The sequence below is a fragment of the Maylandia zebra genome, linkage group LG3, assembly GCF_041146795.1.
Source record: "Maylandia zebra isolate NMK-2024a linkage group LG3, Mzebra_GT3a, whole genome shotgun sequence".
Lineage (NCBI taxonomy): Eukaryota > Metazoa > Chordata > Actinopteri > Cichliformes > Cichlidae > Maylandia > Maylandia zebra.
Window position 1 is genome coordinate 5,695,076 of NC_135169.1, and position 142,378 is coordinate 5,837,453.

Sequence of the window (142,378 nt, forward strand, 5' to 3'; positions counted from 1 at the left end):
CGTAGGTTACACGTAACCGGAAATGGGAGTTATACTGAGCCGTTATTTGAGACTTTATTTTGTATTTTATTAATTTTTGGTTTTACAGGTACTTTAGATTTTTTATCGGACCTGTCTGTGGTCTTTGAATAATTCTGACCCATGTTCAGTGATTTCCAGAGGGGTTTACACGCTAGGAGGATTTAGGTTAGTATTTTCGCTGCGGCACAGCTGAGGTCACTTTAAATTTATTGCTAGCAATTTTTTGTTTGTGTGAGCAACTCTCACTTAGCGAGCAACTTCTCGCTTAACGAGCAACTTCTCGTAAAACAACAGGCAACTTCCTGTGTCTTTCTGCTTTTAATTTACTGCTTTTAACCCTTGTATGGTAATCGGGTCTGTGAGACCCGTTCAACTTCTCCCTGTGTCACTCTTTGGTGAGCAACTTCTCACTTAACGAGAAGTATTTAAGACAACAGGCAACTTCCTGTGTCACTCTTTGGTGAGCAACTTCTCACTTAACGAGAAGTATTTAAGACAACAGGCAACTTCCTGTGTCACTCTTTCTGAGTGAGCAACTTAAACAAAATTAAAATATTCAAGACAACAGGCAACTTCCTGTGTCCACCAACACCACACAAGGGTTAATTTACTTTATTCGGGGACTGAGGAAGTCAGTCAGTGTATCTCTCTGGATCACTAAGTGAAACTTCGTCAGCATATCCCGTTTTTTTATGGATCGATCACTGAGAGAGGTATAATAGGTCTTTATATAAATATGAAAGACGCATATTTACCTTCTGTCAGCAATCCCACTTCTGACACCAAAATTGAAGGAAATTGCCATCCCGGGTTTCCTCCGTGGCGTGAGCGATAAGCAGAGTTTTGTCCTTTCCTTCTAAGATTCCTAATTATTTAAAGTAACACTCAGGTATGCCGTTCAGCTGGGTTAGTTACAGCGCCGGGAGCAGCTTGGGAGAACAAGGAAACACAGACTGCTTCAGGTTGCCTTCCCAAATCAACTCAAAGGTTTATTTGATACACAGCAGTTTATATAGATGAAAAAAAGGTTCGTGTGTCAGCTTTCCCAGTTCAAACCGGTACAGACCAAATAAGGAAACGTCTTCCTGCCTTGTGAGCAAAGAAGTATCCTGTGTAGTTTATCAGTTCAGCTATAATTTATGATCATCCCAGCAAAATACACTCCTAGACATAAAATACAGAGTTCTTTCATTAGTGAATTCTGAAACAAACCACCTAGCCTTTAACGAGCCTTTTCCAGGAGATAAAGAAAAAGGGAGGATGGGAGTAAGGAAGTGGTCTCATCTCTGTGGTGTTTTCGACCTTGGGGTACCAGCTTGTGAGTCCTACATATTAATTCTTGGGTCACAGAGAAAGAGAAAAACAACTAGTAGATCGGCCTTATTGAGTAACAGTTTTCCTGTATAAAACAATATCCTGTAAATGCTTACCGTGGTATCAAAATATCATAACAGACACTACCAGAAGGAATCCCTCAGCAGATGCAATACTGGAAGTGAGATCCTACATTGATGGGGCCCTTTGCCAGAGAAGTGCAGACCCACTGAGCTGGTGGGATACCAAGGCTTCAATTTATCCAGGTTTTACCAAAGTGACGACACAGACACTGTGCATTGTGGCAACATCGATACCCTCTGAGAGATTCTTCTCCAAAACAGCATTTTATCTATTTATACTTGTATGTTTTGACAGTGCACTTAGGACTATTGGGATGCTGATTGAAAGAAGGTCAGTAAGTCGAATGCAGATTAAAGCCCAACTTAGGCATTCATTAAGTGGTTCCACAACTCACTGTTGCTGTATCACAGAACACTTTATTAAAGTGGATGAAACAACAAAGCACAAAAAAACAGCACTGCAATCAGTGAACTTGATTCTGAATGTAATGTGAGGTATTTTAAAAGCCAACTGTATAAAAAAAAGTGAAAATTAGAATGTTTTGATCATTGGATTGTAAAAGACAAGATGCCTCTAAAACCAACATCACACAATAAGAATGATTATACATGTGGTACGGGTTACCATACTGGGTCCTGCACTGGAATGGAAAATCCTTTTTATGTCCTTGGGTTGGCTGGTTGCACATTCTGCAAATGGGGAGGTTTTGCACCCATGACACTTCGGCTCCTACATCTGAGGGGTGAGCCCTCAGCTTACGCTTATACTGGGTTGCCCTTGTCCAGACTGAAGCCCTGCCTGCAGTGTCTAGATTGCTAATTGTGGGTGTTATGGCCACTGTGGAAGAGAGTGATGTAGGAGGGCCACAATCACCAGGGTTGGTCTGACTGCAGGATTTTTTTGGCAGTATGGAGGGTCCAACAGTCTCAGAGGTTGATGTACAAGCAGCCAGTGAAGACAAAGGTCGGGTGATTGTAGAGGTTGTGGGGCTTTTACCAAGTGGTGGTGGTGGGGGCGGTAGTGACACAGGTGGAAGAGGTGGCTGAGGCTATGAGACTGGCATCAGCAAGTCTTTCCTTCCCCTCAAAACCTTGGTCCCTGCAGTGCTGGGTGTGGGCACATAATTCAACAGGGGGTAGTCTGAAGGACTGAGAACTGCTGGACCAATGTTGGGCAATTAATTATATAGTTATTTCTTCAAAAAAGTAACTCAGTTTGGCAAACAACAAAGTTTTTTGCAGCTATTTTTTTTTAAATGCAGCCAAGGCGTTTTAAAATAAACATTTCAAACTATTTACTGAACAATCAGCTGTTCTGCATCAAATCTGATGCCACACAAATTATTTGTGCCACTGAAAAAAATAATTTCTGTCCACTATGAGATAAAGGAGAACAACAGCCTGATACCTGCAGGCCTGACAACAGCAGATGTATCACTGCTGTAACTCCTGTAACATTCAGCAGTCGCCTCATTGTTCTGACACACACAACAAAACTATTGACACAATAACTACACAAGATTTGTGCTAAACGTCGCAAATCTCTCACATCTCAAAACACCGCAGTAACTCCTAACACTTCCCCACGTTTTCTTAACAACTTGCCATATCATTTTTTGATTGGTCGACATGGTACTTTTTTCGACCAATAGGAAAGGGTGGGGGTGTTTTTGTTTTTTGCTCACAGGCGGAGAGTGCTTTCGAGCCTTTCTTCTTGTAAAACGTTTCGTCCCGCAGGAAATATAAACAACGACAGTATTCAGGAAGAAAACCAAACATTGCAGATATTTTTATCATAACTCTGGTTTTACGTGGCCGATCAACACAATTTAAAAACTGGTATAAAGTCCAAACTGTTTCCGTCAATTGTTCCGTCTGTCCTGCTCACATCTCCAATGTTTGTACACGTTGTCATTATCGTGGCTTCACTCCACATCAGCCACGCCGCTTTGCTAAAACACCGGTGTCGGCACATAAGTACGGGCTGATCCGCAGGGCCAGCTCTGTTCTAGGATGCCCTCTGGACCCAGTGGAGGTGGTGAGTGACAGGAGAATGGTGGCTAAGCTGTCATCCCTGATGGACAACATCTCCCACCCCATGCAGCAGACTGTGACAGCACTGAGCAGCTCCTTCAGTGGGAGACTGCGGCACCCACGGTGTGGGACAGAGAGATTTCGCAGGTCTTTCCTCCCCACTGCTGTCAGACTCCATAATAAAGACTTTAACTGATCAAGCACACACATCCATTCATATGCAATAACACTAAGTGCAATAATCTTTTCTGGCATCGTTGTATTTTTACTCAGTTGTATATAGCATTCGTATTCTATTTTTATCTTATTGTATATTTTTATTCTATTTTATTCTACTGTATATAGTATTTAATTTTATTCTATTCTGTACAGTTGTGTACTGTATTTATTCTTATTTTATTTTACTCCAATTTTTGCTTCATAACTTTTGCACTGTCCACTTCCTGCTGTGACAAAACAAATTTCCCACGTGTGGGACTAATAAAGGTTATCTTATCTTATCTTAGTATGTCTGCAGCCATTTCTTCTGATGGACAGTGTTCAATGCGGATTTTCCCTTCATTTACCGCTTCACGAAGTGATATTTCACATCAATATGCTTTGACCTCTCTGTTCACTGGATTTTTACTTAAAGCAATGGCCCCTTGGTTGTCCCCAAGCAGTTTAGTACATGTGTACCTTTTACAGAGGATGAACAGTCAGAGCCACTGTAAGCAATTAGATCTAGATCCTCACTGCTTTTCTTAAAGATCAGTTCAAAGTCATTTGTGCCTTTTAGGTATCTGAGGACTTGTTTTGCTGTTACTAAGTCCTCTCTCGTGGGTTGAGCTAGTGTTTGAGATAGTCTCCTAACAACACAGCTTATATCTGGTCTCGTACACGTCATGGCATATATCAGACTGTCCACTATTTCTCTGTACTCCCTTGAGTTAACAGTCTCATTTGCATCACTTCCTCCACATGTAGTAGTGTCCGTTTTTAGTTCACATAGTGTGGATCTGGGTTTGCATTCAGACATCCCAAAGCGTTCCAACATTCTTTGAATGTACCTCTTCTGATTCATCCTGATTTCACTCTCTTTATGTATAAACTGTATCCCAAGAAAACTGGATATTTTTTCCAGGTCTTTCATGTTAAACTTTGACCTCATTGTTTCTTTGAATGTGTTTAACAAGTTAGTATTGCTAGCCGCAATGATCAAGTCATCTACCCAGATGATAACCAGTAGTTTCATGTTCAATGTCCTTCCTGTATACACAGTGATCAGAAAGGTTTCTTTTGTTCAAGGTAGTCATTCAAGAGTTTGAACCAGTTTCTACCTGATTGTTTAACCCGTAAAGGGATTTCTTTAATTTGTACACCAAACTTTCTCCTGACTCTTGTGTTGATAGGACTTATGTGGGTTAGTTCAGCTTCACCACTAGGGGGCTGTCTAAACCAAATTGTGATATATACTGTGTCGGCAGGTTATGTTTACATGCATGGATGTGAGCCACGTTAAAATAAAGAAGCTTGCTCACTACTACTGATGTTTTATTAAAACACAACAACTCCGTTTGCTCAAAACCTTCTGGTTGGTCCATGTATATTTCTTCCTCAATGGGAGCATGCAAATATGCAGTTTTAACATCCATTTGGTGGGTAATAAGATCATTCTGGACTGCTATTTGCATTAGGGTTCGCACAGATGTCATGTTTGCTGTTGGTGCAAATGTCTCTTGGTAGTCTATTCCTTGTGTCTGGTTGTAACCTTTTGCTACAAACCTGGCTTTGAATATTTGTCCTTGTTCATTTTCTTTGAGGGCGTAGACCCATTTTCCTCCAATGGTATTTCTACCAGTAGGTAAAGTAGCCAATATGAATGTGTCATTCTCTTTCAGAGAGTTGATTTCTTCTGCTATTGCCTGTTTCCACCTTGGTGCCTCTGGTGACATCAGCGCCTCTTTATAGGTTTGGGGGATTCCACAGGTTGCTCTGTAACAATTATCAACACTTACAGAGGTTACATTAGCTAACTCTTTGCAGTTAGATGTGTAATCCGCAAAATATTTAGGAGGTTTCCTTTCTCTGTTAGGATAGCGTTCAGTTTGGTTTTGCTCATCACCCTCATTTCTTTCTATGTCAGGGTTTGGTTCATTTGTGTTGGTTTCCTCTTCTCTAGGAGGTCTGTTCTCTGCTGCATTTTCATTTTGTTGTTCTGTACTTTCTTTTGAAGGCACTACATGCTCATCAGTCTGAATTTCTGTGTCATATTCATCAGTCTGTGTTGTTTAACAGTGTTCTTCTTGATAAATCTCAGGAGTCTGTGTTTTGACACCTGTTACTGTAGCATTTCTTGTGGGTGTGTGCTGCATTTTGAATGGCATAAGGCCATAATCCTTTTGGCAGACATTTTTCTAGTAAGACACCTCCCCATTTCAAAGACAGTTCTCCATTGCCTCTCAGCTGTGCCATTCTGATGAGGAGAATATGATGCAGATGTCTCATGCTTTATGCCCTTTTCCCTTAAAAGAGACTGGAATGAACTGCTTGTGAACTCGGTGCCATTGTCCGATCTAATGCACTTAACACTGCCGTATGGTGCACAGTCGGCTAGAAACTTTGCTGTGGCCTCTGTGGTGTCACTTTTCTGTTTTAGAAAGTAAACTGACACTGCCCCTGAAAAATCATCTGTGAATAATATAGCATATTTATAACCACTTTGGCCACTTGGTCAAAGGGGGCTGGCTAGATCAGTGTGCACCAACTGTAATGGCTCACTCGCTTTTGGGTCGCTTTGTCTGTTTCTGTTGTTAGTGAATTTCTCTTCTGTGCACACATTACAATCTAACATGCCACTGCCTGTGATTTTCATGCCCTCTACAACATCAGGTAGCTTTAACACATCGCTAACATTAAAATGTTACAATGTACATTACAATGAATGTAAAATTTTGTGCCATGTTTTCACATCACAAGTCAGGCTGACAAACAGTCAGAGCTCTACTGAGCCAACAATCCCTTTAACGTTAACTAGTAATGACTTCATGAATTTCTTCACAAATAAAATTTTTATCATTAGAGAAAAAATTACCAATAATCATCCCACAGATGTAATCAGAATCAGAATCAGAATCAGAAAGGGGTTTATTGCCAAATGTTGAGCAGGTTTACAACATTAGGAAATTGCTGCGGTGCTTCAGTGCAAACATAGTGTCATAAATAGCACTTAAATAGACATGAAAAAATAAAAGTAGGAATAAGAATTAAAAGTGCTACGTAGAAAGATATGTGCATAAGATATACATGAGATATATACATGAGAATAAGAATTAAGAGTGCTACGTAGAAAGATATATACATGAGTGCAGGTGGTGATCAGTGCCAAACATGGAATGATGCAGTGACACAGCGTAGGGTCATGTGTTAGTGGCGGGGACAGTCATATGGTTATTGTTCATGTGTCCAACAGCAGAGGGGAAGAAACTGTTCTTATGGCGAGAGGTTCTGGTGCGAATGGACCGGAGCCTCCTGCCTGAGGGGAGCAGGTCAAACAGGCTGTGTCCAGGGTGAGAAGGGTCAGCTGAGATCCGAGCTGCACGCCGCAATGTCCTGGAGGTGTACAGGTCCTGCAGAGATGGGAGTCTGCAGCCAATCACCTTCTCAGCAGAGCGCACAACACGCTGCAGTCTCTGTTTGTCCCTGATAGTGGCTCCAGCGTACCACACGGTGATGGAGGAGGTGAGGATGGACTCGATGATTGCAGTGTAGAATTGCATCATCGTCCGTGTTGGCAGGTTGAATTTCTTCAGCTGCCTCAGGAAGTACATCCTCTGCTGGGCTTTCTTGATGACGGAGGTGATGGTGGGCTCCCACTTCAGGTCCTGGGTGATGGTGGTACCCAGGAAGCGGAATGAGTCCACAGAGGTGATGGGGGTGTCAGTCAGGATGATGGGGGGGAGTGGGGCTGTGTGCTTCCTGAAGTCCACAATAATCTCCACTGTCTTCTGGGCATTCAGCACCAGGTTGTTGTGGCTGCACCAGGACACCAGTCGTTCAACCTCCCTCCTGTAGGCAGACTCATCCCCGTCCGAGATGAGTCCAATAACGGTGGTGTCATCTGCAAACTTGATTAGCTTGACAGACTGGTGGGTGGAGGTGCAGCAGTTGGTGTACAGGGAGAAGAGCAGAGGAGAAAGAACACAGCCCTGAGGGGAGCCGGTGCTGATGGTCCGGGAGTCCGAGACATTCTTTCCCAGCCTCACATGCTGCTTCCTGTCCGTCAGGAAGTCAGTGATCCACCGACAGATGGGATCAGGCACATTCATCTGGGAAAGCTTGCCTCGGAGATGGTCTGGAAGGATGGTGTTGAAGGCAGAGCTGAAGTCCACAAACAGGATCCTGGCGTAGGTTCCTGGGGAGTCCAGATGCTGCAGGATGAAGTGTAGGGCCATGTTGATGGCGTCGTCTACAGACCTGTTGGCTCTATATGCAAACTGCAGGGGGTCCAGGAGGGGGGCCGTGAGGGTCTTGAGATAGGAGAGAACCAGGCGCTCAAATGACTTCATGACCACAGATGTCAGAGCCACGGGTCTGTAGTCATTTAGTCCAGTGATCCTAGGTTTCTTGGGGACAGGGATTATGGTAGAGGACTTGAAGCAGGCAGGCACATGACATGCCTGCAGTGAGGAGTTGAAAATGCCAGAAAACACTGGGGCCAGCTCGTTTGCACAGTGTCTGAGGGTGGCAGGAGACACGTCGTCTGGGCCGGGAGCTTTCCGAGCATTCAGATTCTTAAACTGCTTCCTCACATCTGCTTCATGAATATGAAGAGTTGTGGTGGGAGGAGGTGGTGTGAAATCCTCTTTTGTGTGGGGTGTTGTAGGTGAACAGTTTGAAGGTGGTGATGGCTCTATGGAGGGGGGAGAGGTGGGGGAATGAGTGTCCAAAGTGTCTCTATTGTTGGGGCCGTTGGAGGTGTGAAGGCTGCCTGATGGCTCGTCAAAACGGCAGTAGAAGTCGTTAAGGGTGTTGGCTAAGAGCAAGTCATCAGTGGAGTGGGGGGTTTTAGGCTTGTAGTTGGTGATATTCCTAAAACCTTTCCACACAGAGGCCAAGTCATTCTCTGAGATCTGCTGCTGCATCTTCTCAGAGTGCTGATGTTTAGCAATGTCCACTTCTTTAGTGAACCTGTACTTGGCCTCTCTGTAGCAGTCCCTGTCTCCGCTTCTGAACGCCTTACTCTTTTCCAGCCACAGCTTTTTGAGTTTAGGAGTAAACCAGGGTTTGTCATTGTTATAACTCACCCTGGTGCGTGATGGCACAATGCTGTCCTCACAGAAGTGGATATAGGAGGTGACAGTGTCCGTAAACTCGTCCAAGCTGTTAGAAGCAGCCTTCAATGTGTCCCAGTCTGTGGTCTCCAAACACGTGCGAAGCTCCTCCACAGCCTCGTTGCTCCACAGTTTTTTGGTCCTCACGACAGGTTTGGAGAGCTTCAGCCTCTGTCTGTACGCGGGGATTAGGTGGATCATGACATGGTCAGAAAGTCCGAGTGAAGCGCGGGGCACCGCGCGATAGGCCCCGCTGATCGTGCTGTAGCAGTGGTCTAATGTCCTCTCCTCTCTGGTCGGGCATTTAATATACTGCTTATATTTCGGAAGCTCATGGCTCAGATTGGCTTTGTTAAAGTCCCCAAGAGCAATGATGAGAGAGTCCGGGAATGTCCGCTCCATGTGGAGAATCTGCTCCGCGAGTGCGCACTGAGCTGCCTGCGCATCTGCGTCTGGCGGGATGTAAACAGCGGCCAGGATGAATGAAGCAAACTCCCGCGGAGAATAAAACGGTTTGCAGTGGATAAAAAGATATTCCAGAGAGGAAGAGCAGTGCTGAGCAATCACTGTCACATCTGTGCACCAGCCACTATTGATGTAGAAGCAGACACCTCCACCTTTGGACTTACCGGAGAGAGCGGCCTGCCGGTCCGCGCGCAGCAGATGGAAGCCCTCCAGCTTGAGCGCGCAGTCTGGGATGTTCTCACTGAGCCACGACTCCGTAAAACATAAGACACAGGAGGAGGCAAAGTCTCTGTTCATGCTTCTCATCAGGGCCAGTTCGTCAATCTTATTCCCGAGTGAGCGTACATTAGAAAGGAAGATCCCAGGAAGAGCAGTTCGCAGTCCGCGTCTCCTCAAACGCACGAGTGCGCCGGCTCGCTTCCCTCTCTTTCGGCGTCTCGCTTTCCTGGTCAGAGTCAGCAGTAAATCTGCCGCAGATGCGACAAATATTGGAAATAAATCCACAGGCGTTGTAGTCCTGTAGTTAAGGAGCTATTAAGGAGATAATATTATCTACAGCTACTCTCAGTACCATTGATGTTAAGTTAGACTCTTTTTCTCCAATTGATCTTTCTGAGTTAACTTCAATAATTACTTCCTCCAAACCATCAACGTGTCTTTTAGACCCCATTCCTACAAAACTGCTCAAAGAAGTCCTGCCATTAATTAATTCTTCGATCTTAAATATGATCAACCTATCTCTAATAATCGGCTATGTACCACAGGTCTTCAAGCTGGCTGTAGTTAAACCTTTACTCAAAAAGCATCTCTAGACCCAGCAGTCTTAGCTAATTATAGGCCAATCTCCAACCTTCCTTTCATATCAAAAATCCTTGAAAGAGTAGTTGTCAAACAGCTAACAGATCATCTGCAGAGGAATGGTTTATTTGAAGAGTTTCAGTCAGGTTTCAGAGCTCATCACAGCACAGAAACAGCTTTAGTGAAGGTTACAAATGATCTTCTTATGGCCTCTGACAGTGGACTCATCTCTGTGCTTGTCCTGCTAGACCTTAGCACAGCATTCGATACTGTTGACCATAATATCCTATTAGAGCGATTAGAACATGCTGTAGGTATTACAGGTACTGCGCTGCAGTGGTTTGTATCATATCTATCTAATAGACTCCAATTTGTGCATGTAAATGGAGAGTCCTCTTCACACACTGAGGTTAATTATGGAGTTCCACAGGGTTCAGTGCTAGGACCAATTCTGTTTACATTATACATGCTTCCCTTAGGCAGCATCATTAGAAGACATAGCATACATTTTCACTGCTATGCTGATGACACCCAGCTCTATCTGTCCATGAAGCCAGATAACACAAACCAATTAATTAAACTGCAGGAATGTCTTAAAGACATAAAGACCTGGATGGCCGCTAACTTTCTGCTTCTTAATTCAGATAAAACTGAGGTTATTGTACTCGGCCCTGAAAAGCTTAGAAATATGGTATCTAACCAGATTCTTACTCTGGATGGCATTACCTTGGCCTCCAGTAACGCTGTGAGGAACCTTGGAGTCATTTTTGACCAGGACATGTCCTTCAGCGCACATATTAAACAAATATGTAAGACTGCTTTCTTCCATTTGCGCAACATCTCTAAAGTTAGAAATATCCTGTCTCAGAGTGACGCTGAAAAACTAGTTCATGCATTTATTACTTCCAGGCTGGACGACTGTAATTCATTATTAACAGGATGTCCTAAAACTCACTGAAAATCCTTCAGCTAATCCAAAATGCTGCAGCAAGAGTCCTGACAGGGACTAGAAAGAGAGAGCATACTTCTCGTTTTGGCTTCCCTTCATTGGCTTCCTGTTAAATCCCAAATTGAATTCAAAATCCTGCTCCTCACATACAAGGTCTTAAATAATCAGGCCCCATCTTATCTTAATGACCTTGTAGTACCACATCACCCTATTAGAGCACTTCGCTCTCGTACTGCAGGCTAAAGCACAATATAACATATACAATGTTTTCCTATCCAGAAATTGTTTTGCTTTCCCCAAGACAGCAATGCCCCGAGCGAACTTTCCCCTCACATAAGTCAAATGTCATTTCCAACAGGCCTTATGATCAATGATCACACCAAGAGATTTTATGGTATTAACCCTTTCTAGATATACATTATCAATACAAATTTCTATTTTAATGTTTTTACTTATAATTCCCAAATAACATGAATTTTGTTTTATTTAAATTTAATGACAATTTGTTTTTATCAAACTATTTCTTTAATATCTTTAACTCCTGTGCCATCATGTCCAAAATCTGTTGGAATTTCACACCTGAACAAAGTATATTGGTATCATCTGCAAAAATTACAAACTTTAGTATCGTAGATACTTTACAAATATCATTTATATACATAATAAAAATTTCTGGACTAGAGGTACTCCACATTCAATATCCATCAATTTAGATTTAAAGTCATTTATTTGTACATACTGCTGTCGATTCATCACATAGCTTTTTATACAATCCAATACCACACCCCTAAACTCATATTTTTCCAGTTTGATTTTTAGAATTTCATGGTCAACAGTATCAAATGCTTTTTTTTAGATCTAGAAAGACTCCAAGTGCATACTGTACATCTTGTTATCCATACATTCTGTTATTTCTTCCATTAAATACATTAATGGCAAAACTGTTGATCTATTATTTCAAAACTCATATTGCCGATTTGTCAACAAATCATGTTTATCCACAAAGTTATCAAATCTTTTTCATAAATTGTTTTTCCAGTATCTTAGAAAGCTGGGAGAGTACACTGGTCTATAATTTGTAAAACAATGCTTTTCAACTGATTTGTAAATGGGAATAACTTTCGCAACTTTCATTTCTTGTGGAAAAACCCCTTCCTGGAAAGACAAATTAAAAATATATTGTAGCGGTTTTACAATAACACCAATTACTCTCTTTACCATTACCATATCAATATGATGACAGTCAGTACCCATTTTGTTCTTAAGTCCACTGCAATATCATATATCTCCTTCTCTTCCACTGCTCTTAAAACATGGAACTTGCATCCCTTTCAATATTTCCACCCGTCTCCCTTTCTATCATATCAACCTTTATTTCCACTGCCAGATTTGGCCCTATGTTTACAAATAATTAATTAAATCCATCTACTACTTCATTCATTTTACTAATAGTGTTTGTCCCTTCCATAAAATACCCAGGGTAGTCATTGTTCCTTGGTCCATTTTTTATTCAACTATTTAATACCTTCCATATCCCTTTCATGTTATCTTTCTTATCTTCCAACTTTTTGATGAAGTATTCTCTTTTATAAGTTCTCATTATGTTAGTTAATTTATTGTTATACTTTTTATATTTCTTTTCAGATTCTATACTTCTGTTTTTTGTTTTGTTTGTTTGTTTACAGGCATTTTGCAGTCCCTTTGTCATCTATGTCATCCTATTGTTTACATACAATACTCCAATCTTGTTTTATTAACTCACTTTTGAGAGTTAATAATGTCTTTTCTGTTCTAATTCTTTTATATATTCTCTTACGTTCATTTCTATGAGCTTTATAACAACAGTCATAAGTTACAAAAACTGGTAAGTGGTCACTTATATCATTAATCAATATCCCCCCTTTTATATTTTCTTCCATTACAAAAATGGAAATAATATTATCTAGTAGAGTTGCACCACGAGTGGTTATTCTCCTCGGTCTCATTATAAGGGAAAATAATCCCATACAATACATGGGTTCAATAAATCAATATTAAAGTCTTCACAAATAACAATTCTTTTCTGATTCAGATTTGTAAATACGTCCTCCACAATGTCCTTAAAAGTATCAGTCTATACTGATCTGTTCTATATATGCAACTGACAATTATATTTTTCTGTTTTTTCATATTTATTTCCACTGTTATACATTCCATCACTCCATCTACCACCCTCATCATTCTTCTCATTTTTTCAAACCTTAGATTTTCATCAACATAGAGTGCCACCCCACCTCCTTTTTAATTAGTCCGATCTAAGTGGAGGAATTCATATCCCTCTATCTCAAAATCTTCTTTTCCAGTGTTTATCCAAGTCTCTGATATTGATATCACGTCAAATGGTTGATTCAATTGTGCCATATATTCTTTAATAAATTGAAAGTTTGCCTATAGACTTCTACTATTAAAATGAACCATCGTTATATTCTTACCCCGCTCTATGTTCCTATTAAATTGTTCCATTGCATAATAATTACAGTCTTTTAACATTTTGGTAAAAAAACAAAAAAAACATTACAGTCAGGATCTATATTGCTATCATACCTCAGTGTGCCACTTTCAACATCCATTTGATTTGTTATGTTGTGGGATTTCTCTTTAGCGTATTGTCCTTCGATGTATTGTCTTGATGAAATGCTTTCATGTTCCTTAGTTTAGTACGTCTGGTTCACACCTCATTCACGCTGGGAAACAGACGGTGAGAAACTGGTGAATGTCTCCCAGGAGACGGAAGCCAGGAGACGGAAGCTCACCCAGGAGGGCTTGCAGGGCTCTAGAGTGCGACCAATTTGGTCGCAAATGCGACCAAATTTCTCCATGGTGCGACTAATAAAAAATACTTGGTTGCACCGGTACGACCAAGTAAAAAAAATACTTGGTTGCACCGATGCAACCAAGTATTTTCTCGGAAAAAAAGTTTCAGCAACCCTGAAAGTCTCCGTGTGTTCAACAACAGACACACATTATGCCCATGTCGTGTTCTAAACCAATCAGAGATACTCAGAGGCGGGGACCTCTGTGATTGGCCGTGGTCCAGATATTCCTGCAGACCTACTTGTGTTTACGTTTGAAAGTGCGGGCAGATAGAGAAGGGTGAGTAGCCCAGGTCAGAAGTTTATGAAGTTGGTATTGAGAAAATATGAAAAGAACAATTGATAACTTTTTCGTTAAGTTAAGACCTGATCAGTCCAAAATTCTCAGCCAGCGCTCTGACACGGAGCCATCAACCTCTCTGTTTTTGTCAAACACTGGTCCGGAGACGGCATCAGAAAATGAGCCACATACGATCGACTCCCAGCCGGAGTCCACTGAAAGTAAAAGTGAGAAAATGTATAAATTTCGAATCGAGTGGCTTGACCAGTTTCCCTGGCTAAGATACAGCCAAGCTGACAATATGATGCACTGCATTTACTGCGGTGTTAAGTAATGCAGTTAAAAGATTTGGGTACGCCTAACTTTTGTGCTTGTACGCCTAAATTTTGTGCTGGTGCGCCTAAATTTTATTTTTAGGCGCACCAGTGCAACCATGGCAAAAAGTTAGTCTAGAGCCCTGGCTTGACCCCAGAGTGGGGGAGATTCATATTAGTGATAGAGAGTCTTTCTGTTTAGAGCCAAGGCGTGAACTGCAACTGTAAAAGCCTTTTGTTCTACGACTGTGTATAAAAGGGACCTGAATTGTTAATTGTCAGAGATGACTTTCAGTGCCCCCTGACTGACGTCCCTCATTATGCATGAGAGAGCTGAAATAAAGGTGTTGTTACAACTCATCGTGTCTGCAGGCTTTGGTAATTAAAATTTCCACAACAGTTACTTGAAATTAATCAGACATCTGACTTCATTATACATCTTATCCACACACCATCACCTTTAACAATACTTTGTCTTAGTCAAGAACCACCAAGTTGACAGTGCATTGAAAGTGCCATTGACCAATGCCTTTCCTTACATTTTATCAGCCGTATTTTTCTAATTCTGTCAGCTCTTTAATGACTAAGACCTTTGCCTGCTCCGGTATTCCATTTAACTTAATGAACACCTTACAATCTGTTGTCCAGCTTAACTGTATTTTCTTCTGTTTTCTTGATTAGGTGTTCATTAACATACACATCCGTTCCTTTCAACTTTCTTCCTTGCTTCAGTAGCTCTTTCTTCTGCTTCCTATTAACAAATCTTATAATAATGGCAGGTTTTTAATTCTTGTTTTTCCTTGGAAGAGTATGGCATCCCTCAATGTCCTTAATATCCATTTCAATGCCTTTACTATTGTTGAGAATAGATTCCTTAATGTACATGAAAGTTAAAGAGAATATAGTTTGTGATTGCTTGCAACATTATAATATTGCGGTTAATGAGTGTAAGAATACAAAATAGGAAAAAAAGGCCTGGGATGGGAACAAAAAACTGAGGTACAGGGCAGGAGGACAATCAACCCCCACCCCCAGGACAGTAGCAAGAGTTACTGAGGGTGAGGAGCAGACAAAGGGCAAACGGGCACTACAATAAAAGGAGATGGGGGTCAGGGTGTCAGCACCCTTGGCCACTGTACTAGTGTATTTCCATTGCAGGGTGTTTACTGTAGAGGGGAGGAGACCAGAGGTTATAACTGTAACTGTTGTGTGGAGTTCTTTAGATCAGCCTTTAGCATAGGACTGCATAGGAATGCAGTGTGATGATCTCCAGATGCATCTGTAAGAATAATGGGTAATAAAAGAATTGTGTAAAACATGGAAACATCTCAGCGTGATCTCTACCGGGACCAAAAAAATCGCAGAGACCGGCGCTGTCTCAACTATTGAAAAAGGCCATTACCTGTTCTTCCAGGCAGCGCAACTCTTGCTCAGGTGGCTGCCCTCTCTCTTCTCCTGCTGCCCATGCATATGTCTGGTGCTTGGTTTCCAGACCCGTTTCTATCACATCGGTTATTCTTGAATATTGTTCCAACTCTGCCACTCATCCTTCCAACATAGCAATTTTCTTGTCCTTTTTTTGTTGTTTTGCAATGATTGTTATTTCTTCTGACATGAAGTTCAAAGATTTCTTCCTTTCTCATTGACATTGCTTCTTTTAGGCAGCATCTTCTCAATACTTGTGCCCCTTTTTTACTGCAGCCTCAATCAATCCTTAGGCTTTTTAACTCTGGGCCTGCCTTTTCCTGTAGCTTCACTAGCTCTTGATGGACCCTGGCTGTGGCCTGCTGGCTGATGGCGGAGCCTGGTTGTGGTCTTAACTCTGACTCTCACATATTTAAACAGACTGGGATGCAGCTAACAGTTCAGCATCATCACCTGGTCACAATGAAGGATCACACCTGGGGGTACTTGTCAGCCGTTGCTAAACAATACAGTTTATTGTGAGTACCTTGATTTATAACATACAAATTTTATTTGCCAAAACACACCAGAAAATAACACATGCACACTTTGACAAGATTATTCACATAGCACTATCTTTAACCAAATCATTTACTACCCTGTTCTGCTGTCTGTCCTGCTCCAGAGCACTTACTTGTTCCTTGTTGCATATATATTTTCTGAACCTTGTGATGTGGGTCACCGGTGTGTTCAACCACCTCTTCACAGAACTGTGTGCCCTCTGAATGCTTATCACTGTACTTCTCAGGTCTGTCCTTTTGGCTGCTGTACTCATAGATGCACCCATAAATGTTGGACTTGAGGACTACGGAGATTCGAGGGAAACTTTCCACACCCCCACCTGCAGCAGAGGGATAGGCCGTTTCAGCCAGCTGCTCAGCCTTAACACCTGACTTTCCTCCGCCTGTGTCACATCTGGGTTTTATTAACAATTTTGATGCTTTCTGGGAGAGGAGGCATCTTTTTGGGGAAGACGGGCTCCACCTCAACGCCTGGGGACGCCGTTTGCTGTCCGCCAATTTGACATTTGGCGTACAGCACTCCCACACACCGCCCTGTCACTACCCCAAACCGACATTACCTGCTGATCTGTCCGCCACTGACTGATGTCCCCCTGGTCCCAGCTCCTATATCTGTTCCACTTTTAACAGTAATACACTAAACTCTGGAATCGGTCCTCTCTCTCCCACAGTCAACACAATACCTGTCATAATCACAAACAGAGAGCAACAGAATTATCATAAATCCAGTAACTCCAAAAACATTAATAACCTCTGGCCTCTTCAAAAATGTCAGCATTCATTGAACTCTGTCAAAAATCCACCAGTCTCAATCAGCATGGCACTTTTAAATGTCCGCTCTCTGTCGAACAAGTCTTTTATTATTAATGATTTAATTTTAGATAATAAACTTGATTGTTTATTTTTAACTGAAACATGGCTGGGTTCGGATGCACCAGTTGTTCTCACTGAGGCCTCCCCACCAAATTTTAATTTCTATTTTTCTATTAGAAGTGGTGAGAGAGGTGGTGGGACTGCATCTTTGGCCAACAACACACTCACCTCCAAACAAATTTTACTTGATCATTTTACCACTTTTGAATTCCATGCTATTGTTTTCAGCACAATCCAGTTTTATCTGTCACAGTTTATAGACCACCTAAAGACAGCGCTGCTTTTATCAAGGAATTCTCAGAATCTTTAACAAACATTCACTCAAAATATAATATGATAATTCTAACCGGTGATTTTAACCTGCACATAGATAATCCTTCTGACCCTGCAACAAAAGAATTCTTAAACATTCTTCACTGTTTGGATTTTACCTGCACGTCACACAGCCGACTCACAACAGAGGACACACTCTGGATCTCGTCACCCATGGGCTGTCCACCAGCGTGTCCTCTGTTGTTGACTTGGCTGTCTCTGACCACTACTGTGTGTTTTTAACATCACCAGTTTTATTCAGCGGGAGACCTCGGTGCGAACTGTGAGCAGGCGCTATCTAACCTCTGAAGAGGCTGCAAATCTTACCAGGATTTTAGACGAATGCCCCCCTGTGATTCTACCTGCACCCTGTGATTTGATTTTTAATCATTTCAACAGCAAACTGAAGAAAAGCCTTGACTCCGTTGCTCCAATGACCACCAAAAAGATTAATGTAAAACGTGCATCACCCTGGAGAAACGAAGAAGTCAAAACACTCAAAAGAAATTGCAGGGCAGCAGAAAGGAGATGGAGGAAAAATAAAAATGTAATTAACCATCAAATACTCTGAGAGCAACTTAAAATGTACAATAATACATTAAGGAATTCAAGAAATTCATACTTTGCCAAAATAATCAGTAATAACAAAAATAATCCCAAGGTCCTCTTTTCCACCATAGATCATTTATTTAACCCTGATTTTAACAGCTCCCAAAGAACCCCCACAGACTCGCTCTGTGAGCAGTTTGCAGACCACTTCAGGGGAAAGATCAGCGCCATCAGATCTGATATTTTATCTTCTTGTGATATGATTTTAAACACATCTGAGGGCTCGATTGTACCTGAGGAGACACTGGACAGCTTTGTCCTGGTTAATGCTGAGAACCTTCAGAAAGTGAGGCCCCTTCTGAAGAAGAGCAATTTGGATTGTAATGATTTTAATAATTACAGACCTGTATCCAACTTACCATTTTTAAGTAAAATCTTAGAAAAACTTGTTTTTACTCAGATTAATGATTTTCTGAATGATAGACAGATCCTGGAGATATTCCAGTCTGGATTTAGGGTGAACCACAGCACAGAGACGGCTCTCCTAAAGGTTTTAAATGATCTTAGATGTAACTGGGACTCCCAAAAGCTCTCAGTCCTGGTGCTACTGGATCTAAGCGCAGCCTTTGATACAGTAGACCACGCTATTCTTTTAAACAGGCTGAAACACAAGGTGGGCCTCTCTGGTGCTGTACACAACTGGTTCACTTCCTGTTTCTCAGACAGAACTTTTATGGTGAGTATGTGTGACAGGTGAGACCTGGAGACTTGGGACCGCCCCTGGTGGGCGGAGCTGGTCTTTGCTCCTTTCATAAGCACAGGTGTGGGCAATTGGGTATTCCTCTGCAAACCTGAAGCTGCGAGTGCTTGGTCCGAGTTGGGCAAGTTGGTGTTTCTTAACTCCTGTCTATGAAAGTCTGATACGGGTCATCCCCTAAACTTCTGTTAGAACGGTAGGTTACACAAAAATGTACCACGTGAGCTCTGGCTGTTGGCAGAGGTTTACAGTTATTTCCACCTTTGTAGGTGGGAAACATTGCTCCCGTGAGAACGGTATAGTGGACTTCATCGCCACTGACCCACATTTATTAGGGTGTGACACGAACGTGTGGACAGGTAACAAAACCAATTCCGTTGAGGAATATTCCTGTGTTTTATTGTCCAGCTAGTGATCTCCTGCCTTTTATTCACAGAGTACCGAGCTGCTGCTTTGCCAGGTGGATTTCTGGCTGCGGCCAAAGGACCCGACACATCAGTGTGTTTTAATTTGTTTTAAACTGGTGTAAGTCGACAGACTGACTGTTGCGGCTGTCGATGGTTTTGTTTTTTGTTTTAATTTTTTTCTGTATCAGTAGGCACCACAGATATTGATCCTTTTAGTATTTTAAAAAAAAAAATATATATATATATATATATATATATATAAAAATTGCCAAAGGAAAGGAAGTTGCCTAATAATTATGCACACCTGATATAGGGTGTTGATGTCATTAGACCACACCCCTTCTCATTACAGAGATGCACATCACCTAATATGCTTAATTGGTAGCAGGCTTTCGAGCCTATACAGCTTGGAGTAAGACAACATGCATGAAGAGGATGATGTGGACAAAATACTCATCTGACTAATAATTCTGCACTCCCTGTACTCCTGGTTCTACCCAGAGCTCTTTTTTAGTTCTCCAATAGAAAAGGGACAACTCATTACATCTTCAGTACTCTCCTTCCTCCCTAAAGCTTCAAAATTGTATCCTTTAGTCCTCTCTCTTCCTCGTTTACTCTCATCTGATAAATTTCTCCCACTATGTATATCAACAAAAGTAATTGCCAATAAATCAGCTTTTCCCCTATCAGTTACAGCTACTTGATTATTCTTATCAACTATTGGATAACTCCATTCTCTTTTGTCTCCCCCCATTTTCCTGATCATCCCCCAAACCTCCCCTATTTGAATATTAGGCCTACTGCCAATTGTATTAAAGAAATCTCTCCAATACGTTCTTTGTTCTTTTTACTGTACTTCTGACTTTTGGCTGTGCTTTTTTGTAGTCAATTAAATGTTGAAAATTATGATCCCGCTTGACCAACTTAAATGCGCCATTTCTTTTTCTAACTACTAGGTTACATTCATCATTCCACCGTGGAACTGATCTCCCCCTAACTTTTCCTGATGTCTTTGAAAAAGCCTCCTCAGCAGAGCTTAAAATACTTTGACTAATTTCTTGATTCATTCTTTCAACACTCAAATGATTACAAACCTCTAAAAGCTTCCTCTCACACAACCTACTAAATTTCCCCCAATTTGCCTTCCCAAACACCCACTTCCCTCCAAATGCTTCAGGTACCTGTATTTGACCAATCCTTACTACCAGATAATGATCGCTACCAAAAAGCTTATTCTTTACTTGCCACTCACATAATGGTGCTAAAGAACTAGAAGCAAAAGTTAAATCTAATATGGAATCCTTGCCAGAGCTAATATAAATTCTTGTCTTCTTCCCGTCGTTTAAATATATAAGATTTTAAACATAAACATATAATAAACATACAAGCAGAAATTCTAACACTTTCATTATTATATCTGGAGACTTTAATCATGCCACACTGCATTCCTACGGTGGCCCTGAGAGGCAAACGGACTGCAACTTCAGAAAACACTTGCAAAAAGAAAAACGCTGCAAAAAGAAAAACACCTGCAAAAAGAAAAACACTTTTTTTTTTTTTTTTTGCCTGTCCCGTTTGGCTCTTTTGCCATCAGAATTATTGTCTAAAGGCAAAGAAAGATGCCCAACGGATTTTCTTTACCAAATTGACCATCCCAGCCTTGCCATAATGGTCCATTTGATTCACCTTTTATTGTTTATTTTATTTTCACTTGCTGAATACGGGACAGACTTGACTGGGGGAAAGAAGGGGAGAAAGAAAGAGGGAAAGAGAAACAGCTGAGAAGAGGGACGGGGGAGAAGGGCAAAAGACAAAAACCAACAGAATGGGCAGAGAAAAAAAAATGCATATATCAATCACCTGGATCACCTGCTGAGAAAGAAAAAAGAGAACAAGCAGAAGAAAACAAGAGTAATAGAATAAACAACATCACAATGATATATGGGAATATGACAGTAAATACTAAATATTAAACATTATTGTGCAGCACATAAGATCAACAGAACACAGTGTGCTTTGAGGTAGGAGCCAAAAAGGGTGTAGTTTGTGGGTGTGATCACCCGTGTGTACACCTGTGAGCATGGACGCGCTTGTTTTTAAAAGGTTCCTTCATGTAATGATCTGCTAGAGGGTGTGTGTGGGTGGGGTGGGGGGGGGCCACAGCCCCGTCCTCCAGGGTATGAAGCAGGTATGGAGGAGATCAAAACTCCAGACATCCAGAGGCCCCCAGAACACAAGAGACCAAGGAAGACCAACAGAGGGGCAGCCGCGCCACTGTCCCAGAAAGAGCTGAGGAGAGTCCCAGATGAGGGCTCACTCAGCAGCCGCGGAGCAGAAGCCAGGGGGAGTTGTAGTGACGCGCCCGTGAGCTCCGCCGGCAGCCAGCTGTGCCTGAGTGACTGAGCCCCAGAAAAAGAAAAACACTTGCAAAAAGAAAAACGCTGCAAAAAGGAAAATGCAGCAAAAGCACACAAGACACAATGGAAATGTTTCTGGGGAGAAAATAACCCGACGGACCAGTTGCATGAACCAAAACATGCTAACAAGTGCACTGGGACTGGGAGACACTTCAAAGAAGTGGAAGCGGGGCGGCCAAAGAGTAAACTTTCAAAAGTAAGTACTAGGGATGGGTATTGATAAGATTTTCACAATTCAGATTCCATTTTCGATTCTGTTTAACGATTCGATTCTTTATCGATTCTTTTGAAAAAGGAGAACACTAAGGTTGATTAGCTTAGAACTTTGTTTTATATCTTCTCTTTGAACGAGATAGAAATTTAGGAGTAACATGGCCTTACAAACCCAACAGTGAGATCTTAAGAGATCCACAGCCTACGGCTCTTCAATGGGGTGTCACAGGGTCCCCAGGAAAAAAAATGTATATGTAAAATAATAAAATAAATATTCTTCTGTAGCAATAACAAAGTATAACATAAATTATTCTGTAGCAATTACACAAGAATATCCAGTAATCTCCCTGCCTACAATTAAACACATTCACTTACCGGAAATCGGGGGCATCTGCTGTGGCAAATGCCTTTTACCACAAACTTAGTCACTGCTCGGTGACATCCTGGCCTGAAAGGAGACTCTACCGGTAGACTGCAGCGAAAACTGCCAGCATCTGAGCCAGACTCTGTCTGTCTCTCTCATCATGGTCACCTAAATGCACAGTAATGGCAGGTTGTGTAATAAGGCAGGTCGCGCTAACATAATACTGCCCCTTATTATTATTATTATTAGTATTATTAGCACTATCAGTTGATTATTTACCTGCCGCATTAACGGGAAAGGACGTGCAAACGTTACCGCTGCTGCTGGGTTGAGATTCACGAGTCCGGAGCAGAATTAAAAAGACGGCATTCATTTAAGGTCACTTAATCGCAAATGTTTAATAATGCAAGCTTTCCAGCAGTGCACTAGTCTTTGCCTTGGTGGCACCAGCCATTTTAGCCAACCTGGTTTTCCATTTTAGGATGACACCTCTTCTCACCCACACTCTGTTATTCATCTCCTTTTTTTTATGTTGCGGCTTTTGAGCCGGGTCGTAACAAGAACATTAAAACATTACTGTTGGCCACATGCCGGCAAAGTTATGTGACATTAGCGATGTTTGTACTTTCAGCGTTTACTTTGTTTTAAAGCCTTTACTTTATACGCAGTTCAGTGGTTGCTGGAGTACTTTTCTATGCATTATGAACAATGCTGGGCATCCTCTGCACACGGCCATAAACAACCAGAAGAGTCTGTTCAGTGACAGGTTGCTTCTCCCAAAGATAAGAACTAACAGACTTAAAAACTCCTTTGTCCCACACGCCATCAGACTGTTTAACTCCTCTCTGGAGGGGAGAGGGAGGGGAGACAGGAGGACAAAGGAGGGGGGAACAACTAAGCTGTAGTTCCTCTTCACTTCACTGTGCAATAATTTTTGTGCAATACTTTTGTTAATAATCAACGGTGCAATAGACCTCAATACTTGAAATGTGCAATTCACTTGTATTCTTATTCCTATTTATTCTGTTTATCCTCTTTGTATATTTTATTTATATATGTCTCTGTATTTATATATGTGTATATATATAATATTCTGCTCACGCTCTGTAACTTCTGTCGGTGCTGTGCTTTTGGAAACCAAATTTCCCAGAGGAACCCAACCGAGGGATTAATAAAGTTTTATCTTATCTTATCTTCCTTTACCATTGTAGTCTGTTTTCTCACTCACCCATAACGAATGGTGTGCATTAAAATGCCCACACCATATAATATTTTCTTTCATGTCTATTTCCTCCAGCTTATATCTTAAAGTGGATAACTTACTGTAAAGATAAAAGAAAAGCGACTTTTCAAACATAGCGGAGGTGCCGTTGTTGTTTTCTGGTGACGCAACTTCCGTCGACAGACGTTAGGTAGTCTACAGTTTGCCAGCTCTCCTATTGGTCCACAGTCTGCGGGCGGGGCGAGCCCTTCTAATAATCAGAAGAAAGTTTGAAAGAAAAACTGCCAAACAGCTGCAACACTGAGTCATATTTTATTTTATGAACTTCATAAAAATGTTTACTTTTTGACCTGCGGTGACAGTCTGCGCTCTGCTGTCACACTCACACATTTATAAGAGGAAGTTGAATGAAGCTCCGCCCCCACGTGTTTAACACGCAACAAACCAGGAAACTGGCTTTTTTTTTTCCGAGCGTCGTTCCAGACCATACTCCATACCACTTGGTGGCGGTAATGCACCTTTCAATTGTTTGCCAACCGCCAGTACAACTGTAAGAAAGAAGAAGAAGAAACTGGCTGTTTTTCTTCTTCAGTGCAGAGAGACGCACAGACGATCAGACTGAGCTCAGACCAAACTAGCAGCTTCCTCTGAGTGAGTCCAGCTACAGGAGAGAAAAGTGGAAAACTCCAACACTGCTGCTTCAAGCTGCTGACGCTCCACACACTGAATGTGAGTTTGAGCAAAAACACGACTCAAAGGAAGTTTCAGTGAAGGTGGTAGAGGAGGGAGGGGAGCCAGGACTGACTGTACTTCCTGTCTGCTGTTTTCAGCTTCACTCACAGACTCAATGGCTTCCAGATCAGAGGAGGATCTCTGCTGTCCGGTCTGTCAGGAGGTCTTCAGAGATCCTGTTCTTCTGTCATGTAGCCACAGCTTCTGTAAAGACTGTCTGAAGAGATGGTGGAGAGAGAAAGGGGAACGTGAGTGTCCAGTTTGTAAGGAAATATCTTCAAAGAAGCATCCACCTTTAAACCGAGCTTTAAAGAACCTGTGTGAGTCGTTCTTACAGGAGAGAGCTTCAGAGGATCTCTGCAGTCTGCACTCTGAGAAACTCAAACTCTTCTGTCTGGACCATCAGCAGCCAGTGTGTGTCGTCTGCAGAGACTCAGAAAAACACACCAATCACAGATTCAGACCCATCGATGAAGCTGCACAACAACACAAGAAGGAACTTCAGGAAACTCTGGAGCCCTTAAAGGAGAAGTTAAAGGTTTGCAAACGAGTTCAAGTGAAGTTTGATCAAACAGCAGAACACATTAAGGTCCAGGCCCGACACACAGAGAGGCAGATTAAGGAGCAGTTTAAGAAGCTTCACCAGTTTCTAGCAGAGGAAGAGGAGGCCAGGCTGGCTGCACTGAGGGAGGAAGAGGAGCAGAAGAGTGCGATGATGGAGGCTCTGAGCAGAGAGATAGCAGCTCTTTCAGACACAGTCAGAGCCACAGAGGAGGAGCTGAGAGCTGAAGACGTCTCATTCCTGCACAACTACAAGGCTGCAGTGGAAAGAGTCCAGCGCTGCCCCCTGCTGGATGATCCACAGCTGCCCTCAGGAGCTCTGATAGACCAGGCCAAACACCTGGGCAACCTGACCTTCAACATCTGGAACAACATGAAGGACATGGTCTCCTACACTCCTCTCATTCTGGACCCAAACACTGCTGATCCAAACCTCATCCTGTCTGAAGATCTGACCAGTGTGAGACGAGGAGGAGAGAGGCAGCAGCTTCCTGATAATCAAGAGAGATTTGATTTGTTCTGCTCTGTCCTGGGCTCTGAGGGCTTTAACTCAGGGACTCACAGCTGGGATGTTGATGTAGGAGACAGTACAGGGTGGGAACTGGGTGTGTTAGCAGAGTCTGTGCAGAGGAAGGGACGCATACAGTCTGGATTATGGGGAATAGTGTGCAGTTTAGGTATGTACTACACACTCTCACCATCAACTCCTTTCACTGTTCTCCCAGTCCAGAAGAAGCTCCAGAGGATCAGAGTGAATCTGGACTGGAACAGAGGAAAGCTGTCGTTCTCTGATCCTGATACTAACACACACATACACACCTTCAGAAACACTTTCACTCACAGGATGTTTCCATACATTAGCACTGGTGATAAAGTGAAGGTGTTGCCGTTGCAGGTGTCAGTGTCAGTGCAGCAGATGAGTTGAGGATGATGATGTTTCTAATGTTGTTTCCTGTCAGTGAGTTGAAGCTGTTAAACTGCAGCTGTCCTCCTGCTGCCTCGTTGTTCCAAAGCTCTTTGTTTCTCTTTTAGTTTCACTGTTTCTTTCTGTTTCTGCTGTCCACCTTTTCACATGGAAAATCATTTCACTGTTTCTCACTGAATGACTCCCCAAACTAGATTTGAAATTCTATCAAGTTTCTAATCATTACAAGTGATTCATGTTTCTATTTGATGTGTAAATGGAGATGATTTAGTTTGCTGGGATATGGACTGACATGTGTTGAATGGGAGGAGCAGTTTGTTGTTGTCTTCTTGTCTGTTTATGACAACAATAAATATGTTGTTGAAACAATGATTCATGTTTAACTCCATATATGAAATGTTTCTGCTCTTTGAATTCTGTTTGATTAAAGACTTTCTTCATGACACAAATGAGATTTCAGTGTATTAATAGAACTAAATAAGCTCAGAGTTGAAAGGCTGGAGTATTATGTACGTGCTTCACTGTCAGGATCTTCAGGGGGATTCAAAGGGAAACATCAAACTGCTGTAATGAGATAAACTAGTTGGGCTGAACACACTTATCTGTAGTTTAGAATAGAATAGCCTTTATTGTCATTGTACAGAGTGCAATGAAATTGGAGTGCCACTCCCTTGGTGCAAGTTTCAATAATAAATATAAATGTAAAATATAAAAAGTACAAAAAAACAATCGTAAGTACTCAAACAATAGTATGTACAATATATACAGGATAGCAGCATAATATAATGACAGTGACAGTATGGAATAGGTTCAATTGTTTTTGTGCTTATTTACTACGGTGATAGCTCTGGGAAAGAAGCTATCCCTGAATCTGTTTGTCCTGGTTTTATGTGACCTGTACCGTCGGCCTGACGGTAATAGTTCAAACAGTTGGTTGCTGGGGTGAGAGTGGTCCTTGATGATATTGCCAGCTCTGCTGAGGTACCGAGAGTTTGCAGTGACCTCCAGGCTGGGCAGAGAGCAGCCAGTGATCTTCTGGGCTGTGTTGATGACCCTCTGCAGTACTTTCCTGTCTGCAGCTGAGCACCCTGCATACCATGTTGTTATGCCGTACGTTAGGATGCTCTCTATGGTGGCTCTGTAAAATGTCACCAGCAGCCTCTCCTCCAGGTTGTTCCTCCTGAGCACTCTCAGAAAGTGGAGACGCTGCTGGGCCTTTTTTACCACCGCCGGGGTATTTGCAGTCCAGGAGAGGTCATCAGAGACTGCCAAAATGAAATAAATAAATATATCATTAAATAATCAATTAAATGTGTCAATAATTAATTAAATGTGTCAATAATTAATTAATTGCATGTGTCATAACTACATATTTAATTAATTAATTCCAATTTTAATTAATTCTTGACACATTTAATTAATTATTGACACATTTAATTAATTATTTAATGGTATATTTAATTAATTCATTATGGCAGTCCTGGCGTTCCATAAAAATCATCCATGCTTTATTTTGTTTCAAAAGCTGTCTTCCACCTGAAGGAACATCAATTGTTGTACTGAGTGCCAGAAGAAAAGAAGACATTTTTAGAATTTATAGAGTTTAGTTCTTTTATTTTCTTTGTGTAATGTTTAGATTTTCTTTTCTTCTCTTCTGTTTTAAGTCTTCATTTGAGGCTAATTAGTGTGATTTACATCTGGCTCTGCATTTAGATTATGTAATTATTATATATTTTATATTGTGATTTTCTCTGTATCATGGTTTTACTGGAAAGCACTTTGGTGTACTTCGGTCTTTAAATGTGCTATATAAATATTTTTGATTTGATTTTGATTTGATCTGTGCTCGAGCTCTTTTGACCTTCAGTTTGTTTGACTGGTGTGTTCACTGCATGTTGGGCCCAGCTACACATCAATAATCACAATCCACACACACAGGTGTAGATCTACAACACTTCCTCACACAGAGCTCTTCCCAGAAAAATCACTGTAAGTCAGACATTACTGTGCAAAAGTCTTGAGTCACCTGGTATTTCTCTCTAATCAGTTTGTTTATTACAGTTTTTATCGATTGTTTAACCAGTGTTGTGAACCGAATTTCGAAACCATAATGCCACTTTCCAAAATGAACACCCATTTCCATGAACTATAAACGCTATGCTCCTGCTTTACCACATGAGTCAGATGTGATGAATTGTTACTGCAAATTTCTACACACAAATATCAAAATTTTTCAGTGCTGACGCCATGTGGTCACTTAGAAAGCACTAGCAGTTAATAATGTTACCTCACATCAGCACAGCTTCAGCTAAATTAGCACAATTAATGAAGTGGAAACACTGGGAGTCAAATCGTATCACACACCAATCTGAAACTTTGATGGAGAGACAAAACAGCCAAAGTCAGCTTTGAAATAATGGTTCCAAAGACATGCAAAGGAAGAGGTGGAGGGAGAGGAAGGAGGTCTAGGACACCAGCGTGGAGGAGGTGGAGGAACATAAATGGACATTGAGGTTTTCTAAATCCAATCCAATTTTATTTATAAAGCACTTTAAAATATGTAGTACAGGACCAAAGAGCTGTGCAGAAAATAATTTAAAAACAATAGAATAACAGAAAACAGCAAAATAAATAAATAAAACACATAATACATAAAGATTAAAACAGCCCTATATTACAGTTTTTCCCAGTTGTTTACACACAATTACTTGTACTTCAGACACAATGACTACAACATGTAACTGATCCACCGACTCCCTGAACCAATTCTGCTAAACCAGAAGCACAATTCCTGCTTTACACTCAAATTGCAGTTTTAAAACACTATTTTCAAAACACTACACACAATTTTTGGGAAATTTGGGAAATGTATTCCTACTTTGTATTCCCGCACAGGATTTCTATTCACAGTATTTTACAATATACTATATGTATTGCAGAGCTGAAAGTTTACCAACACGAGGTTGTCGGGAACATCTTTCATATTTCAACATATTTCAAAATATTGATAGGGTCAGCTAATCAACAGTGGATCATTTCTTGTACAGAAATAATCTGAGGATGAAGCAGCTCTAGAGGGCGCCATTAGAATGCAATTCAGAAAGAGTCAAAGAATTACAAAACAACTATGTGCACGTAAGTCCCACACAATCCCACAATTGATGCAAACTCTCAACACTGTATAAATTACAGTACTGTACAGTAATCGTACTCTGATTATGCTTCACAATAGAGACCACTCCAAGTCTGTATTACTTATCATGTGTGTTTCAGAGTCCGTCACTCGTTCACTGTCCAGCCACGCTTTTTAGTTGTTTATCTCCCCCCATATTCTCCATTCCTCAATCCTATTATAAAGAATCTTTTTTTGTCTGGAGATGGAAAGTGTATGACCAAAATCCACACACACATATACCCCTGCCCCAAAATATGGAAGACACATGTGGAGATTTAGCAGTTGATGCTATTCATGGCTGGATTTGTCCTGCTAGGCAACATTTGCCCTGCTGATCAGTTGCTTGTGTGCTGTGGCCAGATGGAAACAGAAGAGAGGATGCAGTCTTTTTGTTTTGTTTTGACTGTAACTGTAGTCAGTAAATTCTTCTGTTGTTTGTATATGTAGACCATGGTATGTGCAACTTTGTGTTGGTTGAGATGAACATTGTGTACATTGATTTAGTGGGAAAAATATAGTAAAATATATTTGGTACCGTGTATTTGTCTGTTTTGTATACAAACATTCTGAAATCTTTCACAATGCACTTATGTAGGCCTATGTCCTGTCTTCATAAGTGTAACATTGAACAGAAAAGGTTTCCAGTAACTCATTAGGATGACTGGAGAAGAAGTGGCCACAGTGTTTTACATTACGTTTTTTTTTATTTGTGTGTAGAGTTCTGACAATATGAAGGATGCTTTCAGGGAAAGTGTGTAAACAATTGGGGAAAACTGTAAAAAAAAAAGAAAAGAAAACAAGATAAAACAGCATAGAAACAACTAAAACAACTGAAATAAAACTAAAAAAAAATAAAAACCAACATGTCACGTGGTGTCAAAGGTCAGGGTAATGAGGTGAGTTTTCAGGAGTGACTTAAAAACAGGAAGGGAAGCGGCCTGTCTAAATGTCCCTGGTCAGCGTGGAGGGAATGTCACTCTGTGCGCAGCCATCAGCCAACGAGGGATGCTCCACCTCCATGCCATTCTAGGACTCTATAACATGCTTCTCCTTGCTTTTATTGATGGTCTGAGACAACATATGATCCAGCGGGACTATAGGGAACCAGCACAGCCAGACAGCCTCACTACGTTGTTGTGTGGGATAACGTCAGCTTCCATCGCGCTGCTGTGGTTCATGACTGGATTACCAATAACCCAAGGTTTTCTAATATCTTTCTGCCTGCATATTCGGCCTTTCTAAACCCGATAGAGGAGTTATTTTTGACTTGGCGGTGGAAGGTGTGCGATAGAGAACCTTATGTCCGTGTGCACCTCCTCCAGGTCATGGAAGAAGCCTGCATAGACATATCAGTAGATGCATGTCAGGGGTGGATCAGGCATGCAAGAGGATTTTAACCCCGCTGCCTGGCCAGGACCAATACAGCCTGTGATGTGGATGAGATTCTCTAGCCTGACTCAGATCACAGACGGGATGCTGAGGTGGAATAATGTTTTTGATGTGTGTTGTACTGTATGGTACATGAATAAAAACGTGCCACTGTATGTACATTGGTTACATGATTTGTGTTCATCATGTGAAAAGGTTATTGAAGGGAAGAACCACAAGCAACATAACTTGCCAGTTTTGGGAATATTGTTTAATATTTGTTGCAGCGATGTGTAGGACTATGTTGTAGTGTGTGTGTTTTTGAGGCCTTCTGTGTGATGTCTGTGGGCAAAGTTTGGTTTTTCAGCAAGAGTGAATGGTTTTGAGTGTAGAGCTTCATTTTGACCTAACATGATGTTTGGAAAATTGGGTGACACGTTATGGATTTGTGTTTACTGTTTTGGGAATATGAGGCATAGTTCCAAGAAATGTGTTCAAGCAATCGAGAAAAACTGTAAAATCAAAGATATGTGAGCAGCTCAGTTACACCAAAGGAACATCATCTCTTAGTAAACCTTATTAAACACAAGAATTTGAGGTATACAGAAACAGCAGAGTCTGTGTGTGTGTGTGTGTGTGTGTGTGTGTGTGTGTGTGTGTGTGTGTGTGAGTGAGAGAGAGAGAGAGATATTCAGGTAACATACTGGGTTACTGCACATGCTCACACCTTTTCAGCACAACAGGTGCAGTTTAGTGTATCACTGCCTCCTACTGGAACAATGATGTCATTGTTAGTGTATCACTAAACTATTACTTAAAATTGCTCCATGTTACTGTTGTCATGACACCTGGTGTAGAAAGAGATTGCATTCCCTCAGGTGTCCTTTAAATCACAGCTGAAGGTCTTAATATCTCGCCTTCTGTGAGGAAAAATGGCTAAAACAGAGCTTTTCTCTATTTTGTAAAAATCATTTATTATTAATCAAAGATAAATAAAAAAATAAGTCTAATCAGTGTATTGATGAGACATGTAGTGGTGTGTGTGGTGCAGGATGGGATGTTTGATATATAAAATGTTTAATTTAATAAAAGACATTAAAAAATTCTAAAGTTTCTACATTTTATTTCTAATTTTATTTTTACAACGTTTTCTGGTGACGTTAAACTCCTTGTTAACTCTTTTAATGAACACAGCCTTCCAATTGTCAATCAAGTCGCTCTGTACAAAACCAGCTTTGCTTTGTCAGCTCCTGCAAACTCTTTATGGTTAAATAATTAAACTTGTGGTCTTTGATGTTCCTGTCAAAAAGCAGAACATCTATGGAAGTCCACGGGTCTGATTTTTCGTCGTGAATACTTCAAAGAGCTTCTTCACTTTTATAATGAGTGAGTGAAAGAGGCAAGATCCTCTTATTTCAATAAAATCATAAATAGTCAGAAGTATTGTTTCTCCTCCACCTCAGCATCCTGTTTTACTGTCACAGTCTGCAGGAGCAGACTGTAGGAATTTGACGTGGAGGACCCAAAATGCAGACACAAGGAACTTGGACCAAAACTTGAATATCAACAAAAAGCGAGCCGTTTAATAAGGCCGATAAAAAAGGTACAAAGGAAGGGCAAGGCAAACTGAAGTAAACTAACATCAACCTAAACTGGGAGCACTAAATAAACAATGAGGAAAAACCTTGGACATGAAACTTGGAAACAAAGCATGGAAAACGTGGTGTGAAGAACAGACAACCTGACAAGGAATGAACAGAAACACACAGACTAAATACACATAAGGGTGATTAGGGGAAGTGGAAACACATGGGGAAACAGCTGACACTAATCTGACATTACGAGACACAGGAAGCAAAGCTGACTATGCTGAACTAGGACACAGACTTTCACAAGGAAACAGGAAACATGAGGTGCAGACATATAAACTTGATAATACAAACTTGACAAAATAAGACATGCAGCTTGAACACATGAAGGGCAAAGGGAGACTAAAACACAGGGGTAGAAGACGCAAGGGGAATCGAAATATACAAATGAGCTTAGATAATCTAATGAACTTAAAAATAAACCATGAACATCAAACATAAACTAAAACTTAAAACGCTGGGTCAAAAGACCCAGGATCATGAGTTACTCTCTGATGATGAGTGCGATACATTTCTCAAACTACTTTTACACAAGCTGATTGACTTGAGATCCCAAATCTCCTCCAGTGGCTCCCCTTATGGAGGTGATGACCCTCAGTGTCCTGGGTCATTTACTTTTTCTGGAATTACACTTTCTGCTTTCTGGTTCTGGTGGCTGTAGCTCCAGAGGTGGAGCAGGTCATCTACTGATTGGAAGGTTGCTGGTTTGATCCCTGGCTCCCCCTAGTCTGCATGGGCAAGATTTTAACACCAATTTTCTCTGACTTGTGTGTATGTATGTATGTATGTATGTATCCCCCTCTGCTAGGCGGCAGGATGGGAGTAACATACACGAGCCGCCACACAAAAACTGAGTAAAATAGAAGGTTTTATTGCAACTTTTAAACAGAAAACCGACAGGGCTGCTCAGCAGACTGGGAAACGAATTAACACATGTAAAGCAATAACACAAGCAAACGTAAAAGCTAAGGGATAACTAAGGCAAGGTAGCCTCACAAAATTCTAATCAAAGCAAGCTAGCATCTCAAAACTCTAGTCAGGTTTAAGTTCAAGCATGCATCAAGGTTAACACACAAAGTTCAGCATTATGAACAACTCAACACCGTTCAAAGAGGGAGGCACGAAGGGCAAACTGCATGTTCAGTCCTAACCATTGAGACTGCTCTCTTCAAGGTCTGTAATGATCTTTTAATGGCTTCTAATGCAGGGATTTTTATCTGTAATCATTTTCTGTAATATTGACCATAAAATCCTACTTAATAGACTTCAGGTTTTGGCTGGTGTATCTGGCTCTGTGTTTTAATGGCTTTTACTTATTTCATAGGACTCTGTTAATAGAAACAACACTCAGAAAAATAAAGGTGCCAACTGGAACCAAAAGTGGTTCTTTAGACTGATGCCATAGAAGAACCTTTTTTGGTGCCACAAAGAACCTTTCAAACAATGGTTCTTTGAAGAACCATTTCTTTCAGTGGTTCATTGAAGAACCTTTAAAGGTGCCCCAAAGAACCATCAAGAAATGGTTCTTTGGGGCACCTTTAATGGTTTTTCAAAGGACCTTTTTAAAAATGGTTCTTTAAAGAACCATTTTTAAAAAGGTCCTTCAAATGGTTCTTTAAAAGAACCATTTTAAAGAACCTTTTTTGAGTGGTTCTTTAAAAAACCACTTTAAATCTTTCAAAATAAAATGCATCATAAATTGAATTTGAGTAGGGTAAAATAAATACGAGCACAGCATAGACATATATTAATGGTTTATTGTCATTTTGTAGTTACCAAAAGACAAAAAGGCATTTTAACCCTCAGCACAACATCACTACTAATACATGTCACATATTAGTGTTTTAAACAGTAATAATTAAACATATTTGCTATACTATAAATAATATATATATATATATATATATATATATATATATACTATAGCTACAGATAACACAACAAATAATACATGTATTGTTTAATTAATAAAACATCAGAAAGTGATAAAACACATTAGAAATAGCAATAGCTTCATAACAGACCAATAAATCAACACATTTTCATCAGCAGATGTTTGCATGTTCAGTAAAAATATTTCAACAAGTTTATGATTAAAATGATCAATGAACTTCAGCCTTACGCTATGTAATGTACGTTTCATGTTGTACTCATGGTCCTTTGTTAGTCCAGTTTAGGACAATGTCTCTGACGTATGTATCATATCAAATATATGTCATATCAAAACAAGCCCACACCTGCAGTTGTTTCAGTTTTTCACTGGTGTTTCCTGTCAGCTGGTCAACCTCACTCAGGCAGACATCCATATCAGCCAACCAAATGACAAGTTCCTCCCTTTGTGCTTCAAACCCCTCCCACTCTGAGACAAGGAGCTGAAAGAGAGAGAAAAGAGTCAATTATAAAGAAGAGAGAGAAGTGAAACCCTCCTCAGAAGGTCTGACTCGCATACCTGCAGTTGACCTGTGATGGACTCCAGTTTGGCGTTCACGTCATCCCTCGCCGATGCCAGCAGCAGCGTCTGCAGGGTGCCCTGGAAGAGCTGAGTTAATGTTCGACTCCTCCTGGTCAGGCTCTCCAGCTGGATGAGCCGAGGTCTCCCCTCTCACCGCTGCCTCTGAACACAGAAACACAAATTTCATCTGAAGCAGGAGGTGCAGGTTTTTTTTGCTATTCTTTTCTAAATCCAGGCTAGATCACGTGGAGGTATTTGGAAAACTTATTTGGCCAGTGGACGACTGTTGTCTTGCAGAAAGTCAAATCAAACATATGCGATACACAATTAATTCACAAGAACACATAAAAAATAAGTCCAGTTCTTGCCTGATTTCAAGTGAAATCTGCATCAAAACAGGGTGACAGAAGTAAAACGAGTGCACAAAGCCTCACTGTGTACAAGCCTGCTATTACAGTTCTCCTCTATGCAGACGACTTTCCTGTTTTCAAGGCACAACTTGGATCTGCTGTACGAATCTTATGGATACACACTAAATGAAACAATAGTGTGCATGACTCCAGATTCTGATCCCTCATCCTAATATGGTCCCAACATAGCAACAGCAATAAAGCAGATGCTGAGGCTTCAAAATACAAAGTCCATAAACCAATGGCTGACATGGGTTTTATCATAAGGGTGATAAATATACAGATTTCAGTCTGTCTTAGAGATTTGATGTTCATTTACCTGCAGATGCACTATACGTGCCTGCTCTATGGTTTTTCACAACATTTTGCACATCACTATTTAATACAGGAAGTACGTGAACTAAAACAAGTCATCGTTCTTTGTGAGAGGACCATGTTAATGAAACCAACCTCAATGACATCATAGGGATCCCTAAAGATGCTCCTGCTGCTTCTCTTCCTCCTCATCCTAAGCTTCCTTCTCCTTGTCCTCGCCTTCCATCCAATTGTAATTCAACCTAATTGTGTTTCTCCCCCTCCTCTTCCTCATTTTGTTGGAGCTGTGAACACAATTAATGTGAATCTGGATTAATTTGTGCAAACAAGAAAAATCTACAGCTTTTTGGTCAGAGGTGCTCTTGTGATTTAAGCCGGGTAGAGTAGATTTATGTGTTGATGCTACCTGCTTCAGCTCTGGCTGCTGAGTGATATTTACACCCTGGCTGGATTACAAACTTTAACCATGTGCTGAACTTTGGCCCGGCGTTGATACCTCTTGTTAGTATAACGACCTCTTCTTAGCTTGTATGTATGATGTATGATGGTGGATAAATGAAATATACAAAAAAATTAACTATATTACAAAAGAACATCTATCTTGGAAACATCAAATGACCGGAGCATAACTTGTCAACTAGTCCGAAACTAAGTTATGCAGGAACAGTCAAAGACACACCTTCTCATGTCACATTTCTATTCATTTCTATATAATTCGATTAGACAATAAAGAGTCATCTAATCTAATTATTCATTCAAAACACTTATGCATAGCTGTATTTTATACAGCTCATACAGAATTCAAAGTACAGGTTCATGTGAGTATTTAATGTACAGCTCATATCTACAGAATTTCAGAGTTTCTAGAGCAGACACAGAGCTCACGTCACAACAGGCTTCAGGCGCCATTTTAGTGACTTTAACAATATATTAAATTTTAATTTCGGTCTAGCTGACATTAGGTTATGTACGCAGCACGCAATTGAACCACATATTTTAGAAGCCAAAGGTTCAAATTAGCTGGGAGCACCTTCACTTAATTATAACAGTGGTTTTGTTAGGAAAACAGTTGGATACTAAATTGCGCTGACATCAACGGCTAACGTATCTAGCTAATCGCTACTGTTAGCACAACATTAACAGCAAGCTACAATGACGAGTAACAAAAACAAAACAGTAATAAGGTTTTAATGAAAATGTTTTACCTTTTCCAACAGTCCCAGAATCCACAGCTTCAAAGTCCAGCAGGTACTGAAGACTGTTATCCGTTTCGCTGTCACCGTCCGTGAGTTTTTTTTTCCCGAAAGGTCAAGGCCCGCCGCTCGCACACTCTGTCTGCGCATGCGCATCCCAACGACGGACCCCTCCGTCCGCTCCCGGGAGGTTATAGTATGACGTGTTCTGACGTCACTCTCTCTCTCCCTGTCATTTATTTGGCTCGAAACACATATTAACAAATTGCTCAGTGATGAACAACTACTCAGATCATTTACCTAAGCTGTGCTTTGTCAAAACGAAGTGTGTTCATTACAGTGACATTCTGTTCTGCAATTGTTATTTACTTGTATTTCATAATTTGACTTTACATACTGCTGGGTGGTTTGTAAAGTTTACAATAACTAGTATTATCATTATGCTATATTTTCAAAAATATATAATAATCTCAAAAGCAATGCCTTGGAGTAGAAAATAGTAATGCTTTATTAAAATTTAAAACTAAAGTACAGTATTTGAATGTGTGTATTGTGTCTACTGTTTGCAAATATTTCTAACTTTTATTTGAATATTCAGCTTCCTACCATCTTCTCTTAAAGGGTAATTGCCAGGTATCCCGCCCTCCATGCACACAAAGAAAACACACAGTATAATTTACAGCCTCATTATAGTGAATAAATATTTATGCCATTTACACCATCAAACTTAGATTGCTAAGGATGAAGAACCTTTTGTTCTTTAAAGAACCATTTGTAATAGCTGAAGAACCATCCACAAAATAAAAAGGTTCTTTGACGTATGATGGTTCTTTAAAGAACCATGAAGACATCTGAAGAACCATTTAAGAACCATAATTTTTCTGAGTGAAGTTCACCTCTAACATTGCCTCCCTAACCTGCAGGAATCTTCCTGTAAAATGAATCCCATACAAACTTGGTCGGTAAATATATAAACAATTGTCTTTGTTTTCAGACAAGCAGTGTGTGTTTTAATCCTTACTTTAATGTACAAACTTTGTCCCTAATGTGAAAAGTAAACCTAGCTACTAACAAAGGCTGGAGGGTGAACCATGGAGGTTATCATTGGTGAGTGTAATGTGGGGAAGGAAAGCATCCAGCACAGGGTGCCACGAAAAGACTTTAACACACCAGTAGTGTCCTTGTATGTCTGAACAGGGGTGAACAGCCCTCTGTCAGTTAAATTAAATTAAATTTAATTAAATTAAATTAAATTAAATTCTTTATTGTCCCACAAGAGGAAATTAGTTTAGTAGACAAAACAATAATATAAAATAATAATGACAATAATAGTAATAGAAAGTCACAGGATGGTTATTTGCCATTAAGAAGACGGGATGCAGTAAGGATAAAAGAAACCTGGAGTCTTTTGGTCTTCCTCACAGGTACGCGGCCGGAAGGCAACAACTTAAACTCACTATGAAGTGGCTCATACAATTAGCATCTGGGCCGATACTGTAAAATATGTGTGTACTCATACTCGTAAAAGTTAACTGATACCAAAAAGCTACAACAGAAATGACAAACCACCCTCTGATTAATGAAGTAAGTTGGTATCGGTTCATGGATTGGCCACTAGGGGGACATCCCACGCTAAACAGGCACAGGGTTAGGTGAGTGAGACTGGCGACTCCAGATAAAAAAGAGAAACTGGAGGCTGCTGTAGCTAGACTAAACAAAATGTCAGCAGTGTGGACCGGAACAGCCAACTTTAACTCAGGTTTTGGAAAAGCGATGAAAAATGTCAAGAGAGAATCCACGGGCAGTTAAAATAACAGAGGCTCTGACTCATTTTATCGCTCTGGATGACCAGCCAATGCCGGTCGTGGAAAACATAGGATTGCACCATCTTCTCAGCATACTCGAGATGCCATATGAAATTCTCAACTGCCCACACATCAGGGAGATAGTGGTGCCAAAACTTTCTGAAGAGGTAAAGACAAGCAGTGTGTGCGCGATGTCAGTCCTCAGTTTAACGGCACAGTGGACTGATGAGGAGTTTATTTGTCAATGCCAAATACTTTCGTTATTTTGTTTGTTTGTTTACAATATGGACACTCTGCAACAATTTAAAAGTTTATTTTATTCTCAAACCTTATTTGTATTTATTTTATTCCAAACATAAGTGTTTATTTATTATTCTGAAAGCTCTAGACAGTGCCAATAGTTCAGTGATATTTTGTAAAATTACAATGTGGAGACTCTGCAATAATTTAACAGAAGTGCTTATTTTTCACTTGAAATTTTTTTGTGGTCATTTTTATTAAGATTTTATTTTTTATCGGCATGGAATATAATAAAACCTCTCTTCCAATTAATTGTATTTGTGTGTGTGTGTGTGTGTGTGTGTGTGTGTGTGTGGTAGAAGTATCGATTTTTGTACTCTGTATCGGCAAGTATTCAGATCCAAGTATCGGTATCGTATTGGTTTGAAACAATTGGTATCGTTGCATCCTTGATAAACATATAATAAACATATAAGAGGAAATTCCTCTAACACTTTACCATTGTAGTCTGTTTTCTCACTCACCCATAACCAATGGTGTGCATTAAAATGCCCACACCATATAATATTTCCTTTCATGTCTATTTCATCCAGCTTATATCTTAAAGTGGATAACTTACTGTAAAGATAAAAGAAAAGCGACTTTTCAAACATAGCGGAGGTGAAAATACATGCGGGCCGGGAGGGCGCAAGATGGCGTGTTGAGCAGTCGTACAAATTAGGAGCTCGTTGAACTTGTCCCAGAATTTACTTTGTGTTCGTTATTGTTTCCACTCGAAAGTAGTAAAATGACTGCCCCAAGTATAGTTAAACCTGCTAAATTCAAACTCGACCTCAAAAAACAAGAAACAACATCGCCATGTGATGGAAAGGAAGACAGCAGAGAAGGAACGGATCATGACTATGTAGCAGTGATGAGCAAAAGGGAACGGGGCAACGATTCGGTTCCATCTACACCTTGTAAGAAGCCTGCAGAAAAGAAAGCTAAGTCAGCAGAGATAAGTGAAAGTGACGAAGTCTCCAATGCTACTATATTGAAAGCGATTCTAAACCTTGAAAAAAGAGTGGACGAGCAGCTAGCTGACCTGAGTGTGCAATGCAAGCAAGCTAGTACGATGCTAGCCAGCCTAGCCAAAGCGGTTCAGTTCAACTCGGAGGAGGTGAAAGAATGTAAACAAAAGGTTAGAGAGTTGGAGAGACGAAACGAGCAGTTGACCAAAGATAACTACGATCTCAAGGAGAGAGTGAGAGAGCAAGAAAGGTACAAAATGAGGTGGTGCCTCCGGATTAAAGGATTAGAAGAGAAAAGAGATGAAGATGTCAGATCGCTGGTTATTGGAATTCTTGGCAAGATCGCACCTGATATGATATCAAAGCTTGAAGAATCTGTGGATGTGGTGCATAGAGTTGGGAAGAAGATTGAGAACAAGGTCCGACATATCATCATTCTGTTTGCTCTGAGACACGTGAAAGAGGAGATTTGGCGTCGCACCAAAGATTCGGCTGTCTGTAAGAACGGGGGTTTCCACTTCGCTGAGGTACTGCCGCGGGAGGACTGGGAAGAGAGGAGGCGGCTGTGGCCGCAAATTGAACAAGCCAGACGGGCTGGGAAACGGGCCTTTTTCCGGGGTCCTCATGGATACATCGAAGGACGGAGGATCATCGACGTTGAATGAAAGACTTGATGTAAGACTGTATACAGTGGAATATTATTAATGGGACAAAAGAGTTCTACTTAAAGTTAAAGGTTATTAGTCACTGAGTTGGTGACAAGTGTTACAATTTAAACTCATATTTATATATTTTTCTTTTCTTTTTTAAAAAAAAGAAGTTATTTTCTTAGCATATTCTTATTATGGTTCACTCAAAAATTTCTTTTGGTTCATTAAACGTTCGGGGTTTGAAGGAAATTGTTAAGAGAAAGGCACTTTTTTTATTTTGCAAGGGGCAAAAATGTCATTGTCTGTTTTTACAAGAAACTCACTCTGTGGATGCCGATGCTACCTTTTGGGCTAATCAGTGGGGAGACAAGATTCTTTTCAGTCGTGGATCTAACAGATCTGGAGGTGTGGCGATTTGTTTTAATAAGTTCCCAGGGGAGATTATAACATATAAAGCTGATAGTGAGGGTCATTGGTTAACTGCAGTCTTGAAGAGCGAAGGTATATTTCTAATTGTTACAAATCTTTATGGACATAATAATGAGGGTCAAAATAAAAGTCTATTGGAAAATCTAACAAATGTTATTTCAGAGTTTAAAGTTATGTACCCCACAGATTACATCCTAGTAGGAGGAGACTGGAACATGACCTCAGATGAATGGATGGACAGATGGCCTCCTCGCTTAGGAAGGAGGCAACAGAATAACATTATTGAGAACTTTTCTAGTGATAATAATTTTACAGACATTTGGAGAAGTTTGAATCCTGGAGTTAAGAATTATTCTTGGTTTAAACCTAATGGAGAAAGCAGGTCAAGACTTGATTATTGGTTAGTGAGCGATGACATTTTGAGGTGTACTTCACAATCTAAAATCTCCAAAGCACCCCTATCTGATCACTGTTTCATTGATCTTGTCTTAGAACCAACAAGGACGAAACGTAGTAGCAGAGGATATTGGAAATTTAATGCCAGCCTTTTAAATAAGGACAAGTTTTGTGATAAAATTAGACATATAATTATAGATATAAAAAATGATGACTCAGTAGTGGGTAATATACAGAAATGGGAATTTGTTAAATTCAAAATCAGAGAATTCACTATAAAATTCTGCAAAGAACTGAACAGGGAAAAACGGGAATATGAAAGTAATTTACTTCGTGAAATAACTCAGTGCTGTAGTAAAGAAAAACTAAACGTGCAAGAGAAGAATAAATTGATGGAGTTACAATCTAAATTGGACGATCTTTACCTAGAGAAAGCCCACGGTGCCTTTATAAGATCGAGAGCCAAGTGGATTGAGGCAGGTGAAAAGAACTCTTCATATTTTAGTAAGCTGGAAAAGTGTAGACAGCAGAGAAATCTAATCTCAAGCTTGTTGATAAATGGGACTGAATGTAAAGATTTCAGAAAGATTGAAAAGGAAGTCTTCACTTTTTATTCCAAATTGTACTCCTCAGAATATTCAGCAGCTGATTCTGATAGTTTCTTTGATAAGATTCATAATCTCATCCCATGTATTGACAAGCCTTTCAAAGATCTGTGTGATTCAGAGTTTAAAATTGAGGAACTGGATTTGGTGGTCATGAAAATGGCATTAAACAAGTCCCCAGGGACAGATGGACTCACTACTAATTTTTATCAATTCTTCTGGAAGGACCTAAGAACTTTATTGTTTGATGCATTAAAGGAATCGATAGAGAAAAGAGAACTGATGCCGAGCATGAAACAAGCGCTGATAACCCTGATTCCCAAATCGGGCAAGGATAAAAGAATTTTAGACAATTTAAGACCCATCACCTTACTAAACACTGACTATAAGATCCTGTCTGGAGCTGTAGCTGAGAGGCTAAAGAAAGGCATCTCAAACATCATCAGTGAAACACAATCAGGTTTTTTGAAAGGAAGACTAATTCATAACAATATTAGGCTGGTTTTGGATCTCCTTGAATACAGTGAATTAATCCAAGAGAGAGGGTACATCCTGTTCTTGGATTTTTACAAAGCTTTTGACTCAGTTGAACATACGTTCATATTAAAAACTCTGCAGTCTTTTGGTTTTGGAGAGGAATTTGTCAATGTTATAGAGATGCTATATAATGACATTAACAGCTCTGTTTTGCTAGAACATGGTACATGTTCAAGGTTTGAGGTTAATAGAGGGATAAGGCAGGGATGTAGCAGCTCACCACTTCTGTTCATCATGGTTGCTGAGCTGTTGTCTATTTTGATTAAAAACAGTCACATTGAGGGGTTAACTGTGATGGGTGAACAGATAATAATCAGTCAGCTCGCAGATGATACCACCCTGTTTCTAAAAAATGAAGACCAGATTCCTTTAGCCTTACAGGCGATCAACCATTTCTCCAAAGCTTCTGGCCTACAGCTGAATATTAATAAATGCGAAATTCTAGCTCTGCATGAGTGTACCCTGCAAGCAATAGATAATATACAGATTAAAAAAGAGGTTAAGTATCTGGGCATTGTAATTTGCAAGGATAAGACATCAACTGAAAATAAGAATATCTGTACCAATATAGAAAAGTGTAAGTCTATTTTAAACAGGTGGCTGCAAAGGGACATAACTCTGTTTGGGAGAATTTTGCTAACCAAAATGGACAGTCTATCCAGACTAATCTATCCAGCCTTTTCTCTGCCCATATCTCCAAAACTAATTAAATCTATAAATAATCTTAATTTTAGGTTCATATGGAGGAACAAATGTCATTATATAAAGAAAAATGATATGATTAAGAATTATGAAGAGGGTGGGGCTAATGCCATTGACTTTGATGTTATGAATGGTGTACTAAAATTGAAATGGTTAAGATCTTTCATTAGGAACAAAAATTCCTTTTGGAATGTGATTTTTGGCAAAATGGGTGGAATAGACTTTTTGTTACGTTGTGACTTTGATTGCAGTTCGTTACCTGTTAAACTCTCAGCTTTCCATCAGCAGGTCCTTCTCTACTGGAAATTAATCTACAAACTAGAGCAGGGCGATATGGCCAAAAATATTTATCACGATATATATTTGAAAATTTGCGATAACGATATAACCGACGATATAATTGATGCGAGACAAAATACAACTCCACAACATTACTAGCGCAAAAAGACAACCTTCCATTTATATTCACTTAAACAAGAAGCTGGTTTTTATGTACATTAAAGCTTTATAAAAATGTAACAGTACAAATGCAAATTCCTTGCTGAAAGTTTAACCAAAAGGCATTTCCACTAGAAATGGGCTGACATATCCTGAGCATAACCATGTATAATATCCACTGAAGTTAAAAAGAGGTGCTTTGCAACATTAAACTGCAGTGTGCAGTACGCATTTTTCGGACCATAAGGTGCACGGGATTATAAGGCACATTAAGCGAAACAAAGCAGTCAGATAAATCAAACTTTATTAAACTCATTCTTCTTGCTTCCTCCACTTCTGTACCATTGATTCATTAATGTTGAATTCTCTGGCAGCTGCTCTATTCCCATGTTGTTGCAGTATATTAATGACTAACCTTTTATTGTGGATGGATTATCTCAGTTGTTCTCCTGACTGAAGTTTGGTCCGTTTACAGCATCCTGCCATGCGATTGCATTTGTCTCTAACCATGAAGAACCTTCACGTTAACTTTTATAAGTGGAAAAGTGTTAGTGTTCGTCCTCCAGCTTCACTGTTTATGTTATGCTAACATAGCTGTGTCGCTAGCGATCACGTAGCACATCATTATATACCAGCTAGCCCAACTTCAGTAACCCTACAAACGTCACTGCTGTTTAGTTTCCTGTCTTCATTTATGTTGCAAGTGATAGCAGAGCTGTACGTTTGATTTTTTTCAGAAATCTCTCAGTCAGAACATGCAATATCATGCTTAGGTAACTAGCGAAACTAGCGAGCTAACTTCCGCTAGCTTCCTGCTAACTTCTAACTCCGTTAAATGTAATAACTTTTGTTTTCATGGATGCCTGGAAGTTAAACTTTATAGTTACACCTGGTAAAGCAGCAATGCTGATCGTTTTATTAAAGATGAAAGAATTTAGACAGTTTTTAACTCTAAGTGATGCTGCAGTGTTGTTTGACCTGAAACATACGGAGTTTAGGACCCAGATTACTCCCAGATTTAAGAGCATCTTAGTCCGACAAATACGACAATAACAACGGCCGCTTGCATGTTCTGCAAAAAAATGTGCTTTGTTGTGTATCTGACAGACAAACACCAAACCAGTTCCACATCACGGAAGTTGCACCATTTTTACAAACCAATTCTGGTTCATCTGTTTCACTCAACAATCGGCCATGTGCGTATGAAAACAAAGGCACTGCGCATGCGCGTTTTACTCCCATTCTATCGCGATATTTCATTTTCCTATCGTTGCCTAACATTATACCGGTATTACCGTGAACGGTATAATATGGCCCAGCCCTACTACAAACATAACTTTACTCCTCACAATACCCCTATATGGAACAACAGGTATATCCGTTTGTGTAGGAAATCTGTGTACGTGGATGAATGGAGATCTAAAGGGATTTGGGCTGTAGCTCATTTTATGGATGATAATGGGGTCTTATTAAAGCATGAGACGTTTTGTGAGAAATTTGATGTAAGATGTACTGTTAAGAGATATAAATCCCTAGTTGTTAGAGGAAAAATGATTCTATGTAACTTTACCTTCTTTTAAATGTACAAGCTGTGTTTAAGATAAGTAGTTTAGAAGTGTCTTTCAGATTTTCCCAGCAAGGACATATTGTTTTAGATTGTTTTATCTCTCACAGCTTTCTCCCAGCTCTCTGCTGACGAGACTAGCGCCACATATGGAGTTGTTTTATTTTATCTGTTTATTATTTTCTTATCCTGTTCTCACTGTCTTTCCTATAAAAAGTGCCAAGCCTCTGTTCACGACGTGAGTTGTTCTCAGCAGCTCACCCGTGTACACGTTTAGCAAAGAAAGTAACTTTGTCTCATTGTGTCTTTATTTCTCCTGGGTTTTTTACAGAGTTTTCCCCCAACACTAGTGAAAGCCATTCCAGTCCCTTTGAGATCAATGATAAAAGAAGATATTGTGCACTCTAAAATTTCTCCTGGACTGAGGCAGCTCTGCATAGCTGGAGTTGAATTTGGTGACAGCAGGTTTACAAACAAAGTGATCAGGAATATTTTGATCAACGACATTTGCCCTAATCCGGTTAAAAGAAATTATATCCTTAAAGAATTTGAGACCATGGAGGTTAAGGCGATAAGAAAAAAGTATATTTCACTTCCTCTTTCCCCTAAAGCAAAAGAGGTTCACTTTAAAATCATTAATGAGGTTTATCCAACCAATGAATTCTTAAGATGGGAAATTTAACTTAGATGTGAACGCCTGCACATTTTGTGAAAATGATATTGAAAGTCTGGATCACTTGTTTTTCAACTGTGAATCAGTGCACTCCTTCTGGACTGACATGTGGAGCTGGCTACAGTCCAGGAGAATTCAGTTACCACATTTGACGGTGACAGTAATAAAATTTGGAATACTTGCTGAGAATGCAGATTTTGACCTGTTGATTAGGACGATTTTGTTAATGGGAAAATTTTTTATTCACAAATGCAGATACTTTAAAGCTAAACCATGTATAAACAGATGGCTGAATGACTTTAGACTCTGGGCTAAATCGCTGAAACTTGTGAATAACAAGAAAGCCCATAAACTTGTTGTTTTATTTAAAGAGTTTAACCTATGTTAAAAAAAACAAAAAACTCCCTATTTTATAATCACGACTGCCCTTTTTTTGCACGTTAGTTTTTGCCTTTGGTTCGAATCCTTCAATGACTGTTCTTTATTTTTGTGCTAACTCTTTTAACTTTGTGCTTATTGTTGTTGTTTTTGGGTTTTTTTTTTTTTGTTCATATTGTTTGTTTGTTTGTTTTGCTATAATGCTCAACCGAGGATGTAACATAATCGGATTAATGATGGTGCCTTGTATGTTAAACTGTTGTTTGTAAATAAAGTTTAATTTAAAAAAAACCATAGCGGAGGTGCCATTGTTGTTTTCTGGTGACGCAACTTCCGTCGACAGACGATTGGTAGTCTACAGTGGGCCAGCTCTCCTATTGGTCCACAGTCTGCGGGCGGGGCGAGCCCTTCTAATAATCAGAAGAAAGTTTGAAAGAAAAACTGCCAAACAGCTGCAACACTGAGTCATGCTTTATTTTCTGAACTTCACAAAATGTTTACTTTTTGACCTGCGGTGACCGTCTGCGCTCTGCTGTCACACTCACACATTTATAAGAGGAAGTTAAATGAAGCTCCGCCCCCGCCCCCACGTGTTTAACACGCAACAAACCAGGAAACTGGCTTTTTTTTTCGAGCGTCGTTCCAGACCATACTCCATACCACTTGGTGGCGGTAATGCACCTTTCAATTGTTTGCCAACCGCTAGTACAACTGTAAGAAAGAAGAAGAAGAAACTGGCTGTTCTTCGTCCTCAGTGCAGAGAGACGCACAGACGATCAGACTGAGCTCAGACCAAACTAGCAGCTTCCTCTGAGTGAGTCCAGCTACAGGAGAGAAAAGTGGAAAACTCCAACACTGCTGCTTCAAGCTGCTGACGCTCCACACACTGAATGTGAGTTTGAGCAAAAACACGACTCAAAGCAAGTTTCAGTGAAGGTGGTAGAGGAGGGAGGGGAGCCAGGACTGACTGTACTTCCTGTCTGCTGTTTTCAGCTTCACTCACAGACTCAATGGCTTCCAGCTCAGAGGAGGCTCTCTGCTGTCCGGTCTGTCAGGAGGTCTTCAGAGATCCTGTTCTTCTGTCATGTAGCCACAGCTTCTGTAAAGACTGTCTGAAGAGATGGTGGAGAGAGAAAGGGGAACGTGAGTGTCCAGTTTGTAAGGAAATATCTTCAAAGAAGCATCCACCTTTAAACCGAGCTTTAAAGAACCTGTGTGAGTCGTTCTTACAGGAGAGAGCTTCAGAGGATCTCTGCAGTCTGCACTCTGAGAAACTCAAACTCTTCTGTCTGGACCATCAGCAGCCAGTGTGTGTCGTCTGCAGAGACTCAGAAAAACACACCAATCACAGATTCAGACCCATCGATGAAGCTGCACAACAACACAAGAAGGAACTTCAGGAAACTCTGGAGCCCTTAAAGAAGAAGTTAAAGGTTTGTGAAGAAGTTCAAGTGAAGTTTGATCAAACAGCAGAACACATTAAGGTCCAGGCCCGACACACAGAGAGGCAGATTAAGGAGCAGTTTAAGAAGCTTCACCAGTTTCTAGCAGAGGAAGAGGAGGCCAGGCTGGCTGCACTGAGGGAGGAAGAGGAGCAGAAGAGTGGGATGATGAAGGAGAAGATGGAGGCTCTGAGCAGAGAGATAGCAGCTCTTTCAGACACAGTCAGAGCCACAGAGGAGGAGCTGAGAGCTGAAGACATCTCATTCCTGCACAACTACAAGGCTGCAGTGGAAAGAGTCCAGCGCTGCCCCCTGCTGGATGATCCACAGCTGCCCTCAGGAGCTCTGATAGACCAGGCCAAACACCTGGGCAACCTGACCTTCAACATCTGGAACAAGATGAAGGACATGGTCTCCTACACTCCTCTCATTCTGGACCCAAACACTGCTCATCCAAAACTCATCCTGTCTGAAGATCTGACCAGTGTGAGACGAGGAGGAGAGAAGCAGCAGCTTCCTGATAATCCAGAGAGGTTTGATTATTACATCTCTGTCCTGGGCTCTGAGGGCTTTAACTCAGGGAGTCACAGCTGGGATGTTGATGTTGGAGACAGTATACGGTGGGCACTGGGTGTATTTGCAGAGTCTATGCAGAGGAAGGGAAGCATACTGTCTGGATTTTGGGGAATAGTGTTCAATACAAGTAAATATTTTGCATTCTCACCATCCGCTAAAACTGTTCTCTCAGTCCAGAAGAAGCTCCAGAGGATCAGAGTGAATCTGGACTGGAACAGAGGAAAGCTGTCGTTCTCTGATCCTGATACTAACACACACATACACACCTTCACACACACTTTCACTCACAGGATGTTTCCATACATTCGCACTGTTGATGATGGTAAAGTGAAGGTGTGTCCGTTGAAGGTGTCAGTGTCAGTGCAGCAGATGAGTTGAGGATGATGATGTTTCTAATGTTGTTTCCTGTCAGTGAGTTGAAGCTGTTAAACTGCAGCTGTCCTCCTGCTGCCTCGTTGTTCCAAAGCTCTTTGTTTCTCTTTTAGTTTCACTGTTTCTTTCTGTTTCTGCTGTCCACCTTTTCACATGGAAAATCATTTCACTGTTTCTCACTGAATGACTCCCCAAACTAGATTTGAAATTCTATCAAGTTTCTAATCATTACAAGTGATTCATGTTTTTTATCTGTCTGTCTATTGAGATATATGGAGCTTAATTAAAACATATGAGCTCCAAGCTTGTGTGTTAATAAATGTTTTATATACTCTTCTTTATATATTCTTTATACTAATTTTATATCTTTTTTTAATTCATTGTTTTCGACAGTTAGAAGTTATTAAGTACATAAACTGTTTTTATATTAATTAAAATAAAAGTAGCTCATGACTCAAAAAAGTCTCACATATCTTCACTAAATGTCACAAAGCACAAAGAGATGCAAAACATTCAAATATTCTTTTGCCAGATTGAAACAAAGCCCACCTGAGGTTTGCAGGAGCAGAGTCTGAGTTTGTAGGAGGAGTTTAAGAGCGAAAGATGCACTGAGCCTCAGGATAGCCCAGCTTAAAGATAAAATATGAATAATGTTATAACGAAACAATATTTCACAAATAAGTGTAAACACCATGAACAAATGATCCATCGTGGCATTTGATTGACTTTGTCTGATTATAATGAATTTGAGATCCTCCTACTGTGGAAGTAATGAGTCAGCAAAATGAAAATGAAATCATGTTTAGGCAAAACCTGTTTAAAAAACAAAAAGATCATGGTCTCAAAAGTTGAAGGAAAAACAAATGAAAAAACATTTTGTAAATTATCATGGATTTGAGACCAATACTGGCGAATATCTTTACAGTCCCAAAAGATGTGGAAATGGTTAGCTCCATCTCCCCCACATCTCCAACATTTATCACCTATTCCTCGATATCTTTGTTGAGCAGGGGTAATGAAAAATCTCATAATGCTTTTCCAGCAAAATTCACGTCAAACGTTAGACCCAGTGGTAGCCCACTGTATCTTGCATGCGTGAGCCCAACACTTCTCTGTAATTGTCAAATTACCCTCCTTTTCCCACTTCGCTTTAATATACAGAGTGCTGTCGTTTTTACACCGCCGGATGCTGTTATATAATTTAGAAATAATTTTGCTTTGCACTTCAGATTTGGTTAGTAATAAGAATGTTTCTACAAATTGTAATTCGTTTAGGTTCACTTTTAAGTTTTGATTAAAATAATTTCTGATCTGTAGATATCTAAAAAAATCATCAGATCCCAAGTCATGTTTACTCCTTAAAGATTCAAAGCTTTGAAATGCACCCTTATGGACAAATGAATAATAATTGGTTATACCTTTTGAAATCCAGTTTTTGAATCTATTATCATATTGATTTGGAGTAAAATCTGAATAATATGCACACCATCTTAAAACCTTAGAGGCATTTTCCAAACCACCAATTTTTATTACTTCTTTCCAAGCTGATATCATTATTTGTAGTATAGGTTTATCTGCCATATGTATTTTATTCTGCAATTTTATGTCCGATATTAAAGCTGAAACTGGTATTTCTTTTACTATTGTTCCTTCAACATCTTTCCATCCGGCGGTGTAGTTTGGACAACAGAGACAAATCAGCGGTCTTAACTGAGCTGCACAATAATATTCTCGTAGACAGGGAAGCCCACGACCTCCCTTTTCTTTCTTTAATTGAAGCATTTTATATTTAACTCTAGCTTTTTTCCCATTCCAGATATATTTTGACAATGTTCTATCCCATACCACAAACTGTTTTTGTGGTATGGTAATCTGTAGAGACTGAAACAAATACAGCAGTCGGGGAAGAATATTTAATCTGATTGATTCAATCCTGGAGTGTAGGTCCAGAAATGGAATAGTGTTCCATCTTTGTATATCTGATTTTATGGATTCATTTTGAGGGGCATAGTTGGCATTGAACATTTTGGTGAAGTCACGATGTATTACCACCCCTAAATACCTAATGCTATCTGCATCCCATTTCCATTTATAACGATTCTTAATTTCGACTGGTGGTTCATAATTTAAAGTTAATACCTGCGTTTTATTTATATTGACCTTATATCCCGATAAAGAACCATACTTTGATAGTGCTTCCATGAGATGGGGGAGTGCCTGTGAGGGACAGGTTAATGTTAAAAGTAAGTCGTCAGCAAATAATGCTAATTTCTGTTCCCCTCCTGGCGTTTGTACTCCTGTTATATGCTGACTCTGCCTGATCCACTGACTAAGTGGTTCTATAAACAAAGCAAAAAGCAGCGGTGAAATGCAGCAACCCTGTCGTGTCCCTCGTTCCAGTATAAATGATTCGGTGAGGTCCCCATTGATTTTGATTTTAGCTGTTGGTTTGTTGTATAGCTCTGAGATAATATCAATTATAGATTTATCAAAATTAAACTTCTCAAGCACTTTGTATAAAAAGGACCATCTCACTGAGTCAAACGCCTTCTCGGCATCTAAGCTTAACACTAAGGTCTCTAATTTTTGTTTGTCAACTTGCCGCAATATGTGCAAAACCTTTCTGATGTTGTCCTGGGCCTGTCTATGTTTAATAAAACCCGTTTGGTCATTATGTATTAACCTAGGTAATATCATTTCTAGTCTCTTACAGATAATAGATGTGAACAACTTGTAGTCAATATTCAATACACTGATTGGGCGATAGTTGCTACATTCTAATTTATCTTTTCCTTCTTTTGGTATAATGGAAATTATTGCTTCCCTCCATGAAGGAGGGATAATTTTCTTTTCCATTACCCAATTAAATGTCTTTATCATGGTGGGGATCAAATGATCCTGCATTATTTTATACCATTCAGGGCCGAACCCATCTGGCCCCGCCATTTTCCCTCCCTTTAATCTTTTAATTGCCAAGTAAATTTCTTCTTTAGTTATTGTGGACAACAGCATTTTATTTTGTTCCTCTGTCACACCTTGCAACTTTAGACCTGACAAGAAAATATTGACACTAGAGTTGTTATCTACAGGAGATTGGGAGTAAAGTTTTCTGTAGTAATTCTGGAAGCATAGTTTAATTTTCCCCAGTTCAGTTTCTATTTGTCCATTAAAAGGATTCTTTATTCTATGTATAGTCCTCTCTGCTTGTTGCTTCCTAAGTTTAAGAGACAGAAGTCTTAGTGATTTCCTCCCTACGTCGCATTGCTGTTGTTTAATAAAAACGATTTTCTTTTGTATATCCATCATATTTAAATCATCTATTTTTTTCTTAAGTTTTATTATGTCAGATTTGATATCATCATCCAGCGTCACAGAATGTAGATGTTGTAGCTCTAACAATTTGTCTTCTAATTGACAACGGTTTTCCCACCTAGATTTTTTCAGGTAAGAGGATATACTAATTATTTTTCCTCTAATTACTGCCTTCAATGCATCCCATAATATTCCTGGAGATACCTCCTCATTTTCATTATACTCTAAATAAGTTTCTATTTCCTCTTTCAAACTCTCTTTAATATTTGGATAATTTAAAATGTTTGTATTCAGCCTCCATAAGGTTGATCTATTTTTGCTATTCGGGCAGATCTCAAGATAAACCGGGTTATGATCTGAGATGGTACAAGCGCCTATTTCACAGCTTTTAATTCTAAATAGGTCATTCTTAAACATGACAATATAATCTAGCCTAGAATATGCATTGTGTGGAATTGAGAAGTGGGTATACTTTCTGTCATTTGGGTGTAAATCTCTCCACACATCTAGTAGTCCAAAATCGTCCATAAAATGCACCATTCTTCTTCCAATACTCCTCTGATCGTTTTTTGTGCAATGCACCAGTGGATAAACTGAATTCCAACGACAGAAGACTCCTGTATATCCTTCTGGTCGCAAGTAAAAAGCCTCTTACGAGAAGATGGCTTAAGCCTGAACCACCAACGATAGAAGACTGGATACATTCTGTACAAGGGATCTATACAATGGAAAAAGTGTCATTTTCTCTTAAACTTCAGAGGGATACCTTCTACGGAATATGGTCTAAATGGACAGACTATGTTAAGCATATGAGGTGTGATTTTGTGTATGATGTTACAACCCTGAGTACTACGTAAACCTACCTGCCCTGCTGCCTCCTAACCCTAGTTTTTTTTGTTTGTTTGTTTGTTTGTTGTTGTTTTTTGGGGGGGGGGGATTGTTTTTGTTCTTTTCTTCTTTTCTTTTCTCTTCTTTTTCTGTCTTCTTTATTTTTCAATTATAAGTTAAAATCTGACAGCAAAGAAAATGTAAAAAGGCAAACTACTGTTATGTTCAACAGCTGTCCCAATAAAAGAGATAATAATAAAAAATTTAAAAAAATCAAGTGCTTTTTTTGAACCTTCAGGCGTTTTCTTTTTTGTCCTCTATATTAGAAGTGTTAACATTACAACAATATGAATTGGGACCAATTTAAGAACGCATACATACAGAAACCCATGAAAGTTTAACAGTGTTTAAGAGAGCTCACGAACACTTGATGGACTGACAGTACAAGCTCTTATGAACTTAATAGGAAGACTTCAAAGTGTAAGAAGCAGTGTGTAGATCACTGGTGCTTACACACTTATCTGTAGTTTGTCACTCATCAAGGATTACGAGAGTTACCAATTCTGAGAGAACTGGGTGAGGCAAGGAGAGGGAAGTGACGGGAAATGCCGTAGGTCACATTAGATGCTGGAGAGTTGACAAGAAAAAAAACTCTAAATGTTAGCTCACAAAGCTTCAGTTATAGTATACAATCAATTGACAAATAATAAACCAAATTTGTATAATCATCTCCATCAGCCTGGAGCACAGGGAGGAGAAATTAGACGCTCTCCAAGAATACAACGACTTTACTGACATCCTGGAGTCAGTTGATAGGCGATGGTCCAGCTTGGATGCGATGTTGTCCCTGCTGAAGATTTTAGACCAGGAATTTAAATCCCCGCGGGAATCTCTGGATTTCAGCCAGAATAAGGTGGAAATGGTCACTGCTAAAAAGTCCTCGCTACGAGACTGAGTTAAGTCTGTAAATGAGAATGTGACCCATCATAATACAGAAAATAAATGCAGGCCTGTAGTATGAGAGAAAACTATGTGTTTTCTGGTATCTCGAGGTCTACTGAAGAGGATGCAGAAGCAACTAATTAAAAGCTGCGCTCGAGTCCATCGTCTCAGACCTAAGAGGGTGCCGGGAGACAGCATCCTGTTGTGGAAAGACCAGCGAAAAGTTGCATCAAGGAGGTGAAAGGATTGGACTTCAGCATAAACCACCATTTCCCTAAAGAGATCCTGGAGCAACGCAATGTCCTGTTCCTAAGTCTTCATTAATAAGGGCTCTACGTGGACGGACAGCTCTATCGTGACCCTGCATCACTCCCTGGTTATATTAACATCACTCCAGATAAGAATCTGAGATGTTGCTTCAGACACCAACTACACTTAAAGAAAATAGTTCTGTAAAAATGAATTCTTGCTGTAGAAAAAGTTGAAAAATATTCAATATTGAAAGCTTCACTAAAAGGATATTTGATTAAATATGAAGATTTTGTAACGCTGTTGTACTTTGTATAAAATCAAAGTGAAAAACATGGACGTATTATTATTATTTATAGGTAATTATTAGAGGTGGGAATCACCATACGTCCCACGATACGATATTATCACGATACTTACGCACGTTACGATATTATTGCAATTTTTAAAAATATTTAGCGATATTCAGATTCTGTACATAAAGGTAAACTTTATCAAAATTCATTTATCTAATATCAAAGTCTCACACTCAGTCTTTCTCTCATTTCAGTCAGTTTTATTGTTGACAAACTGAACGGTTTGTATTACAGTCTAGTCCAACTTAACTGAATGCAACCATCTGGTACAATTATAGCTATTCTGAACTATGCAATTTATGAAAACTATGCAGCCCATTCAGCAACTGAAGAATTTGAAAGTAAATTAAAACAAAATATAATTTTACATTAAATAAAAAATTTTTAAACGTAATTAAAATAAAACGTGTCTTAAATTAAAATAAGTAAACTGACATTTGGACAGTGAAGGAATGTCAGGATCCTTGCTCAGAAAAAGGATCAACATGCTCTGAAGTCAGAGCACAAAAACCTTTTTTGTAACAAAATATCGATTTCTGCTGTCCCTGTATCGATACATTATTAGCAAACAAAATATCACGATACTACACAGTATCGATTTTTTCCCCCACATAGCATAACATAGTAATTATGTTATGATTGTACTGCTTTGGCCCACTTTACATCTAATTAGGCTGCATGTTGCCCCGTAAACTAAAACGACTTTGACACCCCTGATATACACTATAATAACCTGACTGGAACATCAGCATCTGTCCTCTGGGAAGCAGGGAAAGCTGCGATGAGGTAAAATTATTTCTTTCTTCTTTTTTTAAATGAAAAAAAGAACAAAAACATTCCTGAATAGGGAAAAAAAAAAACATCACCAGTGGTGTTAGTTACGTTCATAGGAGGAGATTGAGATAGAGAGGGATCCAGGGGCAACAACAAGAGACAACATCGACACATTAGAAAGGTATAATAAAGAAAATAAGTGACACTAAGAAAAGAAGCAAAATCTGAAACCACTTCAATTTTATTGACAATACAAAGGCAGAGTGTAGAGTGTGCCAGAAAAGGATATCACATAGAGTCAAAGGAGCTTGCAAAGAAAAGCGTCTGGACTTCTTTAAGTTACTTGAAGACGTTTCATCCGAGAAGCTTCTTCAGTTCTAAGGTCAAATGGTGGAGAGTCCCAGATATAAACCTAGTGGGAGTATCCCCCCACAGAGGGACAAAAGGACCCCCTGATGATCCTCTAATCGCCTGAGCCAAGGTGTGAAACTGGGTGTGGGTCCCAATCAGAGTTTCGGGTGAGTTCATTGTGAAACCTGGCCCCACCTTATCATGCGAATTCCTGAGATCAGATGGCCCAGGATGTGAGTGGGTGTTAAGGCGTCTGGGAAGGGATCTCAAAACTGGATTATAGATGGCAGACAGTTGGTGTCGTAAACCCCCGCCTCTGTTCAAAGATGGTCGCTCACAGTGGACATAGATGGCTTCTTTCACTCCTCTTTCAAACCATCTGTCCTCTCTGTCCAAAATGTGAACATTGGCATCCTCGAAAGAGTGTCCTTTATCCTTCTGACCTTAGAACTGAAGAAGCTTCTCGGATGAGAGGTGAAACGTCTTCAAGTAACTTAAAGAAGTCCAGATGCTTTTCTTTGAAAGCTCCTTTGACTACGATGACTGAGAACCTTCACAGAGATATCACAGAACTCAAACAACCTGCACAGAGACCTGAGAACAGTCCACCCATCAGTGCACTGGGAAGATAAAACACAGTCAAATGAGAGTGATATTAATGAAGGTGCCAGTGTGTCTACTGCAACTGTAGCTGCTGCAGTATCTACAGCATCATGCAGTATACCACCACAACCACCTAAACCAACCCAGAGCTCTATAAGAAAGTTTTTGCAGAGGTCTGTGACCCCAGCAAGACAGAACTTAATTGATAAAGACCTGTCCAAAATGATTGCACTTGATTTCCAACCATTTTAGCTGTGGATGATAAAGGATTCAGGAACTTATTCATGCACTGAATCCTATGTATGTTTTCTTGCATGCAGATTGAGGATAGTTTCTTGCTGATGGTTGAAGTCCCGCATAGTCTTGATGTTTATTTTAGAAAGAACCGCATCTTCCACCAGAACACGATGCTGGATTCGCTCACAGGCCTTTAAAATAGAGACTTTCTCTGGACTGTTGTGAGTACCCTGAGGTGAGCATAACCACAAGTGTTTAGTTTAACTGTTGCTCCGAGTGCTGATGTCACGTTGTGCGGGTCCCTAGCACTTGGTCATCTTTACTCTCTGTATAAGAGCAGCATCAACGAGGTCATCCCTGTCAGTGTGGCAGTAGAGGGTGTTGTCCCAGTGGGTCTTGTACAGCTGGTTAAACTATTGTGGCTGCTTGTCATGCCCCTCCACACTGAAGGACCTTGTTCCTCTGCTCAGCGGTAAGTGATAATTTGTCCTCTATCAGGCTAATCTCCACAAACACAGAGCAGAACATTTCCAGCTTTTCAAATCCAGGATGGCTTTTGTACTGCAGGCATCTTCCTGTAAAATGAATCCCATACAAACTTGGTCGGTAAATATATAAACAATTGTCTTTGTTTTCAGACAAGCAGTGTGTGTTTTAATCCTTGCTTTAATGTAAAAATGTTGTCCCTCATATAAAAAGTAAACCTAGCTACTCACACAGACTGGAGGGTGAACAGTGGAGGTTATAATTGGTGAGTGTAATGTGGGGAAGGACAGCATGCAGCACAGTGTCACATACCTCCTCGTCACTCTGCAATGTTTCACCGGGATCATCTGGCTCGGGTTGCTCAGGCTGAACCACCTCCTCCTCAGAACCAGGTCCATCACTGACGATGTCCTACAGAGAGAAAATTACAGAGTCTCCTCTGCTCTGGCTGAACAAGTACTCCAGTCTGAGTAATTCAGTGGATGTGAGATCAGCTGGGCCACAGATGTTTACTTCTACAGGTTCTCCAAACAGCTGCTGACAGCAAGTGTTGAGGCAATTGATCAGTGCTGCAGAGTAAATCCTTTACCACCAAATACAGCATCTGAGCTCCTCCTTCCACCTTGCAAAGCCACTTATCAGTGAGGACCTGAAAACAACAATAATAATAGAAATGTCAATGACATGACTACAAGTGTAATTTGTCACAAGTATACAGATTACAGCCGTGTACCTGAAATCATGTTAGGAAGTTATTCGTGAAAACCTTCCAGGCTGTTGCTTCCACGCAGACATTTTTAATCGGGAACATCCACGTTGTTTTTTCTTGTGGTACCCACCCTGTACATGTTTGTGTCTGCTGGGTCCTGAATGCACTCCAGGTGTCACTGCTGTGCTGCCCTCAACAATGACACCTGGAAATAAACAGACAAACTTTATGTGATCTTCAGTTTGTCACAATTTAAATTCTTGTTTTAATAACCTTCTGGAATGAGGACTTTCCTACCAGGTGTTTTGAACAGACTCACTCCACCCTCATCCAGCCCAGCTGGAACTTTCAGCTCCTCAATAACCAAATGGATGATCCGAAATGTTTCCTCGGGCGTCAGTGTGACCCTCCGCACATGCTGTTTTACCTGTCCCTGGAAATGTACAGGCAGACAACTGCAGACACAGACTGCATTGTTACTGGGTCCTTTGCTCTGGCGACCCTTATAAGCAGCTCGAGGTCTTCGCGGTTTTAAGGCAGCAGCGCCCCAGCTAGTGCAGACTTAAATGCTGAGTACTTTGCATGAGACTCTGTACGGATGGCTGCGTCAAACCAGGGGATCCAGTGAAAGATGTCCAGACACACAACCATCCCACAGTCCACCCGAGGCTGAAACAAGGCCTCTACTACTGATGGTCCCTTTGCACGACAACAAGCATCCAAAATGTTGGGAACAGGCTGATTGGCCAAGTGAAACCTCTCAATGACTCCACATCACATTGGTTCCAGCTTGTCAAAGGACTCCTCACAGGTTAGCACAAAGTGCGATTCATGTGATTCTCTTTATCTGCCGGTTCTGTCTCTCAGAAGGCGTGCAACATTCTTATCCACACCACGCCTGCAAGGACTCTCACAATTAAGATCTTGATGTTAAATTGAGTGAGCGATTGAAAAATTAAAAAAAACTTAAAGCTTTTAAAATACACATGAACATGATGGTCATTTTACTCACTTGCTAGTCAAGATGGCAGGGAACATGGCTTGATGTCCCTCACTGAGCTGTGATTAAATTCCTGAACTCCAGGCGAGCCACCAACCCTCCTCTGCCACTTCTGCCTTTGTCCATGGCCCGCAGCACAGGACCTCAGTAAGCATCATGCACCAGTTGGACACATCACAGGTGTGACGTACCTTAAGTATATAAGGAAGAAGAGGGAAAATGTAAATATGAATCCAGGATAGGGGTTTTACTGTTTACATTGGAGTAAAATATTAATGTGAAATTACACGGTGGTGATAGCCAGACTTATATAGGTGAACCTCCTCACACTCATCAGCTTGAGGATACTTCTAGGAGCACGTTCACACTCCAACAGAGTGCCACAAAAAATATGCGACTGTGAAAAAAAGAGCTGTACACTGATCACAGCACCTCAGGATAGGGATGCAACGATACCAATTTTTTCAAACCGATACGATACTTGGATCTGAGTACTTGCCGATACAGAGTACAAAAATCGATACTTCTACCACACACACACACACACACACACACACACACACACACACACACACACACACACACACACACACACACACACACACAATTAATTGGAAGACAGGTTTTATTATATTCCCTGCCGATAAAAAATAAAATCTTAATAAAAATGACCACAAAAAATTTTCAAGTGGAAAATAAGCACTTCTGTTAAATTATTGCAGAGTCTCCACATTGTAATTTTACAAAATATCACTGAACTATTGGCACTGTCTCGAGCTTTCAGAATAATAAATAAACACTTCTGTTTGGAATAAAATAAATACAAATAAGGTTTGAGAGTAAAATAAACTTTTAAATTGTTGCAGAGTGTTCATATTGTAAACAAACAAACAAAATAACGAAAGTATTTGGCGTCCGTTGTGCCGTCGCGCACACATTGCTTGTCTTTACCTCTTCAGAAAGTTTTGGCACCACTATCTCCCTGATGTATGGGCGGTTGGGAATTTCATATCGCAGCTCGAGTATGCTGAGAAGATGGTGCAATCCTATGTTTTCAGCGATAAAATGAGTCAGAGCCTCTGTTATTTTAACTGCCCGTGGATTCTCTCTTGACATTTTTCATCGCTTTTCCAAAACCTGAGTTAAAGTTGGCTGTTTCGGTCCACACTGCTGACATTTTGTTTAGCCTAGCTACAGCAGCCTCCAGTTTCTCTTTTTTATCTGGAGTCGCCAGTCTCACTCCCCTAACCCTGTGCCTGTTTAGCGCGGGATGTCCCCCTAGTGGCCAATCTAAAAAACGACAACAAAAATGACAAGCCACCCTCTGATTAATGAAATAAGTTGGTATCGGTTAACTTTTACGAGTATGAGTACACACACATTTTACAGTATCGGTGCATCCCTACCTCAGGAGGTTCTGGTGGGTAAAAACAAATGTGATGTGATTTCATCACCCGTCGCCTCTTTAACACAACAGTAGTGTCCTTGTATGTCTGAACAGGGGTGAACAGCCCTCTGTCAGTGTCCTTTTTAAGCCAGGAAAAGTCACCAGATGGGATATATCAGGATTTTCCCAGAGACATGCCCATCCCTCTGTCTCCACTTGAAACACACACAGAAAACATAGAATACAACACACACATACAAATGCTCTAACTGAAATTGTTTGGATTTCAAATAAACAGCACTTACAGGTGAGTGACTCAAAGGTAATTGTATGGCATGATCATGACCCTGGGATGCAGGTGACTCACTCAGTCAAACTGTGTCATGTTTTTGGACCGTACAGCAGCCTCTGTGGACTCAAAATTATTTTGATGTGACTGTACAGTGGTCTCAAACTCCTTGGACAGGAAAGCTGAGGTCTGCCCAGTTCCCCGCTTGTCAGACTTCACTCCAGGACGAGGAGTGTTGGGACTTTAGTACATCTATAAATGGGATGAACAAGCAGTTTTGTAATTACGATTACTTTGTAGAAAAAGGTGGTTCCCCATCTCTCCGTTTCTTTGTGGGTTTGTCAGTAGTGATGTGACGTTCTGTATCGAGGCTTCGAAGCGTGTGTCGAGTAATGGAGGGGGCGTTTCCGCGATGCGCGTATCGAGGCTTGCTTCATTTATGGGAGGAGCTGAAAATGATGACGTCCGAAGCCTCGCTGCCCGGCTGTACCACGTGACTGGTTCAGGAAGCAGTTCGAACTTTGCCGCAAATGATCATTTTCCATACTGCCAGCATAAATATACACAGTATACTGCCATCACTACAATATAGGTGTTTTACACACTCCTTTTGTTGTTGACATTTACAGGCTGTGTGCAAAATGCCACACTCTTCAAATTCATGCCAACTAATATTTTTACGTCCAGTAGGTGTCCTGCTAGAGCAAATGAAGCTTCAAGAAGCTTCGCGTTGGGGTGAACCAATTGGATGAAAAGCTTCAGTGCTTCATGAGGCTTCATCTGCCCATCACTATTTGTCAGCTCCGTTCTGCGCCTGTCAAGTATGCTGGAATCATGCATGCCGTCAGCAATATCATCGTGAATGTTACACACTTAAAGAAAGTTTACAACGAGCAACATATGCTGACAATAGCCATTCTCAGGTAAATGAGTATTAATGGTTTAGTAATCCTGCCTAGTATGATATTAAATATATGATACACTTACTACTTCATATATCCGACATCGTTTGTAACGAGCCACCGAAGCGGTGCCTTTTCATATTGTCCTAATGGCACCACCAGCTCTCCCAGACACTGCTGACGTGAAGGCGCGTGGATACAATCTGCTCGGAGAAGCTTCTCTGCGTGAGTCAACGCAGTGATTTGGCTGAGCAGCTCCAGTGGAGGTTTGGAGAAGACCATACTTCCCACAGTAACGTGCCTCTTTGGTTGTCTTAAGTAGGGCCGAGTGACGACGTGCATCGGGATTAACAACGCGAATTGCTGGTGTCGCCACTGAAAAGACTAGAAATGGCAGTAATAGGTTAGATATTGGCCATGACGTAAAGGGTTGAATGAGCTTTTCATCCTGGTGTCATTTCAGCTAAATCCAGATCCAAATATCTTAAAGTGGATAACTTACTGTAAAGATAAACGAAAAGCGACTTTCCAAACATAGCGGAGGTGCCGTTGTTGTTTTCTGGTGACGCAACTTCCGTCGACAGACGATTGGTAGTCTACAGTGGGCCAGCTCTCCTATTGGTCCACAGTCTGCGGGCGGGGCGAGCCCTTCTAATAATCAGAAGAAAGTTTGAAATAAAAACTGCCAAACAGCTGCAACACTGAGTCATGCTTTATTTTCTGAACTTCACAAAATGTTTAATTTTTGACCTGCGGTGACCGTCTGCGCTCTGCTGTCACACTCACACATTTATAAGAGGAAGTTGAATGAAGCTCCGCCCCCCCCCACGTGTTTAACACGCAACAAACCAGGAAACTGGCTTTTTTTTTTTTTTAATTTAACAAACAATGAGTATACAACATACGAACAGATGAAGTATACAAAACAACAGAACATTAACACAAAAAGCCAAGGGTAAAAGAAAAAGGTAACAGTTATAAGAATACACGCAAAAATTCACATACATATATTGTTTTGAGAGCCTTTTTGTTGGTGGAGTCTGATATTGATTGTATGTACATTTCCACATCCTTAAAATAATGACAGAAATATGGTGTTTTGTTAGTAAACTTAAATTTATGGATAAAAAATTTAGCTAAAAGTATTAACAAATTTATCATATAAAAACATTTATCATACTTCTTGGGGAACTTAAAGAAACAGAATAAAACATTTTCCCATCGTAAAGAAAACTCCCTTAAAATATGGACAATAACAAACCTGCTAAATTCCTTCCAGAATCTCTGTGTAAAAGAACAGTACCAAAAAAGATGTGTCACAGTTTCTGGATGATCCCCACAGAAAGTACAATTAGTATTAATGTCCCTTTTAAATTTTACCATGTAGTGACTGGCTGGATAACATTTATGTAGAATTTTACATGAGACTTCTTTTACCTTATTTACAATCAAATATTTATGGGGACCATCCAGACTGTCTTCCACTTGATATCTGGAACATATCGGTTCCAATAAGATATTATATATGGGAGAGAGACGATATCTTCTTGGAATAAACTACGTATTCTCTTATTGCTGTTACCAAGTTCCTGTGAAAAGCAGATTTTTCCTATTGGTGACTCAGCTGGATCAGGGAGAGTGACTGAGGCAGATATTGAGCTGTCAGTGTTTTTATATAATATTAAAGTCAATGAGGGTATGGCACCAAGCACCATTGAGAATTCCTGAACACTCATTGGAAAATTATATAGTGCAATAAAGTCGTTGTAAGTAAGTAGTTGTCCCTCTTTATTAACCAGCTGAGCCACCAATAGGATCCCATTTTGGACCCAAGTTTCCAGGAAAAGTGATTAATTTTTATATCTCTTTTGTTCCAGATGAGGTATTTGTGAGGTGAGAAGTTGTGTTTATAAATGAGGGTCCACGCTAAGAGGACCTGCTTATATAAAGTTTTTTTTTTTTTTTCGAGCGTCGTTCCAGACCATACTCCATACCACTTGGTGGCGGTAATGCACCTTTCAATTGTTTGCCAACAGCCAGTACAACTGTAAGAAAGAAGAAGAAGAAACTGGCCGTTCTTTGTCCTCAGTAAAGAGAGACGCACAGACGATCAGACTGAGCTCAGACCAAACTAGCAGCTTCCTCTGAGTGAGTCCAGCTACAGGAGAGAAAAGTGGAAAACTCCAACACTGCTGCTTCAAGCTGCTGACGCTCCACACACTGAATGTGAGTTTGAGCAAAAACACGACTCAAAGCAAGTTTCAGTGAAGGTGGTAGAGGAGGGAGGGGAGGAGCCAGGACTGACTGTACTTCCTGTCTGCTGTTTTCAGCTTCACTCACAGACTCAATGGCTTCCAGCTCAGAGGAGGCTCTCTGCTGTCCGGTCTGTCAGGAGGTCTTCAGAGATCCTGTTCTTCTGTCATGTAGCCACAGCTTCTGTAAAGACTGTCTGAAGAGATGGTGGAGAGAGAAAGGGGAACGTGAGTGTCCAGTTTGTAAGGAAATATCTTCAAAGAAGCATCCACCTTTAAACCGAGCTTTAAAGAACCTGTGTGAGTCGTTCTTACAGGAGAGAGCTTCAGAGGATCTCTGCAGTCTGCACTCTGAGAAACTCAAACTCTTCTGTCTGGACCATCAGCAGCCAGTGTGTGTCGTCTGCAGAGACTCAGAAAAACACACCAATCACAGATTCAGACCCATCGATGAAGCTGCACAACAACACAAGAAGGAACTTCAGGAAACTCTGGAGCCCTTAAAGAAGAAGTTAAAGGTTTGTGAAGAAGTTCAAGTGAAGTTTGTTCAAACAGCAGAACACATTAAGGTCCAGGCCCGACACACAGAGAGGCAGATTAAGGAGCAGTTTAAGAAGCTTCACCAGTTTCTAGCAGAGGAAGAGGAGGCCAGGCTGGCTGCACTGAGGGAGGAAGAGGAGCAGAAGAGTGGGATGATGAAGGAGAAGATGGAGGCTCTGAGCAGAGAGATAGCAGCTCTTTCAGACACAGTCAGAGCCACAGAGGAGGAGCTGAGAGCTGAAGACGTCTCATTCCTGCACAACTACAAGGCTGCAGTGGAAAGAGTCCAGCGCTGCCCCCTGCTGGATGATCCACAGCTGCCCTCAGGAGCTCTGATAGACCAGGCCAAACACCTGGGCAACCTGACCTTCAACATCTGGAACAACATGAAGGACGTGGTCTCCTACACTCCTCTCATTCTGGACCCAAACACTGCAAATCCAAACCTCATCCTGTCTGAAGATCTGACCAGTGTGAGACGAGGAGGAGAGAAGCAGCAGCTTCCTGATAATCCAGAGAGGTTTGATCATTCCTGCTGTGTCCTGGGCTCTGAGGGCTTTAACTCAGGGAGTCACAGCTGGGATGTTGAGGTTGGAGACAGTATACAGTGGGCACTGGGTGTATTTGCAGAGTCTGGGCAGAGGAAGGGAGTCATAGGGTCTGTTTTATGGAGAATAGGGTGCAGTGCAAGTAAATACTACACACTTTCACCATCAGCTATCACTGATCTCTCAGTCCAGAAGAAGCTCCAGAGGATCAGAGTGAATCTGGACTGGAACAGAGGACAGCTGACGTTCTCTGATCCTGATACTAACACACACATACACACCTTCACACACACTTTCACTCACAGGATGTTTCCATACATTAACACTTACGATAAAGCTAAAGTGTTGCCTTTGAAGGTTCAGTGTGAGTGGGGCAGATGAGTTGAGGATGATTATATTTCTAATGTTGTTCCCTGTCACTGTTAGACCTCTGCCTCACCACTACATATTTCAAATACAACGAAGGCTTTTACAGACAAAAACATGGCTGTGCCATGGGCTCCCCCGTGTCACCTATTGTAGCCAACCTTTACATGGAGGAAGTGGAAAGAAAGGCTCTTGGCTCTTTCAAAGGAAGAGTACCCAGCCACTGGTACAGATATGTGGACGACACCTGGGTCAAAAATCAAAACACGAGAAGTGGAATCCTTCACTGCGCACATTAACGCTGTGGATAAAAACATCAAGTTCACCAGGGAAGACACAAAGGATAACTGTTTGCCTTTCCTGGACTGCGCCGTGCACATTGAAGAGAACGGCAACCTCAACATCGAAGTTTACCGGAAGCCCACACATACGGACCAGTACCTCCTGTTTGACTCCCATCACCCTCTGGAACACAAACTTGGAGTAATTAGGACCCTACACCACCGGGCAGAACATGTTCCCTCTCAACCTGAAGGAAAAAAGAAGGAACACACACATGTAAAGAAAGCACTCAAAACATGTGGTTATCCTAACTGGGCGTTTATAAAGTCAGCATAGATGCACAGGAAAGAAGACCAGACACCAGCGAGGGAGGATAAGAAGGACAGACGCAACAACATTGTCATCCCCTATGTAGCCGGTGTATCAGAGAAACTCAGGAGAGTTTTCTCCAAGCACGACATCCCAGCAACACACTCAGACAAAAACTGGTTCACCCGAAAGATAAAACGCCAAAACACAGACTTAACAATGTGGTGTATGCTGTACAGTGCAGTGAGGAATGCTCAGACCTCTACATTGGAGAGACCAAGCAGCCACTTCACAAGCGCATGGCACAACACAGAAGAGCCACCTCCACAGGACAAGACTCAGCAGTTCATCTGCATCTTAAGGATAAAGGTCACTCTTTCAAGGATGCCAATGTTCACATTTTGGACAGAGAGGACAGATGGTTTGAAAGAGGAGTGAAAGAAGCATCTATGTCCACTGTGAGCGACCATCTTTGAACAGAGGCGGGGGTTTACGACACCAACTCTCTGCCATCTATAATCCAGTTTTGAGATCCCTTCCCAGATGCCTTAACGCCCACTCACATCCTGGGCCATCTGATCTCAGGAATTCGCATGATAAGGTGGGGCCAGGTTTCACAATGAACTCACCCGAAACCCTGGCTGATTGTGACCCACACCCGCTTTCATACCTTGGCTCATGTGATTAGGTAGAGGATCATCAGAAGGTCCTTTGTCCCTCTTAGTGGGTGGGACACTCCCACAGGGCTTTAATCTGGGACTCTCCACCATTTGGCCTTAGAACTGAAGAAGCTTCTTGGATGAGAGGTGAAACGTCTTCAAGCAACTTAAAGAAGTCCAGACGCTTTTTTTCTTTCCAACAGCTTCAATTCCTGTCAGTCAGTTGAAGCTGTTAAACTGCAGCTGTCCTCCTGCTGCCTCGTTGTTCCAAAGCTCTTTGTTTCTCTTTTAGTTTCACTGTTTCTTTCTGTTTCTGCTGTCCACCTTTTCACATGGAAAATCATTTCACTGTTTCTCACTGAATGACTCCCCAAACTAGATTTGAAATTCTATCAAGTTTCTAATCATTACAAGTGATTCATGTTTCTATTTGATGTGTGAACTATTAAGCTTTAGTAAGCTATTATTAAGTTCTTATTTCATCATTTATAAAGCATTAATTCTCCTTACTGTTCATTTCTAAATGTTTATTCTTGATTAATACAGCCCCATATAACATGTTCATTGTATCATTTTTAAATAAGTGATAAAGTATTTAGATGCACATCTAGCTCATGTCTGTGTGTTAATAAATGTGTTATAAATGCTTATTTTAAAATATAATTTTGTAATTCATTGTTTGCCACAGTTACAAGTTATTAAGCATTTTTTTGTGACCTCATCTAAAGTGAAGTGTAATTTTGCCTTAAACTGTTTTTATAGTTGACTCAAAAAGTCTCACATGTCTTCACAACAGAAAAATGTCACAAAGCACAAAGAGATGCAAAACATTCAAATATTCTTTTGCCAGATTGAAACAAAGCCCACCTGAGGTTTGCAGGAGAAGAGACTTAAACTCCTCCTACAAACTCAGTCTGAGTTTGTAGGAGGAGTTTAAGAGCGAAAGATGCACTGAGCCTCAGGATAGCCCAGCTTAAAGATAAAATATAAATAATGTTAATACGAAACAATATTTCACAAATAAGTGTAAACACCATAAACAAATTGTCCATCATGGCTGATAATGCAGGAGTTTGTAATAGATCCCACTTTCCTCTGGATTGTAGTCTGTTAGCTTTAGTCAGACAAGACAGCATCCAGTCAGGTTCAGTTTCAAAATGCTCCTGAAGTTAAAGAAATACATGGAGACGATTTAGTTTGCTGGGATATGGACGGACATGTGAGAGCAGCAGTTTGTTGTTGCCCAGTTGATTCTTTATGACAACAATAAATATATTTTTAAACAATGATTCATGTTCAACTCCATATATGAAATGTTTCTGATATTTCAATTGTGGTTGTTTGCATTTGATTGACTTTGTCTGATTATAATGAAAGTGAGATCCTTCTATTGTGGAAGTAATGAGTCACTTCCCTCTCCTTACCTCACCCAGGTAAGGAGAGGGAAGTGACGGAAAATGCCGTAGGTCACATCAGATGCTGGAGAGTTGACAAGAAAAAAAACCTCTAAATGTTAGCTCACAAAGCTTCAGTTATAGTATACAATCAATTGACAAATAATTAACCAAATTTGTATAATCATCTCCAACAGCCTGGAGCACAGGGAGGAGAAATTAGACGCTCTCCAAGAATACAACGACTTTATCGAACTCCTGGAGTCAGTTGATAGGCGATGGTCCAGCTTGGATGCGATGTTGTCCCTGCTGAAGATTTTACACCAGCAATTTAAATCCCTGCGAAAATCTCTGGATTTCAGCCAGAATAAGGTGGAAACGGTCGCTGCTAAAAAGTCCTCGCTACGGGACTGAGTTAAGTCTGTAAATGAGAATGTGACCCATCATAATACAGAAAATAAATGCAGGCCTGTAGTATGAGAGAAAACTATGTGTTTTCTGGTATCTCGGGTTCTGCTGAAGAGGATGCAGAAGCAACTAATTAAAAGCTGCGATCGAGTCCATCGTCTCAGACCTAAGAGGGTGCCGGGAGACAGCATCCTGTTGTGGCCAAATTCGGACATTTCAAATAGAAAGACCAGCGAAGAGTTGCGTCAACTTGGACTTCAGCATAAACCACCATTTCCCTAAAGAGATCCTGGAGCAACGCAATGTCCTGTTCCTAAGTCTTCATTAATAGCTCTATCGTGACCCTGCATCATTCCCTGGTTATATTAACATCACTGCAGATTAGAATCTGAGATGTTGCTTCAGACGCCAACTAAAGTAAACAGTTCTGTGAAAATGAATTCTTGCTGTAGAAAAAGTTCAAAAATATAAAATTTAATGTAAGTCAACAGCTTTACTACAAATTAGTTTGGTTTGGTGGCATCCTATTGTTCGTGCAATGCCATAAATGTTAAAGTGCAATACTATGTTGTCAGTTGTTTGTATTTGTGCAACACTTGAATTAAGAAAGCAAAAGTTGTTATATGTTTTGAAAAGGGATATCTGATTAAATATGAAGATTTTCTAATGGAATTGTACTTCTTTGCATGAAACAAGTGAAAAAAACATGGACTTATTATAATTATTAATATTAATAGGTAATTATGTTATGATTGTACTGCTTTGGCACACTTGACATCTAATAAGGCTGTATGTGGCCCCATGAACCAAAATAAGTTTGACACCCCTGATCTACACTATAAAAATCTGCCTGGAACATCAACATCTGTTCTCTGGGAAGCAGGGAAAGCTATGATGAGGTAAAATAATTTCATTTCATTTTAAAAAGAAAAAACAAAACAAAATATTCAGGGATTAGAAAAAAAACATGAAATCCTTCGAAGAAGCCTTCGTGTCCCAACAGGAACAGGAAATACTGAACAAACTATGTAAAACTCGAATTAAATGAAGTTATTAATAAGACAGTCAAGCAATAACGCTGGATTCACCGCTGACAACTGGTGAACTCCAGCAGGAATTAGACAGGCTATAGTGATTGAGGGCTTAAGATGCAAGAATGTGGAACATAAAAACACTCTTTATGATGTTTACTTTTTCTCCAAAACTCACAAACCACTCTCTCTGAGGTAATTATATTAATAAACTTTTTTTCAAGATTTTCAGATTATTCAGTATCTATACTTCTTCTGATTAATTGCTCGTTTCATAATTCTTCTTCTACACCACTGCAGTCTGAAAATATAAACCCCCGCGTGTTATCTTAAAAAGCTACAAAGGACCGAGGACAAAGAAGGACTAGATCTGCCTAACTTCTTAGCCAACAGGCTTAGGATGGTTAAAACATACCCTTTCAGATGGGCTCTGGCTAGACGTAGAACAGGCTCTAACAATAACAGAGAGATTTTGGAACTACCATTTATCAGCTCAAACATCAAATGGCATCAATATCAGCTTCTTCCTGATAGCATGGTGGGAGTTTCTAAAAATGATGAGTCTTCATTAATCCCCTGCAAACATTCACCTATCTGGAACAAACCTGACATATTACAAAACAATAATATGATCAACTTCCCAGATTGCAGTTGTAAAAGAATTAAATACTTGGAACATATATTCTAAGGAACAGACTTTATTCCATCTGACAGACTAGCTATACAGTGTGGGATTAACAAGAATAGATTTTTAGAATATCAACAAATTAAATCTATAGTAAAAAAAAACAAAAAACAAAAAGGAATTTAAGGCTAATGAAGTTAAATAACAAACACCATCACAATTCCTTAATCTTAAAACCCCCAAAGTACTGTCTAAAATATACAGGACAGTCTCCATAATAGATGAATCTTCCTATTGCAAAATGGGAAGCAGATTTATCAGTCAGTTTAGGCCAAAAGTTCTGGTCTCAGATATGCGTAAAAAGCTTTAAATTGATTAGAAATCCCAGTCTACAACCAATACTGTACAAAACACTACATAGAGTGCAATATACAGGTCAGTGGATGTTCAGGATAGTTTTTAACAACTGCTCACACTGTCACGGGAATACACCTAGCAACAAGGTGTATTAGGAGGATACAGATAATTGTCAGGCAAAATGTCCTCAGTTTGATGAAATAATCCCCTCCCATAATACACCTACCGTAGCACAACACTGGCTTCATAGACATTTATCCTTTCTTACTTGAACAAATTGATCTGTTGGAGGCTGGATGAGTCACTTTGGTAATACAACTGATAAACAGATGTCTTGCCCAGAGGTGTGTTATAAAACTGAGTTTTGAACCCCCCCTTAATGAAGTACCAGCTGATCTATTTGTTAAGGCTAGTGTTTATTTACGGGATGTTTGTGTGTATATATACATATACATGTACTTTGACATTGGAGTTGTGTCATTTATTTGCTTCTAATTATTTTGTATTTTGAATACTACAATTGCAGTTTTTCCTCTTTGTTTTACGTTATTGTGCTAGTGATGTTAATGATGGTAACTCTGTTTTCTTCTGGGCTCACTGGTGGCAGTCAGTGTGCAGAGTCAGGGTAACAGGCTTCATGTTAGCACCCGGTTTGGTAGTGGAGTTATGGACAATTGAGTGCGATCACTGAGGGGCTCCATACTGTTCTGCATCCTCCATCTGTCCCCTTGTTTCCCAACTTAATCTTTAGCAGGACAGGTTGATTTGTTTTTCATATAATTAATAAAACCGTGGATAACAGTACAAATTCAATAGTGCTAACCCTTCTTCTTCAGAACAGCTGTTAGTAAAGCAAGTTTACAATGATGATTAACTTCAGCCACAAGATGGCAGCAGCTGGTCTGAGATCCTTTTTCGGAAAGAACAATTCAACTCTCAGGTGTCATCAGAGACAGTCTTCACTTTCAGAGATGAATTCATGCCTGCACTGCCTTGTTGGTCGTAAACATGGCATTATGAGGTTCTTTTTCTTACAGAGAAAGCAAAGACAAAGAGGAGCCGGGAGGCGTGTAGAGAAAAATATTGGAGCTTTATTTAGTATCAAAGCGGAGCGTGTCGTCCAGCCGGAGGAACGTCTCCGACTGCTTCACATGGAAACGTCAGCAGGACGTTTGTAATGACGGAGCTCGTTTCATCAGCTTGTTTTACTTCATTTACAGCAGAAGAACTGAAAGTGTGTGGAGGGGAAGGGATTTAAAGGAGCAAAGCGCTGTTTTTAGAGCCTTAAAGAGAAATCACATTTCCAGTCTGAATCCTGTAAACTTCACACGATGATCCAGCATGAACCTGCATTCACAATCACTTCCTGTGTGCTTTAATTCAACGTCTTTTCACCCCGCTGACAGTCTGTTCGTCGCTTCATCTGCACGTCATTAAAGCCCAGATTCATTTACTTTAAATGACTTTGGACCTCTGAAAATCTGAGAGCTAAAAGAAGAATTTACGAGGCCCCATGAGACATTTGTAACTAGCGCTCACAGAAGATGAAGCTCTGACTTCTTCTTCATGTGATTCATATATTTCCTGTTTCACACACACTCACAAAAAAGTGTTTTGGATGAGAGACGTGCTGCTGATAGACGCAATCTGCAGATTTCAACCCTGAGTTCAAAATAAACATTTTATCTGTAACTTAACTATTTCATTAATTCATCACAAATATAACCAATCACAGCTCAAGCAGGGTTTATTGTGAAGAAGACGCACTAAATGTAAGTGACAGTTACCAGAGGAGAGATTAGAGTAACAGCTGTGGTTGAAACTAAAGAGCTCCAGCAGAAAAGCTACCGTAAAATTGCTTCTTTAAAGTAAATGTTTGTCTTTAAACCGTTTCTAATATTAACACTTATGATATGTGACTGAATAATCAGCGGAATGAATTAAACGGCTCCTCAGAAATAAATAGATTTGTTCTTTTTGTTTGTTTCACATTTGAAACACTAAGTAATAAGCAGTCATTAAACAGCGGTTAGCAACAGCACTCGAAATCACATAAATCACTGAACTATTATTGACAAAAATACAAAATTCACAACAAATACACTCAATATGAACTGAAACTAGAACAGGTGTGTTAGACTTTTAATTTGGAAGACATTCTTTTTTTTCACATTAAAAGTCTTCCAGGCTGGGCTGCTCTTCTCAGGCTTCAATGTACAAAAGTTTAAAATCTGAGGCGTGCTGCATGTAAACATCTGTCTGAACCTTAACTTTGTCCTGTTATTACAATGATTCACAGTATGATGGCTGAGTCTTTCTGAGTAAATGAGCTCAGACTCACGAGGGTCCTAAAGACTGAGCGACGGTCTGAGAAAGGAGGCGCGTTCGCAGGATTTATGATTAATGAGCCGACAGCAGGAAGAACAGCGCTTTGTCCCTTTAAACCGGGGACTGAGAAAAGCAGCAGAGACGAGAGACAGCAGCTGGACGACCGACAGGAAGAGGATTTAAGACTTCATCTGACAGGAACCAATTATCAATATGTGATGGATCAGCTTCATCGACAGAGACGGGAGTAAACAAACAGGCGATGTGCTGCAGAGAGAGAGGGAAGAGTCCAGACTCCACAGGTACAAGTGTGTGTGTGTGAGAGAGTGTGTTGGGGGTGTGTTTTGAAGGCGATGTGCCCCTCCCTCCCTCCATCGGGCTCAGCATCTCTGGGGTCAAAGATCATCACATGCCCTGCCTGATGCTCTGGATGATCTGGAAGATGGCTGCAACAAACACAAAGGAGGCATTAGCAGCAGGTCACATGACACAAAACTAGCTCATCCGTAGACACAGAGAGACGCTGACACCTGTCTTCTTAAACTGTATTATTGCTCAGTGAATCAAACCTGGAAATTGTGGCACAAACGTTCAAAAAACAACCACAAACGACGCAAAGCAACGAGCCACGATCGCTTCCTGAGGGCTGGAGGCCTGCCAGCCGCCTGTGTTTGTCACGTAACACTAGCTACTGTATTTTAAAGAAGATAAATGTTATGAAACGGAGGTACCAAACAACCGTGTGCAGCGGAGATAAGATCGCATGAATCATGTGACGTGTGAACGCGCTTGAAATGATGGCGAGGTGATGTGCTCTGTTGTTGGCTGCAAATGCAGAAGTCTCTGCGTTATCACTCTGCAGCTGCTCGTGTGGTTTCACACGTGTTCCTCAACAGCGAGCCTCCTCACCAGCTCGCAGTGGAGTCTTAAACAAGAACACTAACCGTCCAAAGACTCCGAGCGCACGCAGTCACGACGGACGTGTTTATAGCAACGTTTCTGTAAATGTAAATAAAAGCACCGTTTGTGTTTCATAAGCTCCTCGAGTCTGTGAGGACTAACTATGAAGCAAAGACGCAGGGACACAGTGTGGTTTAGAAACCTGTCAGTGAAATAAGCACAGGTTTCCACCTTAAATGAGCCCGGGCTCATTTAAGGTGGAAACCTGTGCTTATTTCACCGTCAGTGTTTCTTCAGGTGTGGATGTTCCTGAGCACACGCAAGATCAGGTCGGTTTCTAATGCAGCGCTGACACCAACATTCACACTGTGCAGCCAAATCCATCAAGTCATGAAACCTCAATGACGTTATGAACCACATATGATGGAATCCACAAACATCTGTAAGAAAGTTGTTACTGTTCAACTAACGCAGCCACCAAAGACTCAGCTTTTTTCAGCAACACGATGCCAAAGCACATTGTTGTAAAAGAGCCCAGCTGCTACTGACCAGCATGTAGACTTGAACGGTCGCCCACTGAACTTTATAAAACCCAACATATGAGCAAAGAGCTGCTTGAATCCTAGATAAAGTGAAAAAATGAAACATTATGGTTTCAAACCACAAGCTTACAACCTAAGATTATGAACACGTAAAGAGTTACGTTAGAAGAACAACGGCCACAGCTCAGTGGGAAACATGCTCCTCTATGTCTCCATCTACCTACACGGTTACCTTCCAAGATATGTGCAGATCCACCTACTGACAAACCTGCTGCATCCATCTACCAAACTATGTTCCCACCTACTTATCTACCTATATACCAACCCATATCTAACTACCATCATACCCTCTACCTGCCTAAAATCTACCTACATAGACACCCATAGGTGTCTCTGTACCTAAAGCCTCTCTATCTATGCACCTACCTGCCACTTCTACTTTGGCTCTCGGAGGAGGCGGACGCACTTTTCTCCTCTCCCTTATCTTCCCTGCTAGTTCTTATGTCCTTGTCTATTCTCGTATCTTTTTTGTATTACTTTCCCTGGAACACTCTCTCACAGTCTGTGTCTAAAACCTAAAAGAGAATTATGGATTTGATCACCTGGTCTCTGAATGCTATTGACACCCTTTTCTCAACGAGAAGTCTGGGCTCGGGAGAACCCGAGTGCCCTGGAGGGACTTTCCCTGCTGGATACACGATGGACGGGTGGCAGAGGATCGTGTGCCTGGCGGGACTGTCGATCGAGGACGCTGAAGACATCTACCTATTCGGAACCATGATAACAGGGTTCTTGCTGATCGGAGCTGGCTTGGCCCTGGCTTATCGGAGAATTAAGAGAGCGGAACCGGCTGTTCAAACCCCCACAAGGCTGCCCGCTGGGATTGGAACGACAGGTGCGACTTCTCAGAAAGGGCTCACTGAAGGCAGCATGGTTAAGAGCTTGGAGGCGCTTACGACTGCAGTGAATGCTCAGAATAACACCTTTGAGCGTATGTATGTTGGATTACATCAGGAAAGAATCAACTCAGAACAACATCTCTGGGCGGAGCTGGATTACACCTCGGATCAGTTGGCTGCGGTCGTGAGGTCTCAGAATCTGCTATGTGAGCAAAAAGAGTGACAAGACCACAGAATCGATAGCTGATAACATCACGGAGAAGCTCGCAGCTATTAACGGGGGACTGAGAGACCAGTGTCGGAGTGTTAAAAACAGCTTGAAATTCTCAATTACCATCATAACCCGGCTACCCCTTCAGCGCCAGCTCAAGGCTGGAGCCGAACAACAACTCCCTGATAACGACTGTGTTGAGTCTGTTCCTTCCCATTCCCTACAAGGCCACCTGGGTTGGCTGGTAGACTGTTTACTTAGCCTGATAGGGTGAAGGACACTGTCTCAGCTGAACTATGGACACGCACACACATACATATACTGATACTGATAAGCACTCACTGACGCATCACGCTCCCTACCCCGGATCCAACGCCACCTCCAACGCTTGCCTCCCCTCTGATGTGGACATCGGGTCAGCTGGAGGCGCAGTCGAAAGATTGCAGCGGTCCCAGATCAGATGTACACACTGGGACTCTTTCCCATGTTGCTTGTCTGTGTTTATTGTGTTATGGTGTGTTGATACCTGTGCATTCCTGTATTATCCTTTTGTGTTGCACATTTCAATGTTTTTTTTCCTCGCTACCTGGCCTGACCTGTCTCCCCAATGTGATGTTTGTATTGTATGTACGGCCGGCAAGGTCTGTCATCTCGGTTGTGGGCAAAAGACCTGCAACTGACAAATAAAGGCTTTCTCATCATCTCTCTCATCTCATTATACCCACCCACCCATTTACCTACCTACTTAACTACCTGTGTAATGATCCATATACCTACCTACTGATATATGACTTAATCTACTTTACCAACTGTCCTGTTTATCTTATCCATAGGCAAGTGTTCATATACTTACCTATGGATAAGGATGGATGTGCCTGCCTATCTACTGAGGTATTACAACTAGAGACACCCCATTAAATTTGATGATCAGTGCTTTAATAGAGGACTCTTAATAGCTTTTTATCTTCAGAGGCTTTGATTGTGATTGCAGTAATAGTAACGATCGCAGTTAATCCAAAAAGTAAAGCAAACATGTTTCTCTCTCTCCAGGTTTATTGTCATGTTAACGAAGAGTGTTGAGCCTTGTAATACTTTTTATTCACACACATGCTCCTAAATAAATGTAGCAATCTGCACATGTATTTTTAGTCGCAAATGTGAAACTTTCAAAATGTCCAGCACCGCCAGCATCAACTTCCTGTCCTTATTCCAGTAACTCTAATACTTCTTTTAGTATGAAACAGTCAAGTCTTCTGCTGCTGGCAGAAGCAACATTAATCTGCTTAATGAGCAGGAACATCACGGGAAACCCAAACCGGCTCTATGCCTCAAAGCCACGGCACAAACAGAGATTCTATTGTGACCTACAATTAAAAAACAGGCTGAGAAAAGCAGGAGAACTAACTCCCATCTATTTAAAGCGACTGTTTTTTGACATGTGTTACCAAACGCTAATTAGAGATGGCAAGTCCTGACTGGCAGCGATAAAAGTGCAATCTGTCACAGGAAGACCTTCTGACTCCGCATCCTGCAGGCTGAAGACAAAACTTCTGGGGAAAAATGTGACTCAGAGTTTCGAGAGCTGATAGAGTTCTGCAGAAACGCCACAGAGATAGGATCAGCTGAGCGGGAAGCAGAGCCCGTCTGCATCAGCAGCTGTATCAACATCTGTATCACCTGCAGGGGAGAAACTCACCTGATCCACAAACCACAAAGACGAACAGAGCGAGCAGCCACGGGCCCACCGGAGACTTCTCATCGTTTACTGGCCGCTGGAAAACACAGAGAAACCACGCACCGTCAAAAGCGTCCCGTGGAAGCCTTTTGAGTTTTCCTTCTACATAGAACTTGGTTCTTTTTATTCTGATGGTAATGATAACACCTCGTGGTGAAAACAGGCGTCTTTGGTGTTTTCACAACACTTCTCTTATGATACCTTTACACTGTTTACATTATATGCGACTTTGTTTCACACATTTCACTTGCTTAATCCTGAGATTTAAGCTTGTGCTTCATGAAGCCTCGTTTATGCAGCAGGGTGAGTAAAGTAGAGAAACACGAGGTGAGACAGTTCTAACTGGTTTGTCTACTGCAAGGACAGACGAGCTGAAAAAAATGACATTTTGTGACAGGTGAGATGGGAGTGTTGGCAGGTCAACGCTAAGAGAAAACCGAAAGTCTCCAACAAACCAAAGACAACCTGAGAAACCGAACTGTAGACAGGACGGGCAAACAGAACGTGCGACAGCCGCTGAATATTTCAGCTAACATCCCTGCTGTAATCGTCCCGTTTCAAAGACTTCTGCTAGCAAATGAAAAGATTTCTGTGGACAGTCAGTGTTTACTGTGTTCACCTTAACGTCTGGAGGTCATCATTACAGGGCCAAACCCTGACTGATGAGATCCATTCATGCCTCAGAGCTCCAAGCTCTGACCTTTGAGTTATTTTAAACACTAGAACTTTAAAAATGTTTAAATTATGTAACCCTGTTAAAATAAAACCCGTCATGTTACCATTTGCAATATGTGGTACAACGGGAAGGCCACTTATACCTCAAACCGCTGAAGACGTCACGTTAATATAATAATGAACGCAGCGCTGGACATTAATGGCACACGTAGTTGCCTAGTAACGCACACTGTTTACATACATTTTGGCTGCTGTAACATAAGCTAAAGTTAGCTCGATGTGACTGAGCAGCAGGGACCATGTAAAGATGCCAGTATAGCCTCAGCATTGGTTGATTCACGTGGTGCTGCTTCAATGAAATATTCGTTGTGCCAAAGCAGTGCAAATATCACTAGAACTGTAATAAATGTATATTTAAACCATATTTTATGAGGGGTTTTACAGGTATTCAAACATCAAATACTTCTTTGTTCATCAAACAGAAAACACAAGTAGTTCTGTTGTACGGTGTGACACCACCAACTGAATCAAGGCAAACTGTGGTTTTGTCACAGTCGCCCACCACACACTGTAAATATCCTGAGCTAGCGTGCCTGCTGATGGCACGCAAGCTAAATGTCTCTGAATTTAAGCTTCAAAAGTACAAAGCTGGGTGTTTACAGATGTTTACTAAATCACATCTGTGGCTTCGAGTTCCTTGAGAATCGCCTCACAGTAAAAAATGTTAGGCTGACTCTGTGTGTGTCACACTCATAACTGCTCACACACACACAGCTTTGTGTGCGCTCAATGTTGTTACACCTGCCAAACCAGCCACTCTGCACCAGACTCCATTTAGAAAACAGCTCATTTAACGCTGCTCTCTGTCTGCACGGACAGAATCGAGCATCTGATCTTCATTTAAACGGTCCGAAGCCCTTTGTTAAATTCGGCCTGCGTGTGATTCCCTAACATCACCTTCTTTGACACAAATTCTGTTTTAAATGTGCGCACTGAGCTGCACGCCTCCGCCCACTCCATCTGTTTACACCTCATCACACAGAGGGGATGGACGATTAAAGCCCCCCAAAAGCTCACAAACAGCCGACAGCTTTATATGTTTGTGCCGATTGAACACCACAAAATAAAACTTTAATATATTAGAATAAAATCGTTTTTCTATAAATTACAATCGAGCGGCGCGCTAAAACTCCAGCTTTCCTGAAGGACTCTGGCTCTCTTTAAGATGACACACTAAACAGCCACTCACAGTGCGCCAGCAGCGGGACCTCTGTTACTATCCCACCATTTCACTGGTTTTTAACAACAATTACATGCAGCATGATGGCGACTGTGATGGTAACAGAGCTCCGTGGCTAACTTAGCGAGCTAGCTGTTTCCTGGATTCGACTCTAAATAAATCAAATAAACGTATTTAAATGCTCACTTCTACACGAACATCACATCTACAGACCACACGCCGGCCACAGCCCACGGGCTCTAAGTTAACGGGTCAGCCGTTAGCCCTGGTTTCCCTACCGACGTTTTCTGGACGTGTCCCCGCTGTGTGATCGTCTTGCTGTGTCGCTCGTTTGCCACTTTCATCCGCTGCACTGCCGACATGCTTCAGGCTTATTGACCGGTGCGGACCAGGAGGACGGAGGAAGAGGCGGGAACAGCCGGGATCCAGAGGCAGGAGGCTCGCTGGTAGCGGAGGAGAACGTCCGGGAGGAGAGGACAGTCAGCTCGTTCTGTTTCCGTGTTACCGTCAACGGTTTGGTTGATGTTAGCTGAGCGAGCCCTGACCCCGGAACTACTGACCTCGTCACGTGACAGGGAACAGCCAAATGTCTGCATGCTGCCCCCGAGAGGCGGGAACAACCTGTGCATGTCAGAAATTTCACCAGAAATACAAAAATAATTATATATTCTTAAAAAACGTAGAAATATTCAAAATAAATGTAATATTATTAAACAATTACTGAAACTGGTTCAACATGAGGAAGTCTTATGAATGTTTGCAGATGATGTTTTGATCTGTTGGGAGAGAAGGGAGCAGGAGGAGGAGAGAGAAGAGGAAATAAGACAGATAACATGTGTGAGGATGAGGCAAGTGGATAAAATGAACGTGCGAGGAGTAAAAGGAGTGACGTAGATGAGGTTCCTGGGGTCAACCATCCAACTGACAGTGTACAAGAGAGGTGAAGAAGAAAGTGCAGGCAGGCTGGGGAGGATGGAAACGAGTGTCAAGGGTGATTTGTTACAGAAGCAGCAAGAGTGAAACAGAAGGTTTATAAGATGTTAGTGAGACGTGCTGTGATGTTTGGTTTGAAGACGGTGGCACTGATGAACAGACAGAAGGCCGAGCTGAATGTGTTAAGAACGTCATTGGGAGTGATCGGGATGGAGAGGATAAGAAATTAGGAAGAGCAGTTTGGAGACAAAGTTATAGAAGCAAGGCCGAGATGGTGTGGACATGTGCATAGGATGTTAAAAATGGAACTGCCGAGCAGATAAGATGCACTGTGGCAACTCCTAAAAGGAGGATCCAAAAGAAGAAGAAGAAGAAGAAGAAGAAGAAGGAAATCACTTTGAAATGAGTGGTGATTAAATTCAAGTTTTAGGTAACCTGTCTAAAAATGTATTTCTTCTTCTCAAGTTTCAACTTAGACCACCTTAATAATAATAATAATAATAATAAGAAGAAGATTATCTTTTATTATTTCCAGTCTTTTTCAGTGTGAATGAATGACATTTTCTCTAACAATGTAATGATATGATCATTTTTGTATTTTAACCTTTAACCGGTAAAATTATTAACGCGTCACACATTTTATGATGTGTTCCATACACCACCAACACCATGAACCATCCACTGATGTAAATGGCACTCTGTTCAGAAAATCCTGACCAAAGAAGAATTATAATTAAGAAAACTTGGTATTTGCACAAGATATTAATATCTATCCAAAAGAACTTCATGATCAACTTTTAATAGAGCTGGTCATATCACTGACTTCAACTAGAAGCTTCAAATTATGAGATAAAAGAGAAAAACTGATAAATGAAAAGTGGCAGTGGACTTATCATAAGAAAGCTTTAGGAAATATGTAAAAGGAAGTCAAGTGATGTGTTCACTGTCTGTTTCAAAATAACACTCCAACAACAGTGACACAACTCCAGTGAACTGTTGCTTTCATTATATGTTTCATAATCTTTAGTTTAATAGTTATCAGGTTTATCGTATATTTGATAGTCATATGTAAAAAACCAAACAAACAGACAAACAAACAAAATGTTTCCGATGTGAAAGTGCAGCACCAACCTGCTACATTTGACTGTGTTGACGAGGACTAATTTATGACTGTAGGACTATATTATGTATTAAAAAACATTACGGTCAAATCATTTAAATAATATGATTTTTTTTTATATAGAAATAATTTGTAACCCTAAAGAGTAATATTTATGAGAAGGTCAGTAAAACAAACAGCTGACCTGTTTATTTATCACAAACATGTTTATGATAAATTAATTTGACAAATACTCAGACACGTGTTTTTAAAAACACTTCTTCCTTGTTCTAGCTTGGTTTTAGTGAAGCATGCTGTGCGCAAACTTAGGTAACTGCACTCACTGGCATCTGCCACATGAGGGCGCACTAATAACACAAACTAAAGGAGTCTCACGTGGAGACAAGGTAATAAACCATTTCCTAAAGAAACAGATGAAATGAACACAGGGTAAAAGAATAACTTTCATTACCTTAAACATCACAGAGCATCTTATAGTCTGCTATAAGTTTTCAAAACCAGATCACAGGCAATAAGAAGTAACCCTTGTGGCAAGGCTAATAAAAGTCTCTCCCGTTTTCTTGCTCATTTGCTGTGATTCTGTCTTTTCTGTTAAACTGCATCTATAAATAACTCACTTTGCTAAATTTCATACAATGGGATAAACCTGTAAAAATAATCCCAGTGAGTCAAAAGCTCAGGCTTCAGACTTGCTAAACAGTCACCTTACACATTACTGTTTACTTCATAACAGCCTGACATCATCTCAGTGGAGTAAGTAATTACAGTAAGGTGAAAACAGTTGAAATTAGGCTTTTATTTTAAAAACCTAGCATTGACTATTATTTTGGTCATCTCATAACATTAATGCATCTTCATAACATGCTTGAAGAGATATTTTGAAACTCATATGTCAAAACTTGGGAGCGATGTCACTCTTGAGTTAGCGAGTTCTTAAAAAGTAGGTTTTCTTTTGGTTCTCAGAAAGGTAGAGCGGTCCTGCGCAGTATCTTAGCTGTTCCTAGGACCGCGCTCTTCTGGACAGAGATCTCCGATGTTGTTCTTCTCAAGCTCTTCCCTGAGCCCTTGGTATTTCTCAAGTCTTTAACCTCAAAATGTTTTCCTGGTTAAACAACAGATAAATACATTCCTGCTGTTACAGAGCCATAATATGCATTCCTATTTAGGATTCTTCTTCCTTGTTGGAAGCACCATAATGTCCGTTCAGTGTCACCATAAACAGGAAGTTCACACAGTAAAAACTGAAACTTTCATTAATATTAATGTTGTAATAAATATCTGTGTGATGTTATTTACCTGTTGAATCAAAGCAACATAAGCCCAGTGAGGTTTTCTCTGTAGTTTATTGTTGCCTGCAGTCCGTCCACACAAACACACACATACCTGCATGTTTAACACATGGTCGTCTATTAAGCTGCTTTCACACATGCCCCACTGTGATCAGCTTTCCAGTACATCACCCGACAGAGACACATGTAAAAGCGCAAAAATGTGCAACACTATCAGATTGGACATTCATCTGTCTTTAACGTGCCATGTCCTGCACACATTATCCAGACTCCGCCCCTCACTGGAGCAACACAGAGTACTTCCTGTAATGAAAAGGCGTGTGAAGCGGATCATTTCCTGCTGTGAGCTAAATGCCTAATGTTCTTACACACACAAATATATCTACATGTTTAAAACATGTTCGTCTTTCACACACACAGAGTCCTGCTGGCTGCACTGGAGCCAGGCGTCAAGGGTCATTAGTACGTTTCCTTTAGTCCTTTATTAGTAAAGATCCAACATGAAGTCTTTGCCCAGTGGAAAAATTCATCCTTCTGGAGGTCAGAGGTCATGCAACGTCAGGCGGAGCTTAGGTCGTAGTGTAGTTACCATGGTGACACATATGTCTAACAGCCCAGACCACTCATGGACCCAATACGGTCCATCTTCATCCCAAAGCATCCTCTCCCTCCCATCATCGACTTGCGGCTCCACCTCCTCATCTTGGTCTGTTGCCGCAGGAAGTTGAGAAAGAACTGAGGGACTGCTTCAGTTCTGCTGTTCACTCGCTTTGCAAGGGTGTGGCTCACAGGAAGTACTGCAGAAGGAGTTGTGGAGGTGAGCTGTCCAGCTGATCCCTCTGTGATGTCATCAAAAGTGGGAGTGGCCAAGATGAGAGTTGAAAGACGAGAGCCAAACAGAGAGTGTAAAACCTGAAATACAGTCAGTAATCATCTGTGTGATTCACTGCCTTTTCTAGTGAATGTTGATAACTGTACCTCAAGTACACAGAGTAGTCAACTAATCAGATTACTCAGATTACACACTGGTCCCACATAACAGAACTTAGAGTAAGCCATATTATATATTTGTTAGTACTCTTGTAACGATGGGTCCATTAACCTTTGCCCCATATTTGAGTCTTTAAAACAAGTCTTTAAAACATCAAACAGATGACATTTTTTAAGTGTCACATTTATCTTCCTATTATGTGTCACTGATCGGTGGAGCACTGAAAAATCTTACACAGACTCACTTATGCTGATGACACCATGCTGTTAATCTAAGATCATCTCTGACTATGAGATCTGTTTCATTGTATCTCTTTATTAAAGCTGACATAATCAATAAAAAGAGCAGAAACTATCGATGAAGACGATGAATGAAGATAATGAGGACAAAGATAATGATTAAAATAAAGGGTGTAAAAAGAGAATGAAGGTAATGATGAAAAGGAAGTTCTCCACTGACCTGTTTGTTGTCTCGTTGAGGTGACGGTTTTAACTCCGCAGCAACAGCGAGGAAGAGGAGGAAGATGAGGGAAATGAAAGGAGATGAAGCAGCAGCCATCTTTGTTTGTACAAAAAACATTTAGTTAAAAAAACACACCACCATGACTGTTTTTAACCTATAAGCTTTAAGAAGAACATGAAATAGCTGAGTTACGTGTAGCTCTGACTGAAGGTTATTAAAGCCTACAGCGCCATCTATCGGTCAGAGGATTGCTGTGACTTGATAAAAGTGAATATTGTGGTGAAATAACCTGATCAGGAGATAAAAACTGATTGGGTCAAATTTTGTTGTGGTATTAAAAAAGAAGCAAAAATATATTTTTAACATAAATTTGAATTTATTTGTGCATCTTAACAAATTTGTAGCTTTATTCACGTTTGTACAATTCTGTTTTTTTACAATGTGGTCATGAATAGTTTTTTTAAATTGATTATTACAGTCTCAGATTACAGATGTAGATTAGAGTCTACCAAACTGAAGGTGTTTAGATTTTTATTATTGAATTCAATTCAATACAATAGAGTTAAAAAACATTTTAAGTAAAAGAAGGCTAGAAAATTTAGACTTAAAATAAATTTTGATTTTTGTTATTTTATTATTAGATATGAATAAATCTTCATTGGGTTATGGGAGTTATTAAACTGGATTATTTAGTAAATTTCAATTTAGATTTTCTTTAATTTGATGAAATATTTTTGAAGTTTAAATGTCATTTTCTGATGTTTATGTATTAGTAAATTTGATGATTAGGACAATAAAGAAGCAGAACTTACTGACAAACAGTTTCTCAAAAATATTCCAACAAAAATCAAAGTCAAATAAAAGATTCTGCTGGTCGTCCGATCAATCCAACTGTTTTTCTCCAATCACAGTAATTGATTATCAGTCTCAGAACAAGTCGTATAAGCTTTTTTTTTCTTTTTTTAACTATCACTGGTGTCTGTCCTGTCTCATCTCAGGACCAGTCAGTATCTGTGTGCCGGCGGCGGGCTGACACTTTTATACGACTCGGCGCTATGATGTCACACATTCTTACTGCTGTCACCCCAGACAACGGGTTCACACACTCACAACGACGCACACACAGATGAATGTGGACTCAATGGATGCATGTGTTACAAAAAACACTCAAAAAAACAAAATAGATAAAAATATTCAATCGACAAAGTTTAATCATGAAGTTCTGGAGGAAGTTCAAGGAATCCTTGAAGAGGCTTCTTTGGTTTGAAATAGTTTCCTTTGGTGTTTTAAAAGCATCTTGAAGTCCTTGTGGTGTTTCAAAGACCATAGGAGTGTTCACAAGTTTCATGAGGGTCTCAGATTGTCCTCATTGTAGCTCCAGGGTCTTTCCTAGGTCAGTTTGAGGTGTCTTTACAACATTCAATGACTGAAAGGGTTGTGGGCCTCCAGATGTCATCTAGTGACCTGTAATAGAGCTAAAAATGTCTTGGCTTTGAAAACTTTCCAGGTGAGACAAACCCTCAAAACTACTCTCAAACATCTAGATGTTCTTGAAGAAGGCGAATTCTTCCATGAGTAATTAAGAACACAATAAATGGAAAGGAACAGGCTCATACAGCCCTGGAAATGGTTCAGGGTTCTTGAAAAGTTTCCAGGAGTCACAAATAGGTGCAAGTGGTATTTGAACATGTTGTAAAAGTCATGACAGGAGACAGAATGGGCCTCCTTCTACTGTAGTTTCAAGTGTCTATTGTTGTCATTGAGGAAGTTCCAGGAGCACTTTCAGAGTTTCTGGAAACAGATGTTGTTAAAGACGCGATTGCAGTAGGGTAAGTTGGAAATAGTTTATCTGATTTAGTCACTAAAGTACTAAAAGTATAGTAAAGAAGTATAGTCTTTGAAATGTTTCAGGGCTCTTGAAGATTCTGAAGGTAAAAAACAAAACAGAAAACTTTCTAGTTCAGGGGAGTCAAACATAATTTATTTTGTGAATTAACAAATAGTTTTTATAACTATAATTATATAATTAAAGGTCAGTCTGGACAATGACATACCAGAACTTTATTTTTCCAAACACATTTATTTCTAACAATTTAAGCTCAAAGAGTTGTACTGAGAAATTTCCTTCTTTACTCTGAAGAACTTCTAGGAGATTCTAAAGAGCTTTCAGAGGAGAAATGATCCTGCAGGAGGTTTAGGTATTCTTTGTAGGCTAGTTCCACATCTACTTGACAAAATTCATTGAGTTAAATGGTTTATTGGTTCAAGGTTTCCAGGAAAAGTTTAGTAAGTTACTGAAGGTGTTGTAGATGTTCTTGAGAGAAAGCCAAAGGATGTGATTGTCCTTAAAGAAGGAGTTCTAGACTTTCTTGAGAACTAAAAGTCAGTAAAGATGTTCATGCAGACTAAAATATGTTCCACAAGTCAGCAACTTGTGGAACATTTTAAGGTACATCGAGATTCTCCAGCAGTTGAAAATAGAGAATCGAGCATGGGGAGAATCAAATAGATCCTGCACGGTCCTCAGGGTCCTTAAGGGAAAATTTGATTTCACTTCCAGGATTCTTCCAGATAGAATGAATGACTCAATCAGTCTTTCAGGGGCTTCCGGGATTCCTGGAATGACTTGGGTCTTTTAAGTGAGATACTTAAAATCTTCCAGGGGAATATGAAGATAATCCTGGAGTCCCAGATTAAGTTCCAGATGTTGAGTTGAATCCTAGAATATTCGGGAGCCGCCATTATAACCGCACCCAAAAGAAAGGATAGCTTCGCCTTTCCCTCCGTCTCCTTGTGACCCCTGACCCCAGTCGTCCCGTCAGCTCGTAAAGCATCACCGTGGAGACTGAGTCGTGGTTTGCAACTATTTCCTGTGGAACGGGGCGGGGCCACAGAGGTTCACATGCTCCGAAGGATAGGTGTGTATGTATGGGTGTGTGTGTCTGTGTGTGTTTAATGACCCCCTGCTGTCTTTGTCCTCATCAGACAAAATCCCGCCCCCCATTCAACCTCACACGTCATCAGCCACGCATAACACACACACGCACACAAGGGCGGAATAACAGATCATCAATCACCTCATTAGAGAGGAAGATGGGTTATTATGTGTGTGTGTGTGTGTGTGTGTCAGCATGACAAGCAGGAAACAACAGCGCCTTTACTTCCAAAGAAGGCCAATCACAGGTCAGAGAGCAGCTTGTTCTTAATACAATAACACAATATTTACCTTTGTGTCACTTTCGGTGCATTTCCGCCCGACCAGTGCTGTAGGGCTGCAACACTGCACTGTAACACACACAGCTGCAGTTTTGCTGTTCTTACACAGCGATTGTAAAGTAACAAGTAATTATTTCTAAATGAGTTTTGATCGTTTTCAGAGTGAACTTCGGCACGGCTGCTGCTCATATCCAGGCAACAGGCTGCCTTCAGCCTAAACTCCTCCACCAATCAGCATTGACGTCACACCAGCGTGTGTGTGTGGACATGAATAGTGGACTCCAGTTGAGTGTGAGAAATCTGCCCTTCGTTCACAAGACTGAACACATAAATGTTTCACCTCTTTCTCACCACAGGATTTTATTTAAAGCTTATTTTCATATTAAAGATATTTATTGCTAAAACCTATTTAAAAACCTTCCAGAATAACCGGAAGCTATCAGCAGACCTAAGAGACCTAATCGTGGGCCAAAATAGGCCCTACAATGATGCTTGGAAGGGGAGGAAGAGGAAATGCAGACGGAGAGAGGTATTCTAATGAAGGCCAAAGACCCTAGAAAGCACCAAATGCTGCAGGAAAGAAAACTCATCTTTAAAGAAAGAAATTTCAAGGAGGAAACGAGTTGCTTTCCACCACTGGAGACTACCCTTAGAGAATAAGTGACACTGAACTGGCATAATGTCCTTTTAACTTTCATGATCAAAGCAGAGGCTGTTTGTAGCTGTGGGCAGAGCTGAGCCAAGTGCACTGAAAGAGTTCAAAGATTTTTAATGTTAAATGTTCAACTAGGAAGAAAAACACACTTTAGCTGCTCATAAATAAACAGGGATCCATACACTGGCATATACAAACTGCTTTGAATCAGTTGGTTATTCTTCATTGTGAAGCGTAGGAGTTTATCTGATGTAGTAAAACAGTCGTGCCTCCTGTTACACTCGTCGCACACGTCTCATTTGCATCTTTTCTGACTGCTGCAGGAAGCTGAGAGGGAACCTGCAGCTCTGCAGCTCATCCACTTCCCCTTTAGATGCATTGCTCAATCCTTATGTACTTTCATGGTATAACAACACTGAATGTGCAGCCTAATGGCATGAAAACCAGCCCCTTATCTAACACTCAAAGCTTATCTGTAGAGATCACGCAAGCTAAGATATTCACTGATGCTTATATGGCTAACTATTTTGACAAACACAAGGGTTTTAAATGTTTGTCTTAATCTTATAGATAAGACCGAGAAACGTTTTCTTTTCAAATCCTCTTTTAGTTTGTAGCACAATAAAAATCACATGTGTAACAAGACAGAACTTTAATTCATTACAAACATTATGTAGGAATATTATTTCTAAATAACTGGACACGGATAATGACATGATATAATATACTACACTATTTCTAACCAGGAAGCTTAGTCTCATGTTTTAGGCTGAACGCGAAAGGTAGATATGAAACCTAAGAGGTCAGCTCATGTGTGACATATTTGAATGGCCCTACATCAGTCCCCGTGTCATCAGGAAGAAACTCTGTAGCATTATCAACTTAACCTTTCGGGTTGATCAGAGCTTGCAGGAGGTGTCAAATTACACTTTATTTATAAAGTACTTCATGTTGATAACACTCGTTTTATTTTTAAACCACTGTAGTTGTCTAGTTATAAAGCATTTGTCAGTTTGACATCACCAAGTAGTCTTTGAAGACCTTGTTGGATGATAGCCCCATCTTCAAATTGTCAAAATGATCGTACAGACCAGAGGAAAAAAAAAAAAACCAAAACACTCAGACAGGAAGTAGATTCATAGATGTTGATTCCTAAACGAGTTCTTCAGCCTTTTGGATCCATTTGTGTCAGATCTCATTAAACAGATGCTGATCAATCACCTAGCCAAGCCCAGAGATTGTCTGGTCCATGTTGGTCACTATGAGAACGCCTCACGGCTGGAATCAGCTTTGATAAAACCCATTACTGACTGCTGTGTTATCCAGGCTGCCTTTTTACTGATGCAGTTCAGATAATTGTTGGGTGGCTAAAAATGCTGATATACATTAACCAAATAGAAATGTCAATGGGAGGGAGAAAACTAAAGAACCCAGCCAACAAGGGGACATGAACCCAGAACCTTTGTCCAACCAAAAGTTTATTTTGTTTGTTGGTGTTTGGCTTGATAACTTCCATTTGATTTGTAGGAGTTACAGAAACACATTTGAAGCACACCTGAGGATTTTTGAGGTGGAAAGCTGAAGGAAAACTTCAGAATATCAGTCTTTCCTATTAGGAAGCGATTAGTTGTTCACGTCAAGCAGAAGCTTGTTCTGAATGAGTTTTGTTCACCATTGCTGGTGAGGATCTGTACATGCATGATGCATTGAAGAGCTCAGCTCTTTAAGGAGTTTGAATGTAAAAAGACTATAAGCAGCCTAAATGAATTAAACTCGGAGATGTTTCCTTTTCACTCTTTAATGTTTGTCTTTTGTATAGAAAACATCATTAATGGAATTACATCTAGAGAGACAGTCAAGCCCACTATGACCTCTAACCCCTCACCCCCAGTGGAAAGGGGCAAGAGCCTTCTGGGGTCATCAGGTGTCAGTCAGTTGCCACAGCGACAGGAAGGCAGCATGGTGCTTTAGTTGATCTTTGGGTGGCGGAAGTCTTTGCCAGCGAACTTGGCCTTGTCTCCAAGCTCCTCCTCAATCCTGCAAGTCAGAGGTCATGATTAGCTGTGCTTTGTTTTTCTTAAACGTCTACTAGCCTGAGAATGACAAAAATCCTAACGTTCTTACCTCATCAGCTGGTTGTATTTGGCCAGACGTTCTGACCTGCAGGGGGCACCGGTTTTAATCTGAAAGAAACAGTAGAATGAGATCAGCACTGGAGTTGTAGTGACCCAGTTTCCTACCCAGCACATTTAATCAGAAATAGGACCAGACAGTTCAATAGTGGTTTCCCTGCTTTTATGCAACCACTTATTTAAAAAAGGCACAAGTCACATTTATTCTTCTGCCTGCAACTGACCAGTGATTTTCCCACAAGACTCAAAACTTTGGGTCTTATAAGTACTGATGCACTTTAATTTTCATTTTGAGTCAGACCTCTGTAGATAATCAGTGTTCATATCAGTCCTTGATTATCAAGGCATTTTGCACACACCCAGCAGTTAAGATTCAAGTGATTTTCTTACAATTTTGCTTCAAAATGATCTTAAATCTTTCATTCAAGCTCAAATACATGAAGCAGTAGATTGACCAGCCATGTGTGAGCAGTCTGGCTTTTTCAAATGACTTTAAGGGGAATAGTTTATAATCTCAGCATTTTTTGTTTTTAATGAACAAAAACTTCAATTATTCTTTGTGAACACATTAATCTCACTGAGACTGTCTGATGAAGTTTAAATACCTGTCCAGTGCAAAGTCCAACCACCAGGTCAGCGATGAAGGTGTCTTCAGTCTCTCCGGAGCGATGGCTAACCATCACACCCCAGCCGCTGCTCTGAGCCAGCTTACATCTGACAGGCAGATACATTTAATTAACTTTACGCAGAAAATGTTAATGTGGACTAAAACGACTGATTGGTGTCTTACGCCTGGATGGACTCTGTGACAGAGCCAATCTGGTTGACTTTCAGCAGCAGACAGTTGCAGGCCTTCTTGTCCACTGCCTGCTGGATCCTCTTTGGGTTGGTGACAGTCAAGTCGTCGCCTACGATCTGATTAGAGCAGAAAAACCGACGTGTTACTATAGTAACACTATATTCCCGTTACTGAAGGTTTTCCTTGAGTTCTTCCAGGAAGAACCAGCTTGTATACTTGAGATTCCACAAGGCTAACAAACGTCTAGGGATGCCAATGATTGTGGCAAAGAGGAAAAAAAAGAAGAAATCGAATGACAGTGAGGTTGTGTCACATGTCTGCATGCCTGTGTGCACCTCACCTGGATGTCTACAGAAGAAGTGAATTTAGCCCACTGCTCCCAGTCATCCTGGTCAAATGGGTCCTCAATGGACTGGACTGGAGAAAGAGAGACACTGAGGAGAAAGTTTCCACAGTAGAAATGCCACAGACACCCAACAGGCTCAATGATGCTACGGTGCTTAACAGTTACATGAATTCAATTGGAAATGTGCACACTGCACAAATCTTTGTGGTTCTCCAAATTATCAGTTGAACATCACACATTTTTAAATGGAAAAAAGAAATTTAGAACCTCTCTAGAGAGATTTTAGAGCATTTTTCCTGCAATGAACAAGAAGGCAGCCTGACCACTTCCTGAACTCAAAAGGCTTATTTCACTCCCTCAAGAGCTCAAGTGAACTAAACCAAGTAAACATTTTGAATACTTCTGATCCAAGTATTCAAAAAGGAATTTGAGTTTCATACTTGGCAGCCTTGTTTGAAATTTAAATGCTTTAAGAGACCAATATATTCCATTCCAAAGACATTCGGTTAAACCACAGACTCAAAGCTACAGAATTAGTTTTGTTTCCTAGGTTTGTGAAAGACATTTGAAGACCATAAATCAAAGTCAAATCTCAAGCTCAATTTGACACATCAGTGCAACATTGGTTTAGTTGTCCAAATTCACTGCAGTTTCTCAAAGGTCATGGCTAAACACATCTTGTCTACATTCAGGATGCGAACAGATCATCACTGTATGTTCTGAAGTCATTCAGTGGTCATAGCAGCAGCTCTAGTCAATCTTACCAGGGTAGTTCTTGATAAAGCTGCGGTAGAGGTCACCCAGCTTTTCACCAGAAATGTGTCTAGAGGGGTCATCGGGGGACTTGAAGTCCAGGTCGTACTTTCCATTGCGGAAGAACTCTGAGGCGGCCACGTCCATGCCAATGATGATTTTGTCAGGGTAACCGGCCTTCTCGATGGCACTCTTCAACAGCTCCAGAGCTGTGAACACAAACTCTCATTGTTAGAAGTCATAATAACTTCAACCTTGAGTTGTGCCAAATGTGTATTATTAGTTTTCTAGTAATCAGCTCAACCACTGGTTAATTTAACTGTCTGACTAACTGAAGCAGCAGCAATACACACAAGTCTGCTTTAAATTCTATTGCATTAGCAGTCACATCAGTCCCAAGATAAACTACATAACGTCACTGCGTGGTCACGTGCAGCTCTCACCCTCATTATTCTCCAGGATGTTTGGAGCGAAGCCTCCCTCATCTCCCACGTTGGTGGCATCTTTTCCATATTTAGCTTTGATGACATTCTTCAGGTTGTGGTAGACCTGAAAACAAAGTATTTAAACAGTTAGACATCGGTTTTACCGTTCATAGCAGAAACATTGCAAGAGGGCAGGGTTTAACCTCAGCTCCAATCCTCATGGCCTCATGGAAGTTGGAGGCTCCAACTGGCAGGATCATGAACTCCTGCATGGCCAGTTTGTTTCCAGCATGGCTACCACCATTAATCACATTAAAGGCCTGCAGAAAGAGAAAGATTCTAAAAATACCATCCATATGCAAACTACCCAAACATAAGTTACAAAACACCTCTGGAGCTTAAATGAAACCACTGAATTGAAAATAAAAATCTGGTGCACAATAAAAATTGTCCAGAGGCTCACTACAAATTTCCCATAGGCTTGCACGTTAATAGCAAACTAAATAAAAAAATTAAATAAAAATATAAGTAAAGTTGAGTCAAGAAGTTTGGGTCTTTAAAGCCAGTTTTCCACTTCACTTAAGCACAAGCCCCTCCCACTCACAGGCACAGGTAGGATGACATCTTTGTGACCAGCAAGGTCAGCAATGTGGCGGTAGAGGGGAACTCCTTTCTCTGCTGCTCCAGCTTTACAGACAGCCAGCGACACACCCAGGATGGCATTGGCACCAAACTTGGCTGCAAACAAAGAATCAGACATCCTTGCTTCAAAACAATCTGCATACAGTTGCACAGTACGGCCAAACTACCAGGTAAAGAGGGTCAAGAAATCCTCCAAGTTGTTTGAACTCATCTGTGTTTCCCCAAAAGTTAAGTATAAATATTATAAATTTGAATACATTCAGTACATGAATGAAGCATGAAGAGTGTTAAACCACGACTCGAGGGATGTCAATTGACTTTCCTTTACACGATTTGAGGGTTTCTCAAATATAATTGTGGGTTGAAATATTCTTCTTGCTAGTGAAGAGCTGATTTTAACCTGCCACTAGAAAGGTTAAACAGATTGTTGAGTCCATGGACTCAGGTTGAAGTTATTACAGTCATTTATTAAAGTCCCATCCTTCAGTACACAAACTTGGCAGACACAACTTTAAGTGCAGTGGAATTTCTTAATTTCCTCATGCCCAGCAAGTTAACATGAATGGTGATCCTCAGAGTCCATACCAGGTGTTCACCTGAATCAGTTACAATGTCAGAGGATCACAAATCTTAATGAAATATTAAGAAATCTGTCAGATGGCACATTTATTTCAGGCTATATAGACGGGTGCACCAGTATACCTGTATAAATGCCAAAGAAAGCAGTGCTTCCAGCTTTGTTTTCACTCTTTTTCTACAATTCACTTCAGCAGTTCATTTCCTGTTAAATATTTTGTTTACCCAGTTCTTATAACCTAATATTGTTTGGACTGGTTTAAAAAGAATTTGCCATTTTACGTCGCCACCCTTCCATGTTTTTACATAAACAAATCTTAAATTCAACTACTTTTATGAGGCGAGTTTCTAAGTCCTTACATTTGTTTTCAGTGCCATCCAACTCCAGCATGAACTTGTCGATCTTCTCCTGCTCGACGACGCTGAGTTTCTGTACAGATGGGATGAAGTACCATTAGCCTGCAGTGAATCCCTGCAGTAGTTAAAGTGTATTAGCATCAAGCTAACATCAGCAATCCAACTTAACGGATACCTTCTCAATCAGCTTGGGGGCAATCTCCTTGTTGACATGCTCCACAGCCTTGACGGTACCTGCAGGGAAACACAGGTGTTAGCAGCTACGCTAAAAGTAGCATTAATGCTATCCCCAGCCCCACACACTTGACTCCTCCCACCTTTGCCCAGGTAGCGGCTCTTGTCTCCGTCACGAAGCTCCAGAGCCTCATGGACTCCGGTTGAAGCGCCGCTGGGAACAGCAGCCCTGAACAGACCTGAGGTGAAGTTTGACCGTCAGGTTACTGAACTCGCTGCAAACAGGAAGTGCGTCATGGTCAAAGTGACAGCTGCTCACCTTTGGCTGTCCACAGGTCCACCTCCACTGTGGGGTTTCCCCTGGAGTCCAGAATCTCACGAGCGTGGATCTTGGTGATAGACATCCTGACTGAAGGGGGAAGAGAACCAGGTGATTAGTTCAAATACAAAGAATCTTTTATAGAAGTGTCATCCGCACTGGGTCAAACATTTGTTTCATCTGAAATTTGACATGTTACTAAAAAAAAAAATCCCCGTGAAGAGGTCAGATTGAGTGAGAGACCTGCTGCAGAAATCCTGTTTAATGCCATGATGCCTCCATGATGACCTTTCTTATCAGACTCCACCCACACAACCAATCACAGCCCTGCACTCCTGACTGACAGCTACAGGGCTCAACAGAAGAATGGGAGAGACCATTCTGCAGGCACGAGGGGGGTATCATAGTCTGGCTGGGTTATTTATACCAACACCAGCCGTGTGGGAGCCTTTGACCTTTTCCCCTGACCTTTCTGCAGAGGTCATGACTTCCTCCCTGCTGTTCTTGAGTTACACAGACTCTTATTAATGCTTGTGACATTTGAAGAGGCATTTGTGACTGAGCTGATATTAGCCTCCACTGTGCATGACCCACTTCACCTCACAGCTGAAGGACTGGGCTTTATCTGGTTGCTAGGTCTCATACAGCAAGCTCTTCTGATTCTGCGCACACTGAGAAAAGCTGCTGTAGTAAAAGTGTTCTGGTCCAACTGTGTGAGCAGGTTCAGAGCGTCCGTCACATCTGCTGCGTGTTATGTAAGAGTGTGTCTGGGCAGATGCCATTTGAACAGCTGAGCTCTTACAGTACACTCCAAACCCCTGATGGCTTTTACAAACACTGTACACCTGCTTAGAGTTGAACTTGGCTGCAGATGAGTGTGGGTCAGCCAGCCTCTTTCAGATCTGCAGGTCTGCTTTCAGAATGAATAAACTGACTATAACAGCGGCAGTCTGACAAAGTCTGTTAAACACGAGGCACAGCAGCTCCAACCAAATTCTGAAGTCGCTGATCCTTCGAAGAATCAAAGTGTTTTTCTTGTAAACAGGTTGGGTACATCTGAGCACCTAGATGTTGTTTTGATCCTATGTCAAGTCCAAACAGATGAGTCACTGAAGTCTTTAAACTTTTAGGGGAAATCTGTTAAAACCCCGTTTTGTTATCATGAGCTACCGTTAAACGTCTCAGGCAGATGGAACGAGGCCTGTTCATGCTGGGTGTGCTGAAAACTGAGCGAATTAAAGCTGACTGAGGACACTTAAATGCACACCAACTACTCATTTCACAGTCTTCTCACGTTTCTTTAAAAGGCATCACAATAACGCTGACCACTAAAAACAGTTTTTAGGTAGCTTTGTTCATCAGGACTTTCAGCCGTCAAACCCAAGACACTCACCTCTGCAGCTTCTGGCCTTAACAGCATACAAGAGGCTATAACTAACTCTCACAATGCAAAGCCAATCATATTATTAAGTTACTCAAGCATAAGTATGTTTATCGGTTTATGGTTAGAAATAAAATGATGAGAAAGGCACCTTCATTGGTTTTTACTACATGCAGGCCCAGCAAGTGGCCAACATGCTTTCTGGAGTCAGCTGTGAATACATTCAAGTCTAGTGAGTAACAGAACAGCTCACATGAGATCAAGCATGTGGCACCACGGGTCTGTGAGCTGCTCCTGCTCACTGTTGGTCAGCCGTGGAGAAGCATGAGTTTTAACATACAGACTGGGTCACCAGTATGTAATATCTCAAACATCAGACCACTGAAGGACGATGGGGAGGGGGCTTTACATCGATAATTAGCACAATAGCTTTAAGTCCATGAGCGCTCACATTAGTTATATTTACAGTGATGCATTCAGGGGGACAGACTAGTCCACACATGGCTGCTTTGATACAGAAACATCATTTTGAAGGATTAGTGCCCCCCTTAAACCACACCCCTGTCTCCCAGACCCCTGAGGGGAGGCTACGCCTCATTTTAAGGTGCAGAGTGGCCATTTAGACACCCAGCAGGTCACATTTAAACCACCTGTGATCATTAGCTTTGAGTGAAGTCTGCTGCTAGACCATGTGGGACGAATGAAAACCTCTTTTATTGGCTGAATGAGCCTTAGCAGCCTAGCAGCGGGGCAGGTTTAGGGACACTTTGTTTCAGCCTGCTAAACAAACAAGAAATGAACCAATAACACAATAAAATGTCTCCAAGTGTAAAACTTATCACACAGAAAGACGAGCGTTACACTACAGATGAATCAAAGTCACTCAACAAGTAGAAAGTCAACAGAACAGAAGTCTTTTCAAAATGTAATAAAACCTTTTCCTTTAAGGTGAAAAGTCAGATTCAGGAAGTGTTGCTTGGAGTTTATATAACCTGCTTAAATGTGTGCAGATCTGAGCTCAGGAGGACTTTTAAAATGCTAAAGAGTCACATTTAAAGCTCCCTGTGAGCACATGGAGGGTGTCCGTCCGTCCACGGACTTTGAGCCTCTCACGTCTGTCTGTCAGCTCTGTGACCTTCAGCCCACTCAAAGTCAAACCTTTCAAACTTTGTTCCCCTTCCTGCCATAAACAGGAACAAAATAAGTCTCCAGAACAGGAACTTATTTAAGTTAGCACCTCAGGAGAACTTCTGCAAACTGAGCTTTCAGAGTAAAAGTCTAAAACGCATGCCACCAAACCAGAAGCAGTCTGAGCCGGACACAAACAGGAAGTTACTTAAAAGAGCTCCAAGCAGAGCCCTCAGCTGTCTGCCGTCCCAGCTTACCTGTTCAGAGGCAGTGAGCACGAAGAGGGGGGCCGTCTGTCTGACTGTCCGACTGACGTGGAAAGTGTCTGTCTGTCCCCCAGCAGGGTTTTTATAGCCTCTCCCTGCAGCTGCAGCAGAAGGAGGAGGAGGAGGAAGGAGGGAGTGTGTGCATGTGACAGGACGGAGGCAAACAGAAAAACCTCCCGGCTGTAGTTAATCATCAGATCCTCACTGCTGTTTGCCGTCTCCAAACATAATTATAAGAGCCTTAATCTGAGGCTGTGTAAGTTTGGACTGCAGTCCTAGTGTAACATGCTCAGATATGTAAATACTTCCTGAACACACACATTTCTAGTGCTTCCCAAAGAGTCAAAAGGAAAATCACCAGCAGCGTAACACAATCCAGGAAGTCTTTAAACTCGGGTACAATGAATGTTTCTGTCCGTCAGTTGCTCTGAAATAAGAGCTTAAAGACTTCAGGGGACATGGATGCACTGGACCAACAGTGTGATATAATCTTTATTTAACCCAAAAGTCATTAAGTGCCCGTGTTACTGCAGCCAAAACATTAAACACAGCCTGCAACACCACAAAGCAAAGGCAGGAGAGCTCAGGTAGATAACAAAATACATACATAATAATAATGAAAATGAAATGGAAAAGTCTGAAAATAATGTAAGAAATGTATAAAACCACCTCTTTAACAGTAATAATAAATAATAATCAGGACCGGCTGTGCTGCTTTAAAAGGAACTGCTCTTTGATTTTATATCTGCAGAGACGATTTGAATCCAGGAAGTGCTGCGACTCGAACACTCGAGTGCTATCATCACTGTTTAATTTAATGCTTTCAAACACAAGAATCGTTAAACAAATGTGGCTCTGTGTGCATGATCTAATCTAAAACTTTAAAATCACTGTGGCGCTCACAGAACCCCAGAGCTCCGGCTCATCTGAGGGAAAACATCACATGTTAATTTGTCAAATAAGCAGTTTGTTAAGGTTTAATATTTATTCAGAGGAAAACCTAAAGAAACTAAATCCCTGATGACAGAGAGGACGGCCTTTACTCTGAGGAAGCCGTCAGTGTGCTGAGCATGTGGAGGCTAAATAAAAAGAGGCGTTTATTTCGTCTCAGAGGGCACTCCAACTGTTTAGACCGATTACTTTTAAGTAAAAGTTACCCAGTTTAACTCTGTTTTATGTCCCTCATCTTTAAAGGGCAACGAGGTTTTTCTTATTCTGACTTTCATTAAAAAATACACATAATAAAAAAAACCTGAAACCTCTTAAATTCCCATTTGATTTCTGCTTTTTTTATGTGTCTTTTTTGTGTGTACCTGATTTAATTGTGCTTAAATGCAAAGATGTTAAAGGTGTTTACACCTCAGTGGTTTCCTGGTTTAGTGTTTCAGTCCCATCTGTGATTAGAAAACGTGTCTCTTTGGTTGACAGCAGCGGAAACCTGCAGTCGTTTCAGGTACACAAGCTCAGACTGGTGAGGTTTAACGACTGTATCTGCATATTTAAATTGCATTAAAGCTTAAAGTTTGCATTTTTACAGGCGTGGCCTCTTTGACTCACAGGTGCATGGCGACACGGGCAGCTGCAGCAGCTGATCACTGAACACAGGTACGAGTTCAGAAAGGTTTCAAAATACAGCCCAACTGTTGAAATCCAGCAGACTGATTAAATGAAACGATTTCGTTCATCATTTGTGCGAACTGGTGTGACATGAACTTTCACAGAGGACTTTCCTCTTAAACAAAAGCCACAAAGGAAACAAAAGTTTACATTTCTACCATAATCCAGTGGAAAAAAGGCACAAATTAGTTCAAAACATCACAAGAATGAAGGGGAAAAAGTCTTTTTGTGGGGCCCAGTTTTACTCTCAGTGTGCTGAATGACTGTTATGCTGTGGGGTGAACAAGAGTGATGGTCCCTAACGCTCACAGAGAAGGTTAAAGTTCATCTAAAGGGGAAATGTGAGACCAGCTCAGCAGTCACTGCAAAGGGCAGTAACCCCAGCACACACACACACACACCTTACCCTTTACGCTCACCTTTAACTGTACTTCACATACACCGAGTGGCTACACGGCGGCCTGTCCAGCGTCCCCGGTGCCTTTACTAAATATAACTGCACTTTACTGGAGTGGTGGGGGAGGGGCACACTCTGTATATGACACATAGTGTAAGTTCTCCTGCAGCATTTGATCGTACTGTCTGTGTCAGTAAAGTGGAAGTTTGTCGCTTAACTTCACCGTGACGTGTAACTGTAGTTCTGCAGCAGTACGAGGGGGCTGCAGTACTATAGCAACAAAATCACATGTTGCACTAGAAGTTCACAATTTTATATTTCAATAACACCACTTTTAGTTGTACTACTCTTAGCAGTAATAATTTATGTTGCCTTTTAACCACATACACAGATGTTTGTTATACACCTGTGGGGACTCGTGTTTACAAAGGTCTCCAACTAAAAGGTGAACAGCAGAGTGTTTGTAAGGGTTTTTGGCTGGTGCCATGTTGATCTTTTTAGAGTCAGGCGTGGCCATGTTTGGATGAGAGTTTGGAGTGCTAAGTTATGACCTTATGCCATCTTGCAGGGTTATAAAGTCGCGTCCATGGACTGAATGAGTGCACCACACGGGCACAGAGATCAGCCTTTTTGGGCATCTTGTACAAACATGTTTACTTCAGTTCTACGTTTGGACATTTTAACTTGGGAGATCATGGGGACTGAATTACTGTTGGAGGCCCGAGTGGACATTACAGGAACTGCAGTTTTTAGCATTTCAGCTCTTGTCTACAGGTCAGAGGTCAGCCGATCGGTCCCTATAAAGCACATTCAGTACTAGTGTGTTTGGTCTGTGTTTTCAAACATTTTATAAGCTAAGGTATGTTTTCCCGTTTCTTCAATTAGATGATATTCTCAGCTGCCTTAAAATAACAATGTATTTGAAAGAGTGCATCATACAAAGCTCTAAAGTTAGCCACACCTCTTCACTGAGGTAAGACTTTTATTCCTCTTCTGCTTAGTTTTCCTCTACATTACTTTTAAGCTGTCTGTGCTGATATGCTAACAAGGTTTCTGGGAGAACTATAAGGATCTTTATGCATATGGGATCATATTTAAAGGGTGAGTTCAAGAAGAAAAAGTCATTTGTGGGCGGCTATGCTTGGTATATTTTTACTATGTTACTTTTAAATCAAAATAAGAGCACATTTTTACATTATAGGGATATTTCAGATAGTCCTCATGCCTTTGAAAGACTAAAGAGCCATGATAACCCTCTAGGTTAACATGTGCCCACACATGTGTAGGATGACACATGTCTGGGCTTGTACAGTTTTCATTGTGAGAGCCATTTTTAGCTTGACTCCAAAATAATGCGAATGTTTCTACATTATGAGAATCTTTTTCAGTCATTGTCATGTTCACACCCACAGTTAACCCAACACACGTGTTTTTGGACTGTGGGTGAAGCTGTAGTTCCCCTAGAGAACCCAAACAAGCACAGGGAAAACAAACAAATTCAGTCTGGCCTGGTTTTGAGGTGGAGGGCATTTTTTCATCCTTTTTTATAAAGCCACAAAAGCCTTTTCTGCTTCATAGTAGAGTGTGAAGGGAAGGGAGGCGGGAGGTGTGAGGGCTCATATCTGGTTTTGGAGTCAATTAGTTTTGGACTTGACAAGCCAGTATGTTAATGTGTACAAAAAGCAATTTGGATGTGTGCACACATACCTGTGCAGGTTTTAAACCAGAATAATGAAGACATTCAGCATGTGATGATATTTATGTATGAAGAGGAAGTTTTGTATTTTATGGAAAAGTTGGCCTTTTCTCCTTCAGAGCACTCTTTGAACACACAAACATGGCTTTGAGGTTCAGGTTTAGATCAGGAGACTTGATAAGGCAGTGAGTCAATATGGGCCCCAGTTATACAGAAAGACAAAAGTGCGTGTATTGTTTAAACACTATATAAGCTCTAACAAGGAGTTGTACGTAATACTAATACTACAACTTGTTGTGGCATATTTAATCAAATATTAGGTGTGATGCGCGTATATGAGTGCACTAGACTGTCTTATTTTTTAGCTGTGTGTCGCACAGTAAATCAGCCCCTGAAGAAGAGGTGTTTGTAGAAAACATTTGAAGCACACACACACACACACACACACACACACACACACACACACACACACACACACACACACACACACACACACACACAAAGACACCCTCACAATGTAAGTATAACCATGTTTGTTTTTATTTCATTCAAGTGTGCAATCAGTTTTCACAGAGCTCTGATTGGACGCTGGTCAATCGCCACTGTAGAAAAATAATGGTAACACTATGTTCCTGCGTTAAACATGAGGTGTACTCTCAGGTTAAAAGCTACCACACGGTAACTTAGACCAGAGAAAACACTCTGATTCATCTCTACAGCAGGAAACACACCTGAAGATTGAAAATGACTTAAAAAAAAAAAAAAACTAAAGAAGCTCAGATGTAGAAACACAGGGAGGAGGGTAGGGGAAGGGAGGCGGGAGGTGGCATCCATCTCATGTGGTGAAGGTGACTGTTTTGTCCTAATAACCAGCCTTCCTCAGGTACTCAACGATTTTGAACACCTTGCTGGATAGCTGACCACCAGAGGCGTCTTTCGTGCCCTTGGCTATGACTATCGCTGTAGAGACAGACAGAAAGCAGGAGCGTGTCAGCCTCAGAGATTTGGAGTGAATTCAAAGGATAAAAATGTGCTGAGTCAACGGGAACATCTTACCTGTTTTTGCCTTTCCGACACATACGCTGAATGTGTTTCCTTCGGCGTCTGCTGAGGTCTTCAGGTCCAGCGCAAAGACTGGGTCAACGTCCATCTGGTCTCGGATCAGCCGGCACCTTACTCCACCGATGTGAACGCCATTCTGAGCGAAGCTCGACCGGTCGTTAGCACCCAGCTTCTTGATCTCATCGACCTAAAAAAGGGAAACAGAGCGAGAGATAGAGATTACCATACCATCTTCATCCGCTTTATCTGAGGCTGGGTCGCGGGGGCAGCAGCCTAAGCAAAGAGGCCCAGACCTCCCTCTCCCCAGCCACCTCCTCCAGCTTATCCGGTGGAACACCAAGGCGTTCCCAGGCCAGCCGAGAGATATAATCTCTCCAGCGTGTCCTGGGTCTGCCCCGGGGCCTCCTCCCGGTGGGACATGCCTGGAACACCTCACCCAGGAGGCGCCCAGGGGGCATCCTTGTCAGATGCCCGAACCACCTCAGCTGGCTCCTTCCGATGTGGAGCAGCAGCTGCTCTACTCTGAGCCCCTCCCGGATGGCCGAACTTCTCACCCTATCTCTAAGGGAGAGGCCAGATAGAGATTAGTGGATCTATTTAACTGAGTCCTCCAAATTCCCAGCCACCTTGAAGTACCCACCATGACCAGCATGGGCTCTTCTCCTTTTACAGCCTGAGTTTATTTAAATCTCACAATAAAAAAGCAGCCGCTGTGTGCGGAGGATCATAAACAAGCGTCGGAATAGGAAGCTAAAGTCATTGAAACATGATTTAATGTGGTGTGACCATTGTGAGCATGCAGAGTAGGAAGTGAGAGAGAGAAAAACGACATTCTTGCTCATTGGTTTGTGTGTTTCCAGCTGGAATCGGAACAAATAATAACTTTGTTGCGCCGCCTGTTGATACTGGTTTTACTGGTTTGTCTGAGCTTTGTTAGTGTGTCACACTGACACAGCTGACTCACTGGCCTAGTTCAGACACCATCCACTAATCAGAGTGTTTTTACCAGCTCTGAGGTCACAGAAATGTTTTAATTTAATGCATTTATCACAATTAAAGTCATTTTTTCATGATTATGCATCTGTGAGATATATATATATATATATATATATATATATATATATATATATATATATATTATTCTTTTAACTTGAAAATTAAAAATGATCTAATGTGGTTTTAGGACTGCATCACATTTATAGCTTCAGGTATTGATTTATCTATTAAATAATCCTGTGTTTCAGTTACCTATTAACTGCATCATTAATACTGCTAATTAGATTATTTTGAATCAGAAAAATAAAAAAATACAGTATAATCAATAATTCTAATAAAAAGAAAAGCTTTACTTTACGTTTTTATATTAAAAATAAAAGATTATTATCATAGTATATAATAATATACACTGTTATGGGACTGCATTGGATTTCTGGGGATTTCAGTCTGGTTTTATTATTGAAATTAAATTATTAATCAAATGTATTTGTTGAAAGTTGAGATGCGGTTGAAGAAGTTGAAGTGTTGACTTGCAGAAATAAAACATGATTGCTGCTGTCAAAGAAACTGTCGCTGCACTTTGCTCTGAAGCAGCAGAGCTGAATCACATGAACTGTGATGACAGCTAGTTTCACATCTGTCATGTACGTGGACAGATTTGACCTTTTGAAGTGTTTCTTCTCAGAAGGAAAAGTTTTCACTGCACTTCATTTCTCAGAAAACGTGTTTTGTGAGTGAGACTCAGAGAGGAAGGAGGCCTCGAGTGCCTTCAAACTCACCAGGAAGTACATGCATTGTAGCTTTAAACGCAGTCTGCGTTAGATCTCCATTTACACATATGAACCTGACATGCTTAGATTTAGCATGACTTCCTCTTTCTGAGGCCTTCTTTAATTAACAAACCTGCACAGCGTCTGATTCAAAGCTGATCACCGCCAACTGTTTTTGATTTAAACTCAGATGTGCTCGGGCTTCAGCCTCACGTGTAACTGAATTCACACTTCCTGCTTTCTGTCAGCTTTGCTCCGCAGGTTTCTGAGCTCATACGTGAGATTTAACCATCGCTCTGTTTTTGTGGAGACTTTTCTGAGAAGTGAAGGGAGCTGCAGGAAGATCGAGGAGGAAAGAATGTGAGGACGACAAGTCAAGACATGAACACACACACACCAAAATGCACACGCTGCTGCCTGCACAGGCAAAACCACTTCCCAAAAAACATCAGCCAATCAGAGAGGAGCCCACTAGTGAGTGTAACAAACCCACGCAAATGCACACAGAGTGTTTTTAAAAGCAGGAACGAACTTCTTTAATTTTATAATTTAAAGTTTACAAACTGTAAAAAAGACAAATCCTGCAGACGTGTGTGTCCATGTGTGTGTGTTTGAGACATTGTGCAACACTCCACTCCGTACCTCAGTGTGTGTGTGTGTGTGTGTGTCTCAGAAACAAGAAGTGATCGTCTCGTCTTCCTGTATTCGCTGTTTTTCGACATTGTCTCCTTATAAGGTAGTTAAAGCAAACGCACAGCACAAACACCCGGAAACTACCGGAAGCTCACAACCGTTACGCAGCCTGCTCTGAGACATTAGCATTCATCTTTTCCATTTCCATTTTCCAAAATGTGTAGAAAAACGAGCACCTCAGGTGAAACGTTTTTTGTCACACTGAAAGATTATTTTATGGAAATTAAATAAAACCTAAAAACCTTTAATAGCACGTGTTTTATTTCCAGTTATAATTACCACCATTTCCAGAAAACTACATGTACTGTAGCATGTTTGTGCTTTCTGGCAAAAGTTAAAACGAGGGAGTTTAAACACATCTCCTGAACTCCTGAAAAGTTGTTTCTACACCTGAACTAAGATCAAAACTAAAAAAAAAAACATAAAAAAAACATTTCTCTTTGTACTTTTAAAAATTAAAAGCTAAGGGAAGAAGCCAATGAGCTGAGAATTGTCATCTTGTTGCTCAGTGACTTTCCCCTTTGAAGCCAAGCTTTAAATTTCTGACTTTTTTTAAAAAACCTGTATGGCACACGTGTTTTCCTGCAGCACCTGAACACAGCACTGAGAGCGGGAAGTGAGCTAGACAGGCAACAAACTGAACACACCCAAAGCTCAAGAAGAAGACACGGACATGCAAAATAAGAAGCTGTTTCCAAGAAATTTTCTCATAGCAACAGAAAATGAGCCAAAGGAGTGGCAGTTTGTGCAGGTTGATGTCACCAGTCTGAGCAAGTTTTTGAGTGTGAGGTTGTTTGAAAACTCTTGGCAGAAGCTTTAAAGGAGGAAGTGGACTTTTTTTTTTACATATATTTAGCAGTTTGTAGAGGCAGGAAGAGGAACAGTGTGTGTTTGTGTGTACCGTGACTTGGATGCCGGGTGAGCTGGCCCAAACGCTCTCCTGCCCAGCTGTGATTCCACAGATGGCTGCCTCTGACACCGGGCACGTCCCGCTCTGGTCGGGCGTCTTCAAGTTATCAATATAACCTTGCCACGACATCCTGATCAATAACACACACACTGATCAATAACCTCGATTCACAAGCACCAAATCAATATTACCTTTAGCTATGTGTGAAAGAGAGAGAGAGAGGTGGGACAGCTCGCTAGCTTACCTGTGCAGGTAGAGTCTTGGGTGTGAGGAAGAGGGGAGAGAGCAGTCGAATGCAGAAAGAAGGAAGAAGAGTTGTCTTTTATACACCCAACCACTCCCAGCCTGCTGGCAGCTTCCTCTCTCACTGTCACTGTTGAGTGAGAGAGTCGCCCGACCCCTCCCCCTCTCTGTCACTCTCTCTCACTCACCTGGGAAGTAAAAAAAAAAACAAGGAAGTGATTTGATCAGCACACAAACATCCACTCATTTAAACCTCTAAAACATCAGTCCTGTAACCCGCTGAGCTGTAATCGGTCAGTCGGCGTCTCTGTGGAGAGACCTGCATTATTAAATTGAACTGTTAACCAAGCATTAACCTCCAGTGCTGAAAAAGGCACGTGCAGTTCCTCTAACATCCACTTGAAGCAGTGAGTCAGTCAGCATAGACTCACGTTATACTGTCCAACTTTACTGCAGATATAAACCCATTTACAGCCTGATTTGATGTAGTTTTCTGACAGGTTGTGGAGTTCCACACGGCTCTATTATCGGTCCTCTGCTTTTTATTCAACTTTGTATTATAGTCTTGTTTTTAAAAGCACATATTAGGGAGGTTAATATTTAACATATTGAAATTGTATTAATACTTAAAGTTACATTAGGGTGTTGCCTCTTTGATGGACAGGTGGGCATAGATGCTAGATTGTAACTCCATCTCAGCTAACTGGACTCCCTGAACTGGACCTCTGGACTGTGTATATGCTGTTGGAGCTGTTTTAACATTTTTTATGCAATTATCAAAAACAATAATATGGCTGCTGTGTCAATAATTGTACTGAGAGTCCATGAAGCTCCAGTTTTGGTAACATAAACGCTACTGAGCACTAATTAACAGCTGTCATCGTGTGACATGATTGTGTGTGTGCTCCCATACAGTCTGTGGATGTAGCTTTTTAACCAAGCTTGTTAGCATTAGCTAATAGCTGAGTGCACCACTCACCTCTTTTCTAAATTTGGTCACTTCTGGCTCAAAAAATCCCCAACTACCTACAATATAGCAGCAGTTTTGATCAGTAAGATTGAACACAGTGAATTGCGCTTTAACTTGAAATGAGAATTACAATATTTGACAGTGACTGTTGTGTTTTACTCGCTGTAATTTGTGAACTTTTAGTTCTTGTTCTCTGATCAGACATAATATTAAATACTTATAAGAGTGAACAAATCTCAAAATACACGCCATAAACATGCTTGTTTCAGCTGTAAAATTGGACATCTTAACATGGGAGTCTGTGTGGTCGATATCTTCGAGTGGACATCTGAGGCACTGCAGGATTTTCTGCTAACCTCAGGTCTGGGACTGGGGTTAATGGTCAGATTGCACTGTTAGTAACTAACCTAGTTATCCTTAATCTCTTAGTGAGTGAGTGCAGCGGAAGGTTTGTGAGGTGTGAGCAGCTCAGTTAAAACCGTCAGCGAGCAAGAAGCTGCTGAGAAACTTGTCGTCCCACACAAACCACTTCCTCCTGACGCGTTTCACTTCACATCCACTCCCATGGCTGAGATGTAGCTCACATTCAGAGACATTAAAACACGCGACCGTTGTATTAAAGTAAACCTATATTGATCCCCAACTGTTAACCTTAGACATCAGCAGCCTCACCCACAGTTGCAGTGCATTGTGGGAGCTGCAGTTCAGCAGAGGTGACCTAGAAGGCAGATTCAGTGAAAGCCATGGCGTCTCTATCTGCTCCCACATGCTGCATACCTCAGGTTAACACACACACAGACCACACACACATACCTGAGCTAGTTCAGGCCTGTGTGTGTCAGCGGCGTGTTTAAACACGACGGTCATGCTATCACTATCTAGTACTCCCACCCAGTCACAGTGTGTACTTTTACGACAAACCAACATGAATGAAGTGGTTTTCATGAAATCAGTAACACGAACTGGAGGAGTAACTTCAGGGTTTTGCATCTCTTGGAGGACCGGCTCCTCAGCAGCATGCAAAGAAAGGGAAACAAGTCTAACGGGTACAGGGTCTCTACCTCTGACTCCAGGCAAAAGGGTTTGTGAAGAATGAAAAACATGCTGAAGCATCAGTCAGGTCCAAAGGGAAAAGAAATGTGAGGTGAATTGGGAGGGACAGGTTGATACAGGCCGGCATGTAGAATATGCATACCCTGAGGAAATGCTCTCTTTCTGCCTTTCTGCGGCAGGAAACAGGAACCAAACCTCATTGACATTTTGTTCGATTTTACCTTAGACTGCAGTTTGACAAGACTCTGATCTTCTCTCATTCTTGTTCCCACTCATGTGCTACTAAACTTCATGTCATGATGCTGCCTATGCAGTATCATATCCATCACACCTTGATGCAAAGCAAAGTGAACGAGTCACGCTGACATGAAGATGAAATGCTCACAGATCACAGAGGAGGGAAGGCTGAAGGATCCGCACTGTCAGAAAGTTCATTTAAAAATCTGTAAAAGAAACAAGTTTGGACACTACAGAGTGACAGAAAGCTGTGCAATATGCTGTGGTTGTTAGCAGAGCTTAAAGTGAGATATGGCGGGTGTGGCAACCCTTAGATTGCCTGCAGAGTGGTGAAAATGATCACTTCACAGAGTAATTTGCACTGTGAGCTCCTGTAGATTCCTCTTTGTGTGCAGGCTGTGGTCAGCTGACTTGCTGCTGCTGCTGCTGAGGTTTCCTGTCCTTTGTGGACAGTTTTTAACCAGCTGAATTCAATAAGTTAAAAATAGATGTTATATGAGCTTCAACAGCCGATTTCCAGCACTGTATGAAGGTGGTATACAAATCAGAATTCAGTGAGCCACTCTAATCAGCATCGTCATCTTAAATTTAGACTGATGTCTGCCACTTGATGTAACCTTCAAGTAACCTTGACCATGAACACCGCAGTCTGCGAACGTCACCACAATACTGCAAACTAATCAGTTCAGTCTGCAGTAAACGCCAAACGGTCTCTGTGTTCACGCAACATTCCACATGACAGGTAAGAACACAAACTGAGAAACACATCATATCTGATATCTGATTTAACTCCTTTTAAAGTGTTGTTTTATGGTAGTGACCGCCAAGTCTTCAGCTAAAGCTAACCGCATGCTATTTGGAGACTAAACTTGACAAGTCAGTAGTTTTAAATATGCAAGACAACGTGCAAAACATATTCTGCATCGCAGGCCTCCAAAGATAAGGATCAGAGACTGTTATTTCTGAGAGGCTGATACAGCTGTGGGACCATAGGTCACCATGTGCTGGTGGCAGGGCGCCGTTATGTGTCACTGATTTGCGTTGACAACCAAGAGTCATCCACACTGAGTGAACAGAAAACTGGATTCTTGAGTAGTTTTCAGCTCTCCTGTGGAACGAGGACTTTCCATCGGTTATATTGAGAGCAGGAATCTGGCGTGATGCTCATCTAGAGAATCATGAGCTGATTAAATCAAATTGAAACTCATTCTTTAGGCTGTGTGACGCAAGAGAGAAGCACGCTGAAGTGAGAAAGCTTTCAGTAGAGACGAGTCTTCGCTCGGATTGATCAGCCCTGATCAATCAGTCAAATCAAAGAGAAGCCGGAGGCCTCCAGTCTGCAGCTCAGGCACCATTTATGGAGGTTAAAGCAGAACGTACAACACACACACACACACACACACACACACACACACACACACACACACACACACACACTTCCTCAGTAACTGAACTCTTGCTTTCTGACTCAAGTTGAAAGAAGTCGAAGCGAGTGAGAGAAGAGGAAGTGGTGTTCTCCTCAGTCTCACACACACTTTACTGCACTTTAAGTACTATCAAGTGTGTGTGTGTCCTTATATGGAGAAGCACAGTGAAGTGAAGTGTGTGTCTGTGTGCTTGTGTGTGCACGTGTGTGATGGCACGCTCACACGTTTAGAGCATGTAAATTGACTTTTTATAGACGACACTTGTCGAGTTTAATGGGAAACAGAAAATTTAAACTGTGCTCAGTGTCTTCTTTAAAGGCCACACCCACTTCCTACCACTAGATCGTTCTTCCTGTGACACACAAACACACATGCACACCTCCTCCACCCTTCCACCTCTGCAGAGTTGAACAGATGCTTTCACCTCATTTAGAGGAGGAGGAGGAGGAGGGGCATCACACTAAGGAAGATGCTTCAAATATGGTGTTTTTTTAGTCTCTTTGTAGTTGCTTGCTGCCTTTTTACTAAACTGTGACTTTCTAACAGGAAGTAAAGACGCGTTCATGCAGGGACTCAGAGCGATAGGCATTGATGCAGACTTTGTACAAGCAGTGAGTGCTTTGTGGTAAAAACAATAAAACACGGGGGAAAAACCCCTGACTTTAAATGTGTGTGAGGATTGAGAGCTACATGATGGCAGAGGTTCAACTCTCAATCTGAAGCAAAGCTGCAGTTTTAAGGCCTCTGTGAGCATTGAAATGAATTCAGGATCTGTTTCAAAATATCTGCCCGTAGGTGTTGTTTCTAGAAGGACTTGGATTACATTCAGGGTGAAGACACGGCCTGCCTGAACACGACTGCCCCCCCTCACACGCCCGTGATGATCCAACACAACAGCACATCAGTGTTGAAACGACCGCTTGTTTTGTAATTTTGTGTCTTAATTGCAGAAACCATTTCACACCATCCTATCACTGCACAGAAGTCTTGAGCCATCCCTTGAAAATTAAAAATGAGTACAGTGATTTATTGAAACACCAGCAAACAAGCAGGAAATATGGAATATTGGGCAGAAACAGAGTTTTTACAGTTCTGACCAGCCTTCTGAGCAGTTCACATAATTTCTTTTAAAACTTTCGATTCTAAGTTATAATAGTTTTCAATTTGAAACCTATTCTAAACATATCTGTCCGTCTTCTATAGCTTATAGTCGGATTCATTTAATCTCCTTAGCTATTGCAACATGTTTATCAACACATTAAATCACATTTCCTTTTAATTAGAAAAGGTGTTATTACAATATGTTCCCTTTTTGGGGGGTTTAATTTGACGTGTCGTAGCCACAGTACTGAGGGCTTCCCTTTTCTTTTTATATAATAAACATTTGGTCTGAGTCACAGCAGCCTTTCAGCCTGAACTCTCTGAGGAGCTTCCTGTAATGTCTTTAAGTATCTTCAGGAATAGTTCTCCGGGTTTTTGAAGAACATTTAAAGCTCTTTTTTGGATGTTTCTTCCTTTTGTTATATTCTGTCAAGCTACGCTGACGTCCGGGCTCTGATAGTGTTCACCGCACTGGCTTTGTGTTTGGCATCATTGTCTGAAAATAAAGCTGCTGCCAATCAGATACTTTCCAGGTGGTATTAAAAGATGGATTAAAACATGATGGTACTTTTCTGTTTTCATCATTCATCACTTCAACACACCTGTTCCAATCATTTCCACTCCCCTCCTTTCCCCTCCTACTGAACTGCCCTCCTGGATTTTTTTCTTAAGGTCATGACTTTCAGATACTGTTCATCTGCTGGAGATTTTCAGGCCTCACATTTCTTCTTTATCCTCCACTGGGCCAGTTTTAGATTCAGCTAAACAAATTGTACTGAGGGTTGTTTTTGTGACAGGCTGCTGGTAACAAATGACCCAAAGATACAGTTTAAAACTGGTTCTTTGCTAAGTTGCCTGTAGGCACAACGCTGGTCCATTCACTGTGTTGGGAGCCTTGGTTACAGTTGAATGATTCGCAAGTCAGAATTAAACATTCCTGTGAAAATGTTTAGGTACAAGGACTGGACTGAAAATTAGTGAAAAAGCAGCCAGTGTCCAAAGAAGTCATTGACTCCCAGAAAGCTTCAGAATCTCTGCTTAAAACCACTTTAAAAATCAGAAGAAAGTTAAATCCTTGGAGGCAAAATGTAGAGAAATACCAGGTGACTCAAGACTTTTGCACAGTAATGTCTGACTTGCAGTGATTTTTCTGGAAAGAGCTGTATGTGAGGAAGTGTTGTAGATCTACACCTATGTGTGGATTGTGATCACCGAAGCGTAGCTGGGCCCAGCACGCAACACACCAGTCAAACAAAGTGTAGGTCAAAAGAGCTCGAGCACAGATCACCCAACAAAGATGGAGGAGAAGTGAAGAGTGATCCTTAAGGTTTGAGCTTAGTGAAAGGGTCATGCTGAGCAGGGATGATGGAGGGTTGAGCTCATGTGACACTGAATTGAGGGCTAACAGGTCATCATATAAAAACAAAGGTTTTTAAACATGACAGAAACATTTAATCTTTACTAGGACCTTCTATAGGTTTAGGTGATCAGTGTGGTGTTGTCTAACAGAGATGTCATGAAAATTAAAACACTTGACCGATTTTTATCCTGATCCTCTGTCCAACCTCGTTTAGATGACTATCACAGCAGGTGTAAAACACCTTTCCTGAAGCTTTTAATCTGAAACTTTTCTTAGAGCCATTAAACTGTATTTCCCTTTTCATGGCGTCTTAGAAACTTCTTAGGAACCTCCTACTTATTTCTTCTTTCCAATGTGTTTTTCTGGGGATTTTCATTGTTTTAAAACTGTTGATTTTCTAATGAACCCTTTTCCAGCACATTTTTACTTTGCTTTAAATGCTGAGCTTTAAATTTGAAAGTTGACTTAGAGCTATAACATCATCTTTTCTTCTTCTGTGGTTTTAAATTGTTGTTTTTTATTTTTGTATATTACATCATATTTATTAACATATTAAATCAAGTTTCCCTTTAATATAAAACATTTCTGGTGTCACTGTCACATGTTCCTTTTTCTGGAGCTTTTAATGTGACATGTTGCAGCTCTGGTACTCTGTGCTTCCCTTTTCTTTTAATATTAAACCTTTGGCTTGAGCCACTGCAGCTTTTCCAGACCACATTAAATGATCACACTGCAGACTCTGACATATTTGGGTTTAATGTCAGGGGATGTTTGTCGATGAAAGTTATGATAGATGAAAGTTTTGGTAGGACACATGATGTGGACAGTCTGGCAATCACAGAATATTCTAGTCTAAAACTCCAGACAGCTCTAGAGAAAGTTTCAGATTAAAAGCCCTGGAGTGTTTTACATGTTATTCTGTTGGATTAAATCTGATGGAGCTGATTTATAAACACTTCACTGCAGGTATCAGGTGACCTGCAGAGACTGATCCTACAAACAATCCACATCTCAGAAACAGAGTAAACCAAACTGCACCACAGTGATCAGACTAAACCTTCCTGACATGAACACAGTTTCACAGTAAAAACCATGAACCAGCAGAGAGACTACACCCAGCAGCATACACCACCTCTCTGACACAGTACACCCTCGGGCAGGTGGTGTCCCCATAAACAGTCTGAGAAGCTCTGATTATTTACTATGTTCAGACAAACTGAGTGTCCACAAACGTCTGAGCTCACAGTGAGAGCTGCTGGCACAGGTTGGAGATGTTCTGCCCCCTGCTGGACACACAGAGCTACAACATGAAGATCAGAGGAGGCTGGTGCTGCTTCACCTTTGGAAACAAGGAGGTCAAAATATTTAAAAACAGAGATTGTTTTTAAACCTGTAAAGGGGGAAATCCTGACGAACCAATCCACAGCCAGAAAAGAAGACTAACTCTGTAATGGTCCAATCAGGTGTCAGCTCTGTCAGTGTAGAGGTCCCAGATAGCAAGACGACATAGAATTGACGTTGATTTTTCATCCGATCCGTTGTTATGGTCAGGGTTGAAATGCCACTGTTGTAACAACATTGAAATACTGTGGTAAACCGACTGTGGTAAATCTTACTATAGGGACGTTGTAATGATGTTGATTTACCGTTGTTTTTTTGTCATTGATATTTGATCTATTTGTAGTCGACCAGGTGACAACAACAATGTCGAGAAAAGGTCTATTTATAGTTGACCTTCATTCCGCGCCGGCCACCATCAAAAAGCCATTGATTTGTAGTTGAGCGTTAAACTGCTCTGGTCTGACAGCATCGTTAACACCTTTTGTGAGGTCGCATCTGTTTCAAAGAACAATTCTAGAAAGGTTAATGGCTTAAGCAGTGAGAGGCGAAAAACTAATATATCCATAAGTGATGGTGTAACATTCTGCATTCAAGTATAAGTTGTTCTAACTGCTAAAAGTGTTTGCTAGTTTTTGCCTGTCACATATATTTGATATTTGTATATGTAGCTTGCCATCACCAGTGTGAATAGGTGGATGACTGGTTGTGTAAAGCGCTTTGAGGTCCTTAGGGACTAAAGCGCTATACAAATACAGGCCATTTACCACTGTTATCATCTTCAATGCCCTGTACCAACACAGAGCAGAGCAGCTATCTGAACGCTACCCCAACAGATGTCGATTATCTTTTTAATAATTTTACCTCCTCACTGCGTACGACTCTGGATACTGTAGCTCCTGTGAAAACTAAGGTCTCTAATCAGAAGTACCTGACTCCGTGGTATAATTCTCAAACACGTAGCCTAAAGCAGATGACTCATAAGCTGGAGCGGAAATGGCGTGTCACAAATTTAGAGGATCATCATTTTGCCTGGAGAAACAATTTGCTGCTTTATAAGAAAGCCCTCCGCAAAGCCAGAACATCTTACTATTCATCACTGATTGAAGAAAATCAGAAAAACCCCAGGTTTCTCTTCAGCACTGTAGCCAGGCTGACAAAAAGTCAGAGCTCTGTTGAGCCAACCATCCCTTTAACGTTAACTAGTAATGACTTCATGAACTTCTTCACAAATAAAATTTTTATCATTAGAGAAAAAATTACCAATATTCATCCCACAGATATAATATTATCTACAGCTACTCTTAGTACCATTGATGTTAAGTTAGACTCTTTTTCTCCAATTGATCTTTCTGAGTTAACTTCAATAATTACTTCCTCCAAACCATCAACGGGTCTTTTAGACCCCATTCCTACAAAACTGCTCAAAGAAGTCCTGCCATTAATTAATTCTTCGATCTTAAATATGATCAACCTATCTCTAATAATCGGCTATGTACCACAGGCCTTCAAGCTGGCTGTACTGTACTGGCTTTACTCAAAAAGCCATCTCTAGACCCGGCAGTCTTAGCTAATTATAGGCCAATCTCCAACCTTCCTTTCATATCAAAAATCCTTGAAAGAGTAGTTGTCAAACAGCTAACAGATCATCTGCAGAGGAATGGTTTATTTGAAGAGTTTCAGTCAGGTTTCAGAGCTCATCACAGCACAGGAACAGCTTTAGTGAAGGTTACAAATGATCTTCTTATGGCCTCTGACAGTGGACTCATCTCTGTGCTTGTCCTGCTAGACCTTAGTGCAGCGTTCGATACTGTCAACCATAATATCCTATTAGAGCGATTAGAACATGCTGTAGGTATTACAGGTACTGCACTGCAGTGGTTTGTATCATATCTATCTAATAGACTCCAGTTCGTGCATGTAAATGGAGAGTCCTCTTCACACACTGAGGTTAATTATGGAGTTCCACAGGGTTCAGTGCTAGGACCAATTCTTTTTACATTATACATGCTTCCCTTAGGCAGTATCATTAGAAGACATAGCATACACTTTCACTGCTATGCAGATGACACCCAGCTCTATCTGTCCATGAAGCCAGGTAACACACACCAATTAGTTAAACTGCAGGAATGTCTTAAAGACATAAAGACCTGGATGGCCGCTAACTTTCTGCTTCTTAATTCAGATCAAACTGAGGTTATTGTACTCGGCCCTGAAAATCTTAGAAATATGGTATCTAAGCAGATTCTTACTCTGCATGGCATTACCTTGGCCTCCAGTAACACTGAGGAACCTTGGAGTCATTTTTGACCAGGACGTGTCCTTCAACGCACATATTAAACAGATATGTAAAACTGCTTTCTTCCATTTGCGCAACATCTCTAAAGTAAGTTTTTTTTCTTTTGCCACCGGCAGGGGAAGTGGTGGGGGGGAGATAGGCCTCCATACCTTGGAGGGCCTGAGATATCCCCAGAGAGGTGCCGTCTGACACCCAACCTGACATATAGACACAGACATACAGGCACACACAGATACAAACATCCATTCCCACCCTCATGCTCTCATATGCAATTACTCAACACTCAACCAATGTGGAGACAGACATAGAGACACTGTACACACGATCACACTCCCCAAGCGTACTCTACGAACCGGGTCTAGGTACCTTTGCCCCTGGAGGGGGAAACTGCACCCAGACCCAGGTGGTGTTACCCTTTTTCATTGCGGTGGGGAGAAGCAGACCGCCCCGACTCCACAGCAGCAGGGAGGCCCCACACTCCAGACCGCAGTCGGACGGCCAAGTCCTCCTCCTAGCCCTCCCGCTTCAGCAGGTCGCAGAGAACGGAGGTGTGTGAAGACTCCAAAACCTCCCTCCGCCCGCTCATATGTAGTGGTGATGCATGTGTGTTCTAAGGTGCATTTAAAACCCAGGAGGGCATGGAGCTACCTGCCAGAGAGCAGCAGGTAAGCACATAGTCCCTCCTGCTAGCCCTCAATGTCTACGTGTATTTAAAATTGAGAGGTGGGCAACGACACCAGGGGTGAGGTGTACACCCTGATGGTCTTTTGGAGTCCGTGTTGCGTGCCCACCCCCAAGATCCTATATGTATGTGTTATGAGAGTGTGAGTAATGTGAATGTCTAAGTTGTGAGATAAAATTGAGGCACAAGAAGCCAGAAGGGGACAGAGGGGGGGGGGGGTAGCCTCCCCTGCACCCTGGTGACACACCTTTACCCCAAGGCCCTGCATGTGTGGGTGATTGTGGTGGAGTGGGAAGAGGGAGGCAGCGGGAGATGGGGAGGGAAGGAAGGGAGGGGCAAGTGACCCCTCCCTGGGGCCAGCTCCCCCGCTGACCCCAGTAGGCACCCCCATACTCTGCAACCCGCCAGGGAAAGGGGACCCAGGCCCATCTGGACAGGGGGCCCAGAAAAGCAGCGCCGCACGGCCCCACAGAGCCTGGGACAGCCCACCCGACCCCACCACAGAGAAAACTGCACCCACCCCATCATCCACTCATCTTCCAGATTACATGAGACAATAGACACCCAGGCTGAGCTCTTCCTCCACCTCTCCTGTATCTGCCCCTCCTGCAGAGAGAGTTCCTGAAGAGAGGAAAGCTCCTGCAAGGTGTTACAACCTTCCCCCTCCAGTTGAAGAGCCCCCAGGTGGCTCGATGCGCTGGCGGCACTCTGCGCCAGGGCCGGGCCCCCATACACCCACCCGCCCACAACCCCAGCAACATACCAACCAGGACCCAAGTCCCCGAGGCCCAGCCAGGGCCCCAGCCCGGAGACGGAGCTCCCCCAGAACCTCACGCCCGTCCTGGACCCACTCAGGGGCAGCCAGGCTACCAGGTCAATAACCCACGTCCATCAGCACAGACTCTCCCCTAGCCCCGCTGCACGCAGCCACGAGGAAACCGTCACCTAAGAGCCAACAGAGCCCCTAATAGGCCATGACCGCTACCCCGGGTTCAGTCCCCCAAGGAAGATGCTCCTGGGGAACCCTCCGAGGCCCTAAGCCTGTCCCTACCCCCACACCAATCACAACAGTGAAGGCGGGACCAAACTATGACCCCCCACCCCCACTAGGTGATGGAGCTGATCAAAGGAGCCCAGAGCAATTGATCTGATGTGGTGGCAGAGGCCGTATCAAGACTAATGTAATCTAATAGATAATTTCTATATTGGTCAGAATTAAGACTATTTTTATTTTTCCAGTTCATGAGGACTGTTTTCTTGGCTATGCATAGGGCAGTGAAAACCATATGGGCTATATTCTTTTCTGAAGTGACATTATCTAAGCTGCCCAACAAACACACTAAGGGGGAAGTTGGAATGTTACATTTCAGACACTTTGATAAGTCTTCTCGCGCCAAAACTTCTGAACTGGTGGACAGAACCAAAGAGCGTGGATATAATTGTCCGGTGAATTGGTTTGGCAGTGTGAGCAGTTGTTGGTAGACGTAAAGCCCATCTTGAACATCCGATGACCTGTATAGTGCACTCTATGTAATATTTTGTATTGAATTAATTGAAGACTGGGATTTCTAATTAGATGAAAGGTTTTTAAGCAAATCTGAGACCAGAAGTTTAGGTCTAAGTTAACTGATAAATCCGCTTCCCATTTTGCAATAGGAAGTGATATTGATTCATCTGTTTTAGAAAGCATTCTGTATATTTTGGATAGTAATTTGGGGGGTTTAAGAGTAAGAAATTGAACCACGCTTGGTGGTGTTTGTAGTTCAACTTGACCCGGTTTAAATTTCTTTTTTTACTATGGATTTAATTTGTTGATATTCTAAAAATATTTTCTTGTTGATCCCATATTGTGTAACTAGTCCGTCAAATGAAATAAATTCGGTTCCTTCTAGTATATGTTCTACATATTTGATTCCTTTACCACTCCAATCTGAAAAGTTTGTCATATTATTGTTTTGTAATATGTCAGGGTTGTTCCAGATAGGTGTACATTTGCATGGGTGTTGGGTCTGTCTAGCACAGGCATTTTTAGATAAATAGCTGTATATGTTTACAAAATGTACAATTAGATTACATTTGCATTTCAAGTTATAAAAGTTTACTCAACGTGTCTGTGGGGTTTTTTTGTACAGTAAAGAAATACTACTAGGATTGTAAGTTCTTTGTGTGATTTCAGATCACTAATACTAATGCAGTATGTCAGTGAAAAAAACAACTAAATTCAGTTGAGCTGAAAAGATACCAAACAAGGCAAGGGGAAAAAAATAAAATGAAACAATCTGAGGGTGAAATACAAACGTAAACTAAAAAGGAGTCAAAAATGGCCGGTTGTATTTTGGAGGGTTAATCCAACAAATCACGAAAAATTAGGTTTAAATTTTTTTTCATGACAGTGCAGATTTCTGACATTTTGTGTAATTTAAGCTGTAACAATGTGATTGTTTTCTAACAAAAAACAGTGAAACTTAAGTTAGACTTGTGTTTGTAAATGAACCGCCCCATGTTGTGTAGCTTTCTGGATTTTATACTTATTGGGCTACATATTTATTTATCATACATGCTATACAGTACATAGCATCAAAACTCATATGTTTTATGTAACTAAAGTGTTTAATTATGTGGGCTACAGAAAATAATTAAGTTGTAGACTATATTTATATGAAAAACATGTATACTTACTGCATTTGAATCATTTTAACCATATGTAACCACCTGCATATGTGTTTGGGGGGAAAAAAGGGCTTCGATTTTGCCACCCTCATGCCACCCTAAGAAAATTTCTCTAGATCCGCCCCTGGGTGGAACGAATGACCAGCACGCACAGGGTGTGCAGGAACACTATGGCGCGGAGCACACACATGGGAGTCTAGAGAGCAAAGGGGATTTTGTGTGCATCTGTTATTTACCTCACTGTAAACAAACGTACTGTTTTCACTAAAGAGTCTTTCGGGTCCTCCTTCCCCACATCCCATGGTTTGCTCTGGCAAACCGTGACATTAGCAGCATATTAGTCAGCTTAGAACACAGGGATTTAATAATAGATACACAAAACGGAGCATGCCCGTTCCGGCCGGCTTTAAAGGGTTAAAGTGAAACAGCAACATTTTACTCCTCCCCTCACGTCACTCAAATGCAACAAAGCAGGAAACATGATGTTTTTCCTCCTTAGTAGAGAGGAAGAAAAACGCCCAGAGAGATGCACAGACGATCAGACTGAGCTCAGACCAAACTAGCAGCTTCCTCTGAGTGAGTCCAGCTACAGGAGAGAAAAGTGGAAAACTCCAACACTGCTGCTTCAAGCTGCTGACGCTCCACACACTAAATGTGAGTTTGAGCAAAAACACGACTCAAAGGAAGTTTCAGTGAAGGTGGTAGAGGAGGGAGGGGAGCCAGGACTGACTGTACTTCCTGTCTGCTGTTTTCAGCTTCACTCACAGACTCAATGGCTTCCAGATCAGAGGAGGATCTCTGCTGTACGGTCTGTATGGAGGTCTTCAGAGATCCTGTTATTCTGTCATGTAGCCACAGCTTCTGTGAACACTGTCTGAAGAGATGGTGGAGAGAGAGACCAACACACGAGTGTCCACTTTGTAAGAGAAGATCTTCAAAGAAGCATCCACCTTCAAACAAGGCTTTAAAGAACTTGTGTGATTCGTTCTTACAGGAGAGATATCAGAGAGCTTCAGAGGCTCTCTGCAGTCTGCACTCTGAGAAACTCAAACTCTTCTGTCTGGACCATCAGCAGCCAGTGTGTCACATCTGCAGAGACTCAGAAAAACACACCAATCACAGATTCAGACCCATCGATGAAGCTGCACGACAACACAAGAAACTTCAGGAAACTCTGGAGCCCTTAAAGAAGAAGTTAAAGGTTTGTGAAGAAGTTCAAGTGAAGTTTGATCAAACAGCAGAACACATTAAGGTCCAGGCCCGACACACAGAGAGGCAGATTAAGGAGCAGTTTAAGAAGCTTCACCAGTTTCTAGCAGAGGAAGAGGAGGCCAGGCTGGCTGCACTGAGAGAGGAAGAGGAGCAGAAGAGTGGGATGATGAAGGAGAAGATGGAGGCTCTGAGCAGAGAGATAGCAGCTCTTTCAGACACAGTCAGAGCCACAGAGGAGGAGCTGAGAGCTGAAGACGTCTCATTCCTGCACAACTACAAGGCTGCAGTGGAAAGAGTCCAGCGCTGCCCCCTGCTGGATGATCCACAGCTGCCCTCAGGAGCTCTGATAGACCAGGCCAAACACCTGGGCAACCTGACCTTCAACATCTGGAACAACATGAAGGACATGGTCTCCTACACTCCTCTCATTCTGGACCCAAACACTGCTGATCCAGACCTCATCCTGTCTGAAGATCTGACCAGTGTGAGAGGAGGAGAGAAGCAGCAGCTTCCTGATAATCCAGAGAGGTTTGATCATTCCTGCTCAGTCCTGGGCTCTGAGGGCTTTAACTCAGGGACTCACAGCTGGGATGTTGATGTAGGAGACAGTACACCGTGGGGACTGGGTGTGTTAGCAGAGTCTGTGCAGAGGAAGGGAGACATATGGTCTGGATTATGGATAATATGGTTTGATGAAGGTGAATACTCAGCATGGTCACCACCAGGTCCTCTCACTGATCTCTCATTCCAGAAGAAGCTCCAGAGGATCAGAGTGAATCTGGACTGGAACAGAGGAAAGCTGTCGTTCTCTGATCCTGATACTAACACACACATACACACCTTCACACACACTTTCACTCACAGGATGTTTCCATACATCAGCACTGTTGATAAACTGAACGTGTGTCCGTTGAAGGTGTCAGTGTCAGTGCAGCAGATGAGTTGAGGATGATGATGTTTCTAATGTTGTTTCCTGTCAGTGAGTTGAAGCTGTTAAACTGCAGCTGTCCTCCTGCTGCCTCGTTGTTCCAAAGCTCTTTGTTTCTCTTTTAGTTTCACTGTTTCTTTCTGTTTCTGCTGTCCACCTTTTCACATGGAAAATCATTTCACTGTTTCTCACTGAATGACTCCCCAAACTAGATTTGAAATTCTATCAAGTTTCTAATCATTACAAGTGATTCATGTTTCTATTTGATGTGTAAATGGAGATGATTTAGTTTGCTGGGATATGGACTGACATGTGTTGAATGGGAGGAGCAGTTTGTTGTTGTCTTCTTGTCTGTTTATGACAACAATAAATATGTTGTTGAAACAATGATTCATGTTTAACTCCATATATGAAATGTTTCTGATCTTTGAATTCTGTTTGATTAAAGACTTTCTTCATGACACAAATGAGATTTCAGTGTATTAATAGAACTAAATAAGCTCAGAGTTGAAAGGCTGGAGTATTATGTACGTGCTTCACTGTCAGGATCTTCAGGGGGATTCAAAGGGAAACATCAAACTGCTGTAATGAGATAAACTAGTTGGGCTGAACACACTTATCTGTAGTTTGTCTCCATCCAGGATCATCAGAATATAATGAACATGTGTGAAGAGCAGTGTCGTGTAAGTTACTTTACATTAGTAACTTAGTTACATTACTAGTTCTATCAAAAGTAACTCAATTCAGTTCAATTAAATTTTATTTATATAGTGCAAGGCACTTTATGTTGTACAGTAGATCCAGAGAAAATCTAAACAATCATATGACCTCCTATGAGCAAGCACTTTGGCGACAGTGGGAAGGAAAAACTCCCTTTTAACAGGAAGAAACCTCCGGCAGAACCAGGCTCAGGGAGGGGCGGGGCCATCTGCTGCGACCGGTTGGGGTGAGAGAAGGAAGACAGGATAAAGACATGCTGTGGAAGACAGACAGAGGTTAATAACAGATATGATTCAATGCAGAGAGGTCTGTTAATACATAGTGAGTGAGAAAGGTGACTGGAAAGGAAAAACTCAATGCATCATGGGAATCCCCCGGCAGCCTACATCTATTGCAGCATAACTAAGGGAGGATTCAGGGTCACCTGGTCCAGCCCTAACTATATGCTTTAGCAAAAAGGAAAGTTTTAAGCTAATCTTGAAAGTAGAGATAGTGTCTGTCTCCTGAATCCAAACTGGAAGCTGGTTCCACAGAAGAGGGGCCTGAAAACTGAAGGCTCTCCCTCCCATTCTACTTTTAAATACTCTAGGAACAACAAGTAGGCCTGCAGAGCGAGAGCGAAGTGCTCTAATAGGCTGATATGGTACTACAAGGTCATTAAGATAAGATGGGGCCTGATTATTTAAGACCTTGTATGTGAGGAGCAGGATTTTGAATTCAATTCTGGGGGCGACCGTGGTTCAGGGGGGTTGGGAAGCACATCTGTAACCGGAAGGTCGCCGCTTCGATCCCCGGGCTCTCTGTCCTGGTCGTTGTGTCCTTGGGCAAGACACTTTACCCTATTGCCCACTGGTGATGGGCAATAGGGAAGCTTCTTCAGTTCTAGTGTCAAATAGTGGGGAGTCTCAGATATGATATGATATAATGATATAAATGAATATATGAATGAAAATAAATAGTGGCATTGTAAAGCGCTTTGGGTGCCTTGAAAAGCGCTATATAAATCCATTATTATTATTAAACATTTTAGGGAGGTTTTTAAAAAATTGTGTCTATTGTCTTGTGTAGTCTGGAAGATGAGTGGATGATGGGGTGGGTGCAGTTTTCTCTGTGGTGGGGTCGGGTGGGCTGTCCCGGGCTCTGTGGGGCCGTGCGGCGCTGCTGAACTGGGCCCCGGTCCGGATGGGCCTGGGCCCCCTTTCCTTGGTGGGTTGCAGAGTCTGGGAGTGCCTACTGGGGTCAGCAGGGAAGCTGTCCCCAGGGAGGAGGCCTATCTCGGGCACGTCACATCACGGGACAGTGGCACGGTTGCCCCTCCGTTGGTCTTCCTTGGTCTTCTTTGCTCTTGGTGCCTCTGGATGTCTGGAGCCAGTGGCGGAGCGTGGGGGTGGCTTACTGGGCTTAAGCCCGGGTTGTTTTTTCAGAAGCCTGGGGTCTTTTGGAGTGTAATTTTTTCATAATTAGATGCCTGGATGACAACTGTATTAAGCAAAAAACTACACACAATATTTAAAGCACATAGCGCACACTGTGGGAATTTACGACTGTGCGTAAATCCCCCCTAGTATTGGTATGTTCCGAGCTCAGGCACTAAGCGGGGCGGGGCAGCTGCTGCATGAGAGTGTGCTGTTAGAGAAACGGAGCCAGGCAGACAGAGGAGAACTGAAGTTCGACCAGGTACCAAAGCAAATCATCCGTACTGTACAAATAATGTAAATATGTATCGCGAAAGATTGATATCAAACAGATCACTTGACCCATATGACGTTACTTACTCTTCGAGTGAATCAACAAATGGCGAAATGAAAAGCCGAACAACAACAATGCTGTTTCTTTAGAGAGTCTTAGCTTACATGTGTGTTTATTTCATATTTTCAGTTGTTTCCCTCCACGGCTAAATAAATCGGTTTCAGTAATGCACTGATATACAAGAATGGACATAAGGAGCTTCTTTCAAAGAAAAACTCTGGTAGATGTTATTTTATATATTATGCTTTGTATATTGTTCAGTATATTTCTATGCAAAAGCAAGAGGAACTTCAGTACACAGCAGTATATTCACAGTTGAAACCAGATATTTACATACACTTTATGGAAAACACAAGAACATTTTTTTACTGTACAACATCAATTTAGAGTAAACTTGTTTTGTTTTGGATAAATAAACATTGAAATATCTTTTGAATTAGTTAAATGTCAGAATAAAGAGAGACAGAGCTTCTATTTTTATCACTTTCATCAAATTTAGGAGTACATATACACTAAGTTTATTGTTAATTAATAAGAAAACTCCAGACGATTCCATTCTGAGCTGAAGAAGCTTCTGATAGGTTAGTAGAGTCCATGTGAGTAAACTGGTGGCACAGCTGTGGATGCATATAAGGCAAAACACAGAGCCTGTTTCTGTGACATGGGAAAATCAAGAGATGTCAACATGTCTGTGAAGGTTCTCAGTCATCCAGGGGCCCGTTCTTCGTACGTCGCTTACTACATCCAAGATCAAATGACACATCCAAGATCAAATCATCGCGCTAACTCTGAGCTCGCTATTCCGGTTCCCCGAACACACCTGTTGTTGACGATTAGTATAGCTGGATGAAGTAATGTGAGATCACTGGGTGGCCCAACAGGGGCTACGCATCGATAGTAGAAACATTGATCGGCAACCCTTTGATTGGTCGGCGAAAATGTCGAAGGAGCGCGCTCGGTATTCTTCGGCAGCAGAGCAAGAACTCTTGAGTGAGGGATTTTAGGAGTTTCAGAGTCTAATTAAAACGCAAGGGAACACTGCAAAGGCTGCAAAAGCAAGGAGAGAGGGCTGGCAGAAAGTTGCTGACAAATCAAACTCGTAAGTAATTTAATAATAACAATAATAATGGAGTGGATCTATATAGTGCTTTTCAAGGCACACAAAGCGCTTTACAATGCCACTATTCAGTCACTCTCACATTCACACACTGGTAGCTGTCACAGCTGCCCTGGGACAGACTGACAGAAGCCAGGCTGCCATATCGCGCCATCGGCCCCTCTGGCCAACACCAGTAGGTGGTAGGGTAGATTTATCAGATCACACTATATTATCCAATATTATATTACATTATATTATATTACATTATGTTATATTATATCCTCTTTCACATTAGAGCCACAACAGGACCCACTAGAACATGGGAACAAGTAAAAGTGAAATATAAGAATATTCTACAGAATGGTAATATTTATCACTTATATTGCTTTTAGTCTCTTGGAAAGAGACCCTGAAATAATCTGTTTGTTTATAACAGCAACCAAGAAAAGGGCAGAGCAAAAAAAGACAGGTGGTGGTCCTGCACCCCCTCGTCAACAAGTTGGTTAAGTAAATAATACCCTCACGGGAAAATCGATATCTCTCTATGAGCACACTGTCGCGCTGAGCTAAAGGATCCTGTCTGTCCCGCAATATACGCTGGATTCTGAGGACTCTCCTTATCAATCTTGCACCTTCCGCAATGGGTGGCTCGCGTATACGGACAGGACATGACTGCGACAGGCTTCCCAAATCCACCTTCGCTTTTATAGCCGTGGTCTCTCATCTTGATTACACGAAGTAATTTACAATTACTACTCTGAAATCTGAATTACATCTGTAATAATCACATACATGTAATAGAATGTTAATAGTACATTTCCCTTTTTTAGGAAATGACCTGTATGTATCTGTGTGACATCAATAAAAGGATCAAGTGCTGCATTATCTTTAGTTACAGTGATGTTATTTATTTATGGTACAACAGTGGTAAAATATCGCTGTTGCTTTCGTATACATGAAGCGGAAATACCTGAGTGGCCGCGATCTAATCCTGTTTACATAAAGTAAACCTGCTCCCGAGCAGGTTTACGCTTACGGCTCTGTTGCTATGACAGCAAGTCCCGGATGGGCTTCGAAGAACCGAACGATCCAGGATCACGCGAAATCGTCAACAGTCAAATCCGGCTAACTTACTTAGCGAGGTACGAAGAACGGGCCCCAGGTCATCGTAGTCAAAGAGATGTCAACCAAAACACCAGGAAAAGAATTGTGGACCTCTATAAGTGTGGCTCAATTTTGAATACAATTTGGTGCCATTTATAATTAAGAAATACAGATAGTTTCTCTCTTTACTCTTAAAGTTAACAAATATGTTTTTTATATTTATCAATCTAAAAAAATAAACATTTAGTCTAATTTGATGTTAAAATTAAAAAAGTGTTTGTTTTTTGATCTGAAGAGTAAATATCTGGTTTCAACTGTATATTTGATGATTGTCAGCAAAAAGAGGGAGAGAGAGGGAGATGGAGAGAGAGGGAGATGGAGAATGAGGATAGAACAGAGATGAACAAGAGGAGGTGAGACACACATGTTAGTCAAACGACAAAAGAGTGACTGTGTCCAGTCTGTTCCAAATTTGTTAGAGGGCTATCAGCCATATCATCCTGAAATGCTTGACTGCAAATCTGAAGAAGACTTCCTACAGATCCTCAGTGCTGATGAGGTGAGGAAACGGTCTTCCTGTGACATGCACGTTGCAAATTATCTATGACATTCCCATTCTATGTAACTTGGTCTTAAGTTTGGAGATGGTACTTTGTCTCACTCCAAATAATGCTGAATCTTGGTTTTGTGGAATACCAAGTTGAAACAGCCCTATAGCATGGACCCTATCTAAATCTTTTAAATATGGCATGCTTAGAGCAGATACCCACGGACTGCTGTATCAGGGTCATGCTAATCACGAGCCAATCAGCCACCTGATTTTCAGCACCTGGTTTACTGGAAGCTCACATCAAGAAACAATAGCAGAACAAGTGGTTTGTCGTGGATGCAATCTACATACTCAACTCTGCTGCTCAACCAATGAATAAAAATTTCATTATAAATGTGGCTCCATTTAAAGGGAAAGAAACAGGCTTTGCAGTAGTATAGGATTTATTATCAAAAAGCATTGTTACAACACACAAATAAACAAACACTAATTGAATCACTTTTGTGCTGCATGTTCTCTAAATGTTAAAAAAAATAAAACAACAACATCTGTTTGTACATCTCTTTAAAAAACAACAAAACAAAGAAAAACTCTGAAATGAGACAGAACTGTCTTTTATGCTGCTTACATATGTTAGCGATTGCCCTTCAAAAATAATTTGATTTAATGAATTAAATATTTATTTAAAATTTAACACACGTTGATAAACAAAAGAACTAAATAATGATCTGGAAGAAAAGGAGCACACTGAACTTTAACCATCATTAAATGTAACATCAGGGTTTCTCTGATACAATTAGAAGAATAATGTAATGAACTGAATTAAGAATGCTGAGAGTTTTTACTGCTCTGGACAGAAAATACTGATTTGAATATCGGTCATCTTTTCACTCAGGTGTTGCAGTGATTTGACTCCTGGTCAGTGCGAGCTCTACCACCTACACACTGCTATGACTCTGTCCCACATTTTCTAAACATAACACTTTTAAGCAATATCAATTATCGTATCTCATTAACAAAATCCTTTTCCACAGATTCTACAGCCTTCATTCCCTTGTGTGAATTTGTGTGAGCTTTCAATCCTGATTGATGAGGGAATCTTTTCCCACAAGTGCTGCAACTATATGGCTTCTCACCTGTGTGACACCTCATGTGACGCTTCATGTTAATCCATTGACTAAATTCTTTCCCACAGGTGATACAAGGGTAAGGTTTCTCACCTGTGTGAAGTTTGACATGTGTTTTCAGGTTGCTTGTACTCTTAAAAGTTTTTCCGCATGTCATACAAGGATATGGTTTCTCACTTGTATGAACCCTTCTGTGAGCATTCATTTTTGAGTTGGAAGCGAACACTTTCCCACAGGTGCTACAGGAATATGGCTTCTCACCTGTGTGAACTCTAAAATGTGTAGTCAGAAGGGATCTAAGGAGAAACGTTTTACCACAGATGCTACAAGAATATGGTTTCTCACCTGTGTGAACCCTTGTGTGAACAACCAATTTTGACTTGTAATTGAATACTTTCCCACAGGTGCTACACAAATAAGGCTTCTCACCTGTGTGAACTCTAACATGTGCGATCAGGCGTGATTTAAACTGAAAAGCTTTTCCACATATGTCACATTGTTCAGTCTTTTTTCTTGTCCCACTTTGACCCTGACTCTCTGACACAGCAGCCATTTTTACTCTCTTACTGTCACTTTTCTTTCTGCAAAGTCTCCTCTTCTTCAACTCTGCATTTTCAAGTAACCCCAAGTCCACATGGTGACTTTCTTCCTGATCTTGGCTCTCAGCAGAGCTGTGAGAGATTTGTTCACTGTTTGGTTCTGCTTCACTGTGGTCACTTTCCTCATAAGCAGGAGTCACCATGAAGATATCAGGCTCCAGCTTCACTCCCAGCTGCTCTCCCTTCTGACTGCTGCAGAGATCCTCCTGTTCCTCATTAATCTGTGGAGAGTCTGGGTCCTCCTGGTCTACACTGGAGCTCCTCACCTCGCTATAGATTGGCTGGTTTGCGAGTGGCTCCTCCTCCTCCGCCGCCTCCTCACAGACATGTGGTTGTTGGACGTCTAAAAAAAAGAAATGGAAATTTTTTTTTTCTCTAAAACAACAATCACCAGAGAAAATATATTTTGATCTGAACCATAAACAGGTCTCTACATAGTGAGAATTTGGCCCACTGAACTTTGCAGAACTGTTGTAATTCATTAATTAGAGGGTTTTCGAAAAACCGTCTTTTTACGGTCACGCCACAGCGAAATCTTCATTTTGTTTTTCTTAAGGTGAACTTGCTGGTATGTTTTGGATTATTATTCTGCTGCAGAATCCTAGTGCCCTTCAGTCTCTAATAAATGGTCGGATATAGGGCCGGGCCATATTATACCGTTCACGGTAATACCGGTACAATGTTAAGCAACGATAAGAAAACGCGATACAATATGGGTGAAACGCACATGCGCAGTGCCTTTGTTTTCATATGCACATGGCCGAAAAAGCATGGAGGCAACAGAGAATGAGAAGAGAAAAAGCGGATTGTTGAGTGAAATGGATGAACCAGAATTAGTTTGTAAAAATGGTGCCACTTCAGTGATGTGGAACTGGTTTGGTGTCCATCAGATACACAACAAAGCACTTTTTTCCCCCTGTAGAACATGCAAGCAGGCCGTCGTTATTGCCGTATAAGGCACCCGTAAATCTGGGTCTTAAACTCCGTCCACTTCAAGTCCCAAAGTCAAACGAACACTGCAGCATCCCTGAGAGTTAAAAACTGTCTAAATTCTTTCATCTTTAATAAAATCATCAGCATTGCTGCTTTACCAGGTGTAACTATGAAGTTTAACATCCAGGCATCCATGAAAACAGAATTTATTACACTTAACGGAGTTAGAAGCTAGCAGGAAGTTAGCGGAAGTTAGCTCGCTAGTTACCCAAGCATGATATACCGTGTTCTGACTGAGAGATTTCTGAAAAAATTCAAACGTACAGCTCTGCTATCACTTCCAACATAAATGAAGACAGGAAACTAAACAGCAGTGACGTTTGTAAGGTTACTGAAGTTGGGCTAGCTGGTATATAATGATGTGCTAAGTGATCGCTAGCGACACAGCTATGTTAGCATAACAAAACAATGAAGCTGGAGGATGAACGCTAACACTTTTCCACTCAACAAAAGTTAATGTGAAGGTTCCTGATGGTTAGAGACAAATACAATCACATGGCAGGATGCTGTAAACGGACCAAACTTCAGTCAGGAGAACAACTGAGATAATCCATCCACAATACGAGGTTAGTCATTAATATACTGCAGCAACATGGGAATAGAGCAGCTGTGATAGAATACAGCATTAATGAATCAATGGTATAGAAGTGGAGGAAGTAAGAAGAATGAGTTGAATAAAGTTTTATTTATCCGACTGCTTTATTTCGCTTAATGTGCCTTATAACCCCATGCACCTTATGGTCCAAAAAATACATATTTGACTTTTTTTATTTGGTACACTGCAGTTTAATGTAGCAAAACACCTCTTTTTAACTTCAGTGGATATTATACATGGTTATGCTCAGGATATGTCAGCCCATTTCTACTGGAAATGCCTTTTGGTTAAACTTTCAGCACTAGTAAAGTTGTGAAGTTGTATTTTGTGTCGCAGAAATTATATCGTCAGTTATATCGTTATCGCAAATTTTCAAATATATATTCTGATAAATATTTTTGGCCATATCGCCCTGCTCTAGTCGGATATTCTCCTTCAGGATGTTTTTGTAGACAGCAGAATTCATGATTCAATTTACCACAACAAGCCTTGCAGGTGTGAGGCAGCAAAAGCAAAAGCCCCAGACCACCAACACTGCCCTCGCCATATTTTACTGTGAAAATGATGTTCCTGTTCAGAATTGTTGTTACTTTTACACCAAATGTAAAGAGACACATGCCTCCAAAAAGTTTCCCTTTTGCCTCGTCAGTCCACGGAATATTTTCCCAATGTCTTGGAGATCATGGAGACTTTCCTTTGGCAAAACTGAGACAAGATTTTATGTTACTACATAGCAGTGGTTTTCACCTCGTAACTCTGCCATGGATGCCATTTTTGCCCAGTCTCTTATAGTGGAGTCATGAACTTTGACCTTAATTGAGGCAAGTGAGGCCTGGAGTTCTTTGGATGTTCTAGAGTATTTTGTGACCTCCTGGATGTGACCTCGGGAGTAATTTTGGTCATTCGGTCACTCCTGGGAAGGTTCACCATTGTTCCAAGTTTTCTCCATTTGTGCATCATTTGGCTCTCACTGTGTTTCAGTGGAGTCCCAAAGCCTTAGATGTGGCTTTGTAACCCTTTCAAGACTGATAGATGTCAATGACTTTGTTCTCATGTTTTTCTTTATATTGTGGAATGATGTGTTGGTTTTTGGGATCTCTTAGCCGGCTTCACTTTGTCAGAAAGGTTCTATTAAAGTGATTTCCTGACTCAGCCTGCAAAAAGGTGTGATTAATCAGTTAATTCGTTATTTAACAAGGGGGCAATTCCTTTTTCACACAGCACCAGGCAGGCTTGGATAACTTTTCTCCCTTGATAAATGAACTCATCGTTTACGAACTGCATTTTGCATTTACTCAGGTTATCTTTGTCTAATATTTAAATATGTTTGATGATCTGAAACATTTAAGTGCGACAAAATGTGCGACGAAAAGTCAATAATCTTTTGACTTTAGACTTGAAAAAATGTTCTACGACTTGCAACTTTGTTAAGTCTAATTGTTGAATGTTGTAATCGTAGTTCTTAAATTTGTAAAGTCTTAGTTCAAACTATAGGATCAAGACATTCCTTTGTCCCCCTCCCCAGCCTCTCGAGGTTCTGGGAGGAGGCTGTAGTGTTTTATCACAGACACATCCCTTGTAAAGACTCTGTTTGATGTTGCTTCCTGCTTTTATGATCCTTTTGGTGAGCAGGAGATCACACAAACGCACTCGCATCACTCACACACTCACACACAGTGCCTTGTCTTTGTAACCAAGGGGGGTTTTACATCAATACTAGAGACGGCATGATGCCACTTTTTTATGTCCGATGCCAATATCATAAATTTGGATATCTAACAATACCGATAGTTTATTTCACAATCAAACTGTTTGTTTTTTTTATACCTTGCTACATTTTGTATAAGTTATACTCAAGTTTAAAAAATAAACACTAAAGCTAATCTGTTATACATATATGCAAAAAATACCCTGCACCCAAAATATTTCATAGTTCAGCAATACTAATCAAGCTAATAAACTTAAAGGGAACCCCGACTATTGTGACAAGTTACTCTAAATATGTTACAAATTATCTCCAATAATTAAAAACATACTTGAGAATAACTACAATTTTTTTGTTATTCATTAAATCTTTGTTGTTTAAAACGATTTTGGAGCCGTGGGAGTGGCCATGTTTTTTTTAGCACACAATGCATTCTGGGATGATGACGTGTATTGGTTGTCGGCGGTGTAGGTGCTTTCGTTCAGCTAACCTGTTTTGTTAAGTGTAGCACCGGTATTAATTAACTTGCCTATTAGTGACCTTGTTACGGCTTGGTAGACCAGCACTTCCGGTCTTTAAGACTACGTTCACACTGCAGGCGAAACCGCATCAAATCCGATTTTTTTGACCCTATGCGACCCATATCCGATCATGCTATGACAGTGTGAACGGCGCAAATCCGATATTTTCAAATCCGATCTGGGTCACTTTCGTATGTGGTACTGAATCCGATACATATCCAATGTTTTAGAAAGCGACTGCTGTTTGAACAGTCAAGTCGCATTAAATCCGCCTTTTACGTCACCGACACAAGACTGAAGCCAATTATCAGCGCCAGAGAAGCGCCCGAGAAGACATCGCGAACGCTTCCTGGCCATCCAGTGTAGATGTCAGTGAAACTGTTGGGAAGACAACGTAAACATTTTATTTGTACTGTATAATCTGCAGATTCTGACAGAAATCTACAGCTATCCTTTGAAGTACCGCTCCTCTCTTAAACGACAATAAGGATCATTATTAGGTTATCTACATTATTATGTAAATAACAAAATAACTTAAAGCAAAAATTGGGAAACGTGAAGTCCGAATTCTTTATATTAAGGGCCATCAGTCAAACAATACTGTTTGCTCTGGGTCTAAACAGAGCGCGTTGTGTGTGACATCTTCTTTTGCGCATGCGGGCCGCTTTGAGCGTTCACACTAGAGAGCGTTTGCTGTCGCATTTTATATGTAGTGTGAACAAGCAGACAAAAAAATCGGATTTGATCAAAAAATCGGAATTGAGCATTAAGACCTGCAGTGTGAACGTAGCCTAAGTCTGACGTTATTAGCCATTTCTGAGTGGAAACTCCGCTGCAAAAATCAAATGATCACTGCAGCATTACTGAGAGTTGAAAAACTGTCTAAATTTGTTCATCTGTAATAAAATGATCAGTGTGACTGCTCTGCCAGGTTTAACAATTAAGTTTAACATCCAGGCATCCATGAAAACAGAATTTATGACATTTAACTGAGTTAGAAGGTAGCAGGGAGCTAGCTCACAAACTTCCATCTAAATATAATATACCATGTTCTGACTGAGAGATTTATGAAACAAATTAAAACGTACAGTTCTGCTATCACTTCCAACATAAATGATGACAGGAAAGTAAACAGCAGCGACATTTGTAGGGTTACTGAAGATTGGCTAGCTGGTATATAATGATGTGATACGTGATCGCTAGCGCGACAAGCTATGTTAGCATAACATGGTAAATGGCCTGTATTTGTATAGCGCTTTACTAGTCCCTAAGGACCCCAAAGCGCTTTACACATCCAGTCATCGACCCATCCACACACATTCACATACTGGTGATGGCAAGCTACATTGTAGCCACAGCCACCCTGGGGTGCACTGGAGGGTGAACACTAACAAATGGACTTTTTTTTCCCCATTCGATAAAAATTAATTTGAGGGTTCCCAATGGTTATAGGGACAAGTGCAATTGCATGACAGGATGCTATAAACAGACCAAACGTCAGTCAGGAGAACAGCAGAGATAATCCATCCACAATATGAGGTTAGTCATCAATATACTGCTGCATGGGTTTGGCTGCATCGTAAGTGTTTAAAAACACTTTAAAATGATTAGCGGTGATAAAAACCGAGAAGCCGACAGTGATCACTGACTGTTTTTAGGGGCTTGTTGAGATTAAACAGAACAAGATACAAAGCATTAAAACATGCTAAAAACACAACAGTCTTATTAAATGCAGAATACTTTGGGCCCGGAAGCACGATTCATCACGTTATTACTTAAAGACCGAATACACGGAGGCTATCAAGGGCTGCCCAAAGAACATCTGGATTAACATACGGCTTCAAAAAGTTTAGGTGCTTTACAACAAATGCTCAGTCGCCGTTGCCATTGAAAAGCAGTAGCCGCATACACACCAGTAGTTTTCCCTCACTCTCTCGTCCTCGTGTGATGGATTGTTTTCATCTTCATCAAAACTAAGTGCTGGTTAACTATTTTCTTCCTCTCTCTCGGTTGCTCTGGTCCAAACTGGAAAGGTTGAACAGAAGCCATTTCCAATGCGCCGCTAACTGTGAACTCGATGTGGTGCAACCGTATGACGTCACTACCCAGAGTGCATTGAGAAAAAAACATAACAATGGTGGGCTATTGGTAGAGCTGGGCGATAGAACGATAACGATATGTATCGCGATATAACTTTTTCTCGATAGAAAAATTACACTATTGCGATAGACCTCGCCGCTCTTGTCCTCTTAAAAAAAAGAAAAAAAAAAAAAGAACAGCCAATCCAAATTAAGTAGCGCAGAGCCGAACCAATCACAGCCTCAGCGTCACGTCACGTGACTTGTTACGTACAGCACAAGTGCCAAGCCGCACATGTGTATTTGTTTGGGAAGCAGCCAGCCACCGTACCGCCCGGGTAATGGAGGAAATGAGTGTGCCGACTAGAGAAACATCAACCGAGCGTGACCGAAGGTTACCGAAGAGAAAACAGATGATGGTTCCAACGCCGGAGAGATTGTCGAACGGAAGAGCCATAGAAGTTCCGTAGTGTGAAGGTATTTCGGCTATTTCAAGTCTGACAAAAAACAGAGTAGCGTGCACTGTAAATTGTGCCGAAAGCAAGTCTGGAAATACAATAAACTGGTGCATGCTCAGGCTACGTCCACACGTACCCGGGTATTTTTGAAATTCACTGAAAACAAAGATTTTTAAAAACTCCGGCCAGGGTGGATATTTTTGAAAACTCAGTTTTTGCATTTACGTGTGGACTAGAAAAACGGAGAAAACGCATTTTTTGACGTCACACTGTGCGCCACGTTATTGTGTCGGTGAAATGAATTTCTACAATACTGTTACTGTTAATTCTACTCTCTGCAGTGTTTAAATGCTTACATATACACACAGTTACTGTCCCTCCACACATACGACTCTGTTCTGCTTCTATGCCCCAGCTTTGTTTACTTTTTCCCACCGAGGCTTCTAGACTTCTGATTGGCCAACATTTCTGCACGGTTAGGAATCTAGCGCCACCTGCTAGCAGCGTTTTCCTTCATTTCTGCCTTTATGTGTGGACGGGATTATTTTTTAAAACGAAAACGGAAAATCTCCGTTTTCAAAAATACCCGTGTACGTGTGGACGTAGCCTCAGTCTCTGACTGGAAGCGCTAATTCGTCATTCGGCTTTTGTCAGACTAAAGTAACTGTTAAAACTGTTTGAAAAGCTCAGCTATACAACAAGGAGAGATTGAGAATTTCCTTTTAGTTCTCAGTTTATTTGATATTGACAAAAGTTAGTCAGTTTTGTCTGTTCTTCTGTAAAACAAACTAAGATTTATTTTTAGAATTAATATTTTGTTTCTAAGTGGAATTGACAATTTAGTCTGTTTTGTTTGTTCTATTTTGAAACTTAAACGCTTTAGCGGCTGCCTTTTGTGTAGTTTGCAATATTTGCCTTTATTTATCTGAAAAAGTCTCATGTTCCTTAAGTACATCTACCCTGTTGAACTTATTATGGGAAATAAATATTTAAATAAAAACAAGCTGCTGATTATTTCACATTTTACTTGTGAGCAACGGCACATTTAAATCTTACAAATATAGTTATTTCGCTGATATCGTGATAGATATCGTTATCGGCTGAAACAAAAAAGACATATCGTGATATGAAAAAAATCTTATATCGCCCAGCTCTATCTATTGGTAAATCGGTTTGATATAAAACGTGCTTAAAAAGAAATCATATGTGGTATTAAAAAACGGCAAATGTGTTATTGAAAGCACAGTACATATTTTAGTGCAATCACGTCTTAAAAGATCTCTAAAACCCTTTTAAACCTACACCATCCTTTCTATTCTGGTATTTTAAAGAGTACTTAGTGGAAATATTAAACAACCTAAGTAATGTCTGTGAAGGTTCTCAGTCATCCAGGTCATCGTAGTCAAAGGAGCTTGCAAAGAAAAGCGTCTGGACTTCTTTAAGTTGCTTGAAGACGTTTCACCTCTCATCCGAGAAGCTTCTTCAGTTCTAAGGTCAAATGGTGGGGAGTCCCAGATTTAAACCCAGTGGGAGTAACCCCCCACAGAGGGACAAAAGGACCCCCTGATGATCCTCTAATCGCCTGAGCCAAGGTGGGAAACTGGGCGTGGGACCCAATCAGCCAGAGTTTCGGGTGAGGTCAGATGGCCCAGGATGTGAGTGGGCTTTAAGGCGTCTGGGGAGGGAACTCAAAACTGGATTATAGATGGCAGAGAGCTGGTGTCGTAAACCCCCGCCTCTGTTCAAAGATGGTCGCTCACAGTGGACATAGATGCTTCTTTCACTCCTCTTTCAAACCATCTGTCCTCTCTGTCCAAAATGTGAACATTGGCATCCTCAAAAGAGTGTCCTTTATCCTTTAGATGCAGATGGACTGCTGAGTCTTGTCCTGTGGAGGTGGCTCTTCTGTGTAAACCCTAAGTAATAGGGTTGCCAACTCCCAGCCCCCCCCCCCCCAAAGAAAAAGGGGAACCACCCTCCTCCTCATGATGCTTAAACGACGTAATCGACTTTAATTTAATGCATGTGTAAAGCAAAAGGGAGTTTTCAGCTATGATCATCATTCATTGTGCACAAATGACTAGCAGAGTTTTGGCCAGTTTGGTCTTTTGCAAATGCAGAATAATTAACTGAAATAACTTAAAGTGCACATTTCTGCTCATTGTTCAGTTTATATATTTTTGTTTTTCAATCTTTATAACTTGCACATTGACACATAAAAAAAATGTACTGCAATGAATCTTTGTTTTGTACTTCACGAATGTCTACACTGTTTGTCTGCTTTTGAAAATTTTCATTGAATGTTTATTCTGTGAATTTATAGTTTAAAGAAGGACTGTTATTGCAGCCAAGTTTAATTGAGCTGTATAACGGAGGTGATATTTTATCATTACTCTGTGTATACTTTGTAAGTTCAGTTACACTTGTTTCATCGTGTGTCAAGATAAATACAGATTTTTAAAAGAACATATGGTCTGTTATTTACATTTAACATATATTTGCAACACTGTTTAAAAAAAGACTAAATAGGTCTTGAAATTCAAAGTTTCAGAGTTGAGGATAAAGATTTGAGACTTGCAAAATAATGACTTGTTCCCATCTCTGTTCCAAAGAAATATCATATCCTTCAATGATTTTGAAGGACAATGAACATCTCAATCAACTCTGTTACTGAAGCATCTTAATTGGTTTTAACAGAAACGTGATGCATTCATGCTGCTTATTAAAGTTCTGACCTTTATTTCTTCCTGTGAATCATCCCAGTTTTACAAACCTATTCTGTGCAGCTTTATATCGGGTTTCCAGGTGGTCGCCAGCAGTTTGAGCCACTCATCATCAGTTCTGACACCGTCCGCCTCCAGCTTCACTGCCAGCTGCTCTCCATCCGGACTGCTGCAGGGTTCCTCCTCCTGTCTCTCTTTCATCTGTGGAGGCTCTGGATCCTCCTGGAATTCTGAAGAGAGAAACAGAGGTGAAATTCTGAAACCACCAAGGTTAGTTTACCACCAAGCCTCAGTTAGTTTGTTTTTTTGATGCATGCAGGCAGCAAGCCGAGGAGATACCACGACACCCTCCCTATCTTGTTGTGACGCCTGATAAGCGGTAAATGGGCTGATTCTTATATAGCGCTACTCTCCAGGATCACTCAAAGAGCTGTATAAAATGTGCAAGATTTAAAGATTTTTGCCTTCTAGCTAACATTCACACACATTCATACTCTGATGGATGCATCGAAGATCAACTTGGTGTTAGTATCTTGCCCAAGAATATTTGGCAGACTGGGGGAGGCAAAAACCAACCTTCAGATCAGTAGATTTAAGTCATAGATCATCAAATTCAAATAATAATAAATGCTGAACTATGAAATATTTTAGGTGCAGGCTATTTTTTGCATACAGAATAGCTTTAGTGTTTTGGTTTTTAAAACTTGACTATGAACTTATAGAAAATGCAGCAAGATATTTATAAAAAAGCTTTGAGTATAAAATACACTATATCAGATTCATATCAGTATCTGACATAAAAACGTGCCATCTCTACTAAACAGTTTCCAACCACAGGAAATTTTAGTGTCTTCTTTTTTTATGTTTGAGATGCAATTTTTATATACACTGTAGGAAAATATATTATAATGCAAATTTGCACAAATTTTGCATCAAAATAAACTATTTCCAACAATGTAATTTAAATTCTAATCATCCCAGAAACTATACAGAAAGACATAAACTCAAACATGAACTTTAAGAACATCAGCAGATCTTTGTAAATGCCCTATAGGAAAAAAATAAATTTTCTGTGAAAGTCTAAGGAGCTTGCAAAGAAAAGCGTCTGGACTTCTTTAGGTTGCTTGAAGACATTTCACCTCTCATCTGAGAAGCTTCTTCAGTTCTAGTGTTAAATGGTGGAGAGTCCCAGATTTCCGAGAGGAACAAAGGACCCCCTGATGATCCTCCACCTAATCACATGAGTCAAGGCATGAAACTGGGTGTGGGTCACAATCAGCCAGAGTTTCGGGTGAGCTCATTGTGAAACCTGGCCCCACCTTATCATGCGAATTCCTGAGGTCAGATGGCCCAGGATGTGAGTGGGCGTTAAGGCGTCTGGGAAGGGATCTCAAAACTGGACTATAGATGGCAGACAGCTGGTGTTGTAAACCACCGCCTCTGTTCAAAGATGGTCGCTCACAGTGGACGTAAATGTTCATGTAGAAATTCATGCCCTCTCAATTAGCTCAAGATTTAAAAAAAAGGCTAAGTTTGGACACATCTTCTTGTTTAGTCTAAGGAGCTCGGAAAGAAAAGCGTCTGGACTTCTTTAAGTTGTTTGAAGAGGTTTCACCTCTCATCCGAGAAGCTTCTTCAGTTCTAGTGTCAAATAGTGGGGAGTCTCAGATTTAAACAAACAGGGACTGGTGATCCTCTACCTAATCACATGAGTCAAGGTGTGAAAATGTGTGTGTGGGTCACAATCAGCCAAGGGCTGTATCCCAATTCAGGTTCTGCAGCCTTAAAGTACGCAGCCTCAACGATCCTCAAGGGCCGCGTACTCAAAGACCGCTAAGGCCAGAAGTGCGAGGCTTGTAAAATGGGACGGTCTAGCCTCCGTTGCGCTGCCCAGGTTGCCTAGCAACCATGATACTAACAGCTGGAAACGTTTCATACAGCTTTGTTTAACAGAAATGAAGGAGAAAATCTTTTGTTCATTTGTTTTTGTTTCTACATGAGCTTTGATCATTCTCTGTAAGATTAAGCTCAGCTATTGAACGGCGTATATTTTAAAGTACAGGCTTTAAAACCAAGTTAGTACAAACGTCACTAATGTCACATAACTTTGCCGACATGTGGCCAACAGTAATGTTTAATGTTCTTCGTTATTAAACATTTGCACATAAATAAGTGACATAATATTCAGTATTTACTTAAAGTTTACTCTTCTTTTTTTTTGGCAAAATTATCCACACCCACCGCCGCGCATTGTGGGATATGTTGGGCCACGAAGTCTACACCGCCACGTCCTTAAAATTCAGGGAAATGAAGGACGCATTTCAAGCAGCCTTTGAATTGGGACAGCCTTCGTCGCGTCGCTGTGACGTAATCGCCCTTAAAATGCGGCCTTTAAGGCTGCAGACCCTGAATACAGCCAAGGTTTTGTGTGTGTTCATTGTCAAACCTGGCCCCACCGTATCATATGATTTCCTGAGATCAGATGGCCTAGGATGTGAGTGGGCGTTAAGGCGTCTGGGAAGGGATCTCAAAACTGGATTATAAATGGCAGAGAGTTGGTGTCGTAAACCCCCGTCTCTGTTCAAAGATGGTCGCTCACAGTGGACATAGATGCTTCTTTCACTCCTCTTTCAAACCATCTGTCCTCTCTGTCCAAAATGTGAACATTGGCATCCTCAAAAGAGTGACCTTTATCCTTTAGATGCAGATGGACTGCTGAGTCTTGTCCTGTGGAGGTGGCTCTTCTTCTTCACGGGACTAGACTCTATGTTTTGCTTTTTATACTATACTTACTATGTTTACCAAAATATGAGGAAATCAGGGGCAGCTCAAGACTTAAAAACCTGAACTACATGCTGGCCTTAAACTCGCTGCTTTATCAGCATCAAGGCGTTTATTTCTTTTCAGGGTTTTACTCCTGCTAAACAATAATCTCACAGATGAACTCAAACTGCACTGATTGTTTCAGTACGACTGTGAAAGACAGCCAAACACACCTGACTGCAGTCTTTAGCTGATGCCCAGTGTCTGATATTTTACACAAATTAGAGTCCGAAATTAAATTAATCACCAAGGTAACAGCTTTCTGCTCCCAGCTAACATCAGAGAAATCCCGGAGACGCTGACGAGCTTTCATGTCTTCATCAACAGAGAGGAACCTGAGCTCAGCACACGTGTCCGTACCTGAGCCGTGTGAGTGTGTGTCGGGTCTCCGGCTGATATCCAGCAGTCTGCGCTGACGCTGGATCTCCTCCTCATACTGGACGATGGTTTTCTGAACCTCGCAGAAGATTTGTTGGCAAACAGCAGCCAGCCTCTCCTGTATGAACTCTCTCAGAGACTCAGCTGAACACATGGCTGCTTCAGCTGCTGCGGGTCGATAGAAGCGACAGCAACGCTGTGTTATTGGTGTTTGATCGACAGGAACAGGAGCGATACTTTACTGTGTCTCTGAGCTCAGCCCGCTTAATCAAACCGGGACCAATGTCTGCGCAAGCGCAGCTCCTATCCCTGCTCTGCTGTGGTTTGCCGTGCGCGGTCACGTGACTCCCTGCAAACCGCCCCAGATCTTACGGAGTCCTGAGAGGGACAAAAGAGAAAAACGGATTCTCAAACTGATACACACACGCTACCGTGACAATGACACGCTGTCACATTTTATAATTCTCCTCTAATGCCTGTGTTATTTGTGATGTTACTGAAACCATCGTCTTAAAAAAGGTGATTGTCACAAGAAGTTTATAACATTGTGGAAAATGTTGTTATTGCGATATTGTTGTGTACAGCTGGGTATTAAAAGTTTAACCAGACTTCAATAATAGTACTGTAAGTGCTAAAAACCTGTATGTTGGGCATTTTTGTGACATTGACTTTCAGGGGTTTTAAAAGTGAGCTTCATAGGAAACTGCTCCCTGAGGCTACACCTGCATACTCCTGCCGGCTGTCCCTTACACTATAAAATAAATTAATCTCACTTTGTTATTTAAACAAACCCACTTGTACCTGCAATGAATTAACCTGTGTTTGAAAAAGGAGGTAAAGACTTTCTTCTAAAAATAAAGTAGAAGGTCTAACACGCTCAATCAGAGAACTACATTTCAATATGTTCTTATTGTTGACACCATCAGACTCTTCTTAGCTGTAAAAACGTCTTTACATGAAGTCTAATACAGTATGGATGGTCAAATATGAGGCTGCTGTGATGGGGCACAGTTTGCAACACAGCAGCCCAGCCTCATCACAGCAGAAATCCAGATGCCTTATAGGCACAGCTTTATTATGACAGGATAGAAACTGCTAACAAACCATCTGTAATTCTGAACAAATGAAAATGCTGTGAGGTTCAATTGTGGGGCCTTTTCCAGTTTTAAACCACTCAGGCCAAGGACACCTAGTTAGCAGACAGAGTGCACACTAGAAACTGTCTCTTCTTCTGACAGTAATTATTGAAGTTAACTCAGAAAGATCAATCAGAGAGAAAGAGACTAAATGAATATCATTAAAAGTAGCTGTACGTAACTGCTCCTGACCCTGAATCCTCCTTTAGTTACGCTGCAATAGGCGTCATGGGAATCCCCCAGCAGGCTGCTATAGATGATTTTCTCAGTATTTTTTAGGGTCTTTGCCTTATGAGCACGTCCTTCATTTCTTCTGTTGGGTTCCAACTTAATGTTTGAATTATTTAATTTCTTTAAACTCTTATATAATTTCTCTATATTTTGTATAAGAGGGGCCAGACTTGGACCTAGTTTTTCTTTTTTAAGTGTTCTGCAGGCTTGATGAAGGTGTTTCAAAGACATTCTTTGGACGTTGCTTTTTAAGTCCTGTCCTCGTACCTTAGAGGGAAGTGTATTCCTACTTAAATTCCTACAATTTAGTTTTTCTTGTTTCTGCTGAAAACTTCAATTTGCTTCAAGGAGGAGAGTTCATGCTCTCTCAATTAGCTCAAGATTAGAAAAAGGCAAATGTTCTGATGTTGGAGTTTCATGAATGCAGCTCTGGGAGCAATCTAAATAAACTAAACAGTCATCTTCTCTCAGCTCATTCCACCAGGTAGAAACTACTTCTGCATATTTTTAGGTTGCACTATGTTGTACACTCCACATGATGTCACATTAACAACAGTTTTAGTAACAACACTCTGGACTGCATACTTAAAAAAAATGTGATTTTAATGATTTCAGTTCTTTCCTGTAAATTTTACTGGTTTATTCCCTATACACTTATTTGCTGGACATGTACCAGTTGATGGATTTGGAGTGTCCCTTTCACAGCGCAATATTTTTGAACCAGGGTGTTAAAATAAATCTCAAAGGTACCACTATGACTGTTAATTTATTTGGAGAGCAGAAAGCCTAAGAATTACCCACAGTTTTAAGCAGAGTACCAGAGAATCCTGCTTGTTATGTTCATGTTCAGAAACACAAGTAATAATCATATATTGCAAGCATCACTTTCTGTCTGGCTTGTTTGGTTTGCATAACCTGTATTTTATTAGCTGCAAACCAACAAAACCAGTCAAAAGTTTGGACACATCTTCTTGTTTAATCTAAGGAGCTTGGAAAGAAAAGCGTCTGGACTTCTTTAAGTTGTTTGAAGAGGTTTCACCTCTCATCCGAGAAGCTTCTTCAGTTCTAGGGTCAAATGGTGGAGAGTCTCAGATTTAAAAGAGTTTCCCCCACAAACAGGAACAAAGGACCCCCTGATGATTCTCTACCTAATCACATGAGCCAAGGTGTGAAAATGTGTGTGTGTCACAATCAGCCAGAGTTTCGGGTGAGCTCATTGTGAAACCTGGCCCCACCCTATCATGTGATTTCCTGAGGTCAGATGGCCCAGGATGTGAGTGGGCGTTAAGGCGTTTTTTAGGACTTTACCACACAATGTTTTCTGGTGTGTGATGCAGTGATATGCTGTTAACTCACTGATAGAGTTCTCCTGCATCTGTACTCGCATCCTGCCGACTAGTCCACTTTTTTCACCACACAACACTCAAACAGCCTCCATAAAGGAAGATTACCAGGTTGGCCCAGTTATGTTAGATATTAGGGCTGGGCCATATCATACCGTTCATAGTAATACCGGTATAATGTTAGGCAATGATAAAAAAAGAAAAATGAAATATCGCGATAGAATATGGGTAACCTTCCTTTCCGAACAGATTTTAGGTGGCACAGGGCACTCAAAATGTCAGGGCTCTGTGTGCGGGCAGGCAGAGATGAGGATCCAAATGCAGGACTCGAACACAGAATTGAAACTCAAAAAAACCTCAGCTTTATTGCTGGCAGAAAAACAAACATGGAGTGAGGATGGAACACTGAGACCAAGGACACACAGGCATAATTCTGAGGGTACGACGCGACACTGAGCATGGGAAAACACAGGGCTTATATACACAGGGTAGTAACGGGGGAATCGGCAACAGGAGGGAGACACAGATGGGAGAGATCAGGGCTAACGAGACGGGGGAGCTAAGCTGCACACACTAACATAAGACAAAGACTTTCACAATAAAACAGGAAACATGAATTACTAAACAAGCATGCAGACTTTACACTGAGAGACAGACAGAATGACACATGGAATCTGAACTAAACTAAACGTGAGATATAACTGAGAACAAATCCTTAAGCACGGATAAACAGAAACAAGAAATAATAATCATCATCATCATTACGAGAAGAAAACAATCCATGAAGCAGGAATAAACCAAAACATAAACTCAAAATACTGGGTCCAACGGACCCAGAACCGTGACAGTACCCCCTCTAAGGGCTGGCTCCCGACAGCCCCAAACAACAAAAGCACAACAAAGCACCAGGCCAGGGCGGGCGGAGGGGGTCCAGGATGGAGGGACAGGCCCAAGCAAAAAAAAAAAAAAAAAAAAAA

At 41.1% G+C, this 142,378-nt stretch overlaps 9 protein-coding genes and 3 long non-coding RNA genes across 23 annotated transcripts; 5 read left to right on the top strand and 7 right to left on the bottom strand.

Moving 5' to 3' along the window:
• Positions 1–18,996: 18,996 nt before the first annotated feature.
• On the top strand, positions 18,997–19,499 carry LOC143416939 (uncharacterized). Its single transcript, XR_013097173.1, has 3 exons — positions 18,997–19,094; positions 19,168–19,257; positions 19,335–19,499. It is a non-coding gene; the product is annotated as an uncharacterized LOC143416939 (long non-coding RNA).
• Positions 19,500–24,103: 4,604 nt separating this feature from the next.
• LOC106675925 (nuclear factor 7, brain-like) lies at positions 24,104–26,111 on the top strand. The gene is made up of 2 exons (XM_024800022.2): positions 24,104–24,250; positions 24,352–26,111. Exon 2 carries the CDS (start codon positions 24,369–24,371, stop codon positions 25,737–25,739), a length of 1,371 nt encoding a protein of 456 aa, XP_024655790.2. The 5' UTR covers positions 24,104–24,250; positions 24,352–24,368; the 3' UTR covers positions 25,740–26,111.
• A 7,727-nt stretch (positions 26,112–33,838) lies between these two features.
• LOC143416940 (uncharacterized) lies at positions 33,839–36,600 on the bottom strand. The gene is made up of 4 exons (XR_013097174.1): positions 36,314–36,600; positions 35,244–35,392; positions 34,381–34,545; positions 33,839–34,303 (listed from the first exon to the last, which is right to left on the bottom strand). It is a non-coding gene; the product is annotated as an uncharacterized LOC143416940 (long non-coding RNA).
• Positions 36,601–46,461: 9,861 nt separating this feature from the next.
• Positions 46,462–48,455, top strand: LOC112430859 (nuclear factor 7, brain-like). Its single transcript, XM_024799362.2, has 2 exons — positions 46,462–46,620; positions 46,722–48,455. Exon 2 carries the CDS (start codon positions 46,739–46,741, stop codon positions 48,122–48,124), a length of 1,386 nt encoding a protein of 461 aa, XP_024655130.2. The 5' UTR covers positions 46,462–46,620; positions 46,722–46,738; the 3' UTR covers positions 48,125–48,455.
• A 6,347-nt stretch (positions 48,456–54,802) lies between these two features.
• On the bottom strand, positions 54,803–61,102 carry LOC101466885 (uncharacterized). 9 transcript variants are annotated; one of them, XR_013095136.1, is made up of 8 exons: positions 61,046–61,102; positions 60,629–60,927; positions 59,658–59,893; positions 59,372–59,567; positions 57,263–58,156; positions 56,990–57,170; positions 56,569–56,905; positions 54,803–56,345 (listed from the first exon to the last, which is right to left on the bottom strand). It is a non-coding gene; the product is annotated as an uncharacterized LOC101466885 (long non-coding RNA). The 9 variants fall into 9 exon arrangements; XR_013095146.1 differs by having other exon boundaries at positions 57,263–57,863; positions 57,978–58,156; positions 59,658–60,927; XR_013095145.1 differs by having other exon boundaries at positions 57,263–57,872; positions 57,978–58,156; positions 59,658–60,927.
• Positions 61,103–62,512: 1,410 nt separating this feature from the next.
• On the top strand, positions 62,513–67,973 carry LOC106675926 (nuclear factor 7, brain-like). The gene is made up of 2 exons (XM_014411541.4): positions 62,513–62,769; positions 62,874–67,973. The coding sequence occupies exon 2, from the start codon at positions 62,891–62,893 to the stop codon at positions 64,262–64,264; it is 1,374 nt and encodes a 457-aa protein (XP_014267027.3). The 5' UTR covers positions 62,513–62,769; positions 62,874–62,890; the 3' UTR covers positions 64,265–67,973.
• LOC112430860 (nuclear factor 7, brain-like) lies at positions 62,764–119,936 on the top strand. 2 transcript variants are annotated; one of them, XM_076879107.1, is made up of 2 exons: positions 62,764–62,769; positions 118,085–119,936. In XM_076879107.1, the coding sequence occupies exon 2, from the start codon at positions 118,102–118,104 to the stop codon at positions 119,485–119,487; it is 1,386 nt and encodes a 461-aa protein (XP_076735222.1). In that variant the 5' UTR covers positions 62,764–62,769; positions 118,085–118,101; the 3' UTR covers positions 119,488–119,936. The 2 variants fall into 2 exon arrangements, with proteins under 2 accessions (XP_076735222.1, XP_024655131.2); XM_024799363.2 differs by lacking the exon at positions 62,764–62,769 and adding an exon at positions 117,865–117,983.
• On the bottom strand, positions 70,386–78,400 carry zgc:85858 (stress-associated endoplasmic reticulum protein 1). Its single transcript, XM_004573768.4, has 3 exons — positions 78,123–78,400; positions 75,891–75,966; positions 70,386–72,088 (listed from the first exon to the last, which is right to left on the bottom strand). Exons 1-3 carry the CDS (start codon positions 78,204–78,206, stop codon positions 72,048–72,050), a joined length of 201 nt encoding a protein of 66 aa, XP_004573825.1. The 5' UTR covers positions 78,207–78,400; the 3' UTR covers positions 70,386–72,047.
• Positions 81,231–83,634, bottom strand: LOC101466331 (C-type natriuretic peptide 2-like). The gene is made up of 3 exons (XM_004573767.3): positions 83,452–83,634; positions 82,637–82,735; positions 81,231–82,098 (listed from the first exon to the last, which is right to left on the bottom strand). The coding sequence occupies exons 2-3, from the start codon at positions 82,733–82,735 to the stop codon at positions 81,793–81,795; spliced, it is 405 nt and encodes a 134-aa protein (XP_004573824.3). The 5' UTR covers positions 83,452–83,634; the 3' UTR covers positions 81,231–81,792.
• eno3 (enolase 3, (beta, muscle)) lies at positions 88,293–95,959 on the bottom strand. Of its 3 annotated transcripts, none has more exons than XM_076879091.1 (15): positions 95,800–95,902; positions 95,078–95,194; positions 93,034–93,123; positions 92,858–92,953; positions 92,716–92,774; positions 92,544–92,613; positions 91,570–91,703; positions 91,169–91,285; positions 90,984–91,089; positions 90,552–90,749; positions 89,782–89,858; positions 89,433–89,557; positions 89,248–89,356; positions 88,635–88,693; positions 88,293–88,547 (listed from the first exon to the last, which is right to left on the bottom strand). In XM_076879091.1, exons 3-15 carry the CDS (start codon positions 93,116–93,118, stop codon positions 88,478–88,480), a joined length of 1,305 nt encoding a protein of 434 aa, XP_076735206.1. In that variant the 5' UTR covers positions 93,119–93,123; positions 95,078–95,194; positions 95,800–95,902; the 3' UTR covers positions 88,293–88,477. The 3 variants fall into 3 exon arrangements, with proteins under 3 accessions (XP_076735206.1, XP_076735209.1, XP_004573823.2); XM_076879094.1 differs by having other exon boundaries at positions 95,078–95,191; positions 95,800–95,890; XM_004573766.4 differs by lacking the exon at positions 95,078–95,194 and having other exon boundaries at positions 95,800–95,959.
• pfn1 (profilin 1) lies at positions 100,037–104,339 on the bottom strand. The gene is made up of 4 exons (XM_004573765.5): positions 104,194–104,339; positions 103,941–104,079; positions 100,575–100,767; positions 100,037–100,478 (listed from the first exon to the last, which is right to left on the bottom strand). Exons 2-4 carry the CDS (start codon positions 104,076–104,078, stop codon positions 100,381–100,383), a joined length of 429 nt encoding a protein of 142 aa, XP_004573822.1. The 5' UTR covers position 104,079; positions 104,194–104,339; the 3' UTR covers positions 100,037–100,380.
• A 5,159-nt stretch (positions 119,937–125,095) lies between the features above and the next one.
• LOC101465456 (uncharacterized) lies at positions 125,096–139,045 on the bottom strand. The gene is made up of 3 exons (XM_014411537.3): positions 138,674–139,045; positions 135,541–135,720; positions 125,096–126,760 (listed from the first exon to the last, which is right to left on the bottom strand). Exons 1-3 carry the CDS (start codon positions 138,843–138,845, stop codon positions 125,691–125,693), a joined length of 1,422 nt encoding a protein of 473 aa, XP_014267023.3. The 5' UTR covers positions 138,846–139,045; the 3' UTR covers positions 125,096–125,690.
• Positions 139,046–142,378: the final 3,333 nt, after the last annotated feature.

What these genes read in the sequence shown, in the direction of transcription:
- LOC101466331 (XM_004573767.3), bottom strand. Translation starts at nt 82,735, where the DNA reads ATGGCTGCTGCTTCATCTCCTTTCATTTCCCTCATCTTCCTCCTCTTC. An exon ending in CTCAACGAGACAACAAACAG is followed by an intron (nt 82,099 to 82,636) that starts GTCAGTGGAGAA and finishes ACTGTATTTCAG; the next exon opens with GTTTTACACTCTCTGTTTGG.
- zgc:85858 (XM_004573768.4), bottom strand. Translation starts at nt 78,206, where the DNA reads ATGTCGGCAGTGCAGCGGATGAAAGTGGCAAACGAGCGACACAGCAAG. An exon ending in GACACGTCCAGAAAACGTCG is followed by an intron (nt 75,967 to 78,122) that starts GTAGGGAAACCA and finishes TGTGTTTTCCAG; the next exon opens with CGGCCAGTAAACGATGAGAA. An exon ending in CTTTGTGGTTTGTGGATCAG is followed by an intron (nt 72,089 to 75,890) that starts GTGAGTTTCTCC and finishes TGTTTGTTGCAG; the next exon opens with CCATCTTCCAGATCATCCAG.
- LOC112430859 (XM_024799362.2), top strand. Translation starts at nt 46,739, where the DNA reads ATGGCTTCCAGCTCAGAGGAGGCTCTCTGCTGTCCGGTCTGTCAGGAG.
- pfn1 (XM_004573765.5), bottom strand. Translation starts at nt 104,078, where the DNA reads ATGTCGTGGCAAGGTTATATTGATAACTTGAAGACGCCCGACCAGAGC. An exon ending in CACCCGGCATCCAAGTCACG is followed by an intron (nt 100,768 to 103,940) that starts GTACACACAAAC and finishes TCCCTTTTTTAG; the next exon opens with GTCGATGAGATCAAGAAGCT. An exon ending in TGTCGGAAAGGCAAAAACAG is followed by an intron (nt 100,479 to 100,574) that starts GTAAGATGTTCC and finishes CTGTCTCTACAG; the next exon opens with CGATAGTCATAGCCAAGGGC.
- LOC101465456 (XM_014411537.3), bottom strand. Translation starts at nt 138,845, where the DNA reads ATGTGTTCAGCTGAGTCTCTGAGAGAGTTCATACAGGAGAGGCTGGCT. An exon ending in CACACACTCACACGGCTCAG is followed by an intron (nt 135,721 to 138,673) that starts GTACGGACACGT and finishes TTCTCTCTTCAG; the next exon opens with AATTCCAGGAGGATCCAGAG. An exon ending in TATAAAGCTGCACAGAATAG is followed by an intron (nt 126,761 to 135,540) that starts GTTTGTAAAACT and finishes TCTTTTTTTTAG; the next exon opens with ACGTCCAACAACCACATGTC.
- eno3 (XM_004573766.4), bottom strand. Translation starts at nt 93,118, where the DNA reads ATGTCTATCACCAAGATCCACGCTCGTGAGATTCTGGACTCCAGGGGA. An exon ending in GGACCTGTGGACAGCCAAAG is followed by an intron (nt 92,954 to 93,033) that starts GTGAGCAGCTGT and finishes ACTTCACCTCAG; the next exon opens with GTCTGTTCAGGGCTGCTGTT. An exon ending in TTGGACTTTGCACTGGACAG is followed by an intron (nt 88,694 to 89,247) that starts GTATTTAAACTT and finishes TGTTTCTTTCAG; the next exon opens with ATTAAAACCGGTGCCCCCTG.
- LOC106675926 (XM_014411541.4), top strand. Translation starts at nt 62,891, where the DNA reads ATGGCTTCCAGCTCAGAGGAGGCTCTCTGCTGTCCGGTCTGTCAGGAG.
- LOC106675925 (XM_024800022.2), top strand. Translation starts at nt 24,369, where the DNA reads ATGGCTTCCAGATCAGAGGAGGATCTCTGCTGTCCGGTCTGTCAGGAG.
- LOC112430860 (XM_076879107.1), top strand. Translation starts at nt 118,102, where the DNA reads ATGGCTTCCAGATCAGAGGAGGATCTCTGCTGTACGGTCTGTATGGAG.